General features: G+C 34.0%; 13 protein-coding genes and 2 pseudogenes across 26 annotated transcripts; 5 read left to right on the forward strand and 10 right to left on the reverse strand.

The window, feature by feature from the left end:
• Window positions 1–5,641: 5,641 nt before the first annotated feature.
• LOC112734073 (delta(8)-fatty-acid desaturase 1) lies at window positions 5,642–7,734 on the forward strand. The gene has a single exon (XM_025783262.3). The coding sequence runs from the start codon at window positions 6,185–6,187 to the stop codon at window positions 7,529–7,531; it is 1,347 nt and encodes a 448-aa protein (XP_025639047.1). The 5' UTR covers window positions 5,642–6,184; the 3' UTR covers window positions 7,532–7,734.
• A 6,789-nt stretch (window positions 7,735–14,523) lies between these two features.
• LOC112734074 (delta(8)-fatty-acid desaturase 2) lies at window positions 14,524–16,905 on the forward strand. Of its 2 annotated transcripts, none has more exons than XM_025783264.3 (2): window positions 14,524–15,058; window positions 15,295–16,905. In XM_025783264.3, the coding sequence occupies exon 2, from the start codon at window positions 15,372–15,374 to the stop codon at window positions 16,716–16,718; it is 1,347 nt and encodes a 448-aa protein (XP_025639049.1). In that variant the 5' UTR covers window positions 14,524–15,058; window positions 15,295–15,371; the 3' UTR covers window positions 16,719–16,905. The 2 variants fall into 2 exon arrangements, with proteins under 2 accessions (XP_025639049.1, XP_025639048.1); XM_025783263.2 differs by having other exon boundaries at window positions 14,528–15,058; window positions 15,290–16,905.
• A 2,651-nt stretch (window positions 16,906–19,556) lies between these two features.
• LOC140183637 (uncharacterized) lies at window positions 19,557–20,225 on the forward strand. The gene has a single exon (XM_072232100.1). It carries the CDS (start codon window positions 19,557–19,559, stop codon window positions 20,223–20,225), a length of 669 nt encoding a protein of 222 aa, XP_072088201.1.
• Window positions 20,226–27,078: 6,853 nt separating this feature from the next.
• Window positions 27,079–32,828, reverse strand: LOC112734075 (cullin-3A). Of its 3 annotated transcripts, XR_003813216.2 has the most exons (4): window positions 32,238–32,828; window positions 29,377–31,480; window positions 27,923–28,026; window positions 27,079–27,816 (listed from the first exon to the last, which is right to left on the reverse strand). XR_003813216.2 is itself a non-coding variant. In XM_025783265.3 (2 exons), the coding sequence occupies exons 1-2, from the start codon at window positions 32,396–32,398 to the stop codon at window positions 29,443–29,445; spliced, it is 2,199 nt and encodes a 732-aa protein (XP_025639050.1). In that variant the 5' UTR covers window positions 32,399–32,828; the 3' UTR covers window positions 29,158–29,442. The 3 variants fall into 3 exon arrangements, 1 of the variants encoding a protein (XP_025639050.1); XR_003168325.3 differs by lacking the exons at window positions 27,079–27,816; window positions 27,923–28,026 and adding an exon at window positions 29,158–29,308; XM_025783265.3 differs by lacking the exons at window positions 27,079–27,816; window positions 27,923–28,026 and having other exon boundaries at window positions 29,158–31,480.
• Window positions 32,829–38,073: 5,245 nt separating this feature from the next.
• On the forward strand, window positions 38,074–39,108 carry LOC112734078 (acidic endochitinase-like). Its single transcript, XM_025783268.3, has one exon. It carries the CDS (start codon window positions 38,074–38,076, stop codon window positions 38,956–38,958), a length of 885 nt encoding a protein of 294 aa, XP_025639053.1. The 3' UTR covers window positions 38,959–39,108.
• Window positions 39,086–44,496, reverse strand: LOC112734076 (probable hexosyltransferase MUCI70). 2 transcript variants are annotated; one of them, XM_025783267.3, is made up of 9 exons: window positions 43,968–44,496; window positions 43,323–43,585; window positions 43,020–43,190; window positions 42,074–42,429; window positions 41,307–41,518; window positions 40,958–41,214; window positions 40,687–40,865; window positions 40,089–40,183; window positions 39,086–39,644 (listed from the first exon to the last, which is right to left on the reverse strand). In XM_025783267.3, exons 2-8 carry the CDS (start codon window positions 43,543–43,545, stop codon window positions 40,121–40,123), a joined length of 1,461 nt encoding a protein of 486 aa, XP_025639052.1. In that variant the 5' UTR covers window positions 43,546–43,585; window positions 43,968–44,496; the 3' UTR covers window positions 39,086–39,644; window positions 40,089–40,120. The 2 variants fall into 2 exon arrangements, with proteins under 2 accessions (XP_025639052.1, XP_025639051.1); XM_025783266.3 differs by having other exon boundaries at window positions 43,020–43,205; window positions 43,968–44,488.
• A 3,071-nt stretch (window positions 44,497–47,567) lies between these two features.
• On the reverse strand, window positions 47,568–50,366 carry LOC140173111 (uncharacterized). 2 transcript variants are annotated; one of them, XM_072227976.1, is made up of 5 exons: window positions 50,205–50,366; window positions 49,844–50,100; window positions 49,573–49,751; window positions 48,816–49,258; window positions 47,568–48,720 (listed from the first exon to the last, which is right to left on the reverse strand). In XM_072227976.1, the coding sequence occupies exons 4-5, from the start codon at window positions 49,248–49,250 to the stop codon at window positions 47,923–47,925; spliced, it is 1,233 nt and encodes a 410-aa protein (XP_072084077.1). In that variant the 5' UTR covers window positions 49,251–49,258; window positions 49,573–49,751; window positions 49,844–50,100; window positions 50,205–50,366; the 3' UTR covers window positions 47,568–47,922. The 2 variants fall into 2 exon arrangements, with proteins under 2 accessions (XP_072084077.1, XP_072084082.1); XM_072227981.1 differs by having other exon boundaries at window positions 49,844–50,079; window positions 50,164–50,333.
• Window positions 49,731–53,387, reverse strand: LOC112734077 (probable hexosyltransferase MUCI70; annotated as a pseudogene).
• Window positions 53,388–58,423: 5,036 nt separating this feature from the next.
• Window positions 58,424–60,758, reverse strand: LOC114925008 (serine hydroxymethyltransferase, mitochondrial-like; annotated as a pseudogene).
• Window positions 60,759–75,305: 14,547 nt separating this feature from the next.
• LOC112735559 (uncharacterized) lies at window positions 75,306–76,335 on the reverse strand. The gene is made up of 2 exons (XM_025785088.1): window positions 75,585–76,335; window positions 75,306–75,466 (listed from the first exon to the last, which is right to left on the reverse strand). The coding sequence occupies exons 1-2, from the start codon at window positions 76,333–76,335 to the stop codon at window positions 75,306–75,308; spliced, it is 912 nt and encodes a 303-aa protein (XP_025640873.1).
• Window positions 76,336–76,578: 243 nt separating this feature from the next.
• On the reverse strand, window positions 76,579–77,589 carry LOC112735560 (uncharacterized). Its single transcript, XM_025785089.1, has one exon. The coding sequence runs from the start codon at window positions 77,587–77,589 to the stop codon at window positions 76,579–76,581; it is 1,011 nt and encodes a 336-aa protein (XP_025640874.1).
• A 2,346-nt stretch (window positions 77,590–79,935) lies between these two features.
• LOC112734079 (uncharacterized) lies at window positions 79,936–87,272 on the reverse strand. 9 transcript variants are annotated; one of them, XM_025783272.3, is made up of 7 exons: window positions 86,892–87,272; window positions 86,527–86,656; window positions 85,810–85,919; window positions 84,506–84,592; window positions 84,176–84,255; window positions 81,123–81,553; window positions 79,936–81,027 (listed from the first exon to the last, which is right to left on the reverse strand). In XM_025783272.3, exons 6-7 carry the CDS (start codon window positions 81,543–81,545, stop codon window positions 80,032–80,034), a joined length of 1,419 nt encoding a protein of 472 aa, XP_025639057.1. In that variant the 5' UTR covers window positions 81,546–81,553; window positions 84,176–84,255; window positions 84,506–84,592; window positions 85,810–85,919; window positions 86,527–86,656; window positions 86,892–87,272; the 3' UTR covers window positions 79,936–80,031. The 9 variants fall into 9 exon arrangements, with proteins under 9 accessions (XP_025639057.1, XP_025639059.1, XP_025639054.1 ...); XM_025783274.3 differs by having other exon boundaries at window positions 86,527–86,626; window positions 86,892–87,263; XM_025783269.3 differs by having other exon boundaries at window positions 86,527–86,641; window positions 86,892–87,253.
• Window positions 87,273–114,123: 26,851 nt separating this feature from the next.
• Window positions 114,124–117,969, forward strand: LOC112734080 (uncharacterized). Its single transcript, XM_025783277.3, has 9 exons — window positions 114,124–114,375; window positions 114,474–114,596; window positions 114,720–114,917; window positions 115,337–115,415; window positions 115,710–115,855; window positions 116,275–116,388; window positions 116,764–116,895; window positions 117,388–117,501; window positions 117,623–117,969. Exons 1-9 carry the CDS (start codon window positions 114,322–114,324, stop codon window positions 117,668–117,670), a joined length of 1,008 nt encoding a protein of 335 aa, XP_025639062.1. The 5' UTR covers window positions 114,124–114,321; the 3' UTR covers window positions 117,671–117,969.
• Window positions 117,970–124,945: 6,976 nt separating this feature from the next.
• LOC112734081 (protein PHYTOCHROME KINASE SUBSTRATE 1) lies at window positions 124,946–126,979 on the reverse strand. The gene has a single exon (XM_025783278.3). The coding sequence runs from the start codon at window positions 126,542–126,544 to the stop codon at window positions 125,093–125,095; it is 1,452 nt and encodes a 483-aa protein (XP_025639063.1). The 5' UTR covers window positions 126,545–126,979; the 3' UTR covers window positions 124,946–125,092.
• A 2,002-nt stretch (window positions 126,980–128,981) lies between these two features.
• Window positions 128,982–134,118, reverse strand: LOC112734082 (probable methyltransferase PMT2). Its single transcript, XM_025783279.3, has 7 exons — window positions 133,006–134,118; window positions 131,578–132,229; window positions 131,260–131,470; window positions 130,801–131,095; window positions 130,129–130,500; window positions 129,916–129,993; window positions 128,982–129,675 (listed from the first exon to the last, which is right to left on the reverse strand). Exons 2-7 carry the CDS (start codon window positions 132,220–132,222, stop codon window positions 129,444–129,446), a joined length of 1,833 nt encoding a protein of 610 aa, XP_025639064.1. The 5' UTR covers window positions 132,223–132,229; window positions 133,006–134,118; the 3' UTR covers window positions 128,982–129,443.
• Between the last annotated feature and the right edge of the window lie 2,900 nt (window positions 134,119–137,018).

Here is a 137,018-nt window from a genome sequence, read left to right on the forward strand (position 1 = left end):
CATCCATGCCAACATCAATGTGTCATTCTTTCTTAGGCTTCAAACAAATCTTCTCCTCTATATTTCATCGTCTTGCTCCCACATCAATAAAAAGTTTGCTTTGTAATTTTGTTGTCCTTTAAAGGGAAGCATATTACAACACATCTAAAGAGAGTAATAACGAAATGAGCACCAATTTATTTGTGTACTTTTTTATTATTATTTTTTAATATAATACAAAAATGATATATTTTTATAAGTTTTTTAAATATTTTTTTTATAAAGTATGTCTGATAGAAAATAAATAAAAGATGTATACAATAAAGAAAGCATATATAAATTTTTTTATAACAATATTCTTTCTCAATTTTTGAACGATTTCTTAATTTCAATAAAAAAACAGTTTTTAAATATATTTAACATGTAAAAAAATAAAAAAAAATTGACTTCTTTTGTATTTATAATAATAATAATAATAATAATAATAATAATAATAATAATAATAATAATAATAATAATAATAATAATAATAATAATAATAATAATAACGTTTTAGGAGAATAAATCAATTCTATTTATTTTATAAATTTCTATGACTTTGTAAATTTTCATCAATGTTCGAGTTAGTAACTTAAACTATAAGCAATCATGAGGTCTAATATAAGTGGTCATTATTTGAGTTTAAGTGTCATGTTTCAAGTTTGGTTTTTAAAAGTAGCAGGCATATAGTATTATAGTAAATTTTATGCTCAACCCCTATCAACTGAAAGATGATTTCGGGTTAGGAATTAGTAGTTGGCTCCCAATTAACATACCAAAATACAAGCAGACATTGAGCACATTGTGTGTCAAGCAGATCAGAAGCACTTTACTTATTTTCTTAACTCTGCCGAAAGTGATTTTCTGGTGGCCACAAATTAAAGTCACAAACCATTGCCATGTTGCATCGCCTATTGCGGGGTCTATAATAATTATAAACAAACTTGAACATTAGTTAAGTTTTTAATTTGTCTATTATTGCAAATCTACGAAAAGTAAAATGTATCATAAGATAAAGAAAAGAAAACTTTTTTAGTGCACAGCTACATTAACGTAATAGGCATTGACCGTGAGGGAAGAATTGAGATTCGATCTCTCAGAGATATATGATTTATGTAGGGATATTACCTTTTTTTTTTTTTAATCAAAGATAGAAAGACTCAAATTCGCAACTTCTAAATGAATATGGAGAGATTATGCCATTTGAGTTACAGCTATTTGGCGGGATATACTTTTTTTTATTAGCTTAGTTTTTGAGAGAAATAATTTTATAATATGATTCAATGTTTGTTTTTATTTATATTATTATATAGACTAGACAATTTTTAGTTTACATCACTAATTGAAAATTGAAGAAATAATATTTTGTAATTGAAATTATTTTAAGGAGATAAAAATTGCTTATTGAATATCGTTCCAGGAAGAAGACAATTAACATATATAGTTAAGAGTTAAGACTTAAGAACTAAGATACTAGCTACTATATAACAAGGGAAAGTCTTACTGATGATTGACGAATAGTGAAATTCATCAGTGTTTGTTAAAACTTAAAACTAAATTAATGGACGATGTTTATCTTTTATTATCTAAATTAATATAAACTTGAAAATTTTTGGACAAACAAATATATTTACTCCATTTCAAGACATTTTCATTAAATTCTCTATTCATTATCAGTCTTATTTTGTCACCCAAGTCAAATTTCGTTGGCAACAACTATATTCTAAAAAAAAACATAGAAAACCTTTTTTTATTAAATATATCAACAATAATGAAGTTGATATAGTAACGGGGCGGTGATGTAAGGGAATGTAATAATATGGTGATGACGTAATAGTATATATATATAAATATAATATACTATATGGTGCATGTTTGATTTTGAATTTTTTTAGAAACTATTTATTCCTTGATAAGATTGTGGAAGGAAAGCAATTAAGTTTCATAAGGTGTTTCATTTATGATCTCTCCATTTTGGGTCGAGATTATAAAGACTGATCTGAAAGAAAATCTTTAATCTCATATATTCTACTAATTAAGTCCCTGACCATGTCACTTTTTCTAGATGGGAGAAAACTCTACTCATCTCAATCTTGATTCCCTGGCAACTGGTCCAAGTCAAGAATGGAAAGGTTCAAAGGCTCTCTAACGAAGCAGTGAACAAAATATCTATCAAAATCAGCTCAGAGAACATACCACTAAAATTATTTAAGAAAATATATAGAAGGTTATTCGTATATTTAACAATTAGTGAGAGCAGTTAACTTTTGCTTTTAATTTATCATAAATGGTCAACAAGCTAAGGTCACTGCCATGCAGATATTTATTTTTGGGTAATATAGTTAAATAAATGGGAAAAAAATGAAAGCTAAACTCAATAATAATAATAATAATAATAATAATAATAATAATAATAATAATAAGGAAAGGTATTACAAAAGTTTATTAATAAAAGAATGGAGATAACTCTACTCATATTGATATAGTTTTCAGACTTTAGACCCCAGTGACTTAGGCCTTCCTCGCTTAAAAAAAAAGGTGGGGATAGTCGAAGTCAAATAATGGAAATAATGAAAAGAAACAAAACCAAATTGAGACATGGTCCCGTTATTAAATGGCGAGTACCCAATATAGATTAGTACTAAATTGCCACTAGCCACTGCATGAATCACTCCAAAAACCAACATCCCCAATAAGGGGTCAAGTTTGGAGTTCTCCTTAGTACGTCTCTCACCTATCATGTGTGTATAATACATTAATTATCAAATTAGTTATTTGTGATTTAGCTAGCGTTTAATTTTTAATATATAATATTTTTGCTAAAATAATCAAGATGATGTTTGATAAAATTTGGTTAAGCTGACCTGAAATACGATATGATATGAAATATGTAAAGACATTAATTTTAATTTTTTTATAAAATATAAAATATGATATATACATATATATATAAAAAATAAAATATTTTTAAAAAAATTATAATACTTTTTTTTATATTTTTTGATATTATTAAAATACAAACTAATATTATTAAATATTTTTAATATTTTTTAATTATATAAAATATTTAAAATAATTTATTTTAATAAATAATATTATATGTTAGTTTAAAATTTATTTAAAAAATATATATTAAGAATGAAATTAAATACGTCAAAACCTAATGATATTTTAATATGTCTAAATGTGTTTGGACTAAAAAATATGTATATCAAATAAATGTTAAATAAATATTATGTTTAAAATTTTGGGATAAGTATTGTTTTGGTCCCTAATGTTTAGGGTCAGAATCAAAACTGTTTTTCGCATAATTTTTTATTTAAAATCATCCCAAACGTTTTATTTCGTATTAAAATCGTCCTTTTAATTTTTTATAGAGAAAAATACCCTTCACTTCTACCATCACCTTTACCACCACCACCTCCCTTACTCCCACCAAATACTAATAATCAGATTCAAGAACACCAACAATAACACATTATTCAAATTCAAAAACAACAACATTAAATTCAACAACAAAATCAACACACAACAACAATAAAATCAGAAAATAACAAATCAAAATCAGAATTAAAAGCAAAAATAAAAACAAAAGCAGATACAAAAGAAGAAGAAGAAGAAGAAGAAGAAGAAGAAACTCAAACAGAAGCAGAAGCAAGAAGAAGCGGAAAGCACAGGCCGAAGCAAGAAGCAGAAGGCGAAGCAGAAAGCAGAGACCGAAGTAAGAAGCAGAAAGCGAAGCAAGAAGCAGAAGCAGAAACGGGGAGGTGCAGCGGCGAGGTGAGGCGGCGACAATGGCGGAGCGCGACGACGAGCTCTCTCTCTGGCTTGCGTCTCCTCTCTCCCTCGTGAGCTCTGATTCCCGACGGCGACGGCGGCTCCAAATTTCGCCGGCGCCGTCCCCTCCCTCCTTCTCCTTCCCCTTTTCCTTCCCCGCCCCTTTCGCATCCTTTCCCCTTTTTCTTTCTCCCCCGCGTTCTTTTCTTTTTTAAAAAAAATATAATTTTTTATTAAAGTAGGAGTAATTTAATAATAAAATTAAAAATTTTATTAAAACGGACGATTTTAATACAAAATAAAATGTTTGTGATGATTCTAAATAAAAAATGACGTAAGGAACGATTTCGATTCTGACCCTAAATATTAGAGACCAAAACAATATTTACTCCAAATATGTTCAACAAATAAACCCCCTAATTTAATAAAGTATCTTTACTTCATGGTTAAGAAATAAGAACACTCAATTTTATTAATATATAATATATATGATATTAGAACCTATTTCATCTAATAATAATAACACAGAAGGGATGCGTGGTTAAAAGGGTGTGAGTATGTGTGGCACTGTGGCCAGAATATAAAATGCAAAAGATAAAAGATAAATTAAAAATATTATTTGTATATCATAATTAATTACTAAAATTAATTATTAATATATTTATATATAAATATATGTGTGGTTTGATTTATTTTTATGTGTATTTATATGTTAATATGTATTTTATACTAATAACTAATTTTAGTATACATATAACATTACTCAACATAAATAAGTGGCAATTAGGGGTGTACATGGTCGGATTCGGTCCGGCTCCGAACACTTTAGGGACTAATTTAATGTGAGGGTCTCAAAAATAAACCCGGTCATTATTTTGGGTCGGGTCTGGACCATAGCTCGGGTCACCCGAACTCGGCTCGGTGGCCCGGTCATCATACACAATTAATATTTTGTGTTATTAGTGATGGATGATAGCTATTTTTATGTGGAATTTAAATATTGTAAACCTTAATATTTTGTGTTATTAGTCATTATAAGATTATAAGTTAATGTTTTATGTTTAAAATGCATAATATTATGTTATTTGTATTGATTTAAATATTTAGTGTTATTAGACAATATTAGTATTGATTATGGTTATGCTTTAATTTTAGAGAAGAGTTAATGCTTGTTATATTTTTTTAAGTGAATTTTACTATGTGAATTGTGAAATAATAGTTGAAAATTAGGTGATTTTTACATACTAAAGACCCGATTTTCATTCAATTTTTATCCGATTTTCACCTAACCCAAAAATGCATAAATTTCATTGGGTTTAGGATCGGATTAGAATATAAAAATTAAGCTCGGTCTATATTTCGAGTCGGATCTGGATTAAGTCAAACCCGTGTGGCCCGTACACCCCTGGTAGCAATAATGTTTTCGGTTTTATACGTACCCTTAATGTTTTCGGTTTTATACGTACCCTTATAATTAAGGTCACCAGCCCAGCAGCTTCCATTATATACGTACGTATGGTTTCTTGTCGGTTAATTTATTTTCTCACAAACTAAAATAAAAACTGAAAATAATTAAAAAAGGATATTTTAAAATAAAAAATGATTAGATATATAATTATTTTTTAATAAAATTTTAGTTTTATATATAAAAGATATTTTAGAAAATAATTTGGATTAAAAAAAAAAAGAGAATTCGGAAATATAATTATTTTCAAAATTTATTCCCAAAGTGTTTTTTTTTTTTAATTATTAATCAATATGTCACCATTCAAAAAGAGTGGTATTAGATATTTGTGTGTACAGATAATAACAACAATAAAATATAACCAACATTTTCCTTCTATTGCTTCTAATTTCTAAATGAGACTACTTATATGGTTAAGTTATAGTATATTGGAAATAATTGTGTTGATAAACGTGTTCCAGCACACGTTTGCTGCCTGGCTGGTACCTTAACAGCACGCTGCCTTGCTCGTTAAGCGTTAACAACATAACAAAAAAGACTTATTTTTTCCCATGTGTGGTTAACTGCCTTAACGGCTATAACTTAAAACCTAACAATTCTGTTAATATAGAAGTTATAAATCTTCCTAGCTAGGAGAAACAAGCATCCAAACCTAACACAAAAACCAAAAAAAGGAAAGAAACCGAGAAAAAGAAGGGGTTTTAGGTTCCCTCAATATCAATCCAGGTCCCTTGATCAAAGGGATTCTCTGCATTGTATTCGTAGAATCAGATACTTCATCATCTTTCTAGATATCTTTCTGTGAATGAATCAAGAATAATATAGTTATATACTTCCATTTTTTGTTATTCTTATCCCTTGGTTGATATAGATACACATATACATAGTTTTGACATCATCATAATCAAGATCAAGATCAAGAACATGCAGGGGGTTGAGAAGAAGTACATAACCCCTGAGGAGCTGAAGGAGCATAACAAGGCAGGGGATTTGTGGATTTCAATTCAAGGGAAAGTTTACAATGTCACAGATTGGGCCAAGGATCACCCTGGCGGTGATGTTCCCATTCTAAACCTTGCAGGCCAGGATGTAACCGACGCATTCATCGCTTACCATCCCGGCACAGCATGGCAATATCTGGACAAGTTCTTCACCGGCTACCACCTCAAAGACTACAATGTCTCCGAGGTTTCCAAGGATTACAGAAAACTCTGTTTCGAGTTTGCGAAAATGGGGCTATTCGAGAAGAAGGAGCATGTTACTCTATACACACTGTCTTCCGTTGCTGCCATGTTTGCCATGGTGGTGTACGGTGTCTTGAAATGCACAAGCGTCTGGGCTCATCTGGGATCGGCCCTTTTGCTTGGTTTGCTTTGGATGCAGAGCACATATGTTGGACATGATTCCGGCCACTATGAAGTTATGTCGAGCCGGCAATACAACAAGTTTGCACAGATTCTTTGTGGGAATTGCTTGACAGGGATAAGCATTGCATGGTGGAAGTGGACTCACAATGCACACCACATTGCTTGCAATAGTCTTGACTATGATCCTGATCTACAACACATTCCGGTTTTTGCCGTGTCTTCACGGTTCTTCACCTCAATGAAATCTTACTTCTATGATAGATGCCTCAAGTTTGATGCTCTATCTAGGTTCTTGGTGAGTTACCAGCACTGGACATTCTACCCTGTGTTGTGCTTTGCAAGGCTAAACCTTTATCTTCAGACCTTTCTGCTATTGTTTTCGTGGCGGCGCAATGTCCCGGACAGAGCTTACAACATTGCTGGGATCCTTGTGTTCTGGACTTGGTTCCCACTCCTTGTTTCTTGCCTGCCAAATTGGCCGGAGAGGGTGATGTTTGTGGTTGCAAGTATGGCTGCATGCTCCATTCAGCACCTCCAATTTTGCCTCAACCATTTCTCAGCCAATGTGTATGTTGGGCCGCCAAGTGGGAACGATTGGTTCGAAAAGCAGACGAGTGGGACACTGGACATCTCTTGTTCATCTTGGATGGATTGGTTCTTTGGTGGGTTGCAGTTCCAGCTTGAGCACCATTTGTTTCCAAGATTGCCAAGGGCGCAATTGAGGAAGGTTTCTCCCTTGGTGATTGATCTTTGCAAGAAGCATGGTTTACCTTACAGGAGTTTGTCTTTCATAGAGGCCAATATATGGACCCTCAAGACCCTAAGAACTGCTGCATTGCAAGCCAGGGACCACACTATCCCTCCCCAGAATCTGCTATGGGAGGCTTTCCACACTCATGGTTGAACACAGCATATATAGTTGACAATCATACACCTTGTGGTGTTAGTTTTATTTGTTCATGTTCTATGTATATCTCAATAAGCTAAATGGTATTCTTGTACAGTTTTCTTCTGGAAATGATGTTAAATTGCTGCACATTGCATGCAAGTAACATTAGCCTTATGTATCTATCGGGATTATATGAAAATCTCCTCTCATTTGCTACACTTTTGCTTTTTCAAAATTAAAATTAAATTTTCAAACATAATTTTGCAAAACAAAAATACTAGCTGCCTAAACCTATTTTACTAAGTCCAACCAAGTCATAATACTTCTTTTTCTTAGTTTTGGTGCTTCTTTTTCTCTAGTTTCATTTCTCCTTCTCTTTCTTTTTCCTCCTCCTTCTTATTCTTATTCTCCTTTTTTTATTTGATTTCTTCTCATCATTCCTTCTCCTCCATCTTTAATTCTTAATTATAAAAAAATTTGTCAATAATTATAACAGTCTATATCATATCTTTTTAATAATTACCTTAATTCTTTATTATATCTATGAATAATATATATATCTTTTAAATAATTTTTTATACAATATTTTAAAATATAGTATATTTTTATTTTTGTCTATTTAATTTATCTGAATAATTGGAGAATTATTTGTTAATATTTTTAATAGTATATTATTATTTTTTACTACTCAAATCAATATTTTATTATTATTATTATTATTATTATTAATTTGACAACATTTAATGAATATATAAAATTTATTTTAAATATTTTAGTTCATTTTTTCTTATAGACATTGAGTTATTTGTTTATTGTATAGTATACTTTTTTTATTAAATATAAATATTTTGTAAATTCTTTTATTTTATAAATTGTTTGGTATTAATATAAATAACAAACAAATATAGAAAGTTGTTTCATATAAGATAAATATATTCATGAATAACTTATTTTAGAAGCATATTTAAGACATAAATATAAAGAAATAAATATTTTTTATATATCATACAGATACATAGACTAGTATCACATAAATTAAATACATGGGTTATGCATCAATTTAGTTAGTTAATTTTAGTCTTTAATTAGTTAGTTTTTAATGTTAAAACTCCTCCTGATTTTTTATGTACAAGGATTATAGTTGTAACCTTATCTCTGGTTTGAAATTTGGTAGAGCTCACATTGATGACACATTGTTACTTCAATTCTTTCATTCATTCACTGTATATAGACACAACAACAACGACAACAAATACTAACAATAATTAAGAAAAAAAAAAAACTTGGGAAAGAACTGTGAACGTAGTTGCAGGTTGAAAACAGTGAATGAATGAATTCATCAATTGAGCTGATCGAATAGAAGGTCTGTGGGTGTGGGTGTCGGGTTTAATAGTTACTAAAATCCAAAAGGGGTACAACAATAATGAGTGCCAAAACTTCGATGTGAATTACACATAATAATTAAGAAAAGTTTAGGGCAGTAACTTTATTAAATTCTGCCTAGTATGTAATCAGTAAAGAAAAGTGAGCCATTGGATGAAATTTCACACCAATCTCACATCATTAAAATCATCATTAATGGCTATTTGATGGTTACAAATCACAAAAGTTGCTCTAGCATTCCTCTAATAATTAAAGGTAGGTATATGAATGTAACCGATTTAAATTAGTTGAGTGATTAATTTATTTATTTATTTAAATATAATTTTGTTAAGAAATTATTTAGAAGTGAAGTTAATTAGAGTCAATTAATTAAAAAATAGGAGACTCAAACTTACGATTTTTAGGTGAGTATAAGAAAATTATGTCATTGAGTTATAGTTTATTGGTGGCTTATGTTGTAATTGGTTCTTTAGACTTTTTCGTTTAAATAAATATCGAGAGTTTAAGTCTTTTCTAATACATACACTAATTTATTGGCCAACAACAAATCTATTTTTAGTTTTTTGCATTATTTCTCAACTCGACAAACTAAAAACAAATTCATTACAGATCTAAATTCTATTTAAGGAACTACCGCTAACCAATAAATATTAAATCTCAAACATCGAATCTCTAAATAAAATTTCGATGTACAACAAATTAAATTTTAACTTATTTAATTGATAATCATATTATGTGTACACAAAAAACCAAATATTAAGTCACAAAAAAAAATATTAATCACTAAAAAGAATAATATAAACTCCGTTTTTACTACTACAAAAAGAATCCAAATAGATACTCAGCCCAGTATAAAATGTTATGGACGACCGAAATTACAACTTGGGTCTATCTCCATTTCAAAAGGTTCATATGAATCACACATGAGGCACACGGGTAATGTGAAACAATATGGAGGAAAGTGAGCCTAAACTGCCTGCCAGTGAGTTGTTTCTTTTTTTTCAAGAAAAATAACGTTATATTATTTTTAGTATAAAAAAAAATAAAAATACATATAGCCAGACATGAGCCACTTTTATTGACATATCACATGGTTAGCAATCCTTGATAGGTGGAGGACTTAATTAACGTGTCACGTGGCATGGGGCCATGGATCAGCCAATTGCGATATTTAAATCTAATTAACATTGCCTCTTAACTCTTTAGTCTGATAATGTCAATAGACAGATTCTATTTGCTCATACTAATTCTGTCCTTGCTGTTATTAACTTATCATTTATTACGATTATTAGTTTAGTAGCAACCATAGATTTGCTTGGTGGTTTAATAGCTAAGCACGTCAAATCAAAATGAATTAAGAGACCCCATTTGTTCGCCAAAAGTTCAGGACATCATCGATCCCACCGTCAATTCTTAGGCTCCAAATAATCTCCTCCTCTATTTCATCGTCCTGCTTCTGTAATCATAATAAAAGCTTGCTTTCTAATTTTATTGTCCTTTAAAGGGAAGCATATTATTAACACACACCTGAAACGAGTAATCATGATATGACTTATGACCACAAATATATTTTTTGTATAAAAATAAATATTTCTATAAGAAAAGTAAAATAACAAGCTCATAAAATTTTTTGTTTTATTTCTAGCAGTTTTCCATATTTATATTTTCGGATACTAATGATGTATTTTCTTAACTTTTAATTATTTCTTTCAAAATTATTTAGATATATTAAATGTTTTAAAATACAGAAAACGTTGACTACTTTTTTTAAATTAAAATTAAAGGAATAATTAAAATAATAACATGCATTTATGAGAATAAATCATTCCTCTGGTAAAAATCTCTATGAGCTGTGTTATCTTTCATCATTTCCAGAGTTAGTAACTTAAAATACAAGCAGACATTGAGCACATCGTGTGTCGACCAAATCAGGACCACTTTGCTTATTTTCTTAAGTCTGGTGGTTGCATCACGTTTTGCGATGTTTATAATAAAAGTAAGGAAAAGTTTAGGGGGACAACACACCAATTTCACACCATTAAATCATTATTGATGGCTATTTAATAACTACCAATCACAAAAGTTGCTGGTCCCTAACATTGCTCTAAAAGTAATACCAATTATACTGTGTTTGGAGTCTAAATTTTTGTTTAATTTATTTTTTATAATAAATTTTAAATAATTTAATTTTTATATTTGAAATTAAAATTAAAAATTTTTTTGACAATTGAATATCAAATCTTTTTTCAGAAACAAACTTGCATATTATTATTATTATTATTAAGTTTTTAATTTGTCTATTATTGTAAATCTAAGAATAGTAAATTGTATCATCATATATTCATATCCAATTATCCATATAAACTAACAAAAGAAAAATTTCTTAATACAGCTAAGCTAGCGTAACATGCCTGGCATTACCGAGTTATTATCTAAATAAATATGAAACTCGAAAATGTTACACAAACCATGCAAATATATATATATATATATATACACACACACATTTCTTTAATTTTGTCTATATGAGATATTAAATTTATTCCAATAGATATTACTTACAATAGACAAAACTTTTTGTCTTGTAGAGTCTAACTTATTATAAGATTTGAGACTCAAATTCACAATTTTTTTCCATCTCCATTTTATCACCCAAACAAAATCATGTCGACAATAAACATATTTATTCTGAAAAATTGGAAAAACATTATATTCAGGTCCCTCACCGTGTCTCTCTTTTTCTAGGCGTGGGATAAAACTCCACTCAGTTACTTTCCTGGCAATTAGTCCAAGTCAAATATTGGAAAGGTTCAAAAACTAACAAAGAAGTAAACAAAATATCGATCAAAATCAGCTTAGAAAACACACCCTCTTATATATAGAAGGTTCGTATATTTAATAATTAGTGACAGCAGTTAACTACTTTTGCTTCTTAAAAAAAAAAAAAAATAGCCAAACCCAATTATTTTAATATATCAGTATAATACTTGTACGCTACTTGTAAATTACTCAACTCTAATATTTAAACTTTTAATCAAACGTGATTCATAATAAAAGCACCAACAGATAAATACCTATGGAATAATATAAAGTAATGCGATTTTGAGTTAGTTTATAACTTTATATACATGGAATAATATATAATAATTAATTTTTATAAAAATAATTAAAAATATTATCTCTTTATTACACATAAAAGTATGAAACAAAACAACATTTGAAAAATAAATAGACAGTTGTTAATAAAACTCATGTATCCATTTATAATATTTAAGTATTTAATTAATAAGTAAGAAGATATTAAATTTCAACTAAATAACAAATTAGAATAAACAAAATTGTATGACTTTGATGCTCTGTCAATTGAATCCTAGTAAGTAGTAACAATACGTACCTATCATAACGACATATACTTAAATAATGATCTATTATTGTTTTATTCGTTTAAAAAACCTAATACTATATTTTTTTTAAATTAACCCATCAAATTAAAAAAAAATCACAATTATCTCAAAAAACAATGAGATTTTTAACAAAAAATTTTTTTCGATTAATGAAGACTCGAACTCGCAACTTCTTAATTGAGTGTGGGGAGACTATGCCATTTGAGCTATTGCTTCTTGGCAAAATTAAATAAACTTACATAAAATATTAAACTGTTAATTTATCCATTAAAAATCAATCAGAATTAATAAATTTTTTTATTGAAAATTTTGTTATCTTTTAATGATAATTGTCAAGACTATTTAATTTTTTATTATTTTTTTAAATATATTAATTAAATTTATTGTATAAAATTAAAAAATATTAATAATTTTTAAAATATTTTTATAAAAATATATTAATAATTAATATATCGCATAAATATATTTTGAAGAGATCATGACAGAATTAACCAATTTTACAGAAATTAAATATCAAAAATTTAAAAATAATATTTTTTATTTAAAAATCTTACAAAAAAATTATTAGAGGACGGATTGGATATTCAATTAAATTACATTACAAAATATGTACATAGCGGACTCCATCGTCTAGGCTCAAGAAGGGACCTTCCCCGAAAGTAGCATCTATGCTTGTAAGTTAGAAAAAATTTTAAGTGTATCCAAAATAATATTAGTGTTTCAATTATTTTAATCATTAATTTTAATTAATTTATATTATATATATTTTATAATTAAGATCAACTATTAAAATAATTAAAATACTAATATTTTTGATATACTTAAAATTCTTTCTATAAATTATAACTACAACGATTGATATTTTTCATGGGGTACCATAAGTCTATAATTATACTTCTAGTCTTGTAGGACCGGATGGAAGACTTACTCCGTTATTGTATTTAAATAATAATATATAATAAGTATATATTAAAATTAATTATCAAAATTAATTATTAAATATAAAATATATATTAAAATATAAATTAAAAATGATATTTAACTTTTTGAAATACATTTCATTCTTTAAAAATAAAAATATAATATTTAGATATTTTACATGTTAAATAGTATAGTATATTAGAGAGAATTTTTTATTTAAATAAATATCATTCTCTTGTCTCATTTATACGAGATATACACACGTTTCGTGTCCATCTGTATTATCGGATATACATATATTTCGTTTAGAAGATAGGTGGACACGAAACGTGTATATTTCAGTGTAAACAAGATATACTGTAAACGAGATATATGTTTTTTTTTTTAAATTAAAAATAATAAAAAATATTAATATTATCAATAATCCAAATTTTTAGCATGCAATTAGTATATAAAAAAGTTGGTAGAAGATATTAAAATGGATATGTTTGATCAATTGGTACTCAAAAAGGTTGATGGGATGGTGGGATTAAAATGGAAACGGTTATCTCTCACGTTATCTCCCACTATTCACGTGAGAGATAACCGTTTTAATTCTCTCTCCACTATCCTATCAATGTTTCATAACAATTGGCAAACGATTATTTTTATTTTTCAAATTTAAATAAATCCAATTAGATCATAATTTATTTTAAATTTTTTAAAAGAGTACATAAAAAATTTTAGTTTAAATTTTGATCCAATTAGATTGATTTAAATTTAAAAAATAAAAATAACCGTTTGCCAATTGTTAGAAGATATTAATGGGATAGTAGAGAGAGAATTGAAACGGTTATCTCTCACGTGATAGTGGGAGATAACGTGAGAGATAACCGTTTCCATTTTAATCCCAGTATCTCATCAATTTTTTTGAGTACCAATTGATTAAATATATCCATTTTAATCTCTTCTACCAACTTTTTTATATACTAATTACATGCTAAAAATTTAAATTATTGATAATATTAATATTTTTTATTATTTTTAATTTTTTTAAAAAAATATATATATCTCATTTACAATGTAAATGAGATATTTATTTCGTTTACACTGTAAACAAAATACATACAAAATTATCTCGTTTAAACGAGATAAGAGAGGAATATTTATTTCGATAAATATTTTTTAAATTATTTATTTCAATAATTATTATAATTAATTTATTTATTTAAATAAAAAATCCATATTAGAGATGAATTGTTTATCATGTATGCAATTTGATTTGTGATGTTATTATATTGGTGTTAATGTGTGTATAATAATAAATTAATGAAAGTGCAGGCTGGCACAGCATGAGTATGGCAGTGCCGCATGTGATGTGTGAGAGCGAAACTGAGAGGTGAGAGCATCACATTCTCCGTTCCCCAAAATATCTCAGCATCGACTTTAACCCACTCTCAATACGTTGCAACGCGCTTTACCATAACTAGCCTGTGCCCCACCCACCCATTCACACCCTCATTCTTCGCTGGTGTTTTGCTTCTTAAGCATATCCGTTCCACCTTGGGTAGTTACTTTCTGAATCATTTAATTTAATATACAAGTTATAAATAAATCTACCTAGGAGATCCCAAGCATTTTCCCCTGAGAGGGAGAGAGAGAGAGAGAAAAAGAGAGAAAAACGGGGTTTTAGGTTCAGATTCGGTGTTCCTGCCGCCCCCTTTCTTTCTCATTCTCTGCCTTGCCGCCGCACACTCAATCTCATTCTCCGCTACACCTCCTTTCTTCTCTGTTCTCTGTTCGCTTTCTCGACTCCCTGCTGATCTGATCCATCTTCTCCACTTTAGAACTTCAGGTACATTGAATTTGGTTTCGTTGTTATTTCAGTTATTCTGATTCTCAAGCTGAAATTTGTTATTAATTAGGAGGAGGCTGTTATATTTGTTAAGAATTAGGATGCTGATGTTATCATGATTACAAAACTGCTTATGCCTATATTTGAAACATGCGTCATGGACATATATATCACTTTGAATGCTGACCTTTAGCGCAAGTTTATTTATTTATTTACATGATACTGTGGCAGGACAGTAGAGGAGTTTGACAACCATGGGCATAGTTTTGTCTTCATCATCATCATAATCAAGATCAATATTAGGTTCAAGATCATGCAGGTTGTTGAGAAGAAGTACATGACCCCCGAGGAGCTGAAGGAGCACAACAAGCCAGGGGATTTGTGGATTTCGATCCAGGGGAAAGTCTACAACGTCACAGATTGGGCCAAGGATCACCCTGGCGGTGATGTTCCCATTACAAACCTTGCTGGCCAGGACGTAACCGATGCGTTCATCGCTTATCATCCTGGCACAGCGTGGCAATATCTTGACAAGTTCTTCACCGGCTACCACCTCAAAGACTTCAATGTCTCTGAGGTCTCCAAGGATTACAGGAAACTCTGGGTCGAGTTTGTGAAGATGGGGCTATTTGAGAAGAAGGAACATGTTACTCTATACACACTGTCTTCAGTTGTTGTCATGTTTGCCATTGTGATCTACGGTGTCTTGAGCTGCACTAGCGTCTGGGCTCATCTGGGATCTGCCCTTTTGCTTGGTTTGCTTTGGATGCAGAGCACATATGTTGGACATGATTCTGGACACTATGAAGTTATGTCAAGCCGCCAATACAACAAGTTTGCACAGATCCTTTGTGGGAATTGCTTGACTGGAATAAGCATTGCATGGTGGAAGTGGACTCACAATGCACACCACATTGCTTGCAATAGTCTTGACTATGATCCTGATCTACAACACATTCCGGTTTTTGCCGTGTCTTCACGGTTCTTCAGCTCTATGAAATCTTACTTCTATGGTAGATACCTCAAGTTTGATGCTCTGTCTAGGTTCTTGGTGAGTTACCAGCACTGGACTTTCTACCCGGTGTTGTGCTTTGCAAGGATAAACCTTTACCTTCAGACATTTCTGCTATTGTTCTCAAGGCAGCGTAATGTCCCGGATAGAGCTTACAACATAACTGGAATCCTTGTGTTCTGGACTTGGTTCCCACTCCTCGTTTCATGCTTGCCAAATTGGCCGGAGAGAGTGATGTTTGTGGTTGCAAGTATGGCTGCATGCTCAATTCAGCACCTCCAATTTTGCCTCAACCATTTTGCGGCAAATGTGTATGTTGGGCCGCCGAGTGGGAACGATTGGTTCGAGAAGCAGACGAGTGGGACACTGGATATCTCTTGCTCATCTTGGATGGATTGGTTCTTTGGTGGGTTGCAGTTCCAGCTTGAGCACCATTTATTTCCAAGATTGCCAAGGGCACAATTGAGGAAAGTTTCACCATTGGTGATTGATCTTTGCAAGAAGCATAATTTGCCTTATAGGAGTTTATCTTTCTTTGAGGCCAATCTGTGGACTCTAAAGACCCTAAGAACTGCTGCATTGCAGGCCAGAGACCACACTATCCCTCCCCAGAATTTGCTATGGGAGGCTTTCCACACTCATGGTTGAAGACAGCATAGTTGACAATTGTGACTTCTCTGGAGCATATTATCAAACACCTTGTGGTGTTAGTTTTATTTGCCCCATGTTTTCTGAATTGGGCAATTGGAGTGACATTAGGATTATACGTCTATCGGGAATGTATCAAATTATGAGCGATGATTCATTCAATAATAAAATCTTTTTCTTTTATGAATGTAGTTAGTTAGAAGAAAGTGAAGAAAAGTGGCGGGTTTTGCTAATTCTACACAAGACGACAAATACAATAATAAGAACAGTGAGGGCAATGCAAATTAAGATAGATTCCCACTTGTTAACGTGATAAGATAAGTATTCGTAAACGATGGAGTGGTCATTTCCATAAATTTGGGCAACTAACCAACTACACTCCTTTATTTAATACGAACAAATGCTCAAGAATATCCAATGATGCTATAGTATTTGACTATTTCCAATACTTAGTACATTCTAAGTCTTAATGTGGAAGAAACTTAGCAGATATTTATTTGAGATTGCGGTATACTAGTCTTTGGAATTGGTCCATGGCCATTGGGATTACTGGTTTCAGATCCCTGACTTATCAAGTATATTGTTACTGGTTTTGCTATTCATTCGGTCATTCCCCTTTTAAAAACATCAATGATTTTATTTTGCTTTATTATATCTGATGTTTGCAATAAACAAATTTTTCTTTAAACATATTTGTGTTTAGTTTTTTTATCGCATTATTCATAATTCTTTATTTCTTTTAGATATTTCTCTCTAATTATTTATCTATTTTTATCTAATGTGCTCTCCTGGTTGAAATGTTTTGTTGGTTTCCTCAACGTTTTTCTTGGGACAAAAAATCGAATTTCATTAATGAAAATTACAAGTACAAACAATTATAAGTTCAATATCACAACACTACAGATTATTATAAATCATCAAAAAGCATGCAGGGCATAGTGGCATGCCCTTTAATCCCTATATAGGTATCTAAGTACATATAATACCATATTTCATTCTTGTACCCGAACTTTTGCTTAAACTCAACTCTTAGAATTGCAACTGATACGTCATCCTTATCCTTGGTCGCCCGAAAAGCTCGGCACGTGAGCAGATAAGATCGGCCTCACGCTAGCCGCTCGATAAGCTCGGCACGAAAACAGACATGAACGACCTCACCCAGTTGAAAATAAGAAACGTGCTCAACAAACTTAATCACCAAAACAGAATATCATGACCAACCTACAAACTAGGACTTATCCCCAGTAAAACGGATAAAACAACTCCTATAAAGCCGAGCTAATATCCTCGGCTAAGGTTCAGGTTCCATTCTCAGTCTTCTATTCTTTACTTATCTAATTCACTAAAGATCATTACTAACTTGAGCGTCGGAGTATCTTTTGCAGGTATTCCCGCCGTGGTGTTCGATCCAGGCCGACGTATAGCTCTTCCTCTCCGACAGCCGCCTGCTCGGAGTCGCTAAAGCTCGGCCACCCCAGTGCCAGGACTAAACACTTGGCGCCCACCGTGGGGCCGGAATATACCTGACCTCACCATTCATTTTATTTAGTATCTTACCTTATTTTGCAGGATTTCCTATCCTCGGACATGGCTGACAATGGGAACCCCCAACCCACACAAGCAGAGCTCCTAGCTCAGATCGCCGAACTCCAGGCAGAGGTGCGGAAGATAGCTGAACTGTCCGCACAGAACAATGGAAAGCACGAAGGAGAAAGCTCTAAAAACTCGGCGCAGGGCAATGCGGATCCCCTGAACATCACTCCACCAAAGGAAAAACTCACCCTTGAGAACCCCTTTTCTGACGAGATGACTAAGTTCCAGATGCCGAAAAATTTTGTATTACCTACAGCGCTGGAACTATACAAGGGGTTCGGTGACCCCTGAGCTCATGTCAAAAAGTTTCAATCCATGATGTTTTTTAACGGCGCTAACAATGAGCCCGTGCTTTGCCGGGCTTTTCCTACTTATCTTGATGGTGCTGCATTACTGTGGTTTTCTAAACTGTCTGCAGGTTCAACTTCCTCCTTTGAGGAACTGGCGAGATCCTTTATTGACTATTTCGCTGCATCGAGAATTTATGTCCATGGATCAGACTACCTAGGCACAATCAAGCAAGGCCAACACGAGAGTTTAAAGAACTACATGACCAGGTTTTCCGAGGCTACTATGGAGATCCAAGACTTGGATCCGGCGGTCCACCTGCATGCCCTCAAGGCCGGCCTCCGACCAGGCAAATTCCGGGAAACCATTGCGATAACAAAACCAAAAACACTAGAGGAGTTCCGAGAAAGGGCTGCAGGTCAAATGGAGATTGAAGAACTCCATGAGGCCCAAAAGCCGGATAGACAACCTCAGCGGAGGGATGAGAAAAAGGCTTTCAGATCACCAGGCAACAAGGATACAAAGAGGCCCTTCAAGCTTACACCAAAATACAACACATATACCAGATTCAATACCAAGAGAGAAAACATCATCAAAGAAATTCTGAATGCCAAAATTGTGAAGCCGCCAGCTCGAGCAGGGAACTACCAAGACCAAAGGTTCGTAGACAGAAGCAAGCATTGCGCCTTCCACCAGAAGTTCGGCCATACTACGGACGACTGCATCGTTGCAAAAGACCTGCTCGAAAGACTGGCACGCCAAGGGCTCTTAGACAAATATGTCGAAGGCCGGAAAGCCAGAGGGACAAACTCGGACAGGAACGAGTACAAATAAGCAGTGACAGAAAAAAAAGAACAAACAACTCCTGATCCACCAAGTGGCATCATCAGCCACATATCAGGAGGATACGCAGGCGGAGGTGAAACAAGCTCGGCCAGAAAACGAAGCTATAGGGCGATGCTGGCAATCAAAGGAACACTGCAGCCAAAGAAGAAGGAAGACCCAGATGTCACGATATCCTTCAATCATTCAGACTTCAGATCGGCAAGCCCTAACCTCGATGACCCAGTAGTAATCTCCATACAGGTTGGAGAGCTGTTGGTAAGAAAAACACTACTGGACCCAGGTAGTAGTGCTGATGTTTTGTTTTATTCTACCTTTAAAAAGATGAAATTATCAGAAAAACTAATACAGCCTTCCTCGGTAGAGCTAATTGGGTTCTCCGGAGAAAGGGTCCCCATCATGGGACATATATGGCTGAGGACCACAATGGGAGAGATCCCTATCTCGAAGTCCATTGATATTCAGTACCTAATAGTAGACTGCTATAGCCCTTATAATATCATAATTGGGAGACCCGCCTTGAATATATTCAAAGCGGTAGTATCCACATTACACCTGTGTGTCAAGTTTCCAGTGCAGAAAAACAAGATAGCTACAGTATACGCTGATCACCAAGAAGCTCGGCAGTGCTATAATGCATGTCTAAAGCAAGCCCATACGAGGGAGATAGCTCGGCCCCAAGTCCAAGCCATACATAACTCGACCGAAGCCACAATGTTAGCTGATCTCGACCCGAGAGAAGACCTCAGCGAAAGACCTCAGCCAATGGACAACCTTCACTAATTAACATTAACAGCAGATGAAAAGAAATACACATACATCGGAGAAGCACTAGAAGGAAAAGAACGAGCAAGACTCATACACATACTGCGCCAGAACGCCGACCTATTCGCATGGACACCAGACGACATGCCGGGAATAAGCCCAGAAGTCATCTGCCACAAATTAGCAATCGACAAAACAGTCCGACCAGTGGCACAGAAGAAAAGAAATCTCGGAGAAGAGAAAAAACAAGCAGCACTTGAAGAGACCAAGAAGCTCCTCAATGCAAGTTTCATCAGAGAAATCTGCTTCACCACATGGCTATCAAACGTGGTAATGGTAAGGAAAAACTCAGATTTTGATGCACCCAGAAGACCAAAGCAAAACAACTTTTATAACAGAGCATGGAAACTTTTGTTACAAGGTCGGAATATGGAAGTCTATCTGGATGACATGGTAGCAAAAACGCATGTGCAAGGGTCACATTGTGATGACTTGGTAGAAGTTTTCAATCAACTCCGAGCATATGACATGAGACTCAACCCGGACAAATGTGCTTTTGGAGTCCAAGGAGTGAAATTTCTTGGCTTCATATTAACCTCACGAGGTATAGAAGCCAACCCAGAGAAATACAATGCAGTGCTGACCATGACAAGCCCAAAGACAGTAAAAGAAGTCCAACAATTTGCAGGGAGAATAGCCGCCCTATCACGTTTCCTACCCGCAGTGGCAAACCGATCTTACCATTTCTTCCAGACATTCTCTAAGGGCAAGAAATTTTCATGGACGGAGGAATGTGAAAACTCCTTTATAGAACTCAAACAGCTCTTAACATCACCTCCAGTACTCCAAAGACCAGAGGCAGGTAAGCCGTTGTATTTGTATTTATCAGTATCTAACAATGCTATAAGCTCGGTCCTAGTGATCAAAACAGGAAAAAAGCAAAACCCAGTATACTTCATTAGTAAGGTACTGCAACCAACAGAAACAAGATATCCGAAGATAGAGCAGCTAGCGCTGGCACTAGTCACCACAGCAAGAAGGCTGCGACATTACTTTCAAAGTCATACAATCATAGTACGAACAGACCAACCATTAAGGCAGATATTAACCAGACCCGAGCTCGCCGGACGACTAATAAAGTAGTCAATTGAACTATCCGAGTTCGACATTTAGTACGAGTCGAGAAAGACTCTGAAATCACAAGTACTTGCCGACTTCGTGTCAGAAATGACTAATGAGACACAACATACAGCAACCAATTGGAGTATACACGTGGATGGAGCATCAAACAGAGAAGGAAGCAGAGCTGGGGTACTGCTAAAAGAGGGAGAGAAAGTGATAGCCGAACAATCACTACTATTCCGCTTCAATGCAAGTAACAACCAAGCGGAATATGAAGCTTTGCTAGCAGGATTGAAGCTCGCCCAGCAACTTAGGATACCTTAGATAATAGTCTACTGCGACTCATCACTTGTAGTACATCAAATCAAGGGCGAGTACCAGGTAAAAGATCCTTTGTTAGAGAAATATTGGCTCATAACAAAGGATCTCATCTCAAAGTTCAGTAATTTGATATTATTCATGTAAACCGAGAATAAAACACCAGAGCCGATGTGTTATCCAAGTTAGCCACAACAAGGCAGGCGGAAAACACACCGGCCCTGTCCCAACTAACACTCAACAAGCCGAGATTTGAGCAGGACACAATCTTAAGCATCATGCAGGTACCAGATTGGAGAACACCTTTTCTCAATTACATCAACACAGGTGCCGTGCCAAACGAGGAGCCGAACTTGCCGCTCTTCCGAAGGAAAGCAAGTTTCTATACAGTACTCGAAAATACCCTGTACAGGCGAGGACACTCCCAACCACTCCTCAAATGCATCAGCTATGAGGAAGCCGAAGATGTTATGGCAGAAACACACGAAGGGGTTTGTGAAAACCACATCGGCGGCCGAGCATTGGCTGCAAAGATATTGCGAACAGGATACTATTGGCTGACGATAAAAAGAGACTGTATTACGAAAGTCAAGGCATGTGATAATTGTCAAAAGCACGCCACCCTCTCAGAGACCCCGGCCGAGGAGCTCCACACCATAGAGGTAAGCTGGCCTTTCGATAGGTGGGGATTGGATATCCTCGGACCTTTTCCGAAAGCGCCAGGCCAGGTAAAGTTCCTTTTAGTATCAATATACTATTTCTCTAAGTGGATAGAAGCACAACCACTAGCACATATAACGGCAGAAAAAGTGCGATCTTTCTTATGGAAAAACATTATATGTAGATACGGTATCCCAAGAGAGATAATCTCGGATAACGGGAGACAATTTACAGACCATAAACTCGCTGCCTTTCTAACAAATTTTAACATTAAACATCATTTCAGCTCAGTCGAGCACCCGCAAACCAACGGGCAAGTTGAATCAGCTAACAGAATTATCTTGCAGGGATTAAAGAAAAAGCTCGGCGAGGCTAAAGGAGAGTGGGCCGACCTCATTCCAGAAATCCTATGGAGCTACAATACCACCATTCAATCTGCTACAGGAGAAACTCCTTTCAAGTTGGTATATGGTACACAAGCACTAATCCCAGTAGAGGTCAGCGTCCCAACGTTAAGGGCCGAACTTTATAATCAATCGAACAACTTGCAAGCTCGAGCAGCCGAGCTTGATCTTGTGGAAGAAGAAAGAGACATCTCAGCCATAAAGCAACGAGCCAGGAAGTAGTTCATAGAGCGAAGACACAACAAAAGGGTAGTTCATAAGTCCTTCAATAAAGGAGACCTCGTACTCAGACGAATAGAAGAAGCTCGGAAACCTCCAACACATGGCAAATTAGCAGCAAATTGGAAAGGACCTTTCCGAGTTCTCCAGAATCTCGGAAAAAGGGCTTACAAGCTAGAAACCCTTAAAGGAGATCAACTTCCAGGAACATGGAATGTCTCCTCACTAAGGGAATACCAATCATGACACATGCTGTAAATACGCGAATGATGGTACTCTTTTTCCCCTTTGAAGGTTTTTTCCCAAAACACATGGGTTTTACTCGGAGAGGATTTTAACGAGGTCAGACGCCACAAATCATCATACCAATGTAATTTACATTGCAAGCAAAACATATTTTATTTTGGCAGTTAGCATATATTTCACTCAATAAACATTCAAAAAAATCCGAGCTTCATACTCGGAAACCAAAATACGCATGCCGAGCATATTACTCGGAGAAATACAAACAAACAACAAAATCAAATTGTCTAAACGAAGCCTAAGGGCTCACTCCGCCGTACCTCCTATATCAGAGCTACCGCTCTCGTTATTGATAGTCTAATCATCTAAAAAATGGCAACAGACAGCCATCTTCAATACATACACGTAATCGCTATCGCAACATAACATATTACTATGAGTATAACTTTGCCAAAATATCATATCTTATAAAAGGCTAATCAGTCATCATAAAAACCAAGCTATATACTCGGAAATCAAAAGATCACAACCGAAAATAACACTCGGAATTACCAAACAAGTCAAGTCTAACAAAAAAAAAAACAAAAGTACCATATACAAAGCTTACAAAACAGAAGCATAAACTAAAGGCCTAATTTGCCTTATCACCACTAGCTGACCATTTACGACCACCTTCATGACGTCAAGCCTCGAAGGATCAGCTTCCGGGAATAACACCTTGACCTGAGAAACAGCGTAATCAAAACCTTGAGCAAAAGCCTCATAGATCCCAGCTTCCAATTCTTTGATCCGAGCAGAAAGTTGATCATTCTCGGACCCCATAACCTTCAACCTTTCAAACGATGTCTTGTGCAGCTTCCTCTCATCAGCCAATTCCATCTCTTTCTTTTTCACAGAAGAAGAGAGCTCGGCAATCTTGTTGTCTTTCTCCTGGATGATACCAGACAACTCCTCTACACGAGAATCATACCCATGGAGCCTTTTCTCCTCTAGCATGCTCGTTCTCATCATACCTATGGAGCCTTTTCTGTGATTCATATGCAGACTCAACCATCTGCAGAATCATAGACGACTCCCCCTTACCTTCTAAGACCTCGACAAAGCTACCTTGACCTTGCCCTCTCTTCCTCTTATGCTTCTGCCCAGGGCCATATTGAACCAAAGCAGCAGGACCTTTCCCAACATTAGATGAAACCTCTTTCTCACCTTTCTTGCGTTGATTGAAGAAAGAATTCAAACCTATAGTGGTGATGGCAGGAGCTTTCTCGGCTACAAATCACAAATAACCAAATCAGGAATGATAGATCAAAACAGAAATGGGAAACAAACATAGTAAAACAAATTATCTATGTGATCATATACAGCCTGCCTATCAGTATCCCATTTCAACATCTCGGCAACTGACAACAAACCTTTCGGACCCAAGGGCTTAAACAAAAAATCCATCACGATATCATCGTCAGGAAGCCTATCATCTACATCCAATGCTTGATACGGCTCGGCACACCAAAATAAAGGAAATCTCTCAACTAAATGCTCGTTCAAATAAAACGGAAAATCCTCGGGTACACTCCTAACCCTTACAAACATGGATTTAAAGTCCTTAAACGAAGACTTATATAGACCAAAAACAGCACGACGGGGATAGCTACTAAGGTTTACCCACAAGCCCCTATTCACCCCTTTTGCTTGAAATAAAGAGAAAAACAGCCTCAAAGAAGGCGGACGCTCCAACAGTTCCATCAAAATTTTGAATGCTCAGACAAAACCCCAGGAGTTAGGGTGAAGCTGGGTTGGGGCATAATTTAACCAATACAACACTCCACACTCGAATTCGGTAAAGGGAAGTCTCACACCCAACTCAGTAAACAGACAACTATACATGAAAAAGAAAGACCAATCGTCCAGTCGGTTGCACACTCGGTCACCTCTATCACAAGGTAATAACTCTATCCTAACATTACTACCCTCCCTGATCCAGAAATTCGAACCCAACAACCTCACGGATTCCTCATCATCAAACTGGGAGACATACTCTTTCACCCTAACATCCACCCAACCATATAGGTCACCCACATTACAGTTCTCCATCACGAAGAACAAAACAGAAAGACAGAAAAGCAAAAAGGAAAAATAGAAGAGGAGTTAACACTGACCTTTCTTACTCATTCTCATTCAGGAAGAAGACACAAACTTTTTTTTTGAAACAGAGCAGTATGAAGGAAAGGAGAAATGAAACTACAGATAACTCCCCTAAAACACAAACGGTTACAATACCACAGCATTTAATCCATATTGTTAAAAAAGAGAAGCATTAAACCCACTACAAAATCCAATGGATATGGGTGCCTAAAAAAAGGGGATAGTTTCACATCAATCATGTCATAATGGCGCGCAGAACGAAGCCACCCAAAACGTTTTGAATTCTGCACAGAACCAAGCCGAGCTTGGGGGCTGCAAGGAGTACATACAGTAACAAACTCAGCGACCGAGGATTGCGGTATTCCTGGTTCGAAAGCTCGCCTTAGTCCTGTCCAAACCAAGGCAAGCTTGGGGGGCTATGATACGTCACCCTTATCCTCGGCCGCCCGAAAAGTTCGGCACGTGAGCAGATAATATCGGCCTCACGCCAGCCGCCCGATAAGCTCGGCACGAAAGCAGACAGGAACGGCCTCACCTAGTTGAAAATAAGAAACGTGCTCAGCAAACATAATCACCAAAACAGAATATTATGACCAACCTACAAACTAGGACTTATCCCCAATAAAACGGATAAAACAACTCCTATAAAGCCGAGCTAATATCCTCGGCTAAGGTTCAGGTTCCATTCTCAGCCTTCTATTCTTTACTTAACTAATTCACTAAAGATCATCACTAACTTGAACGTCGGAGTATCTTTTGCAGGTATTCCCACCGCGGTGTTCGATCCAGGCCGACGTATAGCTCTTCCTCTCCGACAGGCGCCTGCTCGGAGTCGCTAAAGCTCGGCCACCCCAGTGCCAGGACGAAACAGCAACCAAATTCAATACATACACTTCTGGACCTATGTTTGTTCAAATTAGTTTACATTAGCCGACGACAACACATACTTTTCTGTTTGACGATATCTTGTTAGTATTTTGGCCCACAATAAAAATTTGTTGAGAGGCAACTGACTCAATTCAATTAGTGGGCTACAGTAGAACGTAAGGCCCAGATTTCTTGTAACTGGTATCCAATAATTCAATGATCTATATAACAAAATCAACAACCATTCAAGATTCAATACAAAAAGGGTGCTATCGTATAGTAGAGGGGTTTTATTACCCCGTATAGTCTCCAATTTAAAGTTTTAGTTTTTGTTTTTTTGGGCTCTAAGCCCCCTTGTAAACCAAAAAAAAAAAAACACAAAAAGGGTGCTACCATGCTAGTAATATTGAGAATATTTTACCAAAAAAAAAAAAATAGAGAATATTATTCACACAAAAGAAAAAAAAAAAAACATATTGAGAATATTATCTTTACCCGACTACCCATGATAGACACATTTTATACCTCACAAGCCAGAAAAAAAGACACATTTTAATACCATGGAATAATTAAGAATTTCTCTCTCTACCAAAGAATTAAAAAGAATTAATAGTCAAAATTGTCCTTAAAAAATATCTCGATCTCCATTCTCGTTCCCAAAAGATAAAATTAATCAAATTCGTCACCAAAACATAATCAACCTGATCGCGTTAGTCCTTCCGTTATCTTCTGTGCTAAGGTGGCCAATGCTCACTGACATGGCCTGTTAACTGCCAGCGTGACACTCGCTAACTGTACCCTCTTGGTGATAAGATAAGTTTATTAGATCAATTCAAATCACTCCCTAAATCTATGAACCCTAATGCCAAATTCAACCATTGAAGCAATTCAAAAACTTCCTCAAAAGAAAGACGTCATAGTCTCTCAGATATAGAACTTTCTTCTATTCACCAGGAAATTTTTATCTTTTGGTCTTTTTAGACACTTATTGCAAGAACAACACATGAAGGGGGAATACAATTCAAGTCTTTCCTCATAAATTATGAATTTTAATGAAAAGAAATGTTTTTTTCCTTTCTTGTAAATATGTATGTGTGCTTACCCGCTGTCTCTGATTCCTTTTAGCCAATTTCATATATCTGATTCATTAGGTTCAGCATATCCTTCCTTACTCTTGTCAACATTAGCCAATGAACCCTTTGGAACCTTGGGGTTCCCTTCTCCAAGAGTAGTGAACCTTTCAACGTCACTCATGATCATTGCAGCTTGGATCTCTCCAGGTAAAGTTTGACGTACAGATGGAGACCAAAGAGAGTGTATAGTGCGAAGTAGCTGGGAAATAAGAACATGAACCGCTTAATACAAAGTACTTAATAAGTATTGGATTTATAGGAGTTGAATCCGGTGTTGAGCTGTTTTCAGGATTCCAATTAGCTTTCTTGATTCCACTCCTGTTAAGTGCCTTATCAAAGAATGTCACACTGTGAAAACTTGACCACATAACTTGTGCTTCTGAGAACAAGTAAACCAGGCCATATGGTTCAGATAAATACTTATCCTGCCATTCCGAATGTGTCCACTCTTGGCTCAAAGGTTCCAATAACCATGCTAAAACTTCTTGCTGCTGTTGAATCCTGTGCAATTAAGGAATAACAAGAAAAGGTTAATTGATATCTTGACTGACTTTACACCAAAATGAAAGGAATATTGACAGAATTATCTGTTATATCCGATCATTACCCAGCAACAGAAGCCATCACAAGAAAAGCTTCACCTAGAAGATTATGCTCTCCTCGAAGCAAACAACCTTCCCTTTGCAAACATCCGATGGTATTGGCAATCCCCTGCATATAACATTGCAAGAGTAAATAAACACACTAGATCTCCCAAACTATGCTCTGGACCTCAAAGCACTTTCAACTTAAGATTATATGAAATTTTGTAAATGTATTAAAAAGCCAGGATATTCTGTTAAGATGCAATTATCCTTTCAGTCAAGTTTCACAAGAACTAAAGTCAAACAGATGTATGAATGATGTTAAGATTAAAAACAAGAATATATGACAAATTTGTCAAAGAGAAACCAACTGAACATCTAATTCAATATTTTATAACTAATAACTAACTACCTGTTCAAGATAGAAAGGAAGTATGTTGCTATCTCCAACAATACTTTGCAAGTTAGAAGCGCCTAGTGACACCATATTTTCACATATAAATTCCACAAATTCATATTCACCATCATCTATAGATTCTAGATTTGAGCCAAATCTGTACAAAAACTCAAAATCTTGAGGAAGAGGGACGAGAGTACCAAGGCAACCAATGATTGAATTTGGGATTAAGGTCCATGGACTTAGGGACTGATTTGAATTGATATAATAAACTTATCTTATCAGTAACAAGAGGGTACACTAAGCGAGTGCCATGCTGGCAGTTAACAGGCCATGTCAGCGAGCGTTAGCCACCTCAGCACAGGAGATGACGGAAGGACTAACGCGATCAAGTTGGTTATCTTTTGGAGACGAATTTGATTAATTTTATCTTTCAGGGACGAAAATAGAGATCGAGGTATCTTTTAGAGACCATTTTGACTATTAACTCGAATTAAAATAGAAGAGCAACAGCAAAGCAAAGAGAATAATATAACAAGATGCCTAAGATTCTTAGGCTAAGAACTAAGCAGCGTGCCACTTCACACAAATAATGACCGACAGACAAACAAAACTGTGATCCATGCACAAAGAAGTCATTATCTTTCATAATACTTGAATCTAACTAAGAAGAGAACATCATGAATCGGCTCCCTTGACAAACAGGACCTATATCTTGTTGAGCAGCATCTGCAACATTGTCAGACAACCAAACCATCTGATTGAAGGCTTTAGGTATCAAATTTGAATGATGGCCATTTAAGTCAAATTCTTTGATAATATAACAAAATTAAAGCACATAAATTGGACTTGGATCCAAAATTTTAGTTATAATAGGGCATGGTTCCCCACTTTCATTGGATGCTATCAGTAACAAGAAGTAAAAACTTAATCCGAAAAACATGTTAGAACTTCCTCACACCCAACGACATTTGTCCGAATTGTGATGCAGATAACAATGAAGAAACAGCACCTGGAGGGGGAAAAACAAATCAATATACATTGAAAATCAATGGAGCTATTAAAGGGCAAGTTTCTCACCTAGTTTTTAAAGATACAACATCTGGGTCACTGTAACTCAAACTAAAACAAAAGAGTTCACCAATTCTAGGCAAGATACCGATACAGTTTTCTGTCATTTTCATCCCTCTCCAAAAAGTCCCGTTCAATCAGGGACTCTATCCGTTTCTTTACCTCGGTTGGGTTCGCAAGAAATCGGGATTGCAACTGCTTTGTGACCTCGGCTATAAGGTTATTATGATCAAGTTGCTTCCTAGATTTCATGATCCTCACTATGGCTGCTTCGATCTGGGGCTTCCGGTCCTCCTCCACTCTCTGTCGAGTTTCCTGTTTCTCGGGCTCCGATTCCTTTTGTGCAACTACAGTTCCTATTTTCACCTTGTATAGTTTGCTACTGAACTTGTCATTAACAAAGAATGCATCATCCTCCCCAACATCTTTACTCATAGGCTCTTTCCTAAGGACATTTCTTCCTTTAACTAAAGCCAATGATTGCAGGCATCTCTTAAGATCTGAAGCAGGAATCTCAGTCGCTTGCTCAATCTCCTTGTAGCTAAGTCTGTCCGCATTATTAAAAAGCATAAGAACACACATTTGGTAAGTGGATACGTTTAGCTCGTGCTTCTGACCTTTCCCAAAGGTTGCTTTTAAGTCTGCAGTGCCCATATTAGTTTGCCAGGACAATCTCCGGCCGGTGTGGGTTCCGAGGTAATATGATCGAAACTTCTCACAAAGGGCAGACATTTCGGCTGGCAGGTTGCATGTAACACTGGACTGAGTTGGCCACGACCCAGTTGTCAGGACCTGTACAGTAAGTGTAGGACCATCAACAAGTTCGGGGTGGCTGGCATAGAAGCCCTGCATAGTGTCCTGGGAGGTTTTCATGTCTGTAAACATGCCCTCTAATTTGGATGTAAACTGGTAACCACATTCCGTCTTGAGCTTAACTATGAGACTTCTCTCTGCATCATCCGAAACAGTTTTTCCTGACAGAAGTCGCTTTGCCAGATGCTGTTTGTAATACTTCTCAAAAACATCCTTTTCTTGCAAGTAACGGAATAGCATCATCACCTTGTCAAGGGTAACCTCTACATCATCCTCACTAACCCCTTTCAGACCTTTACGAAGTTTATCATCAACAAACAGCGAAATAAACTCTGGAGATCGAGGGTTCAAGTTAATGAAATATTCAAAGGAGGAATTCAAAGCATTCTGGAAAGATTTGTCATTGTTAAATGCAAAGTTGATAATCTTGTCATATTTGTCCTTCTCATCTAAGAGCCTCTGCACGAATTCTACAGGATCCTTCAACCTTTCAGGATCATTAACAAGCTGCTTGCCGGTTTCTTTGATGTGTTCAGTCATGACTTCTCGAATTTTTGAGAGACCATCGGGAACACGACGGAACAAATTATACATTCTACCCAAATCATCATATTTATCATCAGAAAACATGTGTACCAATCCAGAATTCTCCATATGGATTAATCTAAGCATGTGATTTTCAATCATCTCCTTCTCCACCACATTAGTGATCTTCTTTTCAGTCCTGGGATCCAAGTAATGGCTCACTCTATCAATTTCTTCGTTCAGACGCCTCTCGGCTTTCTTCAAATAATCACCACAATCGCAACACTCAATGAATTTCTGGGATTCTACCCGGTAGAACTCAGCTGAAACATGAAGAAAATGCAGTTCAAATTCATGCACATAAACAGAAGGACCCAAATCTACAAGCATCTTTGTTATATTTCTCATTATCCCTCTATCAATAACATCCCCAGTACGTTCACTATGTACTAATTCCAGAAGTGTGTTCAGTAACCGATTCCTGATCTGATTGGAATAAATAACGATTTCTCTCCAAAGGTTCAAGCCGAGTTCATGAACAGGGGTCTTCTGGGTGCTTGGTATATAAGTCCTGTCCATGTACATAAGTATGTCTCTAATCATTTGCAATGCCTTATTATGATCATTCCATTTTCTGTTCAGTTCTTCCAGAAAGGAACCTCCTTGAGCAGCTTCAACAGATTTGGCTATTTCTTTTAGATGTCCAGTCATAGTAGCAACCAGTCCTGAATACAGCTTCTCACCGAATTTGTGAAGCACCATATTGTATGCATTTCTAAATCCACACACAAATAGAAGGGTGATATTAAAAGCACTATCGATTTTCCTTATGAAAACCAAAAAGATATAAACATATTTTTAGTCCCTCCACAATACATGATAAAAAATCCAACCCATATTTGTCATACACAAACATGCTGTACACTTCACTACGCCCAAGAGAGTTACTACTTAGGCAATACAGAATCCATGCTTAATCACCATGTGACATCACTTGGATTTTCAAAACTACCATTTGATGAGCTATCAAAACTACAAAAAAAGAAAATAAGAAAGGGCAAAGACAACGAGTCTAACTACAGGTACTGACAAAAGGGCACAGCCAAAGTCATGATTAGTGAATTGTAATAACAACATATATCAACATCTATGTAGCTCACCCTCAACAACTAAATGTTTGAGAGCATATCATAGCACTACATGCATAAATAGAACAAAAAACAATGAATTTATTTCTAAGGTAAATCATCGTTTGATAAACATTCCTAATGCTGAGTATGTGAACAGGCAATAGACAATACCTTAATCTAAACATGAACAACACCTCTATGAGCAACATCCCTAATCCCCAATCTCCTCTAGTTTTGTTTTTTTCTTTTATACATAATAATAATAACTAGAATCATATAATCATCAAGAGGAACTCAGTACCTTATCTACATAATACGCATCAATCATTTAAGGCATACATAATAATAAAAAAAGAAACCAAAATTATTTTAAGGGGAAAGGGAAGAAATTGGGGAGAAAACCTGTAAAGCTCTTCAAAGCTGAGACCACTGGCGTTGTGATTGTAAATCTCATGAATAGCATGTTCGAGAATCTTCCATGTCTTGTCGGCATATTTCGGATCTATGACAACCCTATGCTTGAAAGCTTCTATCTGAAAATTTCTCTTCCTCTGGTTACTCATCTTCTCCCACTTCCCCCCCAAAAATCGAACCTTTCCTGCGACCCAAAACCCTTCCCTCTTCAGATTTACTCAAACCCCGAGATCGATGAGGTTGCACCAGAAATGAGCATGCAAAGAAATCGGGTCAAAAAGAAAAATTGAATTCTTTTTCTCTGTCTCTCTTTAAAGAGAAATTTATGGACGTTGATGAATCATTGGGCAGGATTTAATAATAAATTGATTTTGGAAACTTTGAATGATTGGACTTTTTTTTTTCGGGTGTGTGTCGGGATGAAGAAGATGATGATGATGCTGATGATGGGACCCTTGGGCTTGGGTGCTGTTGTTTCTCAAAATTGTGGTTTATAATGGCGAAACGACCTAAACGAAACGAAACGTTTCTTCTGGGAGTTTCGCGTTACACTTATATTATTCTTGCGCTGTGTTGTGTGTGTTAATACTTAATAGTTAATACGCTAATACTACTAGTGATTCAATTTATTACATAGGCACTTGGCACTTGGCAGCATTACATTCTAAGCAATTCTCATTTTTAGTTCCTAAAAATATTGCTAGTAATTGTGCAAGAGAATTTTACTTGGTTTACAAATGGGAATTTGTATTAAAAAATATAAATTTTATTAAACACTGTTTTAAGAGAAATAATTAAGAAAGTAAAAAATAAAAAGAAAGTATTTTTAATAATTTCTTTGTTAAGTATCTTTAAATAGTATTTTTAAGACACTTATATTCAACACTCAAAAAATATATCTATACTTATATTTTGTATATATAATAAGAATGTAGGAAGGATTGGTGTCTAATTTTTATTTTTAAATATTTGTTATTATATATATTTTTTTGTTACTTTCAATACTTAAATCCAACACCTTTCAATTAAGTTATAGATCACTTGTCATTTCAACTAATTTTTTTATTGATTTTATATACAACAAATAAAAGAGTGAATTAATAAACACTTTACTACTAAATAATGCACTAGTATATATGTAATATAAGTTTTTCATATATTTATTACGTTAAAAAACTACAAGAAAAATGCTCATACTTTGGTTCGTATCAATTTCATCGTTCGATCAATGTATAACCTCTTAAGTAGTAAACTAGCAAAGATAAAACTCGTATACGTGACAATTTATAACTAGATTACTGATAATTGAATTTGAATCTATATTTGTGATGTCTAATTAATAAATGCACAAAGAGTAGCCGGCATGATTAAGTAGCTAATGACATGAAGTATGGAATTGAATCTTTTCAATTTTTTTTAATTATTTGATAAAGTATAATTTTTTGTTAAATATCTTTTTTTACATATTTTTTTGTTTTACTTCAAAAATATAAGATGAGAGATCACACCTTATCAAATAATTAAAAAAAATTTGAGAGGATCGATTGCTATGTAACACTAAGCAAACGAAATAATTTCCGTAGGACATGTAAAGGCTAAAACATGTTCTGCCTCTAACAATGAATATATTCCATGACTCACTAAACATAGTTAGCAAGCAATTGAGATTCAGATTTCTGCTTAGCTGTAACATAATGAGGTTTAACAAGCAACTAAAATTCCTCCTTGCTTTAGCTACCCGCAATTGTTGAATTTAGTTTAATGGATTTTCCTCGTTCATGAAGAAACTTTGTTGCTTGACACAAGTCATGATAATGATAAAGATTTAAAGAGGTTAAATTAAGAATTGTTTTAATAAATATATTAAAAATTAAAATTTTTTATATTTTTATAAAAAATTTAATTGATAATCGTAACATTTATCTTTTTATCTTAAAAATAGATGTTAACTAAAAATCTAACAAATAAAGATAATTTTTTTTAAGGTAAAAGAGTTCAACACCCTAGAGTGGAACAAACAGTATCAAACAAAACAAACAGACAGGCAACCCCAACAAATTCCTAGATCAAAGAAACGAAATCCCCACGTCATCTCTGGCATAACCATCAACAACCCTAGAGATGCGCACCTTTCCACTCGTTGCAGCTAAGGATGGTCATTGTGATGATCTCTTCTACGCCTTTCATTTGGTTCTGAAATATCCTCCTATTTTGCTCCATCCAAATGTATCAAATGATCGCACAGAAACACCTCAAACGCTGCTTTTGATCTTCTTTTCTTCGCGGCTCATCTGTCCAACTCAGGAAATGGTCCTTTACCAATTCCGGGAAAGCCAGAGCCGTCCAAACATAGATATCCATGCACTCCACACATGCCTAGCAAAATCACAGCCAAGAAACAAGTGATGGACCTGCTCAACATCCTTATTACATAAAATACAGCTCTTGTCATCCTGGCTAATAATTTCGAGCCGACTTAGCCATTCTTTGGAATTCACCCTGCCTACCAGGACAAACCAAGCAAACAGCTCCACCCTTGGTGGAACCAAACCTTTCCAGATGGTCTTTGTGAAGCTGTAACTAGTTACATCCTCTGATAGCATTCCTTCTTGTAGCACTTGCACAAAAGAGTTAGTTGAAAAAATACGAAGTCTATCATATTTCCACACAACTCTATCCTCCCTATTATTCGCTAGCCTCACAGGTCTCAAAGCCTCATGTAGCTGACTCAGAAGGTCTAACTCCCACCGAAAGAGCTCACGCCTCCATTGGAAGTTCCAAACTCACTCTAACCCATCCCAAAACCCACAATCCCCAATAACCGAACCACATTGGTTTGAAATAGAGAAGAGCCTAGGGAATCGATCTTTCAAGGAACCACACTGCAACCAAACATCCTCCCAAAACCGGGTCCTTCGTCCGTCTCCAACCTCCATTGCCAGACCTGTAACCATCTTATCCCTCAAATATTGCTCCTTAAATTCTATATGGCAAATATCCTTCCATGGGCCTCCTCTAATAGACAGCACTTGAGAGGACAGTAACTCATCCAACCTCAAATTATTACAGGAACAGACCACCTTCTTCTACAATGGGCACTCTTCCTTAGCAAAAACGCCACCACCACTTAAACAACAGTGCGGTGATTCGAATCATAGCATCTCCTACTCCCAGCCCACTGAATTTCTTAGGGGCCTGCACCAACTCCCATTTCACCAACGCCATGCCCTATCTCCCATCCTCCTTACTCCACAGAAATCTTCTCTGTAAGGAAATTAGCTTCTCAGCGACTGCCTTCGGCATCTTGTATAAGCCAGATAATACACTGACAGACTATTCAAGACTGATTTTATAAGCACCAGCTTTCCCGCTTTATTTAACACCTTAGCTTTCTAAAGGCTTAGTTTCTCTTCCACCTTATCGATTATAGAGTTCCAAGTCTTAACCAACCTCGGATTAGCTCCTAAGGGGGCTCCGAGGTATTTAATAGGGAGGGTACCTTCCTTGCAACCCCACAAACTACACATACGATGTACCCACCACTCTTCACAATTGATTGGAATCAAACTGGACTTATCGAAGTTGATACTGAGACCTGACATCAACTCAAACCATCGCAGCAGCCGCTTGTAATTCTGCATAGTCTCATCATCTGGTGGGCAAAACAGAATAGTGTCGTCAGCAAACTGAATGTGTGAATGCTCCACACTGTCTCGACCAACCACCAAAGGCGAAATACGCCCATTCCTGACCGCCTCACCAAACATTCTATGCAGTACATCCACAACCAGCACAAACAAGAAAGGAGAAAGCGGGTCACCTTGTCTCAAGCCCCTTTCCATTTTAAATGGTTTAGATGGTGATCCATTAATCAAAACCGACATCAAAGCTGTGGTCACACACTCCATAACCCACGCCCTCCACCTGCGTCCAAACCCCATCTTCTCCAGCACAATATCCACAAAGCTCCACTTGACTCTATCATATGCCTTTTAGAAGTCTAACTTGATTATGGCTGCCTCCTCTTTTCTCCTTTTAAGCCAGTGCACTGTTTCACACGCTATGAGAGCCTCATCATGAATTTTTCTACCCTGCACAAAAGCACTCTGAGTCTCCCCAACTAGCCCAGGCATCACTACTCTCATCCTCCTAACAAGCACTTTCGAAATGACCTTATACACACACCCAACCATACTGATAGGTCTGAGGTCTTTGATCCCCTTCGCATCCGTGAACTTAGGGGCCAGCGCCACCCACGTAATATTGGAATCCACGGGTAGCCTAGATGTCTGAAAGAACCCCATAACAACTCCCGTAAATTCCGCCCCAATCTCCTCCCAGCACCGCTTAATGAAATTCATGTTGAACCCATTACTCCTTGGCGCCTTCGAAGACTCACAATCCCACACTGCCTGCCTAATTTCCTTAGCTGATGGCATTGCCTCCAGGGACACCGACTCTTCCTCATCTATCTTTTCCACCAAACCATCTTTGAACCCCAGCAAAGGCGAACTCTCCTGATGATACAGATCTTTATAAACTGTCTAATAGCTACTTTTATTTTAGTTTGGTTCCTTACCAGTCTGCCATTGACTACCAAAGCATCAATCCGATTATTCCTCCTTCTTGCCGACGTTATATTGTGGAAGTACCTTGTGTTTCTGTTCATTTCCATTGCTTGCTGAGATCGAGACATTTGCTTCCAGTGAATTTCTTTCCTCACACACCATCTCTCACAGCAGGTAACAAATCATCAACCTTTATTAAAGATAAATATTAGGAAGTTATTAAAATTTATTGTTTTTGGCTATTATTTAGCCATCAACTCAATTCTTTTAATCTAATTCTTTTAGTTTAGTCCAATAATATAATTTATCGTATACTTTAAAATATCGATAGCTGATTGATGGTTAAAAATAATAAATTCTAATCATTTTCTAGCATTTGTTATAAATAAATAGAATAGAATAATATGAATGATTCAAATGGTATGGATCAAATAGTATAACATTCTCCCAATTTCATCTAGAAATATCAGATTCCGGTCTAACATTGGAAAAAAAAAAAAGCACGGCTCACATTTTGTCCTGCCATCATAATTTGTCGATTTGCGACCAATTCATTTTTGGAGTGCGATATTGTTACTTTTCTGTATAATTCCTTTTAAAATTACCCTCCTTCTTTATTATTTTGTTTTCAATGGTAATACCGTAATCGAAAACTTTTGCAATAGTTTAAGAGTACAAGAGTTTGTTAGCTGTACATTTAATTCAACTATCAAAATTATTTATTAGTGTAAAATACATATTAAAATCATTCATTTCTGTTATCAGAAGATGCTATGGGAGTGGTTCCTCTCCAATGAGAATAAAACTGGATGGTATCCAGTGTTCAATTTAACCATTTATTACTCTCTCTCTCTCTTATTATTTCTGTCCCACTCATAAAATCAAAGGTGATAGATCACACTGTATTCTATCAATTGTTAAAATAATTGGAGAGGAACCTTTTCCATGTGAAGATACTATCATGACATAATAATTATAAGTTGAAAATTATAAATTGACCGTTGCCGTAGCTTATTAGTGTGCTGTATTGTACACGACTTAAATGAATGAGATCAACATCAGTGACTGCTTTCTAAGCATGAAGCGCGAGACAAAGTAGCTGCCAAGCCACGCACTTTTGAGGCAAAGTTAAAAATTGTGTGTAGTTTAGTTATCTTAGCGTTATAAAAGGCACTCTCACCAGCACTGTGTGGCATACATCAAAAGCATAGATTGGTTAACACTTGAAGAGTTCAATAAACATAGCCTTCTTGACAATGGCATTGAACTTGCCAATCTCACTCACATTCTTCTCTTTATTGCTCTTAGCACTTGCAAATGGTTCTAATGCAGGTAGGATTTCAGTCTATTGGGGCCAGAACGCTAACGAGGGCACGTTGGCCGAGGCTTGTGCCGCAGGGAACTACGAATTCGTCATCATAGCCTTCTTGCCAACCTTCGGCAATGGCCAGACCCCCATGATAAACCTGGCTGGTCATTGTGATCCTTACAGCAATGGTTGCACCGGCTTAAGCTCTGATATCAAATCATGCCAGGCCAAAGGCATCAAAGTCTTGTTGTCTTTGGGAGGTGGCGCCGGAAGCTACTCAATTGCGTCTGTCCAGGACGCGCATAACGTGGCCACATACCTTTGGAACAATTTTTTGGGGGGAACTTCATCGTCTCGCCCTCTCGGTCCTGCAGTGCTCGATGGCATTGACTTTGACATCGAAGGAGGATCAAACCAGCACTGGGACGACCTTGCCCGGTTTCTTAAAGGGTACGACAAGGTGTTGATAACTGCCGCGCCTCAATGCCCATTTCCTGATGCTTGGATAGGAAACGCCCTCAAATCGGGACTCTTCGACTATGTTTGGGTCCAATTCTACAACAACCCTCCATGCCAATACACTGCTGGGGGAATTGGGAATCTTGTAGCTGCATGGAAGCAGTGGACATCAAGCATCCCTGCCAACAAGATATTCCTCGGCCTACCGGCTGCCCCAACAGCTGCAGGCAGTGGCTTCATCCCTGCAACTACCCTTACTTCCAGTGTGCTTCCAGCAATCAAGGGTTCTGCTAAATATGGTGGCGTTATGCTGTGGTCCAGGTACTATGATGTTCAGAGTGGCTATAGCTCCTCCATCAAGAACCATGTCTGATACCTATATTCCTTTCATGTACTGTGTATACTTATCCCTGTCCTGATGTATGTTCAAATATTTATGTCTATAATATGATCATATTTTGTGATGATCCATAACAAATTAAGGAAATAACACACCTGTGAAGAGTATAAGTTTGTTAATTAAGTATTTTCCAAAAAAGAGTAAGAAAAAATTAATTTACAGACATCACTGCAACTAAAAAGGGACATTTACAAATAAGAGTAAAAAATGTATCCTATTTCACCAAACAAATGAAGAGACATTTACAGTTTTCTCGTTTCGCCGTTCAACCATAATCCTCTACTTTTGTGTGGGAGAGGATGGAAGAACTGCTACTTGTTACTTGTTAGTTACACAAAAAAGAAAGATTAAAATTACATGTTAGAAAAATGCCAAAATCACCTTTTCCCTCACATTAAATTAAAAAACAAAAAGGGAAGCTGAACAAACTAAAACCTTGATCAACTTGCCTTCCCTCATCAACAACATCCACTTGAACGGTTGAACCCCATCCTTAAGTGAAAAGCTTGCCCACAATAATTCACCTTTTGGTACAGCTACATGGCGAATAACTATTTGCTCCGCCAGAAGCAACTGACTTTGCCTCTCGTTAATCCGGCTCAAAATAAACATCAAGTTCGAGACTAGTCTATGATAAACTTCATTTCCAGTGTGCATCCCTTCACATATAAGATATTCTAGTTAGATGCTTGGATAAGAATGAAGAGCAAGAGTGTGGTTAGGGAGAAGGTGGAAAGTAGAGAGAACGGAATTTGGAAGGTAAACCCATTTTCTCAATTTTGTTGCACCGAGCCGGGTGTCAGATAGTAGTGTTCAACTATTTCAAGTTCCATTTTCCCAGTTGCAGCTATACTAAACATTCTACGGTTGATGAAAAAAGTATTTGAAATTCAAGCAACAAATACAACTTCATATAGCACCTAATTATCTCATATTCTCATTTACCAAATTCATGGAGATAGTTTCTCAAGTCAAAACAATGGACAGCTAGTCTTACCACATAAAGAAAAGTTGAATCATATTCTTAAGTTGGCACTGAAAAAATGAAAAAGCAGAAGAAAACAAAATCTAGCAGTATTAAATGAAGTGATATCAAAAGGCACCTTAAAAAGCTGGCCGGAACTGATCAAGCAGTCTATGGTGGAGAAGGAATTGTCCTATGCCGGAATAGTTTAACTAATGCTCTGCGCTCACAATCCTGCATAGATTAATGGTAAATGTGCATTTTTCAGCATGCGGAATACATTAATCTCTTTGAAGCGACAATCATCAAAAGGGTCAGAAATAATAATTGACCAAGATAAAGTTTTGGCCAAATTAATATAAGAGGGAAGGAGGATGGAGCCTGTCAGCATAACTAAATGAAAATGGCTAATAACATGAATAGTGGGTATAGTAGGTATGTCAGATTCAGAAACATAGACAACTAGCAGAGCTGCAGAGGCTTAAATAATAGAATAAAAAAGATTAATGAAGTAAACGTTTCACCATAATGAACAATACTTGTATTTACTGAGAGCTAAGGTAATTTATTAAGTAATATCAACCAAGACTGATATTTCTGTGCAAACTAAATAAAAAGAAAGACCCCCTTGACTAATAAGCAGTACGATGAAGATCACATAATACATGCAATGAAAAGTAAGTACTGAACACCAAAAATACTATGAAAAATGTTGTGAATTTTGAGTAAAAATTCACCTTGAACATATGCAACTGAAATGGTCTCTCTGGATTCATTCTCCTCAATTTCAAATAAGTATAAGCAAAGCTTAGTTGATCTCGAGAAGTAAATCGATCAACTTCATTGAACCAAAGGCATGAAAATAAATTTGACATTGGTGTATGTGCCCTTATTATCAAGGAACCCTCAGGAACATCTGCAAAATGAAAGACTCATCAGTAGGAATTATATTATGCACAATTGGGAATATAAAAACTCCATATGAACAAGGTTTTGAAGATGACGCACAACTTGGAAGAGGATTATTTGGGTTTGAAGGATCAAACTTGGTTAGGCCATCAGATTGGTAAAAGTTAAACTGTTCGTCAATTGCCGTGTGGTTGTACTTGTTTAAGCGTTTGTTTTGGAGTACCTCATCCCAGACACAGTGGCGATCATAATGATTTGAAATGGCAAATTCAGCATTCCTTCGCCACAAAAAATATTCAATGATCAACATAGGATCAGCATTGAGTCTCATCTTGCTGTCAAGCCAAATTGAATACCTATCAAACAACGTTTACAAAGTTCAACCAACATTACAATGAGGAATAGAAGGTCAAGCAACTGGGATTGCAGGAAATATTTCAAGAACTACCTAGAATTTGGGAAGAGGCGGTGTGCTAAAAATTTTGGCACCTTGCCAGTCCTCCGCATGTCTTCATATGGCAAGTTTTTCACAACTACTACTTTCCATAGGCCAATATGCCCTCTTTCATCGGGACTGTTCCCTTCTGATGAAAGTTTGGATAGTGTTTGTTCATCCAAGAACATCACAAAACAAACATTGTTCTTTGAATATTGACTAATCTGCAGCAATGGACATATATAATGTTTTCTGTATGATAAACAGGTGCTTTATAAAGCTAAGATGCAATACATTTCACTATCAATAAAATATTGACTTAATCAAGGTTGATATTTAAGTTACATTACTTCATAGTAAGTGTAAAAACAACAAATGATACATGAGTCCCAGGAAAGGCTAAGGTGGCTAGACCAAACGAAATAAATAAATAAAATAAAAAATCATCAATTATTGCCAAGAACAAAAAAAGCAATAGTTTTTTATGTTCCTTTTCCTTCTGTTTCTTTTTATTTTCTTATGTTCCCATATTTATTACTCTAATTCTTTACACAAGTGAATGCTTTACCGAGTTTATACATGAAACAAGAACACATATGACATTTATGCTCTGACTTAATATCTTTTATGTACATATATTTTTCTCGCCCTGGTGAATGACATCTTTATCAATTTATTGAACTGACATATGATTACTTGGTATCTTCAGCAAGCCTGTTTTCATAATGAATTATTTGCAAAACACCAAACAAAATATTCAAAACAGGTAACATAATTACCAGTCTACTTGTAGGCCTCCGAAGAAAATCGGAGCTTCCAAAAATGCAAGAAGAAACTGCAATCTTACACTTTGACATGTATGCATTATCTTTTTCATCTAAATCAAATCCAGTGCTTGAATACCCTGGTGATCCCTTGACAAAACCACAATGAACCATTTGGTTTTTGGCATAAAATGACTTTTCTCTCTCCTCAAGAGTCTGATGTCCTCCAAATCGAGGTTCAAACAAACCACTATCGGATGTTTTTCCTTCTTGTTTAACATAATCTAGAGAAAACCAAGTGAAATTCATGTAATTCTTGGGTTCAGCAAGGCCATCTACTGACTTCAGAAATTCAACTTCGCAAGGAAAATCTGAAAGAAAGATATCGAGGAAATTATTGGGGCAAACTGAATTTAGTCACTGACTTAGCTTACTGAGGAAGGTCCAACAAAATTATGCTAATAGATAGTAAACACTGCTGATTTAGTCAACAGAACTCAAGCACTATCAAGTGACATTAAAACCAGGTTAAAAATCTCATATGCTTTGAACTTCGGAAGTAATCAACATATGTTACTATGACAAGAACTACATTTGCATAATAGGGTTTGGTAGCTTATCAAATATGATTGTAAGACATAACAACCACATAAATTCATTCTAACAAAACTACATCTGCCATTATCTAAGAAATGCTCCACTATCTTTCTGACACCTTAGATGTCTCCAGGTCCTAGCGCTTTCACCAGCAACAATCTAAGTAGCTGCTCACTATATTTCTGCAACTTCATATAGTCCAGTATTGCTTTTCTAAAAGGTGTTAATCAACAAATCTTCAATTATAAAGAGGGTGTATCAGTGTATGAGGAAGCAATGCATAACAGAAAAGAAAATGAAGTGCCTATTCTATTTCATTAAACATAATGTAACAATAACTGAAGTTCAAGGCAAGAAATCTTACGCTTCCTGCGCTTGCTTTTAGGTGGTGGTTTTCCAAATTCAGATAATGAAACAGTTTCTTGAAGGTTGAGCTCTTTGTGTATACTGTGTAGGTTAAGCTCTTCATGTTTACTGTGTAGGTTGATCCCTTCCCGTATCCTGTGAGTCGCTGGGAACCTAGATTCCATTTTAGCTGTAATAGAACCATCTAAGGGAAATATAAGTGAAAATTCAGAAAGTTGAAGTTTTTCTTTGACACATCTTGCTACAAAATTCATATAAACTTTAAATGAAGCTGGAAAAAAAGCCTATATTCAAGCCTCACCGTGAATAAACATTTTCAGGCCACAAACTGTGAAATAAACTGAAAAGAGTGCAGTAAGAAGGAGAAGCCAACGCGAAAGTCTGTGTTTGGTAATCCGACCAAGCCTTCTACCACGACGCAAGATTCGTGAGCCATGGTCACTTTTACCAAGAGAATTGACAACCGCATCAATGATGCCCCTTCTCTCGGTGAGCAACTCACCATTGTTTCTATAAAGAGCCATTCCAAAGCGCTTCCCAAGTTTCAGACATAGACTGGTTCATCTGTTAAAGAAAATAGGAAACAAGTCTCCACCTCTTAAGTTTCTACAAACAATAAACTATCCATAACAAACTCACAAATTCATGCATAGTTAAATCCTTGAAATAGTTAATATTTAGTAACTTAGATGTTGATGCATGCACTAAATTTGACAGCCTTATTACCAAAGTGAATCAATATTAAAACAAGCACATGCAAAATATCAAGCCCAAATTTGATAATCAATTCTTCTAGCTCCTACAGCTACAAGCAGCTGGCGTGAAAGGGAAAACATTCAAGGAAAGCCCCACCACAAATAGCTTCCAATTGGATTATCCATTGAAATTGGAAAAGCCAGAACATACCCAAAACGAGAAATGAAAAGATGAGAATGCTACAACTCACAGGGATTAACCAAAAGAGCAATGCAGGAAAAGGCGAATCTTCTTCTTCCCCAAGGTGAGATCTTTGTGCAAGGAACAAGAGTCAAACAGTGGAATGAACATCAAAAACGGATCCTTTGAGCAAATGGGTGAGCGAACAGAGGAACAGAAATGGATTGCACGGAGGCAGAGGGATGAGGATCTATGGTGCGTGATGCATCAGCGGAGCACAGAAGCTGGTGTGTGTATTTAGTGGCTTTTCTTCATGTGAGTTGTTAGTGGGTTGTGTGTTGCCAAATATCACGATCCGAGCTTTTCATTATCAGAAAGTTTCCATTTTTATTCTTATTACGGTTTCTTTGATTCTTTCTCAGGTTCTTACTTCCCTTTCTGGGACCCCTTTTTCTTCTTCTTCCTCCTCTTTTTTTTTTTTATATTAATATTATTATTTTCTTTTCATTTGTTTGACACCGACACGGTAACGAATTGTATAAAAATTAAAAAATAAAGCAGAGATTTTGGGTAAACAAGTGAACATGGTTCTGGACTATGACTATTGCTAACCCTAATTTGAGGAAAATAAGATGGGCAATATTTTTCATTAACAATTTATAATTATTTTTTAGGATAAATGATGTGATTTAAATAAAATGAATCTCTAAATTATACAAATGCAATATTTGAGATTTGGTTACATTGCATCGTTGTCCTTGTCCTTGTCCTCTTCCATATTTATATAAACCGCGTTGACTTATAGAGTTTTTACTTTTTACATATTTTAAAGTAAACCGGTGTTTTAATTTAGTTCAAGTGAAAAATTCTACAGAACATTACCATGTATATATAATTTGGCAGGTCTCATGGCATGTAAACACGTCCCTAAACCCTCAGCTATATATTTTAAGAAAAACTATTTTTTATACTTTGTCAATTTCAATATATTTTACATAGATATTTAATTATATATTGACAAATAATAAAATAAAATAATTACTTTCTACACTAATCAATCAAATTGTCAATTAAAAAAACGAATTTAACTACTGTCTTATGGTTAAAGTTATATGAGTAAAAAATAATAATACCAAATTTCTAGAGGTTTACATATATACATATACTTGTAAACCCGCAACCCTTTACATAGTTAAAAGATGCAAATTTTTAAAATTTATTGAGAAAAGGATAAATAGGTCCTGATCTTTTGCCCCGCAGACATTTTTGTCTTTGACCATTGAAAAATACTTTTAAGTCTCTGATCTTCACAAAAATTGGACGGATCAGTCCCTCTGTCCAAATGCCTCCGTCATGGACTGATCCGTCCAAATGCCTCCGTCAAGGATTGATCCGTCCAAGTTTTGTGAAGGTTAGGGATTTAAAAGTATTTTTCAATGGTCAGGGACAAAAATGTCTGCATAGCAAAAGGTAAAGGACCTATTTGTCATTTTCTCTATTTTTTGCAAAATGTCAACAAATAAACTAATTAAGTTTAGAAGTGAATATCTCGAGCCAAGGATAATAGTTTAAGAAATGCTATATGGCTATTAAAATTTATTGTTTTTGGCTATTCAACTCAATTCTTTTAGTTTACTTTATTTTAATTTAGTCATCCAACAGCATATATTTTATCTCATACTTTTAAATATTAATGATTAACTGATGACCAAAAATAATAAATTTTGATAACTCCTTGCATTACTCTAACAGTTTTTCATAGGGCTTGTTTTTGTTTTAAAGCTAGATTATTACAGGACAATAAATATTGATACACTCAGAAAAAAATAAAAAGTGCAATGCTATTTAAATTTTAAAGCATATATCTTAAATTTTAAATTTTAAATTTTGAATTATAAAATTTAACTACTAAAATTAAAAATTTAAATTGTCTAAATCTTAAATTTTAAATTATTAATCATAAATTTTAAATTTTAAATATGAAACATTACTCATATGAAATATAATAATTAAAAAATTAAAATTTATTTAATTAATATGGAGTATAATATTTCATATTTAATAATAAGCGTTTAAGGAAAACCTTATAGGACTACAGAGTACAAACATACCAAAATAAGATCAAATGAGCAAGAGAGTAAAATTTGGGAGGTCATTTGTGAGAGTGTTAAATTATTTTTCCTAATTCAAATATACTCTACTTCATAATATTCTCTCTTACAATCCAGATGAACAAGCAGGTCCGGAAGTGGGTTGGTATTGGAGTGGGTCTGCTGCCAAAGTCTATGACTCACGCAATGGTTACTTGTGGTTGTGTAAGCAGCTGTTTGGTTGGGAGGAGAGGGAGAATTGGCTTTGGCTTTGGCGTCAGCTTGTTCCGGAAAAGCATAAGTTTTTGGCTTGGTTGTGTCTTAAGGAGGCTCTTCCTACTGCAAGTTTTCGCTTTAGAAGAGGGATGTCGTCATCGGATAGGTGTCCAAGATGTCTTTCTAGCCAGGAATCGGTTATACATTGTATTCGGGATTGTCCAAAAGCTCAGCTTGTCTGGCAAAGGTTGGATATTCCTTGTCATCCTTTGGATTTAAAGAACTAGTTCTTGTATCATAGCAGAGAGCACCCGTTCAAGTTCTTTTCGGGACTTTGGTGGATATGGCGAGCAAGGAATAACGACATCTTTAATCCCCATGAAACTTGGCCTCCGGAAAAAGTCATTTGTCTGGCATTAACTTCAGAAAAGGAGCTTAGAAATATTTTTGAATTACAACGTATGTCCCTTCCCTCTACTCTAAATGGTTTTTGGAATCCCCCATCCATTGGTACTTTTAAGATTAATTGTGATGCTAGTTATTTTGGTTCGGGTGATAGTGTTGGTTTTGCTTGTGTTATTAGAGATTGTAATGGGAGCTGGCAAAGGGGGTGTTTGGGAATGATTGAGAGTAATAGTATTCTTCAAGGAGAATTGTTTGCTATTTGGAGAGGATATCTCTTAGCTTGGGATGTGGGTCAACGAGATGTTATTTGTGAGACGGATTGTGTGGAAGCATTTAATCTTGTTACTCAAGATGGTTTTGGGTTTATTGATCCACTGGTGCTCAAAATAAGAGATATCATGCATTGGAATTGGCGTGTTGACTTTCGTTTGATTATGAGAGATGCAAACACGGTGGCAGATACTATGGCAAAGATGGCGATGAAGTTACAACTTTCGCATGTAGAGCTTCTTTCACCTTGGGAGGAGTTTAAGAGTAGTCTTAAACGGGACTGTCCCTCTATTTAAGCAGTTCCTTGTTTTGTTTCTTTTGTTTTTCTTTGTTTAATTTATTTCAGTCACCAAAAAAAAATATACTCTACTTCAATTCTTTTTGTAGTTCCTACTTCCTAAATAGATTTTACACCAAGTATTTGATGTATCATGAAACCAAATACAACCCCCCCCTTTTCTCTCCCCTAAAAAAAAGATTAAAATGTTCTTATAGTGGAATCATCGGAGCATATAGGATAAGGTTGAATGCAAACGCCTTTAAAATTAGTTTAATTTAATTTAATTAGCATAAAAAGTAGTCATTCAATTTTCAAAATCATCATCATGACAGTCTAAAATGGTGACATGCATGACACAAGAAGGATAGATAAAGGAGAACAGTAAGAAAATATAAAAATAAATAAATAATAAAATAAATCCCATATTCTAATAATTTATTGAAAATTAAAATATATCATAATGCATAAATTCAGTAAACTATAAAATTTTAGTTGCATTTAAAAATAAAAGAAGAAGAAAATACTGAGTTTGATCCTGAAATTATACTCGAGTCTCAATTTAATCTTTGAAATTTCAATTGCCTCAATTTAGTTTTTAAATTTTTCAAATTTTAATTACGTTAATTCCTGTAGTAATTTTCGTCACAAGAACTAAATTGAGGCAATTAAACATTAAGGACTAAATTGATGCCGAGTGTAATTTCAGTGACCAACCCGAGTATTTTCTCTAAAAGAAGAGTTTAGTTTTCACTAATTCTAACTAACTAACAATGACCGTTCCATGCAAAACTATTGTGTGCCCGATAATGTTCAACCAACAATTGTTGTCTAAAATTTTCGGCTTCTTTTCTTGCTAATGAAAGCTTTTCTTGCTCCCGCTCTTGTTTCTCCTTTTCGTACAAATCTCTGGCTTCTTCCTCTGACTTTGTTAGTTCTTCTATTGTATCGAGCAATTCCTCTCTTTCTTGGTTCAAAGCTTGGATTTTTTGATCCAATTCTGATATCTCTTTTTTATAAAATTCTTCCAATTGTTGTTGTCTTTTCTTTGCTTCCATCATGGCATCTTCCATAAACATTGTGGCCAATTTTTCCATCTTCTCAAATGCTAAATGCCATTCACCCAACATTGCCTCACACTTGGAGCATTCTTTATTCGTCTTGTTACTTAGCCACTCAGAGATCGTAGACTCGTCATCATCTTCCTCCTCTTCCTCCCACCCTACTTCTTTGAATTCATCATCACTTGACTGAACCTTCTCTTCTTTTACTTCCTCTTCCTCTTCCTCTTCCTCGTCCTCTTCCTCCCACCCTACTTCTTTGAATTCATCATCACTTGAGTGAACCTTCTCTTCTTTTTCAGGTTGTTCCTCTTCCTCTTCCTCTTCCACCCACTTTACTTCTTTGAATATATCATTAATTGTGTGAACCTCCTCTTCTTTTTCTTCCTCTTCCTCTTCCTTCTCCTCTTCTTGGTCTTTCCCATTATCATGATCCTTTTCTTCTTCTTCTCTTTTGGCGGAATTTATACCGGTTTCATCCGAACAATAGTTATTACTGTCAACCTGAAAATAACACGCAGTTAATTAATTCAGATCACATGGCAAAGGATATGTATTTTCTATTAAATTATGTTTGCAGTCATAAATAATTTACTTACAAAGAATAAAAATCGATCGAGCCAGCAGAGGAAATATGCGCCAGTAACGAGAAGAGACAAGAAATACATTAAGAAAGTTGGATTAACAAAGATGGATTCCCGGGGAACCGCAGCAGGCATAACCACCACCAGCAACCTCTCCAGAATGAAGAGGATTCTCCCTACCCACGGTGACATCTCGGTGGTGGCCACGGCGGTGTAGAACCACCGGAACACGTAGAACGCGGGCATGATGGTGTAGGTAAACAGCACCAGAGAAATAAACGACCACGTGTGAGGATCATCAGTGCTAGGGCAAGTGGCCACGTTGTGTGCTGCACATGGCCACCATATTGAAGCAGTGACGATGGCGATGAAAACCAACGCAATGCGCTCCATCAACAAAGCCTTGAACTCAACATTTGACCTTTCTTTTTCTGTCATTCTGTTTGCCATTCTTGACCCTGCTTAACAAAGGTTATTAGATTAAAGAAGGTGAAGCACTCAATTAGGCTCTGTTGCCGTCTTATTTATAATCTCAAGAATCATATCTACATTAAAACTGCTTATTTATCTTTTTTTTTTTTTGGGTAGAGTTATCTTATCCTTTTTTTTTTGTATTGTTATCTTATCATATCTTATCAAAGAATCACTTGTATTTCAAAAAGGCCATCAAATTAAAACACACCCAAAAAAAAAAAAAACAAAAGGAAAAGGAAAAAGTACTGAACACCAAAAATACCATGTACAATGTTATAAATTTTGAGTAAAAATTCACCTTGAACATATACAACTGAAATGGTCTCTCCGGATTCATCCTCCTCAATTTCAAATAAGTATAAGCAAAGCTTAGTTGATCTCGAGAAGTAAATCGATCAACTTCATTGAACCAAAGGCATGAAAATAAATTTGACATTGGTGTATGTGCCCTTATTATCAAGGAACCCTCAGGAACATCTGCAAAATGAAAGACTCATCAGTAGGAATTATATTATGCACAATTGGGAATATAAAAACTCCATATGAACAAGGTTTTGAAGATGACGCACAACTTGGAAGAGGATTATTTGGGTTTGAAGGATCAAACTTGGTTAGGCCATCAGATTGGTAAAAGTTAAACTGTTCGTCAATTGCCGTGTGGTTGTACTTGTTTAAGCGTTTGTTTTGGAGCACCTCATCCCAGACACAGTGGCGGTCATAATGATTTGAAATGGCAAATTCAGCATTCCTTCGCCACAAAAAATATTCAATGATCAACATAGGATCAGCATTCAGTCTCATCTTGCTGTCAAGCCAAATTGAATACCTATCAAACAACGGTTTACAAAGTTCAACCAACACTACAGTGAGGAATATTTCAAGAAACTACCTAGAATTTGGGAAGAGGCGGTGTGCTAAAAATTTTGGCACCTTGCCAGTCCTCCGCATGTCTTCGTATGGCAAGTTTTTCACAACTACTACTTTTTCCATAGGCCAATATGCCCTCTTTCATCGGGACTGTTCCCTTCTGATGACAGTTTGGATAGTGTTTGTTCATCCAAGAACATCACAAAACAAACATTGTTCTTTGAATATTGACTAATCTGCAGCAATGGACATATATAATGTTTTCTGTATAATAAACAGGTGCTTTATAAAGCTAAGATGTAATACATTTCACTATCAATAAAATATTGACTTAATCAAGGTTGATATTTAAGTTACATTACTTCATAGTAAGTGTAAAAACAACAAATGATACATGAGTCCCAGGAATGGCTTAGGTGGCTAGACCAAACGAAATAAATAAATAAAATAAAATAAAAAATCATCAATTATTGCCAAGAACAAAAAAAGCAATAGTTTTTACATTCCTCTTCGTTCTGTTTCTTTTTATTTTCTTATGTTCCCATATTTATTACTCTAATTCTTAACACAAGTGAATGCTTTACCGAGTTTATACATGAAACAAGAACACATGACATTTAAGCCCTGACTTAATATCTTTTATGTACATATATTTTTCGTTCCCCTGTGAATGAACTGACATATGATTACTTTGTATTTTCAGCAAGCCTGTTTTCATAATGAATTATTTGCAAAACACCAAACAAATATTCAAAAACAGGTAACATAATTACCAGTCTACTTGTAGGCCTCCGGAGAAAATCGGAGCTTCCAAAAATGCAAGAAGAAACTGCAATCTTACACTTTGACATGTATGCCTTATCTTTTTCATCTAAATCAAATCCAGTGCTTGAATACCCTGGTGATCCCTTGACAAAACCACAATGAACCATTTGGTTTTTGGCATAAAATGACTTTTCTCTCTCCTCAAGAGTCTGATGTCCTCCAAATCGAGGTTCAAACAAACCACTATCGGATGTTTTTCCTTCTTGTTTAACATAATCTAGAGAAAACCAAGTGAAATTCATGTAATTCTTGGGTTCAGCAAGGCCATCTACTGACTTCAGAAATTCAACTTCACAAGGAAAATCTGAAAGAAAGATATCGAGGAAATTATTGGGGCAAACTGAATTCAGTGACTGACTTAGCTTACTGAGGAAGGTCCAACAAAATTATGCTAATAGATAATAAACAATGCTGATTTAGTCAACAGAACTTGAGCACTATCAAGTGACATTAAAACCAGGTTAAAAATCTCGTATGCTTTGAACTTTGGAAGTAATCAACATATGTTACTATGACAAGAATTACATTTGAATAATAGGGTTTGGTAGCTTATCAAATATGATTGTAAGACATAACAACCACATAAATTCATTCTAACAAAACTACATCTGCCATTATCTAAGAAATGCTCCACTATCTTTCTGACACCTTAGATGTCTCCAGGTCCTAACGCTTTCACCAGCAACAATCTAAGTAGCTGCTCACTATATTTCTGCAACTTCATATAGTCCAGTATTGCTTTTCTAAAAGGTGTTAATCAACAAATCTTCAATTATAAAGAGGGTGTATCAGTGTATGAGGAAGCAATGCATAACGGAAAAGAAAATGAAGTGCCTATTCTAATTCATTAAACATAATGTAACAATAACTGAAGTTCAAGGCAAGAAATCTTACGCTTCCTGCGCTTGCTTTTAGGTGGTAGTTTTCCAAATTCAGATAATGAAACAGTTTCTTGAAGGTTGAGCTCTTTGTGTATACTGTGTAGGTTGAGCTCTTCATGTTTACTGTGTAGGTTGAGCCCTTCCCGTATACTGAGTCGCTGGGAACCTAGATTCCATTTTAGCTGTAATAGAACCATCTAAGAGAAATATAAGTGAAAATTCAGAAAGTTGAAGTTTTTCTTTGACACATCTTGTTACAAAATTCAGGAAATGGATCCTCTTCAGTTTTTTTAACACTTAGACAGAATCCAGTGTGATCTTTTACCTTTGATTTTATAGGTAGGACCAAAAATAAATAAGAGAGAGTGTAATGAATGGTTAGATTAAACACTGCACACCATCCAGTTTTTTTTTTTCACTGGAGAGGATCCACTCTCCAAAATTCATATAACCTTTAAATGAAGCTGGAAAAAAAAAGCCTATATTCAAGCCTCACCGTGAATAAACATTTTCAGGCCACAAACTGTGAAATAAACTGAAAAGAGTGCAGCAAGAAGGAGAAGCCAACGCGAAAGTTTGTGCTTGGTAATCCGACCAAGCCTTCTACCACGACGCAAGATTCGCGAGCCATGGTCACTTTTACCAAGAGAATTGACAACCGCATCAATGATGCCCCTTCTCTCGGTGAGCAATTCACCATTGTTTCTATAAAGAGCCATTCCAAAGCGCTTCCCAACTTTCAGACATAGACTGGTTCATCTGTTAAAGAAAATAGGAAACAAGTCTTCACCTCTTAAATTTCTACAAACACACAAAATTCATGCATAGTTAAATCCTTGAAATAGTTAATATTTAGTAACTTAGATGTTGATGCATGCACTAAATTTGACAGCCTTATTACCGAAGTAAATCAATATTAAAACAAGCACATGCAAAATATCAAGCCCAAAATTGATAATCAATTCTTCTAGCTCCTACAGCTACAAGCAGCTGGCGTGAAAGGGAAAACATTCAAGGAAAGCCCCACCACAAATAGCTTCCAATTGGATTATCCATTGAAATTGGAAAAGCCAGAACATACCCAAAACGAGAAATGAAAAGATGAGAATGCTACAACTCACAGGGATTAACCAAAAGAGCAATGCAGGAAAAGGCGAATCTTCTTCTTCCCCAAGGTGAGATCTTTGTGCAAGGAACAAGAGTCAAACAGTGGAATGAACATCAAAAACGGATCCTTTGAGCAAATGGGTGAGCGAACAGAGGAACAGAAATGAATTGGACGGAGGCAGAGGGATGAGGATCTATGGTGCGTGATGCATCAGCGGAGCACAGAAGCTGGTGTGTGTATTTAGTGGCTTTTCTTCATGTGAGTTGTGAGTGGGTCGTGTGTTGCCAAATATCACGATCCGAGCTTTTGATTATCAGAAAGTTTCCATTTTTATTCTTATTACGGTTTCTTTGATTCTTTCACAGGTTCTTACTTCCCTTTCTGGCCCCTTTTTCTTCTTCTTCCTCTTTTGTTTTTTGTATTAATATTATTATTTTCTTTTCGTTTGTCACAGCTTTGTTTGACACCGACACGGTAACGAATACTATAAAAATTAAAAAATAAAGCAGAGATTTTGGGTAAACAAGTGAACATGGTTATGGACTATGACTATTGCTAACCTGATTTTTGGAAAATAAGATGGGCAATACTTTTCATTAACAATTTATAATTATTTTTTAGGGTAAATGATGTGATTAAATAAAATGAAACTCTAAATTATACAAATACAATATTTGAGATTTGGTTACATCATTGTTCTCTTCCATATTTATATAAACCGCGTTGACTTATAGAGTTCTTATATATTTTAACGTAAACCACTGTTTTATTTTAGTTCAAGTGAAAAATTCTACAGAACATTACCATGTATATATAATTTGGCAGGTATCATGGCATGTAAACACGTCCCTAAACCCTCAGCTATATATTTTAAGAAAAACTATTTTTTATACTTTGTCAATTTCAATATATTTTACATAGATATTTAATTATATATATTGACACATAATAAAATAAAATAATTAGTTTCTACACTAACCAATCAAATTGTCAATTAAAAAAACGAATTTAACTACTATCTTATGGTTGAAGTTATATGGGTAAAAAATAATAATACCAAATTTCCAGAGTTTTACATAGTTAAAAGATGCAAATTTTTAAAATTTATTTTCTGCAAAATGTCAACAAATAAACTGATTAAGTTTAGAAGTGAATATTTTGAGTCAAGGATAAAAGTTTGAAACATACTATATGCCCATTAGAATTTATTATTTTTTACTATTATTTAATTATTAATTTAATTTTTTTAGTTTAATTCTTTTAATTTAATCATCCAATAACATATATTTTATCTTATATTTTTAAATATTAATTATTAATTTATGATAAAAAATAATAAATTTTGATAACTTCTTGGATTACTCTAACAGTTTTTTATAGGACTTATTTTTGTTTTAAGGAAAATTCTACTATGCTAAAGGCCTCTCCTTTAGATGCTGAAGACACATGTACAGGTTTTAGGCAGTGAGTGAGAAAGTATGGAAAAATTGAGTCTCTACTTTGTAGCAGATCATGAGTTCAACAGAGCATCATTTGTCGGTTACTTATACACCTGTTTATAATTATGTGTGTGTTTTGATTACAGTTTGTAAATAGGAATTTGCATAAAATTGATTTTGCAAACTTAATTTTGATGAAAAGTAAGTTTGTATTGAAGTGATTTATGTTTGGCTATCTTTATATCAAAATGGATTATAATAAAATAAATATTGTTTGGATTACACTATTCAAAATCACTTTTAGATAAAAAATTACTAAAATAGATATCAACTTAAATAATTTTTTTATATTATCCAGTTATTTTAATTTAGATATTTAAATAATCTTATTAATTAATTTTATAATAAATTAATATTTATTTATTAAAATAAAATAACATATAAAAATTAGCAAAATATATTTTATATTAAAAATAAGAAATATAAATTATATACATGAGAGTATTTAATCAAATATGTTATATTTTTTTAAACTTTAAATATTAACGTAAAAATGTTAATTTAGTATTTTTTATATCGTATTTTTGTTTTAATACTCTTAATAATCTTATTTTTAATATTATTTTGGAATCCAACATTTATGATTTTATTAATACCTATGATTAATTTTTTATTTAATTTATCGTTTTTTACTGGGATCATAATTTATATTATAAAAAAATTATAATAAAAAATTGTATATACCAGAATTATAATTATAAAAAAGAATACTAAAAATAATAAAATTAAATATTTATCTTGGTAGAGATAAAAATAAATCTAAAAGTTCTTGAAGATGTATTTTATATAGTATATTTTTAGTTCTTTTAATACTCTTTTTTAGTACTTATAGTTTTTTACTATTATTATTATTTATGGTTAATTTTTAGTTTAATTTACTTTACCTAATGGGATCAATAAATCGTATTATGAAAAGATAATAATAAATATAATATACAAAATCACAATTATAAGAGTGTATAATATCAAATAAAAATTTAACAAAAAAATAAAAATAATAAATAATAGAAAAAAAAGAATTCATATGGAGAGAAATAATAAGAATTCCACAAATAATACAATAATATATCTAAAGGATAAAATTGGTAAAGGAAAAATAGATGTTTAGTGTAAATGGTTAAAAGCCCGTTAGTAAAATACAAAAGCTATAAATTGTTGCTTCTGGTAAACCATGATTTTGACTACAAAATCACTTCTACGTTTGCCAAATCAAAAGTTAGCCAAATAAAAAATTGAAACTTTCAATAAGCTTAAACGTGCTTTTTCTCTTCAAACGGGTTTGCCAAACACACCCTATAACGTTGGGTTAATTCTTGCCATAACTAAAGTAGTTAAAGTGTGTAGTGTTTTTGTAACTACTCTTGGAATTTATTGCAAAAATTGTGTTGGGTTATTTGGCTCAGGATTCGGTGGTACAGGAACCTTTAGACCATTTAGTGGTCCAAGTAGAAAACATGTTCTTGGAGTTTTTTTATCAATTGCTACGTAGTCTTTAAACTAATTTTAATTACAAATCAACCCCATATATTTTATTTAATTATAAAAATAGTTTTTTATTTTATAAATTATTATTTTATCAATTATCTGTTATATTTATTAACAATCAAATACAAAAATAATAACCAATTATATCCTCCATTCATCCTAATAATTCCAATTGATTAAAAAATTAACTTTGATCTCGTTATTCGTTCATGGCTTCCAAATCGTGTTTCCTTGAAATTCAATCGATTGGTTTACACTATATCACAAAACAATGGATTGAAAGTTGTAAGGTAGAATGGTAAAAAGTTTAAACCAATTGATTATTTATACTTTCCAATTGAATGAATGCCTCAAAACAATCGATTGTTGTTGTTACTCAATTGATTGAATTCACGAAAACAACATGGATTTGCCAAATACAATCGATTGGAAAGTGATGACATTGAAGTTTTAGCCAAATTCAATCGATTGGTAATGTAATCCAATCGATTGGAAGGTGATGAAGTTGAATGTTTTGCCAATTTCAATCGATTGGTAATGGAATATCCATCTACTCAATCAATTGGTAATGTTCTCATTTTTCAGAATTCTGTAGGATTTTGCACAATTTATTCTATTCTACTTTCATAAATCACAAATAGGTTGTACAAATCCTCATTAATCCAATTTTTTTTCAATCACCATGATCAGGATCTTATTATCTTTTTGCACCAATATCAATGTATTAACATAAGAACAATTTTTATCACTTAACTTAAATCATTGATCCTATAGTTTGGTCTAGTTTGGACGAAGGAAATGTATTTCTACTAGTATTAATTAAATCCGTGATACTACATGACCAAATTATTTTGGTAACCAAGTTTAACCAAGTTGGTTCAATAGCTTATTGGTATAATAAAAAACAATTGATTGAGTAGATGGGTACCATTACCAATCAATTGAAATTGGCAAAACATTCAACTTCATCACCTTCCAATCGATCGGATTACATTACCAATCGATTGAATTTGGATAAAACTTCAATGTCATCACTTTCCAATCGATTGTATTTGGCAAATCCATATTGTTTTCGTGAATTCAATCGATTGAGTAACAACAACAATCGATTGTTTTGAGGCATTCATTCGATTGAAAAGTATAAACAATCGATTGATTTAAGCTTTTTACCATTCTACCTTACAACTTTCAATCGATTGTTTTGTGATATAGTGTAAACCAATCGATTGAATTTCAAGGAAACACGATTTGGAAGCCATGGACGAACGTAACGAGATCAAAGTTAATTTTTTAATCAATTAGAATTATTAGGATGAATGGAGGATATAATTGGTTATTATTTTTGTATTTGATTGTTAATAAATATAATAGATAATTGATAAAATAATAATTTATAAAATAAAAAATTATTTTTATAATTAAATAAAATATATGGGGTTAATTTGTAATTAAAATTAGTTCAAGAACTACGTAATAATTGATAAAAAAATTCCAAAAACATGTTTTCTACTTGGACCACTAAGTGGTCCAAAGGTTCCTGGACCAGCGAATCCTGTGCCAGGTTATTTCAAAAAAGAGTAACTCGGAGTTAGAAGACTAATATGTTTGGGTTTAGCTAGCTGGGGAATACTCCTATAAAGATGCTCCAAACATCTTTTTTTAAAGTTGTTGACATGTCATATTTTAATTGGTATCTAAAAAATCAGTTAATAAATTATTTTTTAAATCCGGTTTTAAAACCCGGTTTGACTCTGTTCGGTTTACATAAACCGAACCAGGTCATGCTTAATTTGTTTTTTAAAAATTACTGATATGACATCGTTCAGTAATCCTAAACTCTGAGTTAAGCCCCCACTTTGGTCTTTGAGATTGGCGAGTTGCACTGAATTCGTCATTGAGATTCCAATTGCACTAAATTAGTCTCCCAGATTCGAAAAAATGCACCATGTTAGTCCTTCTTCCAATTTCCGTCACCGGAGCACTGATGCCGTCAGTGACGTGGCCAGTTCTTGCTATGCTGGACCCAGCAACGGTTAGATGACATAGCAATAAATTTGATTAGCTCCAATTTATTCCTTGTCCCCTTTTATAACTAAGATTTCTGCTCTAACTTCTTCCTCTTCTTCTTCTACCCACTTTTCCTGGTTCTTCGTCTTCTTCCTCACTGTGCAGCTTTTTGGATTTAGGATCATGAGTGCAAGTAGGAGCCAGAGTTTCCTGCGGTCAAACAGAAGAATCTCCAGAAGAACCAGTAGAGCATCGAGTGTTCCAAAGTAGTGTGGGTGTGGCTGCCGCCCTATTCTCCGGTGGTCCACAACAGAGGCTAACCCTAACAAAGTCTCAACTAATAAGAATTATACATAAATAGATATGTAATAAAAGCATTAAATTTTTATGAATAACTACAAAGTGATTTCTATCTAATCCTTGAAGAAATTACCAAAAGAAATTACCAATAACCCATGAACTTGATAGATTTCATTATCACAGGAAATGGTGGATGATGAAAATTGAAAATACCTGGTATTCATGAGAAAGATGTCCACCATGAGGAAGATCAAGTGCCATGATTCTGTCATGAGGTTTTAGCAATGCAGTATAAACTTGAAAATTTGAAGGAGACCCAGATAGAGGCTGAACATTCACTGCAGTTTATGGGTAATAACATATGAGAAAAATTGACACCTAAATATTTTAAAATAATCTACTGAATATCAAAAAAGCTTATGAGCATTTATTTTGAAATTTAACCAGCAAAAAGTCTACAAGAGAATTCAACCTAAATGCTACTTCTGAATTCTGAAGAAAAACTCGTGTGCCTCAAGTGGTAGAAGAAAGAGGAAAAAAAAATAATCACAAAGAATAGATCATGTCCACCTGCAAGCTTAGAACAATTAGAACACCATGCCAATGACCAACAAGATGAAATAATGTGCAATCAACAAAGCCAAATAAAAGGGTATACCAATATAGTTATTGTGCAGTTACCTCCCCATTTAGCTGGATCCAACCTAAATGCCTCGAGGGCACGCTTCTGACATAGTCTTTCTGCCATATCAATGTACCTTACGAAAGAAAGGCAACAATTTTTTAATTGGACTAGAAGCAGGAGTCCAATAATAAAATCCAAAATGCTAGCCACTGTATATTATTGTGTTTGTTGAATTATCGAGAGGTGAACAAACACAAAGAAGAAAAGTGAGTGACATATTCATTTCCACCATAATATCTTGCACCAGGATATCCTTCGTTGTACTTGTTAGTCATGACTGAGCCAACAGCTTGCATTACAGAGACTGAAGTGAAATTCTCTGACGGTATCAATTCAAGCCCCTTCACCCCCAAAAAAGTGATATTTAGATAAGTCATTCTAATAAGTACAAGCTACTGAAAAAAAGAAAAAAATGAGTTCCAATCCTTATGTAATGTTCTCCCTAGGTGCGGTAATTTTGAACAGAACCACGATTAAAATAGAAATAAGTTTGTTGTTCCATGGTCTCCGCAATCACATTGCACGCAACAATTGTAGCTGCATAAATGAAGAGTCTCATGACCAATAACATGTATGTAAATAAATTACCTTCCATTGCCTAGCTTTTTCGAGCTCAATTATATCAGCAATCTAAGGATCAACAACCTCAAGTGGGGCATTCAATTGCTTTGGCCACTGAAAATCTCAACAATTTGAAATCGAAACCATCACACTACAACCACAATTAACCTTCTTTTTTTCCTATAGTAGAGATGAATTGAAGTGATATCTTACTGTAATTCCTGGTCTCTCTTTGTCGTAGACAGCTTCATCATGATTTGTTGGTTCTGTGATGTTGGGTGGTGAAGTGTTACAGCCAGGGCAGTGGGCTTATTGTCTTCGATGGGTGCTGATTCTTCCACCATTGGAACAGAGCATAAAAAGAAACCCTTAAACACAGTCCCACAAAACATCAAAATAAAACCCTAACACAAAATCAGCTTTAAAACTTGTGAACTAACAATATACAAAACACTTAACCATGATCAACACACATCACAGCATTCCATTAAATTTGAAAAAAAAATTCATCCTCACTAACCTCAGTGACGACACAGAAGATCCCTGTAGTGGCAAACATACTCTTCCGACAACTGCACAGCGAACGTCATATTCCAATGGTCTCGAGAAATCCTATTGCAGCCACCTGTTGCTACTTTGGGTCACTCATGGAAGAGAAACCTTTTTTTCTCTGCACTAATGGAGAAGTAGAAGACAAAAAGTAGAAACAAAAAAATGGTGCCTAATGTTTTATTTCTCATCACATACAAATGACGTCGTTCAAAGGGGTGTTTAGCGCCAAATTAGAAACGACCTCGTCTCATTCTGTCCAGCATGGCAAGAACTGGCCACGTCACTGACGGCGTCAGTACTCCAGTGACGGAAATTGGAAGAAGGACTAATGTGGTGCATTTTTTCGAATCTGGGGGACTAATTTAGTGCAATTGAGATATCGAGGACTAATTCAATGCAACTCGCCAATCTCAGGGACTAAAGTAGGGCTTAACTCCCTAAACTCTACCTTCTCCTTACTCAACGTCACTCTTCACTGAAGCTCTCGAGCTCTCTCATCTCTCTCGCTGTGGCTCATTGCTCCCGCACCGAAGCTCTCTCCTTCTCTCATCTCCGGTCTCCCTCACTGTGTCCGGACTGGCACTCAAGCTCGTCGTCGCTCTCTCGGCTTCGGTCTCTCTCACAGTCTCTGGTCTCCCACTCAGTCTTGCTCGCTCGCCTTCCCTGCCGTCGTCGTCGCCGACGGCAGAAGCAGCAGATCCTAGGACTGGTCATAATCGTCTCTCCCTGTCTTGTCACCGTCTTGCAATCAGTCCCGCGCCTTCGTTGCTCTCGTCGTTGCCGGCGGCAGAAGCAGCAGGTCCCGTGGCTTCCTCCTCGCTGTCAGCAACTCTCACCGTCAGCTTTCTTCGCGCAACCAGAAGCTGGTCCTGATTTGGTGAGTCCCAACAAATTCCCCTGTTCTTTCCTTTTCTGCTTTGTTGCTGTGTTTGATTTTGCTGCTGAAAATATCACTGAACTACTTTTTTTGTTGCTAAAAATAATCACGGACGTGAATTTGTTACTGATTATCACTGAACCATCCATAATTTGTTGTTGAAAATATCACTGAGCTAGATTTTTTGTTGCTGAGAATCATCACTGAGATGAATTGGTTCCTGATTATCGTTACTGAACTTTGAATTTGTTGCTATTTTACTCAAATAATTATTTAGCTAAATCTTTTTGTTGTTGAAAATCATCACTGAGTTGAATTTGTTAGTGATTGAAGCTTGACTACAATTCCTCTTGGTATGTTGCATTTCCTCTACATAATTTGGTTTTAATTTATCGATTTCTGCTTTAAGGTTTGATGGTCTTGGTGTGGTTATTTCTAGAGATCTTTCAATTGGAACTTGTCGTTTTATTTTGGGAGTTAGGGATAAAGATTCTGATTCATCTACTTCTCAGATAACAACAACATATAAATATCATCTGTGCATTCTGTTGGTAATTTTAATCATCCAATGGATTTTTAAGTAATGTGTGAATTTAGAGGTTTCATAGTTGGAGTTTTAATGGATGATGGATATAGAAGTAAAAGTAGAATTAGCTAATGTAGTTTGTGTAAGCAATTAGAAACATACCAAAAAGCATTTTTGGTCTGAAAAAGTAGCATTATTTATTAGGAAGCAACTTCACAATGCTGAAACCCAAAGGCTGAACCATAGTTTCAGAAATTCTCCATCTAAAACACCTGGTTTCTTGGATGATTATGCTTTTCTGAACTCTGGATTACTAGATCTCTATATTATGCCTTTCTTTGCATGTATAATTCATATTTAACGTTGAAAAACACATTCTGTGAGTAGTGTGTTATTTCATGTTTCATTTTTACCATAATAGTCGTATTTAATTGTTTATCTTTTGTTTGTCACGAACCTCAGGTTTCAAGCTCTGTGTTAAGTTAATAAATATTCTAATCCTCTTATGTTGCATTTGGTTTTTTATTTAAAGGATCGAGCTAATGAGATATACAAGCGGGTTGAAGATCAGAAGTCTAATAGATGAAGAAATCAGGATGCATTATTGGTATGAATAATCAAGCTGTCAAAGCTGCCAAGCCTTTGAAGAACCTTTTGTAGCCCTTGAAATGTAGAGCAGAAAAGAGCATAAAGGCCATATTTACAATTACATCTTAAATGCCATGGGAGCATTCTGTTTTGGCCGTATTTTTTAACCACTCTACTTGATATTAATTCAACCGTTCATTTTGGTTCACCCTCCCTATTTGATGATTAATTCTTGGGGAAGGAGGGGCCATTGATATCAAAAATTGCTCGACCTTGTAAGAGTTCAAAAGGACATAAGAAATAATGTATAAATCATTTTTAGTCGTACAAGCAAGTTTTTATCTCTCACGAACAAATTAACGTTGTTTAATTAATGGACTAATAATAATTAAACCCAAATCGGATATGCATGGGCATGGCTCTTGTATAAGCTCAATTTGCTAGTTTATATTGTGCATTAAACAGTAATTGTAACATGCGTCGCTACACTCCACAATGTCAGAAAGAATCCAAGCAAAGCCGAGTGCCACTACAAGTCGCTACACTCCACAATGTCACTTAGAAAGAATCCAAGCAGAGCAGAGTGCCACTACAAGTTGAAGCCTCTCGATTTCGTACATGATTATAATATTTAAAAAGAAAGATAAAATAATAAATAAAAAATTCATTATTTATATAGATAAACAAAAAAAAAACGTATAATATCAATTCAATTTTAAACTTCTACATAATAACAAATAAGATTAACACAATATTTAAAAAAAAAGATAAAATAATAAATAAAAAATTCATTATTTATATAGATAAACAAAAAAAAACGTACAATATCAATTCAATTTTAAACTTCTACATAATAACCAATAAGATTAACACGTAAATACAACAAAAGATTGAACAAATACACATCTGTGTGTGGCATGTCACCAAAGAGAATATTCTCATTTGCCATTCTATCAAACCAAGTCAAATAAGTAGCCAACCCATGATCAATTAGGCTCTTTGAGTAAATAGAACTACCATAGTGATCTGAATGATGGAACTTCCTGTGAAGTAGTTCTAATCTCCAAAGTTAGAGGCACAAAGACAAAGGTATACTCAAGTCACAAATACGAGCAAAGACAGATCAGTCTAATGCAAAGAGTTGGGCTTTATAATTTTTTACTTTGGACATAATGGAACTCATAAAAATCCAAATCTTGTGCACAATGTGATTAAAACAATTCAGCAGTATGTTTGTCTTGTTGGTGCAATGGTGCTCATCAAATTAGGAATTGATGGTGTCTATTTGAGTCAAATCTATTTTAGGCTTTTAGTCCTAAATTTTCAAACAAAATGATATTAGCTTCTATCTAATCTTATTCTTGTATGTAAGTCAACTTCATACTTACAATTCAAAATATAAAATTTCAAACATTGCTTATTGGTAACGGCAACTTCTAACATCCAACATATTTAATGAAACAAAATCTCACAAACAATTATGACATAACATTTTCTTATATACATATATTAAATTTGCGTGAGTTAAGACACATTATATACCAACGAACTAAACACAATTCTAAAATAAAAGAGTTAAGTTTAGACAAACCAATCTAAAACTCAGTCATCTTGTCCTTCAGTTTTTTTTTTCAAAAAACTGCAAAAAAGTTTAATACAACAGATGGAGATAACATTAGTCAAACATTAAGCAAATAATAATTGTTGTATAATACTATTACTTTAGATAATAGTCCAATAGTGTGATCCAATATTATTGGTAGATTTCACTTTCTGCTATCTCTTCCTTTCAAAATATTATTGAATCCTTTCAATAAACCTTGCAAGAAATGTAGTATTAATTAAACTATTGTCTCTTTAATCTAGTATACAAAAGTTGAAAAATTTTGATAATAAAAAAATACTCGTACTACTTCTTTTTTCTTTTTCTTTAAATTAAAAAAAAAAACTTTTTCCATAAACCAATCATAAACCAAAAAAAGCTAACCCAAAACAGAATCACAGAGAAGGCCACTTCATTAATGCTTAGTAGTATATACACCTAAATGAACAATTTTCTAGCCTAATAAGAACAAATTTCCAGTCCTCAAATCTACGTGACTACAAAACGTAGTATTTTTGGAATTCTACAAAATGTAGTGCAAGCAGGGATGGTCTCGCTGATTCAATTCATAGAATACACAAACAATGCAAAAGTAATTCAATTCGCAGATTTCTACAGGTAGATAAATACAATCAGGGATGATTTCAATACCACAAATTGCAGTATAACCATCATCTCAATAAGTTATGAAAGTAAAAAAATTATAAAAAAATCTCAGGACTTCAATTCATAGATTAAAATTTAACACTACTTATCTATGAAAAATGGAATATTAAATGAACAAATCAGTTATACATTATGCAATCATGACATGAATTAAGATCAGAGCCACTAACCAAGGTCACGGTGGCAAGCAATGTCACGGTGGCAAGCTAACGATGATGAGGAGGTGGTTGTCCAGGCAGCGGCTAGAGGACCTATCTTTAGATGGTCCTACATTGGCAAAAGAAGAGAAGATGGAAACATAGTGGAAAAGAAGATTGGTCCTGTGTTGGGAAAAGAAGATTGGTCCTGTGTTGGCTAAACGGCGACTCACCCAGCTTACAAACGCTACAACGGCGACGCTGATGTTGTAACACCCTAATTAGCCTAAGCCTTACCTCGCATCGTAAAGCAAAAGTTAATCAGAGACTACGACAGTTCTAAGCTCATACATATAATATATATAGATAGAATAGTATAATCTAGAAGTTCGATGAAGGATATAGCTCAAAAACAGGAGTTTAAAAGTGCAAAGCATACAAACGAAGCGTCTAACGTAGGGCACAAGAAACAGATGTGATAGGAACATAGATAATAGTATAATAGTGTAATATCATAAGGAACTAGCCACGACTCGCGAAGTTTAAGCCGGCTAGCCAAATATACAGACAAAAAGGAAACTAATGTTTAAAAGGGCTTATACAAGTTGTATTCTCTCAAAACGTGCCTCTGGGTAAAACAAAATACAAAAGTGAAAGATATATATAAACAAAATAAATAAAAAAGAACTCAGAAATAATGGGATCCTCCGCTGCTGTCACCTTCCAAAGCAACTCACCGACGTGGGTTGCAACCTGCATCTGAAAAATACAACAAAAATATGGTATGAGAACCGGAGGTTCTCAGTATGGTAACAGTACCCAGTGATGTAGGATATAAGACCCCGAGACGCCAAAGGAAATCCTAGATTTCATATCCATCACAAGATCCAACTTAAAGCATTCTAAAACCATAAGACATAAAATATATATAAAACCTTAACATAACTAAACAGGGCACTCTATCTTAAAGGATTGCTATTCTAACCAAACACTGCTGTCCCACAGCCTTCGCCAACCTATCCTCCATGCGATCCCATCGCCACCGCCTTCCGAACCTCCTCAATCCCAGTAGAAAACACAAGTATATACAATACAAGTAAAGCACAGATAGAAGCATATAAAGCAAATAATTCAAATAGCAAATAAGCATATTATACAAATAGGCAAACCATTTCAAGTAGTCAAAGCATACAAACAGATAGAAAATGCATATGATGAATGCTTGTCCTATTGGCTCGTGATATCACTTGTCGGTCTATAAATGCCAAACTGACACACCCTTTCGAATGTCGCCTTTCTGCCACTTCCGAGGATATAGCGCCTGGCCTGCTCTTGTTCCGAGGATATAGTGCCTGGCACACTACCATTCCGAGGATATAGTGCCTGGCCCACTCTTGCGGCAAAAAAAGAAAACAACAATTACACATAACTCATCACAAATCATTCCAAGGATATAGTGTCTGACCCACTCTCTTTCAAGCACTATCGCTCCGAGGATGTAGTGCCTGGCACACTTTTCACGTCCAACAAGCCCATCCACCTCAAATCATTATCAGTCATCACCATTTCTCATCTCAATCCACTTTCAATTATCAATTCTCAACATTCCAAGGATATAGTGCCTGACACACTCTCAACATTCATATCTCTAAAGTTCATCAGAAGCCATTCCACTCTGGACTCATTAGTCCATCAGTTTCTAAATTCACATACCAACCTACCTTCACAAGCCATCAAATCATCCTCATTACACCCGAAACCTAAACCTCCGTCTTCTAATATTTCATAATAATCATCAACTAAAACCCTTAGATTATCTCCCATATGCCCATACTCGAAATTAAGGCCACAAGCCTTAAAATGGTGTTATAGAAGCTTACAACCTTGTTGGGAAGGTGAAATAGTTGAAAATAAATTTTAAATTACGAAACAGGTCGTGTGCGTCCGCACAGGGGTGTGTGTGCGCACACAGGAAGATTTTGAAAGTGTGCGTACGCACAGGGGTGTGCATACGCACAGGTACTAAAATTTATAGAGTCTGTTCACTCGCACAAGCTGTGCGAGCGCCCCTAACAGACGTCCCTTCCCGACTTGTGCGTGCGCACAAGGCTGTGCGTCCGCACAGGTCGTAATTCTTCATTGATGTGCGCGTGCACAACCCGTGCTAGCGCTGCTACCAGAGCCATTTTCCCTGCCTGTGCGTACGCACAGGTCTGTGCATCCGCACAGAATAGAATTTTTGCAGGGTTGTGCGTGCGCACAAGGCTGTGCGTCCGCACATATCAGAAAATCCTGAAATTCTGCAACTTTGCAGAATTTCAGATTTTTAACACCAACTTTGAATAATCATAACTTCCTCTACAAAATTCCAAATTTTACAAAATTTATATCAATTTAAAGGGTTTTCAAAGATCTTTAATTATAGATAAGTTTCATCAAATTTTAAAAACCGAGGCAAAAGTTATGATCAGGCAAAGTTTATCAAAAACCAACTTTTACCCAAAAACACAATTTCCTCAATTCTTTGAAAAACATAACCAAAACCAAACCAAACCAAACCATTCCAAACTCCAATTCTCATTAAAATCAACATCCCATGACCCATTTCACCAATCCTACCACATATTTCTCCACCTTACCTCATCCTCAATATCAACATCAATATATTACATGTTTCAAACCTCATTAACAATTTTCCAACTACATTTCCAATCAATCCACATCGATTTCACATTTATCAACACAATTCACTCCTCAACTCCACAAGTCATTTATACTCATCATAACACTATCAGTTATCAATATCTAACTCAAAATCATCATTCCATCATACATCATCAAAACAATAACATCCAACAACTCATTAACCATTCAAATCCAATCCTATCCTATGGGTCACTAGTCTAAGTGTCCATGAATATTATATACTACATAGAGGAAACCGAAACCATACCTTAGCCGATTCTCTTTATGAACCAAATGAGCTTTCCACCAAAATCTAACCACCAATGTAACTCCAACAAGCACCAACAAACTCCAATCTCACAATAATCAAGCTCTATACATATAAATCACCAGAAAATCAACCTAGGGTTCCATTTAAACTTAATATCACAAGGGTTTAGTTGCTCTTACCTTTTTCAACAGATTTGATAGCAAAAATCCAATACTAAGCAAGGATTAGAGCAAACCTAAACATAAAAAATCACAAAAACTCATCTAACCCAAAGCCCTAAAAACCCGACATTCAGAGGAGAGAAACTGGAAAGATTTCGAACTTTTCTTACCAGTTTCTTACATGGGTTTTGTAGGGCTCTTCACAAGGAATGCGTAACCGCTGACGGCACGCAAATCGGAGCACTGTAGCTCAAGATATTAGCTTGGAAAGATTGAAGTGAATAGTGCTCAAGGGTTTCTCTTCTTCCCCTTCTCTTCAGCTGAGTGTGTATGTGTTTGAGTGTGTTATGAGTGTTTGGGTTCATTAATGAACCGCTGCGAATCGAGATTGGCCTCTGTTCCAATTAGATGTGAAAAATGCCTTCCTGGGCACTCCGGCCTTGTAGTACCTCGCTATCCTCTGTTGGTAAGTAGCCATTCTGAACTGAGCTTGCTTTCTTAACTCTAAAATTAGGTCGAAGTTGGTCCTCAACTCTTCTTCTGGACTTGGGCCCAACTTAGGCCCGGTCCAATCTGTTAGCATTTTTAGCCCGTTTGGCCCAACTTCGGGCCAAACCTTTAACACTAACGCCCAATTTTCCATCTCTAATATTTTTCTAAGGTTTTCGGCTATTTTCACTGCTTCTCGTGCAGCACTGAGCAGACTTAAACTGGTTTAACCGGTTCGACTATCGGTTCGCAATTTTTCACGGTTTTTCGCAGAAAACACATTTTCTGACTCAGAAAAATCTACTGAGTCCAAAAATCACATTTAAATCCCCAAATTCTCATCCTAACCTTTCGAAATTTAATTTATACATTTAAATAATTTTATCCGTAAAAAATTCGGTTCTTACAGATGTCGTGCTCGACGTGCTGGTCATGTGTTCTGCGATGGGAGAAGATGAGTGGCTACTAACTTCAGCGTGCAACGGTGATTCACCCAACTCACGGTGGCTACCACGACAGCAACGAGGTGGTGGTCCTGGCGCGGGCGTTGGAGTAGCGGCTCCAGCTGAGAAGATGATGGTTTCCTAAACCGAGAAGATGAGCATATGCAATAAGTAGATAACTGAACCCTAATTTGATTTGGCAAAGGGTACACTTGGAATTAGCAATTTTGAATGTGGGTATTTTGGATAGAGTTGTAGTGACTTTATATAAAAAATATTAACTCAAACCGGTTTAAAATTTAATTTATCTAATTTTTTATTGAACCGATTTATTCGGTCTAACTTAAACAAAATTAATATGATTTAATTAATTATATGTGTTATAATTTGATTGTTTGAAATAAAAATTCTTTAAAAAAAGATATTTTAAACATCTTTATGTAAGTGACTTCCTAGTTAAAAAATCTTAGTCTTATTAAAATGTTATGTGTAGTACATAATTTAAGAATGAATTGTAAGACCACAAAAATAAAGGACTAGATTGGATTGACCAAAATAAAGAAAAATGAGTTATGCTTATGATGTTAGAAAAGTTTTTGTTTTTTTGGAAAGCCTTAAATAAAAATGTCATAAAAAAAATCTATAAAAATATATAATTTAATAATTAAAGTTGTGACCACATGTATTGGCAAGATAAAAGATGGTGATAATATAACTTTTGGATTGAAAATTAAGTGTTAATTTTTTTATGAAAATTAAACACCATTTCTTAAAAATTAATTGTCAATAGCAATTATCTTTATTTACTTGTATAGTAGAGAGTATGGTACTCCCAATTAACATGAATAAGTGAATGAAAATACAAATAAAAATAAGAAACATGAATACGAGAAAAAAAAAAGTAGAAATAGAGAGGTTATAAAAATAAATTAAAATAAAAATATGAAGACTTTTATCTTAATAACAAAATAATTGGGAGTATCGTACTCTCTACGTTACAAGTAAATAAAGGTTATTGCTATTGATAATTAATTTTTAAAAAATGGTGTTTAATTTCATAAAAAAAATTAACACTTAATTTTCAATCCAAAAATTATATTATCATTATCTTTTATCTTGCCAACAAATATGGTCACAAATTTAATTATTAAATTACACATTTTTATAGACTTTTTTTTATGACATTTTTATTTAAGGCTTCCCAAGAAAACAAAAAATTTTCTAACATGATTAATGTTCCGTTCCAACTCGACCGAGGTATATGGCTCCTTCTCCGATTGCTCGGCTTTGGGAAGAGCTATACGTCGTTCAAGGAGAGTGATGGCAAACCTCGGTAAGGCGAAACACAGCGGCGGGAGCACCTGCAAAAAGTACTCCGACGCTCAAGTCAGAAGAGAGTATTAAGAAATTAATACGAATAAAAGAATGAAGGTGTGTTTTGTGACCTGACTTCTTCTAGGATTTTTTGGCTTGTTTATATGGATGAGTGGAGTGTCATACTTGCCTCGTTAGTTCCGGTTTTCTTGGTTGAAGGGTGCATGCCGTTATTGATAACGGTCTGGTGTTAGTGCTTGACTTGTTTTGAATCTGTTTTCAAGGTTTGCGTTGATATCTCCGCCTTATTTGGTCGGTTTTGGTTTTTACCACATTTTGGGGTACACATCATAGCCCCCAAATTTGTCTGGCTTTGCTTTTGAAAGTCAGGCAAGCTTTTAGTACGGTCGGCTGGTTTATGTGTTTTTGGCGCGCAATTTTATTTTTGATTGCTTCCGTGTTGAGTTGGGTTTTCTTTTGTAGTTTGGACTTTCATGTGGTACGTTTAATCATTGACCATGGAAAGAAAGAAAGGAGAAAATACCGGGGGCGCTAGGAGGAAATTTAAAAGACTTTTATCTCGTGAGATGTGTTTTCATTTAATGTGCCTTCTCACCGTTTGGATTTTTGAAACCCAGAGTGGTTATTATTTGTGTTACCCACTAAGTTAATGGACTTGTAATAATAATTGTTGCGTTTTCAAGATTCTTGCTCTTTCGAATTCTTCTTCTCCAGTTGACTCAGCATGACTTCTAAAGGTTAGTTTCCTTCTTCAAAGATTTTTGTTTCTATTTTTTGCTATGGCGAGAGAGAAAGAAAAAGAACAGCAGAAAGTAGCAGAAGTGAAAAAATATGACCCTTATCACTGGGTTCATGATGACGTTAAGACTCGCTCATCGTCGTATACGAATGTAGAGTCAATGCGTGAAGTGAAAGGTTTGAAATTTGTGAAGAATGATTCGGGTGTGTCAGTTGAGCTTCTCCCCTGTTCTGGCGAGGATAGGGTTTGTGAGAGGAGGGAGGATTGACAGTATTTTTACATGTATGTCCCGTGTCTTACTGAGCTTCGCGTAAGTTTTTCTTTTTCTGATTTTGAGTGCGATGTCTTGACTCAACTTAACTGCGTGCTCTCGCAGTTGCATCCAAATTCTTGGGCCTTTCTTCGCGCCTTTCAGTGTTTAATGGAGTTTCTTTCTTTTCCTTGTTCTCTGTCTGTGTTCTTTTCGTTGTTTCCGTCTAAGGGTGTTCGCAAAGGCTTGTGGGTTTGCCTTAGTAGCTTTCCTGGTCGCTCCCTTTTTCTGCTTTACAAGTCTTCTTTTAAAAATTTTAAAACCCTTTTTGTTAAAGTTTGATCGGTTGAGACCGAATATCCTTTTTATCTGGATAATGAGCTTATTGAAAGGTTACCCCTTTATTGGTGTTCGGAACCGAGCCAAATCTTTGAGGCTACTGAGCGGAGCGAAGAGGAGGATTCTTGTTTAGAATTTCTGATAGAAAGCTTTTCTGTCAGGGAGTGTTTGTCTATTCCCGAGCTTCTGCGTTTACATGACTCTGGCGATAGTGAGGGTTTGAAAACTTTCATAGGTAATCTTTTTGTCTGCTCTCAGCATGGTTAGTGTTGTATTTTGCTAATATTGTGTTTTGTGTTCGTAGGTGGGTGAGTTCCTCATCTGGATCCTTCTCGTTTTCAATCTTTTCTTAAAAAGAAAAGGGAGAAAGATGTGGGAGGTTATGGGATTTTGAAGGAGGGTGGTGGGGAGGTTGCTCAGTGTACTGCTCAACCTGCATCCTCATTTAAGAGAAAACGAGATGATACCGAGAAGTCTCTAGAAGTTATTTCCGAGGGTGATCAAGAGGTCATCGGCAGTGGTAAATTTGCTTTTGACAGGCAGAGAAAACTTCATGGTTTTATTCCTAGTACGAGCTCTCATTCATTGTGGAGCGATCAATTTCCAATTGCTGAATTGTCTGATAGGGTTTCTCAATATCCTGGCGACATACTTATGACTCGCCGAATTGGTATGGAGGGAATGAAAAAATTTATTCAGGTCAGTTTTATGTCTTTTCCCTCTTCTTTTTTCTCTCTTTTTTTTACATAGTGTATTTGCTTGGCTGTAGATTGTTGCATCAAGGTTGATGTGTGTTGGCCGAACGACTGAGCTGCTTGGGGCCGAGCAGCAGATAACTGTAGATAAAGTAACTGACCTGGAGAGGTCGTATAAGGAGAGAGTTGCTGAGCTGGAGATGTCATCCAAGGAGAAGGATGAGGTTATTGTGAATGTCACAACAAAGGGGAAAGAATCTGATGAGGAAGTTGTTCGTCTGCGGGACCAGATACGGCTGCTGCAAGTTGAGATTAAAGAGAATGACATATCCAAAGGGCAGTTGACCGCCAGGGTCCACGAGCTGGAGGAGGTGAGGATGGAGATATTTTCTTCTGGGTTTGACCGGGTTGTTAGTCAAGTATCCGTTTTAGCCCCTGAATTTGATTGTGGTCAGCTCGATGTGACCAAGATAGTTATTGGTGGGAAGCTGGTTGTGGATGGTACCATTGAGGATCATGATGAGAATGTCCCTCCTTCTTGAATTGTGTAAATTTTATGTTTGTTCATATATGTTTGATTGTTCTTTTGGTGAACTGTAGCAACATTTTGTTTGTGCTGACCGAGCTCTGGTCAGTTTGACTTATTAAGTATTTTGATGGTATACATAACTATGAATGTTTGGTTTAATATTCTGTATATTTATAAGTAGAATAGGAAGAGTAGAAATAGATCGGTTATGCATGTATCATTGTCCAGATTTGATAATTTGACAATTTGGGCGTCCGGCCTCGTTAAAACCCTCCTTAGGTAAAACCCTCTTTTTAGGACAAAACCTCTAAGGGGAAAAAGAGTACCTTCATCCGCGAATTTGTACAATTTATGATCTATACAACTTTAATGAAGAAATATTCTAATTTCCTGATAATGGGTCGCCTTGTAGTGTTTGGAGTTGGTAGGCCCCCATTCCGAGTACTTTCGCGATTCGGAATGGTCCTTCCCAACTCGCAGCGAGTTTGCCGTGTGTTGGAGGTTGTCTTGCTTCCTCTGTTCTTCTGAGGACTAGGTCGCCTTCATTGAATGTCCTCGGCATTACTCTCTTGTTGTGTCTTCTCTCCATTAGTTGTTTCATTGCTCTTTATTTGATAGCGGCGATGTCCCTGTCTTCTTCGGCGAGATCTAGCTCGGCTTTCCTTATATCGATATTGTGATTTTGATTGTATAGCTCAGCTCTTAAGGTAGGATTGCCGACTTTGATCGAAATCAGTGCCTCTGTTCCGTAGACTAGCTTGAATGGTGTCTCGCCTGTAGTAGATTGTATTGTCGTGTTATAGCTCCATAGTATTTCTGGGATCAATTCTGCCCATTCACCTTTTGCATCACTGAGCTTTTTTCTCATTGCCTGCAGTATTACTCGGTTAGCAGCTTCGGCCTGCCCATTTGTTTGTGGGTGCTCGACCGAGCTAAATTGATATTGTATGTTAAAATTTTTCAAGAATGATGCAAGTCTGTTATCTGTAAATTGTCTACCATTATCTGATATGATCTCCTTAGGTATTCCAAATCGGCATATGATATTTTTTCATATAAAAGATCGTACCTTTTCGGTAGTTATTCTTGCTAGTGGTTGTGCTTCTATCCATTTTGAGAAATAATCAATTGATACTAAAAGAAATTTTACCTGACCTGGCGCTATTGGGAATGAGTCGAGGATATCCAGCCCCCATCTGTAGAAAGGCCAGCTTACCTCCATGCTGTGCATTACCTCGGCTGGCTTCATTGAGATGGCAGCGTGCTTTTGGCAGTTGTCGCATGTTTTGACCTTTGATATATAGTCTCTCTTTATCGTCGGCCAGCAGTATCCTGTTCGGATGATTTTCACTTCCAGAGCTCGTCCTCCTATGTGGTTTCCACGCACGCCTTCGTGGACTTCATTCATGGCGTCATTTGCTTCGTCCTTGCCGAGGAATTTCAGTAATGGGTGTGAGAAGCCGCATTTGTAGAGTTCTCCCCCTATTGTTGTGAAAAACTTGCTTTTCGTTTAAAGTTTTGGGGGTTAGTCTCGTTTCTGGGTATGACTCCTGTATAAATATATTCAAGAAAAGGTATTATCCAGTCGTTGAGATGGTTAATGTTCGTTATGCGTAATAATTCAATGCTAGGTTTTTCTAGTGTAAGTTGTGATAGTGCCGATGTGTGTGTGCTTGCTCTAGTAGCAGCGAGCTTAGATAATATGTCCGCTCTAATGTTCTTCTCTCTATGCACATGCGATATGATGAATTTATCAAATTTTGAAATAAGATCCTTTGCTATGAGCCAATATCTCTCTAACAAAGGATCTTTTACCTGGAAATCTCCTTTTATTTGTTGAATCACTAAGAGGGAGTCACAATGTACTATTAGGTTCTGCACTTGGCAGTTGAGGGTGAGCTTGAGTCCTGCTATGAGCGCCTCGTATTCGGCCTGATTATTGCTTGCCGAGAAGTTAAATTGGAGAGATTGCTCGACCATTACTATGTCTCCCTCCTTTAATACTATCCTGGCCCCACTTCCTTCTCGGTTTGACGCGTCGTCTACCTGTAACTCCCAAATCTGCTCGTAGTGGTGCTCGTCAGGTGTGAGTTCGGAGACGAAGTCTGCTAGGGTCTGTGACTTCAGGACCGGCCTTGATTGAAATTGAATATCGAACTCAGAAAGTTTGATAGACCACTTGGTCAATCGTCCTGCCAGTTCTGGCTTTATTAATATATGCCTTAATGGTTGGTTCATCCTTACAATTATTGTGTGGCTCTGGAAATAGTATCTGAGTCTCCTTGCTGTTGTTACTAATGTTAAGGCCAGCTGTTCTATTCTGGGATATCTTCTCTCTGTTGATTGCATGACTTTGCTGACGAAGTATACTGGCTTTTGTGTTTTTCCTGCCTCAGTAACAAGGGCCGAGCTTATAGAATAATTGGAAACAGATAAATATAAATATAAAGGTTTACCGACTTCCAGGCTTTGTAGTACTGGTGGTGATGACAGGATGGCCTTAAGTTCGGCGAACGCTGTCTCGTATTCCTTTGTCCACTCGAACTTTTTACTTTTTGATATCGTCTGAAAGAAGTGATATGATCGGTTTGATACTGCTGGCAAGAATCGTGACAGGGCGGCCACTCTCCTTGCCAGTTGTTGTACTTCCTTGATTGTTTTAGGACTTGCCATGTTAAGTATTGCCTCACATTTTTTAGGGTTCGCTTCTATTCCCCACGAAGTCAACATGAAACCGAGGAACTTGCCTCCCTGTACCCCGAAAGCGCATTTCTCTGGATTGAGCCTCATATTATATGCTCGGATCTGATTGAATACTTCTTTGAGGTAATCGCAGTGTGATCTTTTTGGTGTGTTCTTGGCAACCATATCATCCACATAGATTTCCATGTTCCGACCTATCTGTTGGTGGAATACCTTGTCCATTAGTCACTGATATGTTGCCCTTGCATTCTTTAGACCAAATGGCATCACTCTATAACAAAAATTCCCATGTTCAGTTATAAAAGCTGTCTTGCTCTGGTCTTCTGGATGCATAAGGATCTGGTTGTAACCAGAATATGCATCCATGAAGCTTAAGCTTTTGAAACCTGATGCATTATCTACTAGTTTGTCAATACACGGCAGTAGGTAGGCATCTTTTGGGCATGCCTTGTTGAGATTTGTAATGTGTGCTCACATGTGCCATTTACCTGAATTTTTTCTTACCATTACCACGTTTGAGAGCCACGTGGTGAAGCGGATCTCTTTGATGAAGTCGGCACAGCTTCTTGGCTTCCTCTAGAGCTGCCTTTGCCTTTTCCGCCCCGAGGTTCCTTTTCTTTTGAGCTATAGGTCGGATCATTCTGTCGATGGCGAGCTTGTGGCAAATGACATTTGGGTCTATTCCTGACATATCTGCCGAGGTCCAGGAAAACAGATCGGTATTGTCTTGTAGTACCTTTATGAGCTCCAATTGTTCTTGTCCTTGGAGTGCTCGGCCGATGTAGGTGAATTGTCCTGGTTTTGATGTCAGGAGAACTTTCTGGAGCTCATCCGCTGGCTGGGGTCTTTCTTGGGTGTCCTCCCGAGGGTCAAGTTCTGCTAGAGACAGTACTTCATTCATGTTGTGGATTGCCTTGACCTCTTGTTGATACTTTTGTCTCGTGTCAGATCTTTTTAGGCTTGCATTGTAGCATTGCCGTGCTTGTTGGCAATCTGAGTGGAGTGTTGCTATCTTGCCGTCCTGTGCCTGAAACTTAACACATAAATATAAGGTCGACACTACTGCTCTGAACATGTTCAGAGCAGGTCTTCCAAGAATAATATTGTAAGGACTGGGGCATTCGACTATAAGATATTGTATATCAATGGCCCTTGATAATGGGGTGTCCCCCAGTGTCGTTTCTAACCATATATAACCTTGAATTGGGACCCTTTCTACTGAGAATCCTACCAGTTCTCCGGATAAGGGTTGCATGGCTTTTTCAAATAATTTCATTTTTTGAAAAGTAGACTAGAAAAGAACGTCTGCACTACTACTTGGGTCCAAAAGGACTTTTCTTATCAATAGTTCACCTATTTGGATGAAGATTACTACTGGATCGTCTAAGTTCGGGATGGTCGAAGATACGTCAGCCTGGCTGAAAGTGATTTCGAGATCGGTTGTATTCTTGTTGCTTCGTGGTGCCGCTCCTTCGATTGCCAGCATTGCTCGATAACTTCATTTGCGTGCCGCGTTTGTCTCGCCTCTCCCGGTGAATCCTCCGGATATGTAGTTTATGATTCCCTTTGGTGGATTAGGATTGGACCATTTATTGTCGTCCTTGTTCTCCGAGGTTCGTTGGCGCTCTTCTCGGTCTCGAGTGTTTTCCTTGTTTCTTCTTCCTTTGACATATTTGTCCAAGAGGCTTTGCCGAGCTAACCTTTCTAATAAGTCTTTGGCGATTACACATTCGTCTGTCATGTGCCCGTACTTCTGATGAAAAGTACAGTGTTTGCTTCTGTCTACAAATCGTTGATCCTGGTAACTTCCTGCTCGGGCTGGAGGTTTTATGATTTTGACATTGAGAATCTCTTTGATTATTTTTTTTCTCTTTGTTTTGAATCTGGTATAGTTGTCGAATTTTGGGGTGAGCTTGAACTGCTTCCTTGGTTCTTTATTGTTTAGAGATCTTATAGTCTTGTCTTCTTCTTTCCTAGGTTGTTTTCTTTCTGTTCTCTCAGCCTCATGGAGTTCTTCGATCTCCATTTGTTCAGCTACTCTTTCTCGGAATTCCTTCAGCGTCTTCGGTTTAGTCACTGCGATTGTCTCCCGGAACTTGCCGGGTCGAAGGCCGGCCTTGAGGGCGTGCAGGTGGACTGCTGGGTCTAGATCTGGTATTTTCATGGTTACTTCAGCAAATCGAGTCATGTATTCCTTTAAGCTTTCGTGGTGTCCTTGTCGGATGGTACCGAGGTAATCTAACCCGTGTACGTATATCCTTGAACCTGCAAAGTAGTCAATGAAAGATCTCGCCAACTCTTCAAACGAAGAGATCGAAGCTGCAGATAGTTTAGAAAACCAAAGTAGTGCAGCACCATCAAGATAAGTAGGAAAAGCTCGACAGAGTATAGGTTCATTGTTAGCGCCGTTAAAAAATATCATAGACTGGAATTTTTTAACATGAGCCCGGGAGTCACCAATCCCCTTATATGGCTCAAGAGAAGTGGGTAGCACAAAGTTTTTGGGCATCTAGAAGTTGGTGATCTCTCCGGAGAATGGGTTGTCCAAGGTCAGCTTCTCTTTCGGTGGGTTGAGACACAATGGATCGGTGTTGCCTTGAGCCGAGCCTTTGGAGTTTCCTTCCTCGTGTTTTTCAGCATTGTTGCGGATGGACAGTTCGGCTATCCTTCTGACCTCCGCCTGTAGTTCAGCAATTTGAGCTAAGAGCTCCGTTTGTGTGGGTTGATGAACTCCGTTGTCAGCCATGCCTGAGGATTGGAGATCCTGTTAAAGAAAAGAATAAAGAGCCAGATAAAGAAAGTAGTAGGGTTAGATAAATTTCCGAGCCCCACGGTGGGCGTCAAATGTTTCGTTCCAACTCGACCGAGGTATATAGCTCCTTCTCCGACTGCTCGACTTTGAGAAGAGCTATATGTCGTTCAAGGAGAGTGGTGGCAGACCTCGGTAAGGCGAAACACAGCGACGGGAGCACCTGCAAAAAGCACTACGACGCTCAAGTCAGAAGAGAGTATTAAGAAATTAATACGAATAAAAGAATGAAGGTGTGTTTTGTGACCTGACTTCTTCTAGGATTTTTTGGCTTGTTTATATAGATGAGTGGAGTGTCATACTTGCCTTATTAGTTTCGGTTTTCTTGGTTGAAGGGTGCGTGCCATTATTGATAATGGTCTGGTGTTAGTGCTTGATTTGTTTTGAATCTGTTTTCAAGGTTTGCATTGATATTTCCGCCTTATTTGGTCGGTTTTGGTTTTTGCCATGTTTTGGGGTACACGTCAATAAGCATAACTCCTTTTTCTTTATTTTGGTTAATCCAATCCAGTCTTTTTTTTTGTCTTGCAATCCACTCTTAAATTATATACTACAAACAGCATTTTAATAAGACTAAGGTTTTTTTGGCTAAACCCAAACATATTAGTCCTCTAACTCCGAGTTACTTTTTTTGAAATAACCCATCACAGTTTTTGCAATAAATTCTAACCATTGTTGCAAAAACATTACACACTTTAGTTACTGCAAAGATTAACCCAACGTTATAATCATAAACAGGTGTGTAAGCAACGACAGATGCTGTTCTGTGAGACCCAAGATCTGCTACAAAGTGGAGACTCAGCTTTCCCATGTTTTCTCACTCACCGCGTGTCATCTCTGCAGCCTGCACATGTGTCTTCAGCACCTAAAGAAAGGAGAAGTCTTAAACATAGTAGAATCTCCCTTGTTTTAAAGCTAGATTATTTCAGGACAATAAATATTGATACGTTCCGAAAAAAATAAAAAATGCAATGCTATTTAAATTTTAAAGTATATATTTTAAATTTTAAATTCTAAATTTTGAATTATAAAATTTAACTGCTAAAATTAAAAATGTAAACCCTTTAAATCTTAAATTTTAAATCATTAATCATAAATTTTAAATATAAAATAATACTCATATAAAATATAATAAATAAAAAATTAAAATTTATTTAATTAATATGGAGTATAATATTTCATATTTAATAATAAGCGTTTAAGGAAGAACCTTATAGGACTACAAACATACCAAAATAAGATCAAATGAACAAGAGAGTAAAATTTTGGGAGGTCATTTGTGATTGAAGTCAGAATTGAGTGTTAAACTATTCTTCCTAATTCAAATATACTCTACTTCAATTCTTGTTGTTCTTCCTAAATAGATTTTACACCAAGTAAAAGATTTGGGTAAGGATTCATTGAGATTGTAAATTTTGAACAATACTTTTTTTGTATGAGCCAATCCCCCTCCCCTCCCTCCCTCAAAGATTAAAATGTTCTTATAATGGGATCATATAAGAAGAGATCAAATGCAGACGCCTTTAAAATTAGTTTAATTTAATTTAATTAGCATAAAAAATAGTCAGTTAATTTAAAATGGTGACAATTGTGACACAAAAAGAATAGATAAAGGAGAACAGTAAAAAAATATAAAAATAAATAAATAACAAAATAAATTTTATATTCTAATAATTTATTGAAAATTAAAATATATCATAATACATAAATTCAGTAAACTATAAAATTCTAGTTGCATTTAAAAATAAAAGAAGAAGAAAATATTCCGTTTGATCATTTTCAATTTAGTCTTTGAAATTTCAATTACTTCATATTCTAATAACTTATTGAAAATTAAAATATATCATAATGCATAAATTCAGTAAACTATAAAATTCTAGTTGTATTTAAAAATAAAAGAAAATATTCCGTTTGATCATTCTCAATTTAGTCTTTGAAATTTCAATTACTTCAATTCAGTCTCTAAATTTTTCAAATTTTAATCACGTTTGCAATTTTTGTCAGAGTCAATCGAAAAGTTTAGAAACTAAATTGAAACGATTAAAATTTTAAGGACTAAATAGAGACTTGAGTGTAATTTCAGAGAGCAAATCAAGTATTTTCTCTAAAAGAAGAGTTTAGTTTTGGACTAATTCTAACTAACTAGCAATGACCGTTCCATGCAAAACCCCGATAATGTTCAACCAACAATTGTTGTCTAAAATTTTCGGCTTCTTTTATTGCTGATGAAAGCTTTTCTTGCTCCCGCTCTTTTTTCTCCTTTTCGTACAAATCTCTGGCTTCTTCCTCTGACTTTGTTAGTTCTTCTATTGTATCGAGCAATTCCTCTCTTTCTTGGTTTAAAGCTTGGATTTCTTGATCCAATTCTGATATCTCTTTTTTATAAAATTCTTCCAATTGTTGTTGCCTTTTCTTTGCTTCCATCATGGCATCTTCCATAAACATTGTGGCCAATTTTTCCATCTTCTCAAATGCTAAGTGCCATTCACCCAACATTGCCTCACACTTGGAGCATTCTTTATTCGTCTTCTTACTTAGCCACTCCGAAATCGTAGACTCATCATCCTCTTCCTCATTACTTGGGTGAACCTCTTCCACCCACACTACTACTTTGAATTCATTATCACTTGTGTGAACCTCTTCCTCTTTCTCTTCCTCTTTGAATTCATCATTACTTAGGTGAACCTCTTCCACCCACACTACTTCTTTGAATTCATTATCACTTGTGTGAACCTCTTCCTCTTTCTCTTCCTCTTTGAATTCATCATTACTTAGGTGAACCTCTTCCACCCACACTACTTCTTTGAATTCATTATCACTTGTGTGAACCTCTTCCACCCACACTACTACTTTGAATTCATTATCATTTGTGTGAACCTCTTTCTCTTCCTCTTTGAATTCATCATTACTTGGGTGAACCTCTTCCACCCACACTACTTCTTTGAATTCATTATCACTTGTGTGAACCTCTTCCTCTTCCTCTTCCTCTTCCTCTTTGAATTCATCATCACTTGGGTGAACCTCTTCCTCTTCCTTTTCCTCCTCGTGGTCTTTCCCATTATCATGATCCTTTTCTTCTACTTCTCTTTTGGCGGAATTTATACCGGTTTCATCAGAACAGAAGCTATTACTGTCAACCTGAAAATAATACGCAGTTAAATAATTCCGATGGCATGGCAAGGAATATGTATTTTCTATTGAATTATGTTTGCAGTCATAAATAATTTACTTACAAAGAATAAAAATCGATCAAGGCAGCAGAGGAAGTATGCGCCAGTAACGAGAAGAGACAAGAAATACATTAAGAAAGTTGGATTAACAAAGATGGATCCCCGGGGAACCGCAGCAGGCATAACTACCACCAGCAACCTCTCCAGAATGAAGAGGATTCTCCCTACCCACGGTGACATCTCGGCGGTATAGAACCACCGGAAAACGTAGAATGCGGGCATGATGGTGTAGGTAAACAGCACCAGAGAAATAAATGACCACGTGTGAAGATCATCAGTACTAGGGCAAGTGGCCACGGTGTGTGCTGCACATGGCCACCATATTGAAGCAGTGATGGCGGCGATGAAAACCAGCGCAATGCGCTCCATCAACAAAGCCTTGAACTCAACTTCTGACCTTTCTTTTTCTGTCATTCTCTTTGCCATTCTTGACACTGCTTAACAAAGGTTATTAGATTAAAGAAGGTGAAGCACTCAATTAGGCTCTGTTGCTCTGTTATTTATAATCTGAAGTATCATATCTACATTAAAACTACTTATCTTATCCTTTTTTTTTTTTTTGGATGGAGTTATCTTATCCTTTTTTTTTTTGTATGTTATCTTATCATATTTTATCAAAGAATCACTTGTTTTTCAAAAAGGCCATAAAATTAAAACACACAAAAAAAAAAGGAAAAGGAAAAGGAAAATTGCTTATCCAACTCAACTCAAACGAAAAGTTGAAAACTAAAAATTAAAATTTTAAATTACATCAGATGTCATTTTTAACTAATTGAATGAATTTTAAGAGTTTTGGATCTAATTTTTCAAATGCGACACAATCCAAACGAAACCACATATACTATTATATGTTTTATTCATTATTGCATAGTTTTTTTTTTTAAGAAGAATGCTAGATAAATAAGTTATTTTAATAATCAAGTTTAGCTAATTTTTTTTATGTCACTTTTTTTTTCTTTTTTTTCAACTAAATTTTTTTATTATCAATTCCTAAATTGTTAGACCAACTTGATTAACCTTAATTATTTAAATGAGTTGATCACGTAGCACCATCAAATTTTTTTATATTCATACATTATTTAATTTTGTTCTTACTTAAACAATATTCTATATATATATATATATTTGGAACTTTTTAGTAACAAAAGAATTCTCATATAACAATTAAATCAATTATTTGTATAAAATACACATTAAAATATAAAATAAATATTAAAATATGTGACATTATATATATATATATATATATATATATATATATATATATATATATATAATTTTTTGTACATACATAAGATTTTTATTTTAACCTACTACCTTCGTGCCTTTTCGTGTTTATTATTCTTCATATAAATTCAGTTACTTGTTTAAATTTAAAGAATTAGAAATAGAAAAGATAAGAATAAAAAAGTAAAAATAGAATAATCTTTCAGAAGAGATATATAAGATTTTAAAATCTCTAGAAAGACACTAAGATTTCGTTTGGTTTGTTAAAAATTGTTTGGAGAGGTATTTATATTTTGGTAAATAAAAAAAAATGATGTACTCGTAATTTGAGTTTTTAATAGCTAGAGATATTTTTGAAGGTGCATAAAGATGACTTTTTAAAATTAGTTTATATTTATCTATAAGATCATACATGAATAAATATTTATATATTCTTATATTTATTATATATTTTTAAATTTTAAAAATTATTTTTTTAAATATAATTGTTGTTATTTATATTTGTTAAAAGTTATTGTTACTTTGCTTTATCAAATATAAATACTATAATTTTTAAATAGTTATCTTTTAAATAACAGTTTTGATAAACTATTTCTAATTTTTTTTTCACACTAAATCTAAATATATAAATTAAAAGTTGTTTGTTGTATAGAATTTAATGTTCCATAAACAAAAAAATCTATCATTATATCAATTACGGCTTCTTTATTATGTATATATTTATAGACATTATTTTATATATATTTTTCAACAAAGTAAATAATATAATATTTTTTCATAATCATATAGACTTTGTTTGATAAGGTTTTCAGAAAGGTGTCTCAACAATCATCTCATCGTATGTTTGGTAATAGCTTTAAAAGTAAGATATTTTTGAAAACACCTATATTTTTTTAAAATTTATTTATGTTTATTAAAAGTTAAAAAAATTAATAAATATTATATATTAATTAATATCCAAAGATATTATTCTTATTCTATTATAATCTTTTTAAATTTTAAAAATTATTTTATCAATCATAATTATTAGGATAAGTATTATTTTGATCCCTAACGTTGAGGGTCAGAACTGAAACGCTCTCCAACATAATTTATTTAGAATCATCCTTAACGTTTTTTCGTATTAAAAATCATCCTTTTAACTTTTTAAGGACAAAAATACCCTCAACCATCGCACTTTTACCACCAGCACCTTTACCACCACCTCCCTTACTCCCATTAAATACTAATAATCAGATTCAAAAATCCCAACAATAACACATTTAAATTCAGAAACATCAACATCAAATTCAGCAACAAAATCAATCAAAAAAATAATAAATCAAAATCAGAATTGGAAGCAAGAATCAGAAGCAGAAGTAGAAGCAAAGAAGCAAATTTGTTTTCTTCACCAGTTTGGGTGTATCCTTAACTTCACTTTTCAGCCTTCAAAATTTGTTTTCTCGACAGAAATATTGTTACCAAAACTAATTAATATGGATATGCATTTGGATGATAGAGAGTACAAGCAGATAGAACCAAAGAGAATAGAAACAGAGCTGAATACCAAATGACATGCAAGACACAAAATCACTAAATACCAAATACATAAATTACTAAATTAAAACAGGGCTGATGTGTGAGGAGAGAATAGAAGGGAAAAAGCTTCAAGATTCTGCTATGTGCAAAGAGAGATCTCAATCTTCTATTCTTGCCACTAACTAAACTAACTTCTATATAAATATGGAGCTAACTAACAAAGAGATATATTACAAATTTAAACTTCATAAGAACTCGGTATATTCAAGGTTTTTTTGCAGAAGAAAAAAGAACCAGAAGCTAACCATTACCTCGTCAGTTGCATCTTCCCTTTCAGATGCACTGCAGCTTCACAGCTCTCATCTTTTCCTTTGTTTTCATGTTCTTCATCCTGGTTATTTAACCAAAGCATGGTGTCACTTTGTACGAATAAAGCAAGAATCTTATATCAACATTGAAAAACACATAAATGAACAACTGAGATGAGCAGAAAATAATAGATAAAGTTCACACATATCTACTTTAATATTAGATGTATTCATTATTCAAATTTAATTTCCAAAATATAGTTAGCATTCTGAGAAGTTCACACATATCTACTTTTCACCATCTATTATGTCAAAATTATCCTTTTTATATACCTGAAGAAGGATTGATTCATTCAGGTTTTCCACTGAGTCAACTTCACTATCTGAGTTTATTTCAGCCTCTGCTCCACCTTCAATGAACTGCACATAAAGTTGAATAGCATTAAGGAACAATCAAAAGCATGACAAATCGACACTCATGGGTATAAATAAATTAAATTGAACTAATCAATAAAATTTCAAATATAATTAAGTACCTCAAAAACATAATTAAATAGAAAAATAATTCTAAACTATTCACAATAATATATATATATATACGGGCAGGAGCAAATACTCACTTATCAACAAATGGTTTGCTAAGGTCCCTATTAAGATTCCCTGAGCCGAGGCATGGATTAATGGATTAATGCATTAGACGTAGTATCAACTATTCATATTCATAATCAGTAGTATATATTGGCACATAGGACATATCTAGAATGTTTCTTTCTCTTTGGAGATTAGAAAATTGCAAACAAAACCTTCAACTTATCGAAAACAATCAAATGCTCCAGAAAAAAACATAGTTTAGTGTCTTGGGTAGTTTTAGCATCAACTGCTATAACTCTTGCCTTCTGAGAACTAAAGTGGTGATCACCAGCTGTGAATGAAGGACACAGATGATTGTTTTATGAGAATGAGACTAATGGCAGGACACAAACTCATGATGACAAAAATGAATGTTATATAGATTAAGAGCTAGATCATTTTCCAATAAAAAGAACCAAGAAATGCAGAGTACAAAACCATAGTCTTGTTTCCTTGTATCAAATCAAGTACCTTTACAAAGTTTTTAGTCCATACAAATCAAGTTAGGAGATGCAGTATGGTGAAAAGAGATGTACAAAATAAAAAAGTGAAGAGGGAAAAAACATAATTTTTTTTTAAGTAAACTATGCCACAAGACAGTGACATATATTAAGTAGAAACTTATTGTCTCTAGATATACCAAGACAAAAGTTATGATTAGATGAAGTACAAAAAGGGCAACGACATGGACAAACCACATTACAACAATTTTGCAAGAAAGAAATAAATCCCCAACAGAACTTTACTGTTAGAAATAAAGGGAAATGGATATGAAACCTTCTCCAAAATCCCTAAATTTACTGAAAAACAAATTTCTAAACCAGAAAGAATTTATCAAACTTTACTATCAGATTTCTTAATAGCAACCAACTTTCACAACTCACAAGAACATGAATTTCTTCTCTACAAATCCCTAATAGAACTCGGTCATAAATCGCTGCAAGCCATCAAAATGCGTAAAACCCTCAATATAAAGAAATAATCGAGAAAGGAATAAGAGGCATAACCTGCTAACATAGAAGACAGAGGCACGACAACGGCAGAGGAGAGACAGAGATCAGCCACAGATGCAGATCCTCAAATTCCGCAGAGAAGAAGGAACACGTGAGGGAAAAATCTGCAAATGAAAAGGATCTAACACATTTACTGGAATAGCAATGTCTTCTTCTTTGTAAAAGGACATTTCCCCTTCATAAACTGATGAGAAGAAATATAAATATAAGAACAAAGCATTCGTATGATAAGAAAAACGGATAAAGAAAAACGGAAAGCATTCGTATGCTGTTACATTTGCATAAAACATATGATAAGAACAAAGCTTAATTAAGCATTTTATATTATAGACTATGAAATTATCAAGGCTTATATTTTTCTTTGAAGGTATGTAAGATGTAATATTTCTATATCGAAGAACAAAGAGGTAATATGGACTTCCCAAATCAAACAAAGTATTCTATGTAATCATTGGTTTAATTTCCTTAAAGAGGCTCTAAGCTATTAATCTTCATGAAGATAATTTAACTTTCAGAAATTTGTTTTATCCTATTTCAAAAGATAAAAGTATTATATTATCAATTACATGATTTAATTCTCAAACAATAATAGTAATAGAGCCAATCACCCATCATGTGCTGGTTAATCAACTTATGACCTAACCCTCAGCAACCTAACATCACATGCACCATCGTGTACCACTTGAAAAGATATCAATGAATAATGAATACCTGAAAGAATAGATCAGTGGGGAATCTGAGCGATTTAACAGTCCAATAAGCCATCTTGTCCAGAAATGTTACCGGCGCACTAAACAGCAACAAGTAATCCCTAATCACACTAAACCTGAAATCAATAAAGCTAACAGAGCATAATCCCTAATTACAAAACAGCAACAAGTAATCCCTAATCCCTAATCCATTTTTAGCAGCAGCAAGAAAATTTCAACAAAAATTTCAGGAATTAAAAAAAGAGCAGCCGCACAAAATCAATTATTTGATTTCCATTAATCCATTCACAACTTCACATTCAAAAATCAGCAAACAAAGCATAAAAGGAAGAGAAGAACCGAAGAAGTGAAAACAGTGCCACTAACCTTAGACGGAGACACGGACGGCGACCGGCGAAATGACGGCGACCGGCGATACGGCGGCGAGCTGCTCCAAGCCTCGAACAGAGAAGCCAGGAAGACGAGCTTAGCGCGACAGAGCTTGCGACGAGCTTGAGGCGGCGACGCGAGCTTGAGGCAGGGACAAGCTTGAGGTGGCGACGCAAGCTTGAGGCAGCGACGAGCTTGAGGTGGCGACGCAAGCTTGAGGCAGCGACGAGCTTGAGGTGGCGACGCAAGCTTGAGGCAGCGACGAGCTTGAGGAGCCGGCGACGAGCTTGAGGGAGACTGGGAGAGAGTGGCGAGAGAAGAGAGAGCTGAGATGGATTTTTTTAATTTATTTTGAAATTCAGTTTATTTCTCTTATTTAAAAAAAGTGACCGATTTAGCAATTAATTAATTTGTAACTTTTGATTTTTAGTTGGTCTCAAATTTCGTCGTTAATAACGATCAATTTTATGATTAACTGTTCTAATACTAAGATTTTATAGTTAGTCGCTAAAATCGGTTGCTATATTAATTCTTAGTAACCGATTTAGTGATCGCTACTTTAGCGATCGAATTAGCGACCAGCTATTTTATCAACATATTTTTAAGTCGGTTGCTAATTCGGTCGCAAAATTATAAAATACCAACTAATTTAGTGACCGAATACTTTAAAACCAATATTTTATAGTTGGTCGCTAAATCGGTTCAACCAACTTCTTAGCGACTAATTTATCGACCAACCACCATTAAGCTTATTTTTATATTGGTCGCAAAATCGGTCACTAAACTAAAAATAGCAACTGATTTAACCACCAACATACCCTAAGAGCTTTTTTTTTTTGGTTGCTAATTCGGTCGCTAAGTTAAAAAAATAGCGACCGATTTTAACGACCGATTAGATTGGCTTTGTCATTAGTAGTTAAATCGGTCACTAATTTTTATTTTAACGACCAATTTAGCAAACCAAGAGTGGGTGGTCACTAAATCGATCGGTAATTGAAATTTAGCGATCGATTTAGCAACCGATTTTTTTTAATCCTATAAAAGTTTGATTGGTCACAAAATCGGTCGCTAATAGTGACTGATTTTGTTGGTCGCTATTTTAAAACTTTTTCGTAGTGAAAGCATAAGCAAAGCAGATGCAAAAACAGACAGACGCAGGAATAGAAGAAGAAGCATATGCATCCGGATCTCAAGCGGCAGCGGCATTTCTCGGCGACGAAGGCTCGGCCACCCATCACCAGCGGCGGCGACGGAGCGTGCGACGGCGGCTAGGCAGATCGGCGATGGTAGGAACCCAGCTCAGCATCGGATCCCTCTCTCCTTCGCGCGCCACCCTCCTCGCGTCGGGCTCCCCTTCCCAGCGACGCACTCCACGGGGCAGAAGCATGCATGAACGGTGGCGATGTCTTCCTCTGTTCGCGGTTCTGGCAGCGGTTCGTGGGCAGACCGGCGACGATGCAGGTGTCGCGATGGTGGTGGCGACTATGGCAGCTGCCTCCTCTCCTCCACCGGCGCTCCTTCTCTCTTTCTCGGATCTCCTCTCTCACTGGCTCGTACCCGGTGGCGAAGGACCCAAAAGTGGCGGCAATGGCAAGACACGACGGTGGAGACTCGCATTGAAGGCGACGACGGCACTGGGATGCCGGGGCTCCCCTGTTCCCCCCTCTCCCCTTTTCCTCCCCTATCCTCGTGTCCTTTTCCCTCCCCTTCTCCCTTGATATCGTTTTTTTTTATATAATTTTTTTATTAGAATAGGGATAGTTTAGTAATAAAATAAAAAAAATTTATTAAAAATGACGATTTTAATACAAAAAAAATGTTAAAGATAATTCTAAATCAAAAATTATGTTGGGGACGATTTCGATTCTGACTCTCAACGTTAGAAACCAAAATAATACTTGCTCCTAATTATTACGATTTTACTAAACATGAATACTACAATGCAATTTTTGAAAGTTACTTTTTAATAACCAATTTTGATAAGAGCAATATTAGATTGTTAATAAAATTTTTAACAATTGACTATTAAAGATATTTTTATATTAAATTATAAATTTTAAATTCTAAATCCTAGACTCTATCAGTATACAAATAAAATTTTGGCTTAAAATATTGGTTAATATCAATAAAAAAAATATTTTGATAAACAACTTTTAAAATATCAAAGTTGGTTGGTAACTGGATATTCCAATAAAAATTCTATAAGGGTACGTCTTTGATGGCCAAGGTTATAGTTACTAAGAATAGCTAAGTTTTGACTGACCAATGAACATATGATATGTGAAGAGTTGAGTGAAAGTTATTAGTTAGAGTGATAGATCTTATTGTTAGTGAGTAGTAGATCAAAAGAGTAAATAAACTGACCAAAATGATGTGTATATCATGTGGGACTTTGTTTTGAAGAAAAAAAATTAGTTAGTATTTTTTTAGTGGATAATTCCAAAATTTTAATGGTTGGACTTTAATGTGAAAATCTATTATAATGTTAGATCAATAAAAGGTCATGAACTATTAATGATGAGAGAAATAAAAAAAAATGTTATGCTACACATACAAGTCTTTTTGGCTTACAAGTCTTACAAGTTGGCCAAATCTAACAAAAACTACATTCACCCACTGGAGCGTGATAACACGCACGTCACCCAACCATTATCAAAGCACGCTCTCACTCACCATTACGGAAGACACTTCTTCTTAAGGGAATTTACAAATTTGATTAATTAATATTATTGATATTATTATTAATATTATTAATATTAATAAATGGTTACTAACCGTTTAGTACCATTTGGTTGAAGGGACACAACCTTTTAAAGATTGTGTATGTTCAAAATATTGTGTCTATTGGCTAAAGGGACACAACTCTTTAAGGATTGTGTACGTTCAAAATATTGTATCTATTGGCAATAGAAAAGACACAACCATTTGTATACGTAGCTAATCATAATTGCTATGTGCAATATGTATAAATAAGTCCTTGTCCACTATTTAAAAAATACAAGTACTAAGTGTACAATTTACTCAACTATTAAGAGATTTTCTTTGTTAAAGAGAGTTGAGAATTTCTTACTATTGCTAATTAAGAAATTCTTAGGTTTCATTGTATCCTGGGAGAGTATTGTCATCAACCCTATAGCAACTAAGTGTGGAGACAAATATCTCTCTAAAGAAAGCGATCTAATCGTGCCTTGAAACCACTACACAAATATAAGATTTTGTCATCTTACCATCTTCTTATACCCAACATCTTCTTCTTCTTCACGTTCCTCCTTCTCCTCCTCCTCTTCCTTCTTCTTCTTTTCTTTTTTCTTCGCATGTTTCATCTTCATCGTTGTTTTTTATTATCGTTGTTGCTGCATTTTTTCCTCCTCCTCTTTCTATTGATTTTGCAATATTATGTATTTTTTCCTTCTTTGTTTAATTTTTTCTCTCAAGAAGAATTATAAGAAAACAAAACAAGGAGATGAGGAAGAAGAAGCAGTAGAAGATGAAGAGGCAGTAAAAGATGAAGAGGAGAAAGAGGAAGCGTTTTGAATTATGCAGAACTTATCAGAATAAAAATATACCAAAAAATTCTTAAAATACACTCAAATATCTTCGTATTACACCCAAATATCTTTGTGTTACGCCCAAATTTGCTGCAAATATAGAAAAATATTTTCTCTAATGTTGCGTTTTTTTTTTTCTTCTTCTTTTCCTTATTTCTTTCTTTCTTTTAGTTAAATGAATGTAAGCTCATACCCTTTCAAGTAATTTTGTAGCATTATGTGTTTTTTCTTCTTCTTTGTTTGATTTTTTTGTTTTTATTCTTGTTAAGAGAGTAAAACAAGAAGAAACTGGAGAATGTAAAATAAAAAAAAAAAGATGAATAAGAAAAAAAAGAAGAAAAAGATTGTGATGATGATCAAGAAAGAAGAAATAGTAGAAGATGAGAAGGAGGAAGAGGAAGAGTTTTGAATTATGTAGAACTTATCAGAATAAAAATACACCAAAAAATTCTTAAAATACACCCAAATATCTTCGTATTACACCCAAATATCTCCGTGTTACACCCAAATTTGTTGCAAATACAGAAAAATATTCTCTCTAATGCTGCATTTTTTTCTTCTTTTTTTCCTTATTTATTTATTTCTTTTAGTTAAATGAATGTAAGTTCATCCACTTTCAAGTAATTTTGCAGCATTATGTGTTTCTTCTTCTTCTTTGTTTAATTCTTTTGTTTTTATTCTTGTTAAGAGAGTAAAACAAGAAGAAACTTGAGAAGGTAAAATTAATAAAAAAAGATGAATAAAAAAAGAAAAAGAAGATGGTGATGATAAAAAAAAAAAAAGAAGAAATAGTAGAAGATGAGAAGGAGGAAGAGGAAGAGTTTTGAATTATGTAAAACTTATCAGAATAAAAATATACCAAAAAATTCTTAAAATACACCAAAATATTTTCGTGTTACACCCAAATATCTTCGTACTACACCCAAATTTGCTGCAGAAAAATGTTTCCTCTAATGCTATATTTTTTCTTCTAAATTGAACCACACTTTAGCTTGGATTCAAAATAATAATTAATTTCGTTCTGGTTCAATTGACAATATGAACCTGAATTATTTATTATCTTCAACAACGAGATAACTGATGATGAAGGAGAAAGAGAAAACGAAAAGAGCAGAAGAAATTCCAATGAAAAAAGAAAGAGGAAGAGAAGGAGGAGGAAAAGGTAGTGTTGCTGACGACGATAACAAGAGAGAAAAATTACGAAAAAGAAGAAGAAGAGGTACGGAGAAAGAAGAAGAAGGAGAAGAAAAAGAGGAGGCATGGAGAAAGAAGAAAAAGAAGAAAAAGAGGCACGAAGGAAAAACGCGTGAATATAAATGACTTGTATGGGAAAACGCTTGTGTATGAAAAATAACTCTTGTAAAAAAAAAAAGAACTAAATCTATTATATATCTCTAATTTTACAACCGAGAGGTGCCACGTGTCACTTTTTCATTGCAATTGGAATCAAATCCCCCCTCCTCAAAAATTAAAGAATTCTCCTCTTCACCTTACTAATTTTACAATCAAAATGTGTCACATGTCACTCTCTCATTATAATTGAAATTAAATCATTCCCTCAAAAATTAAAGAATTATTTCCTCTTTCTTACTAATTTTACAACCAAAATGTGTCACATGTCACTCGCTCATTACAATTGAAATCAAATCCTTCCCTCCAAAATTAAAGAGTTCTCCCATCTTTCCTCTTCCTTTCTCTATTTCTCTCATTCCTTCAACCACTCTATCTATTTTATATATCATTATCAATGTCAATTATTAATTACTAATTTGATAATCAAAATGTGCAATATGACATTCTTTAATTGCATTAAAATTAAAATTAAAATTAAAATATACTTGTATTATGTATTATATATTACTATCTAATTTAATAATCAAATGTGTTACATCTCACATGACACTCTCTTATTAAAATTGAGAGAATTTTTTTTTTCAAAATTAATAAACTCTCTTCCTAAATTCTCTCATCTACCTCACTCCATTTTTCTATTTCTCTCTACTATTTTTATTCATATATAATTTATATTTTATATCAGTGATTTGAAAATCAAAATATATCATCCGGTATTTTTTTACAATTAAGATAAATTTTTTCTTTCAAAATTAATAAATTCTTACTCTCACTCTCACTCTCATTCTTCATCTTTATCTTTCTCTCTCTTTTCTCTCATTCTCTATTTTTTCTATCTTTATCTTCTACAGAAAATAAAATTAACAAAATAATACAATTTAAATAAAAAATATTATTATTATTGTTATTATATTCATAGTTTTTTAGTTTTTTTATTTAGTTTTAAATTTTCACCGCTTATCTTTCTAATTTATATTTTCATTTCTCTTCTTTCAAATATTTATTACATATAATTTGGAGAGAATACTAATGTTATAATTAAAAATTAGAATCAAGATTCAATTATTTTAAAAAAATTAATTTTGAGTTAATTTTATAACTATCAGTATAATTTTTTTATGCTCATATCTAATTATATTTTTATATACATAGAGAGAAAAAATATTATTTTTAAATAGCAAGTATAAAAATTAATTATTTCTATTTGTGCAACAGACTTAACAGTTAACACCTAATTAAATGTAAAAATATACACGTTAAATTGTTTTAATTTTAGATAACAAATGTTAAAATTAATTATTAATAAAAAATTATACTTTTTCATATAAAAATAATAACTAAAAATCTTATTATTTGATTTTTTATTTACAGATATATTGGTCTTTTTATCCAGAGACTTTTATCAACTTACGACTTTTTTTTAAAAATAGTTTGATTTTATAAATCTTTTGTGCCATGCATAATCTATACTGTCAGAATAAAATAGACCGTAGTTTTAAAAAAATTATATTTCCGTAATATTATTACGAGTAAAAATATTAGTCATGTAATATTTATGTGAGCTCTTACTATTAGTATATTTGTGGCATGAATTATATGAGAGTGTAAATTTATAAAGTGTTAAAATTTTATAAGAAAATATTTTTATTTTGAATAAAAATAACTATTAAACAATATTGTTGATATTATCATAGTTATTATTATTTTTGTTCTTGTTATTATTATTATTATTATTATTATTATTATTATTATTATTATTATTATTATTATTATTATTATTATTAAAAGAGAAATTTTTGAAAATTAGTAATTTTTAGTAGTTTTGTTCATCTTTTGGTGAATATAAATACTAAATTATTTTTAAGAGATAAATATTATTAATTTATGTGTTTAAATGCTGAAAATTTTGAGTGCAAATAGTAATGATTCAAGTGTGCAAAATTTTAATAAATATAGGTATAAATTGTATGTTTATTGTGTACAAAATCTTTATAAATATGGGTACAAATTATTACTGGCTAAGTGCTGACAAAAAATAATACTTGTTAATCATACAACATTGTTCTTATTAAAAATCATCATAATAGTTTTAGTAATAAGATTTATTTTTTTACTTTGTGAATCCACTAAAATTGATATCCGTAAATATTGAATTCATAATGTCATACCTTTTATAATTTATTTAAATAAATTAGTTAAAAATTAATCATACTAGATTGTCTTACAACTGAATTTACTATTAATTTTTTTCCCTCTCAATATTTATATAAAACGTGGTCCTTGTATAAAATTTTAAAGAAACAAATAAAAAATTAGCAAAATTACCACGATCTGTGAAGTAGATTTATTAGTTTTTATCAATGTTTATTCTTTTTTAAGATATTAATTTATTAATTTTTATTTAACTAAAAATTCTTTATTGTTTAATTTATATATCCATGATTATACATATTATTTGTTAATTCCATGATATAAGTTTTAAAACTAAAGAAGAAATAGGCATTGACAAGTATGAAACGTAAAAATATAAAAGAAAAAGAGTCACTCGTATTTTCTTAGGATATTCATGTAAAATTACGGTAAAAGATATTTTAATCATAATAGTGTATAAAATATTTTTGTATTTAGATTACCAGGGGATCTAAGATTTTTAATATGGAGGAGTCGAATTATAAACAAATTTTTTAATTTATTTTTACATTTTTTTCATTACATAAAAGTAATTTAGGAATAATATATAGTTATTGAATTTGTTTTATCTAAATATAAAAAAAATGTTATAAATTATTTTTTGTAATATCATTTTTGATATGACAATTACATAAAAGAGACAACAATATCAATAATATATTATAAAATTATAATGGACCAAAAATTTATAGTGCATTTAGTTACAAAAATTATTAATTAAAATTACTTGAAAAAATCATAAATTATTAATTACTTGAAAGGTATAATATTGTTATTAAATATAAGTTACAAATATCAAAATAAAATGATAGCTGGAATTAAATAAGTTAGGATTAAAAAAATTAGGTAATTTTTTTTTTTAAGGATGTAAAATTAAACAAAAGACTGAGTATTTTTTTTACAAAAAAATAACATCTAAGATACACAATATAATTACTAGAACATAATTCTGTAAGTCATTACTAATATTTTATATAATAATATAAATGTTAAATATGTTATTATTAAAAAAATAAATTTTTTTAAAAATAGATATAGAGATAAATATATAAAAACTAATTTGATAAGTACAAAAATTTGAGTGTATAATAATAAATTGGTTAAATAAAAAATATTAGAGAAAACTCATTACATAATAAAAAATTAATACATATAAAGTTACTAAATTACATAATTTTTTTATTTTTGTAGACATATATCCTATATGTAGACATAGTTTTTTAAAATTTTTTGATGACCAAAGCCACTACTATCTCTTACATGTTACAATAAAAAATAAAAACAAAATAAAAATTAACAAAAACTGAAATTCATATTTTGTATAATTGTATTTGATTGGAACTCAAATAAAATTACATATTTACAAACATATAAATTTAAACCATAAATTTTGTTTTCGAAAAAAATAACATATATATAACCTTCTAATGTGGCATTTTAGTATAAATTTTTTACATTTTAAATTTTAAAATAACAAATAATGATAATAAATTTTTTTTTATAAAAGTCTAACCAGATTTATACAATGTGATTCTAAAAATATTAGGGCATAGCATTAATAAAATTATTATTTCTCTTATAATAATAATAATATAAATAATAACAAGAACAAAAATAATAATAACTATGATAATATCAACAATACTATTTAATAGTTATTTTTATTTAAAATAAAAATATTTTTTTATAAAATTTTAATATTTTATAAATTTACACTCTCATATAATTCATGCCACAAATATATTAATAGTAAGAACTCACATAAATATGCCAATGAGTTATAGTTCAAATGGCATAGTCTCTCCATACTAAAATTAAGAGGTTGCGGGTTCGAGTCTCCTATTTTTGGACGAGTGAGCTGACCACTCGATCAACCCAAGTTGGTTGTTCATAACCTTTTTATTGATCCAACATTATAATAGATTTTCACACTAAGGCCCAACCATTAAAATTTTGGAATTATCCACTCAAAAAACACTAATAAATTTTTTTCCTTAAAAAAAAAATCCATATAATATACACATCATTTTGATCAGTTTATTTACTCTGTTGTCCTACAGTAATCAATAACAATAAAGGCCTATCACTCTAACTAACAATTTTCACGTAACTCTTCACATGTCATGCGATTATTGATCAGTCAAAACTTAGCCACTATTAGTCATTATAATCTTGACCACCAAATACCTACCCATTCTATAATATGTTTTCTTTTAACTATTTGATGGTAGATTATAGAATTTGATTATAGCATATTATAAAAATATTATTTTTTTAATCTAAAAATGCTATGATTTCCTTTAAATCGTTATTTTATTTATAAATTATACTTTAAAGTGTGACTAAATAAATATCTTTATAAAATTATTTTGATATTTTTATTAAAATTTATGCTATAAAAGTTTTACCAAAATCTAAATAAAAAATGTTCTAAAATGAGAAAAATTGTAAGATAATAAAATAATGAACTAATCATCATTAGATTTATGTAATTTTTATTATGTATAAATTTTACTATTTTAATTTAAAAATGATTAAACTCTTACTTATATATTTAATTACTTTACCAATCTTCTCATTTTAGATGAGCTCAATTGGTTTGAATTTATAAATTAAAAAAGTTGCGGGATTCATAAATTTTACAAAATATTAAAGAGGCACTCTATTATATAGATTGAAGTGGTATAAAGAGAGAAAATAATTTTTTATAGTTATTTTTTATTATTTTATTATTATTCAAAGTGTGGTCCTACCTTTTTCAATTTCTCTTTCATCTCATAAAAAAAATCTATAAACTTACATCTTCACCGTATAATTCACCAATATTAAAATACCAGTGAGTTTGTTTTCCGTAAAAGGAAAAAGAAAGTAGCAGTTTTGTATGTTCTGGACTAAATTATTATTGTTACTATGGGTTAATACTCAAATTCGTCCCTAAAAGATCATGCGATCTTTATTTTCGTCTCTGAATGATTTTTTAATCAAATTAATCCCTGAAAGATAAAATGTAAATCAAATTAGTCCTTCCGTTAGTTGGATAATGACGTGTCACGTCAAGTGCCACGTTGCACGATGACGTGTCACGCCACGTGACAGATCAGTGACACGTGGCACATGTCACTTGACATGTAAAAAAGTTTTTTATAGTTAAAACAGTCCTTGAAAGTCCAAACGTAAATCATTTTCATCCCTCAAATTTTAAAAATTAGTCAAACTAGTCCTTATATAATTTTTTTATAATATTAAATTTATAATATTTTTTTATACTACTAATTTTAATATTATTTTTTAAACCTTAATAAATAAAATTCTCTTTACATAAAATAATAAAAATAATTAAATTTTTATAAAGTTATTTTGTCATTTGTATTTTAAAATTTTACATTTTCAAATTGTAATTCTTTATGTGAATTTTTTTATTTAAATGACTTTATCAAATCATTGTTGATTATATATTTAAAATTTAATATTTTAAATTTTACTAAATAATATAGTAATTATTTTAAGTTTTTAATCTTTTAAATTTTTTTAAATTATAATTCTTATTATTGTTTAATTTATATAGTAAAACCCAGTAATTGAAAAACTAATTTATAGAATCACTTTTTGAATCTTAATATTCTAATATAATTTTTTAAATATTTCATTTAAAACAAAAGGAATTTTATTTTAATACGAAACATATATCTATTTATATAATGTACTGGTGTAGAGTAGTCTGTACTATGCATAGGTATAATGTTTTCTGTTTTATTTTATCTCATTGACTTGTGAAATTAAAAGAAAAATTATATAATCTATCTCAAACATATGAAACACACAAAAGTTTATTATGATCTTTGCACGTATTACGCTTAAGAAGCAATTTATTAATAATAATAATAATAATAATAATAATAATAAAAAAGTAACAAATTTTCAATATTTTGTAAAGTTTGAAATTGAAGCAAAATTTGTGGATCTTCTTGAATTTTGACTCTAAGTATCACTACCATTACATCCTATACGTAAATAATACCGTAATGAAAAAAAAAAAGATGTAGTAAAAAAAAAAATAGTGGTATAACTTTGTTTGAGTTAACATACATAAATTTTGATTTTGAACATATAACTTTGTTTAGGTTAATAAATACATACATTTTAATTTTGAGTATATATATATATTCCAGCAAAATGTAATAATGTAAGAAAAATATTTTAGAATAGAAAAGAATGAGAGCTTTTAAAAAGAATTAAAAGAGAGAGTTAATTTTATTGAAAAAATTTTTAAAAAGAAAAGATATAATTCCTAATGTTTTGTTTGTCAATTATATTTCTATTAAAATTAGTAGTATAAAAAATATTTTAAATTTAATATTATGAAAAAAATAAAAAAAAATTATATAAGGACTAGTTTAACTAATTTTTAAAATTTGAGAGATGAAAATGACTTACGTCTGAATTTTCAAAGACTATTTTGACTATAAAAAACTTTTTTACATGACAAGTGACACGTGACATGCCACGTATGCCTAGCCTGTCACGTGGCGTGACACGTTATCATCAAATTAATGGAATGACTAATTTAACTTACATTTTATTTTTCAAGGACTAATTTAATTAAAAAAATTATTCGGAGATGAAAATGAAGATGCTTGTCTTTCACGACGAATTTGAGTATTAACCCTTTTACTGTTCCATGAAGTGCATAACCATGGCATCATGCAATAGGTTTCGGTAGAGTTCAGTAGTTGCTATTGCTGCTGAGAGTTTTCCAACAAGTTGAGCCTTTTCTTCATCCCATTTTCTTCGTTCTCTTTGGTACCAATCTACTACTTCTTCCTCCCACTTTCTCAGTTCTTCTTTGTACAAATCCCATTTGCGCAACATTACCTCACTTTCACAACATTTCATGCATTCTTCTTTTCTATTGTTTCTCAAACACTCTGCCCTCACTTCTTCCTCTTCTTCTTTATTGACGTGAACAACGTCATCTTTGTCATTGTTGTCATTATTTTTCTCCTCTTCTTCTTGGCCTATGTCGTTGTCTTCATTGTATTCTTCTTCTCCTTTTTTACTTATTATGCCACCATATGCATATGCACCAAGATAGTTATCAGTGTAACCCTACCAACAATAATACACAGATAATTAATTTCAATCTCAGGCCATTAATTTGGTAACATATTTTACTCCAGTGCGGACCTATTATCAAATAATTGAAACCAGATTCCTTTTTTTTTTCTTGAATAATCAACCAAAAAGTTCTTCATGAGTGCAAACTTCAAATCCAAAAACAAGCTCCAGAAAAGAACTACTTTCATATGACTATTCTGATGTGTATGATTGAAACATAGTCACAAGTTATAAAATCGTAGAAGAAATTAGAAAACACAATTGAATAGCATGGTTCAGGTACTTACAAACTTGCAGACCCAACTGAGAGAATAAATAACCCGGTAGAGGTAGCTTGCCAAGTACACTCCACCAACGCAAAGAGACAATACCACAAAAAAAACCCAAGTGAGAAGAGTATAAAGTGGCCTCATGGGAACGAAAACAAGGCTAAGAAACAGCAAGAACCGCTCAACCAAGAAGAGGCTTCTCTCAATCCACAGCGGCGGATACGTCGTCGTGGAGTGTAGCCAGCGATACAAGTAGAATGCCGGTGTCATGGCAAAGGCCGTTGTCAGAGAAATCTGCCAGATGCTGGGGAAGGAAGAAGCATTGCAGGTGGCCGGAATAACGATGAGGGCGAAAAGCAGCGCTATGCGATCCAACAAGAAAGCATTAAATTCCGCCATTAACAACCTTTCTTCTTTTGTTGCCATTAATTATTGCCACTTAAATTCTTTCACAAAATTATATGAATGAGGAGAAACTACTGTTAGGGTCTATTTATTCATTATCTGATCTGAACAAGATAAGATAAATAGGGCTTTGGCTTTCTTGTATATCCTCGGCAATTCAGGATATAGACTGCATGCGCGCGTTTAAGTTAGATTTATTAGGTAAATTTAAAGAAGGAGGAGGGAAAAAAAAGGGGTTAAAATTCATGTTATATGACTTTATCTCTGTTTAGTTTGTATTTTTATTTTTATTTTTAGAATTTTATAAAAAAATAAGAAAAAGTAAAAAATTATTATTTTTACAATTTTTATTTTTTAAAATAGTTGTTTGTTGAATATATCTCAGACTTAATTTAGTAAAATTTAAAAAAAAAAGTACTTATATTTTTGAAAAGTATAAATTGTTCATTTGTATTTGTAAATAAAATATGTGCTTATAGCTTTTAAAAAATAAGAATATTTTTAAAAATTAATTTATACTTATCAAAAGAAAAAAATATAATATACTCTCATATATTAATTAATTTATAAATTTAATTCTTATATTTATATTTATTATAATATTTTAAATTTTAAAAATTATTTTATTAAATATATTATTGTTGCTTACACATATAAAAAATTATCTTTTAAAAATAAGCTTTTATAAATTACTTTTAAACAATAAAAATTTTATCAAGTTAGTGCTGTATGACTCCAGACTTAGGAAAATCAATATATCATAGCGCAGGGATAAATATTTGGTCAAGTAAAAAATCATCTGGTCCAATTCTACCTGTGTGACTGTGGTGGTATTATAAATAGGGCCACTCTGGTAAAAGAGGTTTAATTTTTTTTTTAAAAAGTATTCTTTTATAATTAAAATTTAACACATATAATTGATTAAATCATATTATTTTTATCAAAATTAAATTAGACAAATTAAATTAACTAAAAAATAATAAATTAAATTTTAAAATAGTCTAAATTAATATTATTTTTTATAAAAATGACTACAATACTCTTATTATAAAGAATAACTAAAATACTTTTATTATATATATTAATTATATATATTAATTTTAAAAATCTTAAATTCTAATTTTTTTCTCTGTTATCATAGGGTTAGGATTTAGAATTTTTAAAATTAATATATATATATATAGTAAAGTATCATTTTTGTCCCCAACGTTTGGAGTAAATCCTATTTGTGTCCCTAACGTTTAAATCATCTATTTGTATCCCTAACGTTTGTATAAGTGATTCAATGTTATCCTGCCGTCAATTACACATCATGAGCGCTTTAGTTTGAGTTTTAAAAATCTCTTCTTGAAGTTATAATACAAATGTCTGTGATAGAATCGATGATCTACTCCGAAAAATAACTCATCAAATGTTGAAACTAATTCCTACAACATTTACATAATTCACTTTTTTAGGGACATAATTGAATCTAAACACAAATAATGGGTATAATATTAAAATCGAACACATCCAAGTGAGACCTAATTGAGAATGAATACATCCAAGTGAGAATAATTGAAAAATATAATCTGATTTGTTAGTATAATTGATAGTAGGATAACATTGAATCACTTTTGTAAACGTTAAGGATACAAATAGGACGATTTAAACGTTAGGGACACAAATAGGACTTACCCCAAACGTTGGGGACAAAAACGATACTTTACTATATATATATATATATATATATATAATAGAAGTATTTTAGTCATTTTTTATCATAAAAATATTATAATCATTTTTTATAAATAGATATTAATTTATACCGGGTTAAAATTAAATTTATTAATTTTTTAGATAAATTAATTTATCCGATTTAATTTTAATAAAATAATACAGTTTAATTAATTATATGTGTTAAATTTTAACTTTTAAAAAATAACTTTAAAAGTAGACATTTTTAACATTTTTATCAAATGGCTTCTTTATAGATAAATAAAATCTTTTGACTTTTGAGATGTTTGTTAGCAAGTTTCGTCACTTCTAAAATATATTTAACGTTGATTAGAATTTGGTTCCACTAGATATATGATTCGTCTCTAGATACAATCCCATATAAATAGTCTCATTTTAAAAAGATTTGGTGCGTTCAACTAAATTCAGTTAAGAAACTCCTTAGTACTAAATAATTGATGGGAGTTGTAAAACACTAAAACATTCTACAGGAAATAACAATTATTTTAAAAAGATTCTCATTCAATTTTCGAAACCACCGTAGTCTAAACAAATGCATGCAAATTAGAACATAACAAATACCATATTGAAGGGGAAAAAACTCATACTGATGCATAAATTCGCAAAATAATAATGACAACTTAAAATTAATAAATAAATAAAATGTACTTTATTCGTTTGAATAACTTGAGCTAATTAAGTGGTTTTCCATAAATCAGCCATACCATCATGCAATAGGTTTCGATAGAGTTCAGCCGTTGCTATTGCTGCTGAGAGTTTCCCAACAAGTTGAGCCTTTTCTTCCTCCCACTTTCTTCGCTCTTCTTCTTGCTTTTTCTTTGTTTCAATAATCGTATCTACCATCATATCTCTCCACCATTTATCATTCATCACCATTCTTGCCTCATATTCACAACACTTGATACATTCTTCTTTCTTCATCATGTTGACCTCGTCCTCGTCTTTGTTAGTACCCATTTTTCTGTTGTCGCTCTTGTTATTTTCTTCTCCTCCTTCTTCTTCTCCTTCTTCTTCTCCTTCTCCTCCTTCTTCTTCTTCTCCTTCTCCTTCTTCTTCTTCTTCTTCTTCTTCTTCTTCATGGTCTCTTCCTATGCTGAGAGAGGAAAAGAAGAATTGCCACAAATTCTTCCTAATAACTTCTCCTTCGCTATTATTATATTCTACTATAAGAATTTTGCGAATTTCACGAATACAGTTTTCAGCGGTTCTTGACGCTATTTTCCCGATATTTTTGCCAAGACCTTTGCAAATTTCAAGAAATTTGATTTCATTGTAATCCTACCAAAAATATAGATAGTCATTTTAATTCAATTGATACATGGAACAAATCGTATTGAGTTTAAATCCTGGAAAGTTAAAACAAAACAAATCATCAAATTAAACAAATAAAATCATATATGATACTTACAAACATATTGATAATCCAAGTGAGAAGAGAAAGTTGGTCGAGGTAGAAGACGAAGTAGGCCCCAGCAACGCAGAGAGAAAACAGAGACAAGATGAAACTGTAAATAAAAAAGGGAGATCCCCTGGGAGCCGAAGCAAGGCTGAATAAGACCAACAGGCGCTCCAGCAAGAACAAGATTCTCTCGCTCCACGGCGACACAATAATCCTATAGGGGAACGGTAACAAGCAGAAAGCCGGTGTGGCAGCTAAGGCGGTGATGAGAGAAAGGTACCAGTAGTTGGGGGATGTACATGTGCTGACATCATCGCAAGTAGCCCTGCCAACCAGTATGGTGAGAAGCAGCGATATGCGATCAATCATGAAAACTTCGAACACAGCTTTTAACTTTTCTGCATCTGTCCAGTATTGGCCTCTTGCTCCCTTTGACATTTTTGCTTTGCTTAGCGTAGGATCAACTTTGCTTTTCTTCACCGATTAATGTGCAATATATATATCTACCTACTAGCTAGGGCTTCGCTTTCCTTTTGGTTTCTGTTTCTTACTTCGTTAAAACTAAAATTAAATATTTTACTAATTTAGATTCAGTTTAGAACATAATTAATTATAAAAATTAAAATAAGATTTTGCTAATAAATTTGATTGGTTCAAAGTTAAAGACTACTGTCTGCATTTATAATAATTTGTTAATTATATAAGTATTTGCTTAATGATATGTTAAAATTAATTCAACTATTGCTATTCAATTCTTCTTTCTAATATTTACTTGATGAAATCAATTAATAACATGGATATTTCTCTTTTAATAGTTTGGTCTTATTATAAACCAAAAATATATATGAAAATAAAAGAAAATGTATTAAAATAATAATGAACAGTTAAATAAGGTATTTGAGAAAATTAAACTTTTTAGAAAAAATAATGAAGAGTTAAATAGATAAATGAAAAATAATACAGTAATTCTAAGAATTTTTTATTTTAATAAATTAAATAAATATTTTATTTATTGAAATAAATAATTTTAAAATTTATTACGAAAATTTGTTATCTTTCCTTATCTTGTTTATAAGGTAAACAAGATAAATTTTAATATATTTTGCCGTAAACGAGATATGTGTATTTTTTTAATTTTCATATATCTCATTTTCACGGTTGTTCATACCCTGGTCCAATGCTAAGGCCCAGGATCCAAATAAAAGGGCCCAACCCAAAGGGGTTGAGCCTCACACTACACAAACCAGATGCCACAAAGTCGGTTATCTTCACGACTTGCTCTAAAGAAGTCGGTACGAGGATCAGCTGGCAGATAAACCCTCCCTCAAAAGGATAACTGCCCCTAGAATCTCTCTAACCACTTCCAAGAGCCGTATCTCAACCACCCTAAGATAAAGGAACGGTTATTCCCCTTAAAAAGTGGCACTACTTCAACGGTGGTTATTGGTTCACCACTATAAATACACTGACACCTCTCAGGTATCTCTAAGTTCCAATACTCTCTAGCCCTGCTCACACCCTTGCTGACTTAGGCATCGGAGTGTCTTTGCAGGTACCACCCCCATTCTTTCATACTCACAAGTCGGACGGAGGCCCCCAAGATGCAGACCTGCTCGAAGGCTTCCTTCCTCAGACGATTGGGCCAACCCCACGAGTCCAGCCCAACAATCTCCGGTTACCCATCGTAACATTGGCGCCATTGCCGGGGACCCGAGAGATCAACCAGTGATGGCGGACAGATCCCCTGAGGAGGGTCATGTGGAGACAGATTCCGAACAAGAGAATCTGGACACCGGAAATAATGACGTGGACCTAACCCTCCACCAGGGAACCAACGATCAACACAGAGAGGGTACCTCCGGAGTCAAAACTTCGAAGGTGAATTCCTCAGAAGGGTGCGATTCGGAGAAGGACGGACAGTCCCACGCAACTGAACTTATGGGATTAGTCCATGTCCACCAAAGTCGCTTGGAACAGCTAGAACAGGAACGGGAGCGACAAAGGGAGATAGAAAAGCACTTAAGAGAGGAGATGGATCGACGAAAAGAGTTAGAGAAGAAACTCTTAAAGTTAGAATCCTCCCTCAAAGGTCGGAACTCCCGTGACGACAGAGAAGAGTCGCCCCCAGGAGGGGAGGATCCTTTTAGTGAGGACATAATGAGGGCAAAAGTTCCAAGAAACTTTAAAAGCCCCGATATGGACCTCTATGACGGAACCACAGATCCGAAGCATCATTTAAGCAACTTTAAAAGTCGGATGTATCTGACTGATGCTTCTGATGCTACGATGCAAAGCTTTCCCGACAACCTTGTCGAAAGCGGCGATGAACTGGTTCGACAGCCTCCCCCCGAGGTCGGTCACCAGTTTTGAAGACCTCTCAAGGAAGTTCTTGATGAGGTTCTCTATCCAGAAAGACAAAGTAAAACATGCGCCAAGCCTCCTGGGATAAAGCAGGAGGTCGGAGAATCCTTACGAGCCTATATGAAAAAGTTCAACAAAGCATGTTTGGAAATCCAAGACCTGCCCACCGAGGCAGTCATAATGGGGTTAGTCAATGGGCTTAGAGAAGGTCCCTTCTCACAATCCATATCAAAAAGACACCCCACCTCCTTAAGTGATGTACAGAAAAGAGCTGAAAAGTACATCAACATGGAGGAGAATGCTAGGCTGAGAGATTTGAGTTGGCGACCTGGGCATCTCCCCTCAACAAAAGAGAGGGAGAGGGAACCCAAAAAGAAGGAAAAAATCGGTCTCGATAGACCAAGAAAATATCACTCTTATACTCCTCTAAAGGTTTCCATAGTGAATGTATACAGAGAGATTTGCAATACCGAAAGACTGCCTCCTCCCAGACCTATTAAAAATAAAAAAGGGGGGAGTCGCAGCGACTACTATGAGTACCATAAAATATATGGTCACTCGACAAATGACTGTTACGACCTTAAAAATGTGATAGAAAAGCTGGCTAGAGAAGGTCGGCTCGACAGATATCTCATAGAAAGGTCGGACGGTCATGGGAAGAGAAAGCGAGACGAAATGGATAGAAGAGACCCACCACCGCAGACCCCGGAGAGACATATCCATATGATCTCATGAGGATTCGCGGGAGGGGGACTCACCAAGTCCTCTCGCAAAAGACATCTCAAGCGAGTCTACCAGGTCGGAGGAGAGTCATCCGACCTTCCCACCATTTCATTGACAAGAGAAGATGGGCAAGGAATAATCCTTGGGCATGATGACCCAGTGGTAATTACTATGATCCTAGCCAATGCCCATCTCCATAGAACCCTAGTAGACCAAGGAAGCTCAGCAGACATCCTTTTCAAGCCCGTTTTTGACAAACTAGGGTTGGATGAGAAAGAATTAAGAGCCTACCCCGACACCTTGTACGGACTAGGCGACACGCCGATAAAACTACTGGGATTTTTGCCCCTCCACACCACTTTTGGAAAAGGGAAAAAATCCAAGACTCTGAGTGTAGACTTCATAGTCATCGACGTAGGGTCAGCATATAATGCTTTAATCGGCAGAGCTACCCTTAATCGACTCGGAGTGGTGGTATCCACTCCCCACCTTTGCATGAAATTCCCAACCTCAGCGGGAATAGCAACGGTGATGGGAGATCAGAAGCTGGCAAGAAAATGCTATAACGAAAGCCTGAACCTGACACCATAGAGCTCGGAGGTGCAAGGGCCCGAAAAGAGCTGCGACCACAGCCGGGAGGAAAAACTGAGGAAATACAAGTCGGCGAAGAGGAAGGAAAAAACACCAACATAGGAGCCAACCTAGGGGAAACCCTAAAGCAAAGGTTGACTAAACTCCTAAGAGACAATTCCGACCTCTTTGCCTGGAAAGCCTCTGACATGCCCGGAATAGCCCCTGAGCTCATGTCCCACAAACTCTCGGTATACCCAGGGTCCCGACCTGTGCAACAGAGAAGGCGTAAGCTTGGCCCAGAACGAGCTCTAGTAGTGGAAGAGCAAGTGCAGGCACTTCTAGAAGCCGGCTTCATCAGAGAAGTTAAATATCCAACATGGCTAGCCAATGTAGTGCTAGTCAAAAAGCAAAATGGCAAATGGAGAATGTGTGTCGACTACACCGACCTAAATAAGGCATGTCCTAAGGACCCTTATCCACTTCCAAGCATTGACACCCTTGTAGACTCTCGCTCGGGGTATCAATACTTGTCATTCATGGATGCCTACTCGGGATATAACCAAATCCCGATGCATGAGCCAGACCAGGAGAAGACATCATTCATCACGCCCAGAGCTAACTTCTGCTATGTGGTCATGCCATTTGGATTGAAAAATGCAGGGGCCACATATCAGAGGCTGATGAATAAGGTGTTCGCTCCCCACCTTGGGAGACTAATGGAAGTTTATGTAGACGACATGCTGGTAAAAACCGAAAAAGAGGCCGACCTCTTAGCAGACCTCTCGTAAGTATTTGACACCATAAGGTCACACGGGATGAGACTAAATCCTGCAAAGTGTACCTTCGCGGTGGAAGCTGGAAAATTTCTAGGGTTTATGCTGACGCAAAGAGGGATCGAAGCGAATCCCGATAAGTGTAGAGCTATCCTAGAAATGAAAAGCCCGACTTGCTTAAAAGAGGTCCAGCAGCTAAACGGCCGACTTGCAGCTCTCTCCAGATTCTTGGCAGGATCAGCACTAAAATCCCTTCCACTATTCTCCTTATTAAGAAAGGGATGTCAGTTCGAGTGGACTCCTGAATGCGAAGAGGCATTCCAGGAATTCAAAAGATTCTTGAGTCAACCGCCAATTTTGACCCGACCTATAGCTGGGGAAGACCTCGTCCTATACTTATCTGTAGCAGACAGGGCTGTCGCGTCAGTCCTGATAAGAGAAGATGAGGTCAGTCAGCACCCAGTATATTTCATCAGCAAAGTTCTACAAGGCCTTGAACTAAGGTACCACAAACTAGAGAAGTTTGCCTACTCCTTAGTAGTAGCCTCACGAAGGCTACGGCCTTACTTCCAAGCTCACACAATAAGAGTCCGCACGAACCAACCCATGAAGCAAATCCTCCAAAAGACGGATGTTGCAGGGAGAATGGTTCAATGGGCAATAGAGCTCTCCGAGTTCGACTTGAAGTACGAAACTCGGACAGCAATTAAAGCCCAATGCCTCACCGACTTCGTAGCAGAATACGCAGGAGATCAAGAGGAAAAACCAACGATATGGAAACTCTATGTAGATGGATCCTCGAATAAGACAGGGAGCGGTGCAGGCATAATATTAATGGACGAAAGGGGAACCCAAATAGAGGTTTCCCTCAAATTTGAATTCCCAGCCTCAAATAACCAGTCAGAATATGAAGCCTTAATTGCCGGGTTGAAGTTGGCAGAAGAAGTCGGTGCTACAAAAGTGATGGTATATAGCGACTCCCAAGTAGTGACCTCCCAGATAAGTGGAGAGTATCAGGCAAAAGACCCAAATATGAAGATGTACTTGGAAAAAACTCTGGAGCATCTTGGGCGCTTTGCGGAAACCGAGATCAAACATATAACTCGGAATCTAAATAGCAGAGCAGACGCCCTATCCAAGTTAGCAAGTACCAAGCCAGGAGGGAATAACAGAAGCCTGATCCAGGAAACTCTCCAGGAACCATCTGTGGTAAAAACGGCAGAAACGCAAGTGGTCCTTGAGGTAACCGGACTAAACCTCGGATGGATGAACCCCTTGGTCGAATACATGAAATTCGACATCCTCCCCAAAGAGGAAAAAGAGGCTAAGAGAATCCGGAGGGAAGCACAACACTACACTCTGGTGAAAAATATTCTCTACAGAAGAAGAATATCAACACCATTATTAAAGTGCGTACCGACCTCGAGAACCACCGAGGTATTAGAGGAGGTCCACAGCGGGATCTGCGGAAATCATCTCGGAGCCAGGTCGCTTGCCAAGAAAGTAATCCGAGCTGGATTCTATTGGCCGACCTTGCAGAAAGATGCCACAGAATTTGTGAAAAAATGTCAACCATGCCAAATGCATGCAAACTTCCACGTGGCTCCCCCCGAGGAACTCATCAGTATAACTTCTCCGTGGCCCTTCGCAAAATGGGGAATGGATTTGTTAGGTCCCTTTCCCCAAGCGCCAGGACAAGTTAAATACTTGATCGTGGGAATAGACTATTTCACAAAGTGGATAGAAGCAGAGCCATTGGCTACCATCACAGCCCAAAGAAGTCGGAGGTTCCTCTACAAGAATATCATCACAAGATATGGGATACCATATTCCATCACTACAGACAATGGAACCCAATTCACTGACTCTACCTTCAGAAGTCTGGTGGCCAGTATGAAGATTAAACACCAGTTCACCTCGGTGGAGCACCCGCAAGCAAATGGACAAGCCGAGGTAGCCAACAAAGTCATACTGGTAGGATTAAAGAAAAGGCTACAAGATGCAAAAGGAGCCTGGGCTGAGGAGCTCCCACAAGTGTTATGGGCTTACAGAACAACGCCCCAATCTGCCACTGGAGAAACGCCCTTCCGACTTGTCTATGGGATAGAAGCTATGATACCAGTAGAAATCAGCGAGCAAAGCCCAAGGGTGATTCTCCATGATGAAATCAGAAATATACAGGGGCACAAAGAGGAGCTAGAATTGCTCCCCGAAGTCCGAGAACAAGCCCAGATAAGAGAAGCAGCGCTGAAGCAAAGGATGGCTACCAGATACAACAAGAAAGTCATTCAAAGAAGTTTTGCACTAAGCGATCTGGTCTTAATAAAAAACGACATAGGAGTCAACAAGTCGGGGGAAGGAAAACTCGCTGCCAACTGGAAAGGACCCTACAAAGTCAGCGAGGTCTTAGGAAAAGGTTATTATAGGGTGACCGACCTAAGCGGCGCCGAGTTACCAAGATCGTGGCATGCTTGGAAAAGGTACTACAGTTAAAAGCGAACTCTACTCACTGATGTACTCTTTTCCCAACTTCACGATTTTTTCCCGAAAGTTAAAGGGTTTTTTCTGGAGAAGGGTTTTTAACGAGGCATCATAGTAGAGGCTAAGGGAAAATAGGCTGTCAAAAGCCCTTAGTAGCAGTAAGGTACCCCCCCCCCAAATAAATAAAGATCTTTTACAATATCTCTTATAAATTCCTTCTCGTTTATTTTTTTTCCTACAAAACGCGCCGACTTAAGCTCGACAAAACGTGAAATTCCCATGAACCGACCTAGATGGTCGTCAGGATAAAACGACGAGGTACAAGTCGGTGTAAAGAGATTATAAAAGTTGATCGTGAGAAACTCGGGGATATGCCGACTTATAAGTCGAAATACAAAACCGAGTAGAAAAGAAAACGCGTCGCAAAAATAACCTAAGTCATAGAAGCTCAAAACAAAGTTGAGTATAAAGAATAATCAAAAAGAGATCGAAAAACCTAGGAAAAAGCTTAAAAGCTGTCCTTAAAGCGAAGAGGAACCCAAAAGGACAGACAGCCAGGAAAAAGGTTTCCAAAACTAAAAAGATCAAAAAGAGGGTTTTTCAAAAAACTACAAACAGAAAAGCATGCACATGCAAAAGGTAACTAAAACCCTTATCCAAAAAGGGTATTTCTTTAAAACCCTTATCCAAAAAGGGTATTTCTTTAAAAACTAAAACCCTTGTCCAAAAAAGGGTATTTATAAATATTTTTTTGTTTACGGCCTTAAAAGGCCAGAGAAAATTGTTTAGTCACCACAACCACCAACAAACAAATATAAAAGAGTTTAAAAAAGGGGGACCCACAGGCCGGGCCCCCATATAGCCAATAAATTTATTTTTTCAGAGGAGTAGATGGATCACCACCAGAACTAGGAAGAATAGTCGGAGCAGCGTCAGGACCAGGGAGAGAGGCATCCATAGGAGACGGAGAGGAAGTCGGAGGAACCTTGGAAGAGCTCGGAGCATCCTTTGAGCGAGGAGGGGACTCAATAATCCTCTGCCCCCGAGTCTTCAAGTTGGACTCAGAAACAACTTGGGGGGCAGGAGGAGTCACTATAGCACCATCAATGACGACCTTGTCAGGATCTAAAGGAGAGAGATCCAAGCCAAGAGCAATGACTCCGACTTGCTCCTTAAAAATCCTCCAGGCCTCTTCAGATCCCTCGGCAATAGAGTCCTCCAACTCGGTGTAGGCAGTCCGAGCATTCAGCAGATCTTTTTTTACAACCACAAGGTCCTCAAAAAGGCTTGAATAACTCTCCTGCGCCTTCAGCCTTAAACTGACCTCCATGTTGCACTGGGCCTGCAACTTGCTCTCCCTCTCCTGGAGATCCTTCCTCTCCTCCTCTAGTTTGGCGACCTCCTCCTTCAACTTTTTCTCATGCTTTTGATATAAAAGAAGTCTCTCCTCCAACTCTTTAGCCCTCGAGGACGAACCAAGAGAGCTAAGAGGAGTCTTCTCGAAAATATCAAGAAATTTGGTGCACACCTCCGCCGCCCTGATACTCTCTTGAGCCATAATAGTGAGGTGGTTCCAGATAGAAACATCATCCAAGCCTATACGGGCATGAGGATAGATGTACTTCCGGATAAATTCAGGGGCATCCACCTTGGCTTCACCCTCGAAAGAAGAACTAGGCTCTAAAGCCTTGCGCTTCTTCCTTTCAGGCTCAGGGGAGGATCGGGGGGGAGGGGACGGCTGAGAAGGAGCAGAAGAAGAGATAACAATAGGTTCAGAAGGAGTCCCCAAATTTCGAGGAGGAGGAGGGGGAGGGATAGCTGACCTGACACCACCAGTCCTGGCCCGGGACCTTGCCCTAGCCTCCTGGACCCTCTGGTAAGACTCATTCGAATTCCTCCTCGCCATCTCTGTAAAAACAAGTAGTAGCCAAGAGGTCAGACAAGTCGGAAAAAGACAGTCAGACAAGTCGAAAATCTAAGAAAACAAATAAAAGCTACTTAATTGTGTTTGGAAAAAGGTCGGAGACCCTTGGAGAAATTTTTTAGTATCCAGATATGGGGCTTCCACTTTGAAAAAATAATTTTTGAAGTCATGAAAAGATTCATCAAAAAGGGTGAAGACCCTCCGACCTTGTATAGCCCGGAAGGACACCCATTGTTGTTTATTATTTTGCCCACTAAAGGGCTTAGTCATATGGAAGAGAAAAAAGAAAATCCTCAAGGAAGTCGGAAAGTCTAAAGCATGGCTGACAAATTGATAAATTTTCAAAAACCCCAGGAATTGGGATGAAGTTGGGTAGGTGCAACACGGCAGTGGCGTAAAATATCCATCTCAAAGTCAGAAAAAGGAAGGAAAACGCCCAGGCGGGTAAGCATGCTCTCATACATAAAAAAGAAATGAGGGACTGCCTCCGAAGCCCTCCCAAAGCAGACCCGGTCTTCTGGACCCGGGGCAAGTAGTTCATACTTCGGCTCATCCTCATCAGAGGTGCAGAGCCGGTGGCGAGTGCGAAGATCAGTAAGAAAATCAGTGTCAACCAAAGGTTCCTCCCCCAGGACCGTAACATCGACCCACTGAGCAAGACTTTCAATAGAAGACATTTTATTTCTTTTAAAAAGGGTTTTGGTAAAACCTACAAAGGAAAAAGAAAAGAAAATAAAAAAACATGGTCTCTAAGGGGAAGTACGGAATCAAACAGAAACCTACGAATCAACCTATCCATCTGCAAAATAAAAGCATGCAAACAGTAAGCATGTTGCAAAAGGAGAAGAAGAAAAATCTAACTTTTATCTGAAAAAGGTTGGAGGAAATGAAAGCCTTCAAACGCAAGAATGCTTCACGAACAGGTGGAGAGGAAATTTGAAAAATCGCAGAAACGAAACAATGAAAGAGAGGGAAAGTATTTATAAACACGTTAGGGGCATAATGGTAAAAACGGGCAGTCATTAATGGGTGCACCGTTACCAAGGTAATCAATACCTACGCGAACCTTTAACAGACGCGACGTTTGATTAGGCGTAACTGTGAAAAATCAAAAGTCATGAAAGTCACGTCGGTTCCAAACAAACACGTCGGTTCCCTCCCAAGTCGGCTACATCCCCGAGTAGAATACTCGAACCCAAAATCTTAAAAGAAATTGGGCTCGAGTAGGGGCACTGTTCATACCCTGGCCCAATGCTAAGGCCCAGGATCCAAATAAAAGGGCCCAACCCAAAGGGGTTGAGCCTCACACTACACAAACCAGATGCCACGAAGTCGGTTATCTTCACGACTTGCTCTAAAGAAGTCGGTACGAGGATCAGCTGACAGATAAACCCTCCCTCAAGAGGATAACTGCCCCTAGAATCTCTCTAACCACTTCCAAGAGCCGTATCTCAACCACCCTAAGATAAAGGGACGGTTATTCCCCTTAAAAAGTGGCACTACTTCAACGGTGGTTATTGGTTTACCACTATAAATACACTGACACGTCTCAGGTATCTCTAAGTTCCAATACTCTCTAGCCCTGCTCACACCCTTGCTGACTTAGGCATCGGAGTGTCTTTGCAGGTACCACCCCCATTCGTTCATACTCACAAGTCGGACGGAGGCCCCCAAGACGCAGACCCGCTCGAAGGCTTCCTTCCTCAGACGATTGGGCCACCTCACGAGTCCAGCCCAACAATCTCCGGTTACCCATCGTAACAACGGTAAATATAAAAAAAATATTTTTTTAAAATAATAATAAATATTAATAATTTAAATTGGACCAAACTCTCAAAAATAAAACATTTTAAATAATGGAAAAGATGAACGGTTTTATACAATAGAAAATATGGATGATTTTAAAAATAGAACATTATTAACATTTAACACGTTTATTATTGTCCACTGTTAATTACCTTTTTTTTTTGTTTTCCACGATATTTCCCAATCTCACACTTGTTTAAGCGAACTAGTAAATTAACCACTATTTTTAAAACCGCTCATCTTTCTTATTATATAAAACCGTCTATCTTCTCTGTTATTTGAAATATTCTATTTTTAAGGATTTTGGTCAAATTTAAATTATTAATAATTATTATTTTTAAAGATATATAGAAATTAAAAAAATATTGTAAATGAAGTACATTAAAAATTATCTCATTTAAAACAATTATCTCATTTAAAGTTTTAAACGAGATAAAGATAGATAACGTATTTTCGTAATAAATTTTAAAATTATTTATTTCAATAAATAAAATATTTATTTAATTTATTAAAATAAAAAATTCTAATTCCACTCAAATTAAAAAAATTCGAAAAGAGAAAGAATAATTTATGTTATCATTTTTTAAAAGAAAAAAAAAAAGCAATAGATTCTCACTTTCCACTTTTATTTGAAGCAGAAAAAGTCTACGAGAGGAGAACGGCGTCGTATCCAGAAAGTTCTAAAAGGGTGGTGGCAGTAGCACCAAGAGCCGCCGCAATCAGCTTTGTGGAGTACAGCAGAGTCAGAGTGTGACAAGAGAACAAGAAGAATGCCGACGGAGCTGGAAGAACTCGTCTCCTTCCTATCTTCTCCATCGCCGCAAGTAAAATCCCTAGCTTCATTCTTTCCAAAGTCGTTTATGCTCATTTTTATGTCGTATAATCGAATAATCCTCCGTCGTCGTTTCGCTGCTCTTCTTAGTTAACAAAGGCCGCCGTCGACATAGTTCGGGGACTAACCGGTTCTGATGAAGGGATGCACTCACTCGCAAGATACGCAAACACCGTCTTGCCTTCCCTGTCACGACTCCTAAACGCTCCCAAGGTCACTGATACAAGCATGTCGTTTTTGCTTTTTTTTTTTTTTTTTGTGCAAACGGCAATAGTTGCGTTCACTCGAGTTGAGGTTTTGATGCGGTTACCCGGTGTTTGTGTGTCTCGTTTTCAGGAGGTTTCGGAACCCGCGGCTGAAGCTCTGGTGAATCTATCGCAAGATTCGAATCTTGCGGCGGACATGGTGCGGAGTGGAATGGTCAAAACTGCTATGGAGGTTTTGTACAAGCCAGAATCGAGTATCTCTCGTTTGCTTGTGATGCTTTTGGTGAATCTTACTCAACTTGATGCTGGTTCTGCTTCCTTGCTTCAGGTATTGTTATTTTTTTAGAGAAAGAATTTGATTGCAAAATTTTATTGAATGCAGGATAAGTTAATATAAAACGAGCATATCTGTCATTGTGTCTGCACCAAGCATATGTTCCGGTCATTCTCATTTGTAACTTCTAAGGGTGACTTGAATCCGGTTAACCTAGAAAAATACTGGTTAATTGAAATTTGAGAGGAACAAAATTGAGGATAGTGTTATATTACATGTAAGTATGTATTGAGAAATTGAGTATTATATGATTGCAAAAGCAGAGGTGTTCTAGTTTGACGACATTAACAAATTTACAGAGTGTAGGTGTCATGTTATTTGTTATATATGTTGGGGAAAGAGAAACTGCATTTTCTTTTCCTCTTGCTTGTTTTGTAGACTCGTGAATTGATTATTCTCCCCTGGTCTGTCAGATTGAAGATGACAAGGTACATGGCTTGTATGTTATGAAGCTAGTGAGATCATTTTGTAGAACGACACATGAAAATCATGGTGCGTCCTTCTGGTTATTGCACGTTCTACGTATAAAACGTTTGAGGCAATATTAATTAATGCAATGACTTGATCAGGCAATTGTTCTAGAAGTATTTCTTTGTGGATTTTCTTTTGATATAAATAAATAACAATGACTCAATAGAAACATATAATTGGCTGTCCAACAGTTTGACAGTACTAGAAAACTTGGCCTTTTTATTTTCGTAGATTTTTATGCCTTTCATATGATCCTTTAGAACATTCACCAAGTATCATATTCATTGAGTGTAAGTTTCCCTCAACATTTGCCAGACGATCCTTTTGAACATGTTGCTTCAATACTTGTCAACATCTCAAAGCAGCAGGCAGGAAGGCAGCTTCTCCTTGACCCAAAACGGGGACTCTTGAAGCAGATAATCAGACAATTTGATTCAAACAGCTCATTGAGAAAGAAAGGGGTATGGATAATAATGGCACCATGAATGTTTTCTGTTTCCCTGCCTTAGGCGATGTTAGCATTGTGTCTTTTTAATTCTATTGTGGGTAATGACATGTTATATGATATTCAAAAAATTTCAATATAAGTTTTGAACTTGGACCTGCCATAACTAACAACGTTTTGTGTCCTTAAGACAGTATTCTTTAGACTGAGTATATTATGTGTAAAGGATTCTTGTTTTGTTTGTGTTGAATTTGCTTATTGGACTTGTGAGTTAAGGTTTCCAGGTAAAGGAAGCAACTTTTTGGCCTTTACTTTTAAATTTATATTAAAAAAAAAAAATAGAAGCCAAGATGAGCAGCACTTTTATAGTCAAGTTTAGAGCTGTAGCTTTGCTCAGTCAGTAACACATTTGGTACAACGTTTGATTTCCTGTAGGTCTCTGGAACAATACGCAATTGTTGCTTTGAAGCTGAGAATCAACTACAAAATTTGCTTCTGGTATCGGAGTTTCTTTGGCCAGCATTACTTCTTCCAGTAGCTGGCAACAAGGTTACATGCTTTCTACCTTTTATGTTGTCAAAGTATTATTATATTCCTCTGCTTATTTAGGAGTAGCACTCCTTCCACCACCTCCAAAATTGTTTTAACTGCACAATGCTATGAACTAAGCCATTTCCTTTCTCAATATGGCAGTAATTTGAATTCTCATGTATATCTGTAGTTCACTGTACACTGTACAGCATGAGTAGCATGTCTGTTGTCTGACCTCGTTGTGATTTGTGAATGGCATACGTGTGCTGAATGTTAAAATGAATTGTTTATTTTTTTATCTTGGGACTTATAGCAATCAGATTATGCACCATCATTTATTAGAACCCATTTTTTTTTCATGACTCTTGCATTGATAGAGTAGTTTTTATGTAGATCTACAATGAGGAAGATCGATCAAAAATGCCACTTGAACTTGGGACTGCTCTCTCGATTGAACGTGAGCCAGTTACTGATCCGGAAATTCGTACTCAAGCTTTGGAAGCCATATACTTGATCTCATTGCAGGTATATATATATATATGGAAAATTTTCTTCCATTTTTTCTCCATATGTTCTATGTTTGTTTCCATTTTCCAAGTCTATCCAAGAAAATTATTGTCATCAAAACAGTGAAACTTTGTGGGGGAAGTTGGCAGAAAAGAGTAACTTCATCATTGTTTGCTAATATGAAGCAGCAATGTGGAAAATAAACAATTTTTTTTAATTATATATATATATATATATATATATATATATATATATATATACAAACTACTTTTAGTTACTATAAGAACTTATCATGGGTTGGGATGGGATGGGTGTTTTAGATGTTACATTTTCTTAGAGAAATGAATACTATTGTTTGGCTTGAGTATAACCTAACACCTATTTTCTATAATGATTTAGTTACACATTGAGTGTTAGTTCCCAAACACGGTTGTTAGAATAGTATGATTCGCCATTCTAGATATATTGCTTTCCTAGACATGTCGGAATTATGTTGTCATTGTTTTGCAGGATGCAGGCCGAAGAGCCTTTTGGTCTGTTAATGGACCTAGAATAGTACAAGTAGGTTATGAAGACGAGGAAGATCCGAAAGTGATGGAAGCATATGAGCAACTGGGTTCCTTGGTAAAACACCATATTCATCCTTATTGTCTTCTTGAACCTCTACTCCATCTTCTACTATAAGTTTTTAACTTCAATTTCAATTGTCAGAATATCTTAATGTTTGTTTCTGTTTATTGTTCAGTTGATTCACAGCAGTGGAGAAGAAACATCTGGTGAGACCACAAAGTAGTTACTCCATATACAATTATTCATTCAGTTGACACCAGAACTTCTCCGTGAGAAACATGCACTAGTTATCAAGGTCATGCCAAGTCAGAGTTAATCATTTCATTGTTAGAATTACCTCTCCCAAAAATGTAAAATCATCTGATTTATATTTACTGATTGAAATAAAAAAAATAGAGAAACCCCCGCCCCGGGGGTTTCAAAGATGAGAAATTTTTTGGTAGTTCAGAATTTTAGTCTAGTCACTCTAGACTTCATGTTAGTATATATTTATGCTAGTTGAGTTCGACGGTTCTTTATAAACTTGATTTATAGATTAAGTTGACTTATTTCCAAGAGAAAAAAGTTCATTTTAAAAAAGGGGTTTATTTTGATATAAAAATTTATACTATCATCTAGTCATATAAGTTTTTTTTCCCTTGTGTGACCTAGTTAAATTTTGTTTACACTGATAAATTTATTAAAGTTGAATCTTTGAGATAATAATAATAAGCTTGACCGTGAACGAAATTTACATTCATATTGTCCAAGTTAATATAAATATGACGAGGAATATAAAATGTTTTATAATGGACAATCAATTTAACCCAACTTTTCTATTAACATTTTACAGCATATAATATTATGGTGATTGATATAATAGTTTTCTAAAAGGAACATTACAACCAAGAAATGCATCAACATAACTGTTTAAAACTATAAGGAACGAGTAGAATGTATCAGGTTGTAGATTTAAATTTCATCATCTTATGTCAAAATATAAAAAACAAAAATAATAAAAATGTTAAAAGGACAGATAATAATGATTTTTTATTTAAATTAATTAAATATTTTATTTATGGGAATATCACATTTCGGATATTGAATTTCTGCGCTAATTAATGCCAGATCTCAAATGATATATCACAGATAAATAATGTGCATTTTTTTAACAAATTTTGGGTGCACCTAAGATATAATAAAAAACAACTCGGGTGATGTGGTTGAAGAATTTCTCTACCTCAGCACTCGAGATAAGCACGATTGCACCTATATATAGGGTGCAATAGAGATGTCGGTTGACATTTGAAAATTTTTTGGAAAGTTGGAGAGGATAGTTAACTACGGTAGCACTTGTTTTGAGGTATTGAGACAGAGATTAAGAGATTGAGATTCAGTATTATGTTTATTAGTTTAGAGATTGGTATTTAAATTTTTATTTCTGTTTCTAAATTTTCAGTATTTCAATACCTCCAAAAAATAGAGACACATAGAACTAATGTAGTATTTGTTTAGTGGGTGTGTCCACCAAATTTTGAGACACGGTGACACACTCACACCCATATTTCATGTTTGGTTTTCAAATACATTTAGGCTCCGTTTGGTTAATGTCCATGTCCATCAGAGACATGGACACGGTGGTACGTATACACCGTTTGTTTGCTGAGACATAAAATTTTAAAAGACACGGTTATACACAGATGCACATAAAAGACATGTATTTAGTGTATCTTTTTCAAGCTGTGACACTAAGACACAACCCATGAGACACAGATTTTTTCAATTCTATCCCTGATTATTTTTTAAAATTCTAATCATTGTCCTTTATCTTTAACACTTGAGTTGTTTTAGTTTGGGGATAAAATGAACTTTTGAATTAAATACATGTGTCTTGTGTATTATCACCAAACATGTTATAAAATTTGTGTATCTTTGTGTTCATGTGTATTTGTGTCTTTGTGTCTATGTCTCTATTTTTTTGAGACAACAACCAAACACTGCCTAAAATAAGCAAAGACACGGTAGTACACATTGGTATACAAATACATAAAATTTGTGTACTGCTATTTTATTGAGACACTAAGACACAAAAGTTAAGACATAAGTTTTTCCACTTTTATCCTTATTAGTAGTGACTGTGGTGATTTTTTTTGGAGAAATAAGGATAATATTGATATTTACAATTTATGTTATGTCTTGTGCATAGTTACCAAACAAAGTAAAAATTTTGTGTCTCTTATGTATATGTCTTTAATATTTGTGTATTTGTGTCTATGTCTTTACCCATACATAAACCAAACACAGCCTAAAATTTTTAGAGATGGAGACTGAAATTTTAATAACATTTTATACCTAAAATACCCCCATTTCAATTAATTAATTCCAATTTTACTCTTTGTGCAAATTAAATTAGAATTTCATTCTTATTTCAATTTTTATCTTTCATTTTGCATCAAGCAGAATACTGATATTTATTTCAATTTCTATCTCTTAGTCTCTGTCTCTCAATTTCAGTCTTTTTGTCTCTATCTCTCCACCAAACACTATCTTAATGTTGGAGGAAAATATTTTTTTTTTAATTACAATTAAAACGGAACACATAATATATTTTAGTTGTCCAATTATAATATATAATAAATAGATTATATATTATGCCACCCATCTAAATCAATAATCCAAAACCCTCCATTAATAGCAAGTATACCCTAGGGCAAGTATATGTGGTTAGAATTTTAAACAGGGGAAAAAGGTCCCATTCATCTTCTAATAAGTAATAACAATGGAACAAATATACCTTGATTATTATTTTCTTGGCCCATACTAAAATAAAGATATTATGAATACACAGTATAATATTAATATACGACCCCGCACATTTAATTTCTTGCCGGTATTTCCAAGTTCTTAATAGTTCAGAGGCCAATGTAGCACCACGAAAGGCTTCCAGAGCCAAATCATCAGAGAGAGCTTAAATAATTATTGCCATAATGTCCTTCGGTCAAATATTCAATAATAATACACAAAACATTATACTAATTTTAACACCATCAACCAATCTTAGCCTCCCAATGTGTACTCCAAATCTGGTACATATCAAGTCTATTATTGACTATGGCGCAATAAATATTTAATTTTCATTGGCTAAAATGGACCACCTTATGTTAAATAGGTGGTGCAGATAGAATTGAATGTGGAAGGCTTAATTCCTTGGTGCTCATGTTAGGTGTCACTATTGCTAGTTGAATGTCGCTGTAAGACATTCCATTTATTCTATCCCCCTTTGAGCCTTTGATGAGGCCTCCCAAGCTAAGCTAAGGTTCTCTCATGGACAGTTGTCTCATCAACCACCTCATCACTAATAATATATACTCTTCCTATTATCTATCATTGGTACAATGTTAAAAATGTCACGTGTAACGCTTTTTTCCCCCCCTAATATGTGACTTGATGATCTTATCAGAGTTTAAACTTATCTAGGTTGAGATCCGTGCGTTCTGCAGATTTAAATAAATAATAAAAGTGATTAATAAATTTTATAAAAATAATTTTAAATATATAAATATGAATACGAGTACTAAATTATTTTTGAAAAGTATATTTTTTGAAATTATAAAAGTTTAATTACATGAAATATAGTCATAAACATTTTAAGATTTTATGCAAAGTAGTTATGTATAATATTTAAAGTTATTTTTATTAATTTATGTTTCAAAAATTAAAATTTTATATATCTATATTATCAACTATTTCGATAAATATAAATAAAATGCATTGTTTTCATTAGATAGGATTACAATATAAATATTAAAATAAAATAAAATGAAATAACATTGAAGAATTATCTTAACTTAAATCAATTTAAAAATAAATGTTGTAATTTTATCTAACATTATTATAGTTATTTGTGTGTTTTATAACATTATTAAAGTGAATGCAAAAAAAATATTGAATTATTAGACATAAAATTGATTGTAATAGTCTAAAATTTAAAAGTATTTCTTTTCCTGTCAAATAAACTATATAATAGTAGCTTGATGTCTTTCAACTATAGTATAATTAAACTACTCATTGGTTTTTATTTTTCGAAACAATCTAATATACTCATCTCCTATCTATAAATTATTTTAAAAAAGTACCATTGTAAAAACAAATAAATAACCAAATTATTTCATTGTATCTCTAAAAATGATTGAATATGCTTTAGTTTACAATTTTAGATCCAACATATATGATAGTTTATATAAGAGAACTTTGTTAATTATTGTGAGAACTGTTATAAAAATATGAATCAAATAACGAAGAAGACATTTATTATTTTTAAAAGAAAATTTTAATTATAAGGGTTAATTTATTAATTATTATGAAAATCAGTATAAGAATTAATATTAAAGTTGAAAAAAATATATAATAGAATTACATTTATATACTAATATATGTTGGCGACGTGACAAAATTTTAAAGAATATATATGTCATTAATTAAATATAAAATAATTTTAGTATTAATTTTTATATAAATAAAATTGATAGATTGTAATTATAGAGTTATAGTTTAAAATAGAGGTCAGAAATGCTAATAAATATTTAATTGTACGAATATTTGTGGAAATAGCAGGTAAAAATGTATTGCTAAACACACAAAATTTACATCCATTTCATTGAGACAAAAGTTTGCTCTCATAATAAAAGTCAACTAGAGGATTATATATCGATTAAATCTCTAAAGTGGTTTTTTACATTGACGTTGTGTATTAAAATTATTTTTGAAATTTTAATTATACCAATTACGTTTTTGAAATTAAAAAAATGTACTATATTAATTTTTAATTCATTTTTCGTTAACGACACGCTGACGTAGTTTAATGACGTGGACCTTTAATGATACGTGTCATCTTATGATTTGATCACGTGTAACAGTATAATGACGTATCGAACAGCGACATGTGACATGCTGACGTGGATAGTTATGCCACGTGTCACAATACTATTTTGTCACGTGTCGGATTATACCACGTGTCACAATGTTATTTGTCCAAATATTATCAACTATGTCATCATTACATATGCACTAAATTAGTCCCTTATTTTGCATCAAATGATTCATTTTAGTCCCTGAAATTGAATGTCGTGCACCAAATTAGTCTCTTTATCAATGTTTTCTCATTTTTTTTGTAAATTTAAAATTCTCAATATTTTTTTTACACACTATTTTAATTATATTTTTTATTTTACAATTTTTTATAATAAATTTTTTAATTAATAAATTTTAACTTGTATCATTAGAGTACATATTAGCTAAATCCAAAATTTTATTATTGTCTCTTGTGTTTATTTATATCTGTTTTAACAGGCCATTATTACAATAAGTGTTTATATTAATTAATAGTGTAATATATAAAAAAGTGGCCTAGCTAAGTTATAGATTGAATTATTATAATTGACAGTATAAATCTATCTTATTAATTTAGTGAGAAGTCAATTATATGGGGAATCAGACATTCTTAAAACGGATGGAAATAATGAATTTATATTAAAAAAATTATTCTAAAGGACGGTTAGAAAAATTTAATTATTAAAAAAGACCTTTAATACCAAAATTATTAAGAAAGACCAATTTTTTTTTATAATATTTAAGAAGAATGACCAAATATTTTTATAAAGAGACAAATATATCTTTACTTATTTTTTATTTATTTTTTATAATTTTTATATTAATAATTTTTTTCTAAAATTTTAATAGTTTTTATTATTTATTTATTTATTTATTTACTTTTATGATCTTTTGTCTTTTTTTTCTTGTTGGATAAAGATCACAAAAGTAAAAAATAAATAATTAATAAAAATTATTAAAATTTTAAGAGAAATAAAATTTATCAATATAAAGATTATAAAAAAATCAAAGATATATTTGTCTCTTTATAAAAAGATTTAGTTGTTTTTAAATATTATAAAAAAATTTAATCTTTTTTAATAATTTTAGTATTAAATATCCTTTTTAATAATTAAATCTTCCTAACGGTCCTTTAGAATAATTTTTCCTTTATATTAGTTAACAAGTGTCTTATCAAGTATTCTTAAAATATTTATTAAGATGTTAAATATTAAAAAATTTATATTAAGAAATATTATTATACCCTTATCTTACACTTTTTACTAAATCAATATCAATATTTCATATAATTCTTTTAATAAAATATTGTAGAAAAAAAGTTGTATAATTAAAACTAAAATTAAATACATTTTATAAAAGTACTTGTATTTAAATAACTTGTTAAAAGATAAAATTAAAATTAGTGTGTTCAAAAATATTGAGAATTTTAATTTTACAAAAAAAATGAGAAAAAACTAATGAATGGACTAATTTGGTACACAACATTTAATTTCAGGGACTAAAATGAGTAATTTGATACAAAGTAAGAGACTAATTTAGTGCATATGTAATAATGATATAGTGAATGACACGTGAATAAATAATATTGTGACACGTGGTATAATCTGACACGTCATTATACCGTTACACGTGTCCAAACCATGAGGTGAGATGTGTCACCAAAGGTCCATGTCATCAAGTCATGTCAGCGCGTCGTTAACGGAAAATGGATTAGGAACTAATATAGTACAATTTTTTCAATCTCAAAAACATAATTAATACAATTAAAATCTCAAAAACAATTCACAATGTCAATTTCAGAGACCACTTTAAAAATTTAGTCATTATATATCCATCTTGTAGGAATAATGGAACTGAAGATTAGTTTTTTATACGATTATATTTTAACATGGCGTTTACTTTATTTCTAATAAATAAAGTAAAAAATTACTAAAAATATATTAAATAACCAAATTTAATTATAAATGTGAATATAATCATTTATAAATTTTGATTAATTATAAAAGTGAATTATTGTCATTTCGTATTTTATATATTTCTCTCTACGAGTGATGAGGCTAATGTTTAGTGCCTATCATGCATAATCATAACTTAATTGCAGGATAATGTAATTGCTGACCCCAACTTAAAACCAACAACTGTATATCGTGATGATTGATGGTTTGCATGCATGGTTGCATCCATTGCATAAGAGAAAAAGAAACTAGTTGTAAAATGTAAATAATATAATTGAGAAATTATTTGAAGGATGCTCCACCTTATTATTATTCACTTTTGTCCTCTAAGTTGGTTGGATATGCAATATGTAATCATAAATTTGGAAGGTTCAATTTTTAAAATTCTGGTGGTCCTCAAAAGAAACTACATTAAACATGAAAACGAGATCCAACAAAAAAAAAAATTCCCAAAATGCCTAACAACAAACTTTGGTTGTACATATGTTATTGGAGCTATTACAATTTTATTTTTTAAGTTTGCAATCAGTATTTATTATTAAAAAATAACATGTTCTTTCTTCTTCTTAATTATTCAACCCACTTGATTTTGTAAAAGGATCATTAGCAGGGCACTTTATTGCCATGCCAACTTTCTTCATATCACATTTTTGTTTTGTATGAGACAAAATGCATAACTAAAAAGCATCCATTATTTCCATCAACTTTTAATCAGAAACTGCAAATACTCTTACAGATAATAACAATAACAAGAAGACTAAATAATATTTATATATTGCAGGAAGAAATAGACAAGACTGAGGATGAATTTCAAAGAAGATCTATTTGTATAGTAGTTGTGAGGGTGGAGTTGCAGCATATGCATGCCTTGCAACCTTTGATGACTCTTTTTGAAACCTTGCAAGCTGAGAGTGAGAGGAGCTATTACTGATTCTATGGTGGCGACTTTGTGGACTATTTGGCTTCTCATATGTTATGAAAGCATCACCGGCAACTCTAACTGCTTTATGGCTCTTGCAGCCACCCAAAAGCATGCCGTGGCTGCGCCGCCTCTGTGAAGATGATGCTGCCACCGGCACTCTTATTGGACTCCTTACAGTTACCTCAGACATCTGCTCGTCGCAATCCGACATCACGGCGGCGCTTGCAGTGACCACACTCCATTCTATGCTTGCTTCACTTGGTGCATAGCCTGTGGGGCTTCCACACCTTGATGTTGCTTGTCTTGCAAGAAATGAATTATTGCCTTTGATGCTTTCAATCTCGAACAGATCTGAGCTTGCATCGCTTGCAGCATCATTGAAGTTTGAACCTGAATTAGCACCCAAATGATTATGCTTGTGATGATCAATAATATCTTCCATTCTTTTTGGGATTCTTAGTTTTTTGTCAAAGCTTGAGGACTTGCTCTTGTGACTCAGAATTGGAGAACCAAACACTGCAAGTGATTTTCTTGGCTCCTCTTCTTCTTCTTCTTCTTCTTTTCCTTCTTCTTGTGCTTGTGATGATTGGATTTGCATTTTCACAAAATGATTTCCCAAACCAGAAGAAGAACTCACAGGTGAAAATGGGAAATCTTTGTTCAATCCAACACCAATGAACTTCTCAACTGGCTTTGAGATTTTAGGTGAATGAGTATCAGAATCTGCACCAGAATTTAAGATCTTTCTTGGTACTGTTTTTCCAAGATAAACATCATAGATAGCGGTTTTGCTGAAGCTGATTTCGCCTGCATGATCATTGATCTCAACAGAATTCTTGTCGGAACAAGAACATTTGATGCCAATACCAGCAAGAAAACTCTTTGCCAGTGCCTTGTTGTTGTTGTTGTTGTTCATGTTCTTGTTCTTGTTGTTCCTTTGAGAGTTCCTCATCATCATAGCACTGTGTAAGAGTGCACTTTGGCTGTTACATGTTGATTCAGAGCGAATACTCGGAGTTCCATAAGATTCTTGAGCTATTTGATGGTGATCTTTGTGTTGGTGCAAGTACTTTGAAGTAGCTATGCTTGAAGAAGCTACTGATGAGGAATCAACCTCACCTTCATTGAAGTATTTTTCTGCACCGAATACTCCGATTTCGCCGTCTTCCTCCTTCTTCTTTTCACCATGGTGGTGCTGAAATGAATCCCTTCTGATATAGGGACTAAGTTTTTGGCTTGTTCCTTGGTTCTTGTTTAAGTGTGGAGAGAAAATTGCATCATCAGAGTTGAAGTTTTGCAACTTAGTATTATAGAGGGTGGTCTTAGAAGTGGATGATATGGTACTAACCATTGTTATAGAATTATTTGAAGGAAATCAAATCAAAGTTGTTAAGTGACAAAAAGAGAAAAATGATGAAGAACAAAGAATTAGAGGGGAAAGTAAATAAAAATGATGAAGACAAAGACCCTGCAATACTGGGGAAAAGTAGAAGAGCTGATTTTGTGAGTGGTGTGGGAAAAAGAAAGAAAAGTTTTTAAAAAAAAGGGGTGCAAAGGAAGATAGTGGAGAAGAAAATGGTTGCACTATGGAACTTAAAAAGGAAGGGTTCAATCTTCAATGGCTCCATGGGTGTTTAGAGTAGCTCTATATGTAGGCTTTAGCAGATTTTGCAAAATCTAAAGTAGGTAGGGACATTGTGCTTGTAGCTTAATTGACACTTACCGGTAGCTTTTCATCACAAAACTTTCTTGAATTTAGATAAGTACCGTTTCTTTTTTTATGGTGTGAACCACATGTATATTTTACAAGAGGTAATATTATGTTTGATTTAAGAATATTCACTGCAAGTATAAGTAGACTCTGCTACTTTATTTCAAACTAAGTCACTAGAAGTAGTTTAATAAGGACCGGTAGAAACTCACTTGCAGTTATCTTCATGCGAAGTTAATAGTTAAAAACTATTAAATGATAATTTAGTCCAATATATCAAATAATTTAACGGTTTTCAACTATTAACTTCAGGTGAAAAAAATCGTACGTGAATTTTCACCTAAAGAATTTGAATTGCATATGTTAAGATCAGGAGTTCATCAAATGGTGTTGAAAAGTTAAATATGATAAAAACTTGAGCTGCCAAAGTTAGGAGCTCTAAATTTGTTATAGGTGAAGCTCTCCATGATTGGTCCCTTTTCAGGAGAAAGGATGATAGATACTAGAGAGGAATGTGTTCCATATCCACTTTGCATTGAGATGATTTGTGAGTAGTCCCATCGCTATCACTTTAAAACATGGCTCTCTACCCTTTTTTCTTGGTTGGTTGGATTATAATTAACCAAATGAATGCTCCATTCTAGTTTACCACGTCTTAAAAAATTGATATATATATATATATATATATATATATATATATATATATATATATATATATATTTCCACCTTAAAGTAGACCAAATTAATCAAAGAATGCTAGTTAGATAACTGTGCTGTACAGTGAAGGGAAGGGACACAATGGAACCAGTTGGTATTACTGGAATGAAGCTAATGCAATTGTAATGTTGTGTTATGAGGATGCTGGTTTAATTTTAGAATATGGACAAAGTTTGAGGATGCAAGACCTTACACATTTATTATTTTTTTTTATTTTGTTATTTGTAGTGGCAAGACCACAAGATCTCAATCCGTGACATGAATGTCCTACCTCGTTTATTTCATTCAGTGATATGATGTCCACCCAAAATTGACACTTGAGACAGTAAAAACAAAAGCAGGCACCTTCAATGCCGCTGATGCCTTGCCACCAATTGACATTTCAACTAAACCAAACCATACATTATTGAAAAAAAAAAAAACTTTAAACGATTCTTGATAATTACCTTGAAAAACCAATCAGGTGCTTAATAAAAAAATATTTTTTTAATTCTTGATATTTATTTCTGTGAGATTAATTAATTTTTTGTCAATATTTTTTTTTATATTAATAAAATTAACCTACATAATATGTTAATTGTTAATTTATTCGTTAAGAGTCAAGATTGATAAATTTTTATATAGAGTCTCGTTATCTTTTAAAAATAATTGTTAGAGTCGTTTAGTTATTTTTTATGTTTTTATTATCTTTTCAAATATATTGATTAAATTTATTGTGTAAAATAAAAAAAATATTAGTAATTTTTAAATTATTTTTACTTATAAAAATTAAATAAAAAATATATTAGTGATTAACGTGTCACATAAGTATATTTTGGAGAGAGATCATTGATACTTGTTTCACAAAATTAAATATCAAGAAGTAAAATAAGTATTATTTTTATTAAATATCTCGTAATTCTTAAAAAAAATTATGAGAAGTCGGGATGATATTCACTCTGCATTATTAGAAAAAGGCTATGCTTGCGGATACTAAATGAATTCAATTAACACTCATCCGATATCTAAACAAATTAGGTCTCCGTAATGGTCATGTCATAGTTGCAATTCTAACGAGTTAGATGTAATAATGTACATTTATTTGTTAGTTAACATCATTTTCAATCATAACTAAGATATCCGTATGTATTTATACATGGATCAACATAAAATATAATTTTCACATGAACCATATTAGTTAGATATGAACTGTATCTAAAATATCTAGATATTTTTAATGAAAATTAACAAACAAGAAAGAAAGCAAATCGCGTTGCACGCCGTATAACCACTGAATCTGGACTAGACATTTAAGATTTAAGCAAAGATTAGATTTCAGTGGTCAATTCATACCTCTGAATATAACATAAAAACAAAATCATAATTCGACTTGAGAGTATTATTATATTATTTTACTGTAAGTTTTGTAACCTTGCACCAATAGCAACTTAATGAAGAAAATTTATCACTAATAGTCTAATACACTGCATCAAGCTAAAGTTCCAAGACAAATGTAACCTTTTTTTTCCCAAACATATAATAACGACAAAACTATTAAATTAAAAGAAGACAGCATCTTTGTTTTTTTAATGTAACATTGTACAAGATAAGCAACTTCTACCAAAAAATTTCCTAGATTCCAGGGAGCATAAACATTGAACTTCAGCTTCCTTGATAAATTCACTGCATATGAAATCTTAGCTAAGTGACAATTGTGCATATAACTCTTCTAATAGTCCCTTTTAGCTTCTTCATAACAAAGCCACTGTCAAAGGCTTCAGTTCAAACAGAAAGGTGCTGGAAGCCTAAGGGCACGCTTGTAATTTAACTTGGTCTTCAGTGATTATTGTGTAGAAGTGGAATTTCCATCAACAACCCAATACTGCTTTACAGCAATTAGTATCTTCTCAGGAACAAGAGGTCCATCTTCATGGTCAACCATTTTGGTATCCCATCTCATTCCTGCAACTATTTTCTTTACCTTTATTAAGGTATCGACTTCATCGCGGAATATGACGGCGCCTTCCGGCCGCAAGATCCGGTCCATCTCCAGAAGAATGTCTTCTGCATTACATCTGCATTTCATCAAACACATATGCTTGAGGCTTACGAATGGACGCAAAAAGAGGAAAATTCAGAACCAAGTAATTGATCAAAACATTCAGAAAACTCTGTTTTTTGAACCTTATGATCAAGAGTCATCTTTGAAGGTCATATAAGGAAAACTATAATTGCAAGATAAGAAGATGCAGGAGAGGATTTAGAATTGAATTAGATAATTAGTTGAATAGTGGTTTGACCAAACAAACACTTACTTATCCTTGTACAGACTAAAGAGGCCATTGGCATGAATGAGATCATATGTCCTTGGATATGTTGAAAAGGCTTCACACCTGAATTTGAAAAATACAAACATAAATAAGGAATCCAACTAATAGTTTAAGATTCGCACAGCTACATCATATATTTCAACATTAAACGAAAAGATGCCATAAATATAACCCGAGAAAGAAGCTAGAAAGCGATACCAATCATGATAAATGCCAATCAAGCCGCGCTCATATATGACCCCCAGGGTACTTTTCTCAGCTGTGGTAGGCACAACGTTCATGACCCATAACTTGGGAGATTGAATAGCTGCAGCAAAACTACCCAACCCAGCATTCATATCCATAATGTTTCGATATCTTCCGGTATCCAACAGTCTATTAATTTTCTTGTAGGCATTTACATGTTTTTTCCACTTTTGGTTATCATCTTGGTATGTCTCAGAAGAAACTCCAGGTACCAAGCCACTAGCAATTCTAGGGGGAATGGCATATAACCTGCTCGGAAATGGTTTAAGATCTCCAGCTGAAACTTTAGGACTTGGGGTAACGCAGGCCTCCATTTTCTTGTACCTAAAGCAACAAAATAAAGGCATTCCACGTTAGCAAACCAGTTCTTCCTAAACAAAGTTAAGCAATGTATTTGTTAACAATATTCTGGATTTACTCCAGAAATATTTGATATATGAGGTAATCGCTAATGACAAATTTGAAAATTAACAAGGTCAGCAGTTCTCAGAATATTTTCAAGCATTTCCGTGGTTATACATGAAGAAGACATAATCAAGCCGAGATTTAATGGATAGTAGAAATACTACAAGGGATACTAATATTGCATTATTAAACTGCAAACTACAAATAAACAGAACATACCAGACATCATCAGCATCTGAAGATTCACAAAAATTTACACCAGCATCTTCTTGTTTGCGTCGACATGACTCAGAATCCATAGTCTTTTGCCAAACAGCAATCTCAGCCCTCTCAGACCTCTTCACCCAGCAAAGTTTCTTAGCAATCTCTTCAATCTTGTTTTGTTCATCCTCAAGGTCCTCCTTTGGTCTCTGCCAGGCTTTGTAATTAACCCTGTAATTGATTGGAGGGCCCGAAAGCACCCAGTAACCGCCAGGCCTTAGGACTCGATCAACTTCCATCATATATATTCCACCTGTAAACATAATGCAACTTTAAACTGCTGCTGTCGCAAGTAACAATATAAATTGTCAAATTAAAAAAAAAAAAAGCATGATCACAATAGTTTGGAAATTGTGTTTCAATTCTGTATGAACTAATTCATAGACAAGATGATAGTGTTAATCGTGAAGTTCTCACCATTTGCTCCCCAAGGAATCAAACAGCGAGAACAGTGAGCCATGTCAAAGGCTCGAGATGGATAAGGCAACTTTATGGTTCCCAAAACACCAATTACAGCAGGTACACCCCTTTCAAGAGCAAATTGAACTTGTGCTTCATGAGAATCCCTTGGTGCAAATGACATGGCAATAACATTTCTGCTCCAAAGATACGCACCCCAACTTGCAACCTGAGCAAAGAAACCCAAAGTAAGAATTCAAAGTTAAAACAAATATAAAAAATGTATCCAAATTTTGTGTGTAATAATGGCAAAGGAGGTGCCAATGATAAACATACCCCACAACCAGTATCTAGCGCAGTCCTCACTGTCCCATTAGCTATAGGTATCACAGATGCAAGTTGATCAATATATTTATCAGCGCCTTGGGGAAACTGGGTTCCACCACCAGGGAATCTGAACACATTTCCCTCATATTGGATCCAATTCTGAATAGCCTTCTCAACTGTAAGACTCTTGTAGGGAGCATTTGCATATGGAACATAATCACGACTCTTTGGCCATGGAAACGGGGTAACATACCCCTTGGGTGCTGGAATCAAACAATGCAGCTTCTCTTCTTCACGTGGGCAATGTCTCTCTCGATAGATCATGTTCTCTCTAGGGAAGGTCATCGCTCGCCGTTGATCTTGGCAGGGGGTATAATCAGTATATTTTGCTTTGCATGGTTGAAACACCTTAGGTTTCGAATCAGCTTCATCAAGTTTGCTAACTTCTCCACTATGGTGGGAGTCAAAACTTAAATTTGGTACTATCTCACATTCTGTATTACTCTTGGTAATCTGCAATGCTATGCTATCGCCCTTTCCAAAACCGCTTCTCTGCCACGCGCCCAATATATAGAAGAAACAGCAGAGACCAACTACTATAAAGATCTGCACAGTGCTTCTAGTCCTGCCATCAGCTGAACTTGGTTTCGCCATGTAGAACCTGAAAATGATCACTTTCCAATTCAGAACTAAGAAATGTGATGTCGAATTCTCAAGACTATGTACCACTACATCTACTCAAGATGTAGAAAACCTGATAAGTCCAAATCCAGACACTTGCTCCAATGAACATAGCTAAAGAATAGCAAGTTCCAAAAATATCAATATTTTAATATCTATCCAACTCCTTATCAATGATCAACACCAATCACCTGCAATAATCTATAGCATACATCGAATATAATAAAATTTTCATAACTGACAAATCATGACAAGTTAGTCTCAACCACCGTCATAAGGAGCAATCATTAGTTAGTTTGCAACACATATTTGTCAAAAATAGATAAGGTGAAGCTAGCTTCAGATCTACTCAACAGTGTAGAGCTTAAGTAAGTTCTATGTCAAGAAAAGTTAGAATACTTCTTCTATACCACCCAAAACAACACAAACTTTAATCTTCTTTAGGATTTAGAAAATGAAGTATGCAAAAAAAAAAAAAAAAAAATACAAACTGAGATAGTAATCGAAGAGAACCAAACAAAACTTTGAACACCCACTTATGAAGAAAGCATGCAATATTGCAAAAAGGAGCCAAATTCAGAGCTGTAATGAATACCCACGAAAGCTAATTACACAAAAGCAACTGAAAGCACATAAAAAACTAAACTTTAGATACCAGGAAGGAAGGGGAAATTTTGGGAGAAACGGAAAACATAAGAAGAATAATAAGAAAGGAAGAGAATTTAATGATGGGAATGGAAAGTCGAGATCTCTTACCGATCATATAATAATGGGTTCAGCAATGGTGGAAGGATCTGCGATACCCCAAGAACAAGTATTGGAAGAGATACTGAAAATTTGGGAACTTTATTATCTGATATTTATTTCTGAGCAACCCAGCAATGATTTCTGTGCGTGGCTGCACACCACAGTGTAATGTGTTGTAGATCCGGTTGGAGAATGAGTGAGAGACTCTAGTCAATTGTAGGTATAAAAGCAAGTAGCTTTGGGACTTAATCACAATAAATAGGAAGGAGAGAAAGAAAAAGTGGGAAAATAACGGGAAACAGCTATGTTAATCTGTGTGTTCTGCCACTGAACCACACTGTTTACGCTTTTTCCAGATTTACAGTGATTGGTATGAGTATGACTATGATACGATATGATTAGTATATGAATGAATTAGAATTACAATTAGAATTTTGAATAAACAGAAAAAGAAGTTGTGTTTAACGAATTCCCCCTCTATCCTCTATTTTCTGTTATTCTTGTTAAAATTGCAGTATACCTATCTGTCCTTGCTAATTCAGGATTACAATATTACTCCAGATCTTTTCTTTTCTTTTCTTTTCTTTTCTTTTCTTTTCTTTGGTTATATATACCTAGGTCAAATTGTTCTCACAAAAACGTGTTTTTTTCACCTTAATAATTCAGGTTCTTGAAATTTTAACACACCCCTCTCGTTATTATGTCAATAGCCTAATAAACCTTCATTAATAAATAAAAGAAAATTTAATTTATTTTGCGTAAAAGTAGGAAAACCCTAATCCCTGTTGATTGACCTAACGTGGATCATTTTATGGAACGGAAAATATTCAGCAGGAAAAAGGATATTATAAATTTTGCATCTATTAAAAATTTAATTTTTTTTTGGTGACTTATTAAAAATTTAATTTGATAGTATTATTATAATTACGAGACAATCTTTATTTTTAAAATTAATTTTTGTAATTGAATTAAGTCTACTTAATTTTAATATAATATAAAAATTCAGCGATAATTTTTCTTATAAAATATCAAAGTCTCACATCAGGATGTATAATTAAGTATAGATGATGATTGTGAAATGGAGGTAGGGCTCATGTACTTCAAGTCCCTTCAGTTTTCTTTATTATATTGGGCCAACATAGATTTTTCATGTATAAGATTAATTTAATGTGCACGCGTTTACTCCACCGCCTTAGAATTGTGTTTTCCAAACTCATCAAAGTCAATTTGTCTTAGTTGTCAAGTTTTTTAAAGTTATTAAACACTAATATTTTAATGACTTTTGGATTAAAATATTCATAATAATAAAAAGTTTAGTGACTAAATTTTTTATGTTTTCATTTTATTGATCTCTTTATTTAAATATTTTTATTAAATATATATGAGCTCAAGCTGTGCATGTTTTTTAAGTTTTGATTTTAGCTCAAGAGGTTGAAAGGCTCTGTTTGTTTGAACATTTTTATTGATATTGGGGATGCCATTTATTAATTAACTGATTAATTTAATACACAACTAAAGATTATCCTTCTGTGTGTGTATGACTTTGAAATATGAAGATGAAATAATAGACTGATAGACATCCTATGATTGAGATAATCTCATTCTTTAAAGATATATATTTGACATTTTCAAATTTTATGTAATTTAAAATATTTAAATTTTTTATAATATTATAATCACTATAGAATTAGTGATAAAATAACAAATTAGTTACCACCGTAACCCAAAAAAATAGTATTTGGATAACTAATTTTTCAAAAATGACATTTTGATAATAGAATTTTTGAAAAAGTTGATACTTGATAGATTCATTTTAATTTTTTTTAGAAAAAAAAAAACAAACAAACCTTCATTGGCTTAGGATACCGACAGGGAGGACACTGGAAACATGGTGCGGAGCGGAACTGCAGATAGAAGTGATAATAATAATATTTAGATGTGAAGACAAAACAACAATCACAAAGTGTGTTGTTATGTTATTTTTCTATATAATTTTAGGTGAAGAGTGAATGAATCGGATTTGTTCCAAATCTTGGGCTATTTTTTGTTAGCTTAGTTGATACGTGCTTCAAATGTTCGTGATATGAAAAGTTCAAGTGTTATTTATAAGATATTAGTTTATATTTTTAGAATATTTTAATTTAATGTATTTTTATTTTTGTTTATTTAATTACTAGATTGAGCCTTATGTTTATGGGTTTTAGGGTTTTTCTTTGTTTTAACCTAATAAGAGGTTATAAATACTTCTTTAGCTATTGTAGTAGCAGCATAGAATTTTTAGAGGTTTTAAAATCCCTTTTTGGTTTCGTGATGAAACCATGGTGTGGACAATTGAGGTTGAGGAGTCCCTCTCTTGTTACATCGATGAATTGAGTAGAAGATTGAGGAGTCCCTTCGAATCAATTTTCAAACTATGGCGTTGACAAGTTAGGTTGAGGAGTTTGCGTCAAGAAATTGGGTAGAAAGTATAGTGATTCTCTTTGTATTCAATTTCAATCTATCATTTTTATTTCTATTTCAATTTTAATATATCTTTTCATTCAGTTTGAATCTTTATCTTCTTGTTTATTTCTTATTTCATATCATTAGTGTTCCAAAAAAAATGATAATATTTATTGGTTATATAGTATTGGAAAAATTTTAAGTGTACCAAGAATAACAATGTTCTAATTATTTTAACCGTTGATTTCAATTAATATATATTATATATATTTCTTATAATTCAAATCAACGGTTAAAATAACTGAAACACCGATGTTCTCGATACATTTAAAACTCTTCTTATAGTATTATTCTCTTTCTATAATTATGGCGTATTTATTTATGTAATTTAATAATATTAAAAGATATAATGTTATCATAATTACAGGATTTAATTTATTTTAATTTGTTATATATTACTAAAATTATATTTTTTAATTAATAATATAATTAATGTCGCATGCTTCTAAAAATATTTTTATTGTTTTATTTGACTCTTTTAAATGTATTATTTATTTATTTATTTAATTTGATTGAAATAAATTTTAAATTATTAATATTTTATTTAATTGGAATAAATAAATTAATTTTGTTTTAATTTATTCATTTTGTTTGACTTATATATTTTGATTAATAATTTTTAAAAATATCATACTTAATTATTTATTTGATTAGATTGAGATAAATATTAAATTATTTAATATTTTTTACCATATTAATTATAACTAATCAATTATATTAATTATTTCACTTGACTAAAATAAATGAATTGATTTTTTTAATTTATATTTTTTTTATCTTATGTATTTTGATTAATAATTTTTTAAATGTTATAATTTTTACATGATATATTTATAAGATATTTTTTATTTATTTTATATTTTATTGAATCAAATAATTATAATTAATTTATTATATCAATTATTTAATTAATTTAATTATATATTATTTGATTCAATTTATTGTCACGTTAATATTTGCGTTATTATTTATACAAAATTCTCTTTCATTTTTTCCATGATGTTAAATATTTTAATTTTAAATTTTAAATTTTTATTCATTGTTTATATATTTTTTATTTTAATATCAAATATAATATTTCTATTAACAGTTTCCTATAATTTATTGTGTAATAATTATATGCTCCTATCAATTATATAATCATAAATATTTTTTCAATTTCATAAAAAACATAATTTTATTTTTTTATTTTATTTATTTTTATATCTCATTATTTATTTATTATAAAAAATTATATATGCTAGAAGAGAATTTCAGTATTTATCAATTGTTCTTTCATTTGTTAATACTTTTTTCTGCTATGATATATTATTCTAATCTTTTGTTTTTTATAAATTATAAAATATTATTATTTGTTATTGTAATATATCTATTTTATTTCTTTTATTTTGTTCCTCTTTATTTAAGTTTTTATAAATTTATATTATAAATTTTATTATTTTTATTCCATACAAGTTAATTTATCATAATTATTTACATGTTGAGTATTTTAAATGTTTAAATTATATTTTTTACGTGTT

The sequence above is a fragment of the Arachis hypogaea genome, chromosome 3 (assembly GCF_003086295.3).
Source record: "Arachis hypogaea cultivar Tifrunner chromosome 3, arahy.Tifrunner.gnm2.J5K5, whole genome shotgun sequence".
NCBI lineage: Eukaryota > Viridiplantae > Streptophyta > Magnoliopsida > Fabales > Fabaceae > Arachis > Arachis hypogaea.

Excerpts from the sequence above, each read along its gene's own strand:
- LOC112734073 (XM_025783262.3), top strand. The coding sequence starts at position 6,185 with ATGCAGGGGGTTGAGAAGAAGTACATAACCCCTGAGGAGCTGAAGGAG.
- LOC112734074 (XM_025783264.3), top strand. The coding sequence starts at position 15,372 with ATGCAGGTTGTTGAGAAGAAGTACATGACCCCCGAGGAGCTGAAGGAG.
- LOC140183637 (XM_072232100.1), top strand. The coding sequence starts at position 19,557 with ATGCTGGCAATCAAAGGAACACTGCAGCCAAAGAAGAAGGAAGACCCA.
- LOC112734075 (XM_025783265.3), bottom strand. The coding sequence starts at position 32,398 with ATGAGTAACCAGAGGAAGAGAAATTTTCAGATAGAAGCTTTCAAGCAT. Across the intron at positions 31,481-32,237 it reads AGCTTTGAAGAGCTTTACAG|AAATGCATACAATATGGTGC; the intron begins GTTTTCTCCCCA and ends GTGTGGATTTAG.
- LOC112734078 (XM_025783268.3), top strand. The coding sequence starts at position 38,074 with ATGGCATTGAACTTGCCAATCTCACTCACATTCTTCTCTTTATTGCTC.
- LOC112734076 (XM_025783266.3), bottom strand. The coding sequence starts at position 43,545 with ATGGCTCTTTATAGAAACAATGGTGAGTTGCTCACCGAGAGAAGGGGC. Across the intron at positions 43,206-43,322 it reads CCTGAAAATGTTTATTCACG|ATGGTTCTATTACAGCTAAA; the intron begins GTGAGGCTTGAA and ends TATTTCCCTTAG. Across the intron at positions 42,430-43,019 it reads TAAAAGCAAGCGCAGGAAGC|ATTTTCCTTGCGAAGTTGAA; the intron begins GTAAGATTTCTT and ends TCTTTCTTTCAG.
- LOC140173111 (XM_072227976.1), bottom strand. The coding sequence starts at position 49,250 with ATGGCAAACAGAATGACAGAAAAAGAAAGGTCAAATGTTGAGTTCAAG. Across the intron at positions 48,721-48,815 it reads TCGATCGATTTTTATTCTTT|GTTGACAGTAATAACTATTG; the intron begins GTAAGTAAATTA and ends TGTTATTTTCAG.
- LOC112735559 (XM_025785088.1), bottom strand. The coding sequence starts at position 76,335 with ATGCAACCCTTATCCGGAGAACTGGTAGGATTCTCAGTAGAAAGGGTC. Across the intron at positions 75,467-75,584 it reads GGCTCTCAAACGTGGTAATG|GTTTCAAAAGCTTAAGCTTC; the intron begins GTAAGAAAAAAT and ends ATAATGCATCAG.
- LOC112735560 (XM_025785089.1), bottom strand. The coding sequence starts at position 77,589 with ATGCCCAAAAACTTTGTGCTACCCACTTCTCTTGAGCCATATAAGGGG.
- LOC112734079 (XM_025783272.3), bottom strand. The coding sequence starts at position 81,545 with ATGGCAAAGAGAATGACAGAAAAAGAAAGGTCAGAAGTTGAGTTCAAG. Across the intron at positions 81,028-81,122 it reads TTGATCGATTTTTATTCTTT|GTTGACAGTAATAGCTTCTG; the intron begins GTAAGTAAATTA and ends TATTATTTTCAG.
- LOC112734080 (XM_025783277.3), top strand. The coding sequence starts at position 114,322 with ATGCCGACGGAGCTGGAAGAACTCGTCTCCTTCCTATCTTCTCCATCG. Across the intron at positions 114,918-115,336 it reads GTTCTGCTTCCTTGCTTCAG|ATTGAAGATGACAAGGTACA; the intron begins GTATTGTTATTT and ends CTGGTCTGTCAG. Across the intron at positions 116,896-117,387 it reads TATACTTGATCTCATTGCAG|GATGCAGGCCGAAGAGCCTT; the intron begins GTATATATATAT and ends ATTGTTTTGCAG.
- LOC112734081 (XM_025783278.3), bottom strand. The coding sequence starts at position 126,544 with ATGGTTAGTACCATATCATCCACTTCTAAGACCACCCTCTATAATACT.
- LOC112734082 (XM_025783279.3), bottom strand. The coding sequence starts at position 132,222 with ATGGCGAAACCAAGTTCAGCTGATGGCAGGACTAGAAGCACTGTGCAG. Across the intron at positions 131,096-131,259 it reads GATTCCTTGGGGAGCAAATG|GTGGAATATATATGATGGAA; the intron begins GTGAGAACTTCA and ends TTATGTTTACAG. Across the intron at positions 129,994-130,128 it reads ATTGGCATTTATCATGATTG|GTGTGAAGCCTTTTCAACAT; the intron begins GTATCGCTTTCT and ends TTTCAAATTCAG.